Consider the following 144179-nt stretch of genomic DNA (forward strand, 5'->3'; position numbering starts at 1 on the left):
GGTGTCCTCCTTTTTTATTTAGACCGAGTCTCACTTAATTCCAGAGCATGTTTGTCTGCATCCACTTGCTAATCAGTATGTTTCTAGAATTTACTTGTAAAAGTTCACTTTGCTGGGGTTGCAGGTAGGATGTCACAAATGAATGTTAGGGTTTCAGACAGCAAGAACTTCACACCCAAAGCCATCTATCTGTCCAAGAAACTAAACTTCTGCACCAACATAAAAACTACATAATAGTTTTGATGAAATATTTAAATGAAATAATTTAAGTTTTGAATAAATAGAAAGTATTATGAAGCCAGTTGAGTTTAGAATAACTCTCAAACATGTTTTCAATCCATGAATTATACCTAACTTCATTTATTTTAAAATGGGTCCTTTAGTTCTCATTGAAATTTTTGTTGTACACATCAGCAAAGATTTGAATTAATGGAGTTTAAATGTATTGTAAATGTAATGGGAAAATTTTGAGTTCTGATCAAGTTTTCCCTTTTATTCAGCATTCAGTATATATTTATGTGGAATTATCAGTATCTAATTGTAAAATTTACCTGAATTATATTGCATCAATATGAGTAAAAATATGTAGAAATGTTAAAAAAGTAAAAAAAAAAAAAAAAAAGAAACCATCAAAACATAAAATATTACTAATAATACAGGTAAATCACAGGTATATGAATATAAGTGAAAATGACTACATTATAGTATAAAGGAAAAAGACATAGAATAGTATTTTTACATTTAAAAATTCACATTCAAAAAGACTCATTTTAATTAAATAGTGATAATAATTTGGAATGTCAAGATATAAAAAATTGTAATGAAAACTGACCCGTTTTGAAAAATTCAAATAAATTTTCTAAACCATTATGTGTCACAAAATAATTACTCACTCTCTGTTTAAAAGAACAGAGTAATAATAGTAAAAACTCAACAATTTGAGTGAATTAAGAATGAGTACTGCCATGATTTTGGAGCCAGTTTGGGTAAGTAAGTTCTAGGCTAGCTTTTGTTGCAGACAAAGACAGTCTCTAACCAAAGAGTCAAAGGAACAAAACAACATCAAAAGTGGAAAAATATTAGATAATATAAGAATAATTTTACAATTTTTAGAAATTATAGACCATATTTCAGAATGTGATTTCTGTTTCCTCTCCAAAACAGAATAAGTGAATTTACCTTCTGCCCTCCGTGCATTGGAGTTGATTTAAATTATTTACTAGTTAAATTAATCAGAAATTAGCAAGGTATCACTTGTGATTTCAGCACTTATATGACTTCGAATATTTTATCTTCCAACTGTCATCTCACCTGGTTGATTGCATTCACTTTCAAGCCTTTTCTAAATAGGAAAAGGATAAGAGGCACTTGGAAAACCATTTCAACTGTGTTGAAGACAGCAGATGGGGCACACAACTGAAAAACAGATGTGAATTGAAATGCAGCCATTCTGCTAATGCCAAACACTCAAAAGATTTGGAAGAAAAAAATTAAAAAAAAAAAAAAAAGAAGTCACTGAATATTAGGGTGGTTTGACATTAGACTTTCTTTTGTAGAAAAGAAATATTAATATTGATAGTAAAGAAATATTAATGATAGTAAAAACATGTTTTTCATTTACATAAACAAGAAGTATAAAAATATTGTCACTTTGTACTGCATGATTTGACATGTGTGCAACTGTTTTTTTAATATGTCTTATTTTATCTTTGAACTGTGTGGGAAGTAAATACTATGTGGAATTAGTACTGAACAAAGGTCATCACATAAACATCATAAAGATGCTTAGAGAAGAAAAGTATAGTTACAAAACATAAATGTTGAAGTCTTGGATACATACTGTGTCATAAGTGGAAAACAAATAAGAGAAAAAATGTAATCAATTTATCAGAAGATAATAGTCCCAATTAATAGAGAAAAGTGTTGAGGGCAAGTAAAAGTACTAACTTAAACTAGCATTTAATAACATATATAGATTCAGTTACAACTGTAGAAATATGATAGAAATGAGAGAAGTGCACCTACTTCTTGTGTTCTTGTGTTCTTTGTTTCAGTCACAAGTGAAAAACAAGACTTGCTCATCATTGAGGAACCCTTAGTGCACATTGATGAGAGAGATTTTGGTCATCTCAAGTGATAACATGAACCACCTGATTTCCCTGTTTTTCCTTGATTTTTTGTTTAAACAGGCAGTGAAAATGGGAGAATACTGATATCACCTTTATAGAATTCAAACATGTGGTGGAAGTATTCAGTCTTTAATTAACAAAATATTAAAGCAGCTGAAATCGTGAATTTAAGTCAAAGAATGGTTTTCTTATATCTTGCCCATTGCTTGACGGCTCTTTAAAAAAGAAAGAATTCAACTACACATACAAATAGGAGACATCCAATATCCATCCTATCTTTGTGCGTCTAAAGTCTATGTAACTTATTTTTAATCCTAACTAAGAAAACTATAACCATAATTATTTGTCTTCAACTCCCTCAAAGACCACAGTAGGATAATATATAAACTCTATAAATGACAGAGACAACTCACTGTCTGGTCAGTCACCTGAAGTTCTTCTGCAATCTTCCATCTTCAGCCCATAGGCCATAGTGTCTCTGGCAGATTTTTCAGCAAAGCAGGAAAGTTTAAACTGCATAATATCAAAAAAAAAAAAAAAAAAAAAAAAAAAAACAAAAAACAAATGGGAGACATCACTGCATTAGTGAAAATCTCTTCTGGGAATGAATGATATCAAGTGTGGTGATTGTGATGAGAATGGCACTCCTAGGCTCCTGTATTTGAAGTCTTGGTTCTCATTTAGGGAATTGAATGAAATGAATAAGCAGCATCCTGAAACTTATAAAATACAATGAAAGCTGTTATAAGAGGTAAATTCATAGCACTAAGTCCCCACATGAAAAAAATGAAGATATTTCAATAAAATCTTGACAAACATTTACCAAGTTTAACTGAAAGATATTAGTTTACAGAGCAAGGATGTAGGAAAGGGATAAGAGAATAATTCTTGCAAGCAGAATATAGAAAATCATAAAGAATGGATGTTGACATGCAGGAAACATCAGGAATTACGAGAACAAGGTTACTATGGTGATGAGGCTAGTGGTTATATGCTAGACTGATCTTGTTAAATAGGGCTAGTTATAGCCAAGAGAAAGCCAGATTATGAAAAAAGTTTCTCACAGGTCTTGGCCCACAACAAGGAAATAGGCCCCCAACCCCGGAACAAATGATTCCAGATGAACAGCCCTGTTTGGATCACTCCTTGCCAACGGATAGTCTGGGGACTTTCCAAGTCATTCTATGGTTTACTCTTTGAATAAGAACAGGTCATACCTGGGTGGTCTCTCAAACATGAGATCATACTTGTGCCCCATGCATGTATTTTGGTCTTCTCTATAAAACGAACCTGGACCCCTTGAGAGGTTTGCAGCTTTCCCCGCGAATGCTGTCACCCGAGTGCAATTGTTCAATAAACACCTCTTGCTTGTTGCATCTTCTGGTTTTGGTGATTGTGTCACGGGGCTCTACCACTGGCCCATCAGGACCCTGGAATTAGAGTCTAACATAACAAAAGGTTGAGAAGACAATAACCCAATTAACAAAATCAGAGATGAAAACCAACACATAACAAAAATAAAATTCAAAAACAAAAACAAAAATCAAAATAAAAAACCACTGAAGAAATCCAGAAAATCATTAGGACACACTTTAAAATTTTAAAGTCAGTACTCCACCAAATAAAAAATTTAATATGTAGTGAAAGATTCTAACTTCCCCCACTATTTGAATACTTTTAATGAACCAAAGAATGTCTAGGTTTTTTACTTATTCCTATTTAGAGGAAGTGCTTTTGTTCATTAACACAAACTCATATTAATGAACATATTAATGTTCATTAACACAAACTCACATCACAAAGCTTCTAACTGAAAAATTGAAATAAAAAAAAAAACTAATTTCTACTAGTAACATAATCCCATTTAGATATCTAACTATGAGAGAAAATGTTGCAATGGAATGTAAAGTTCTAGTTAAAACTCTAACACTTCCTGTTGATTGAATTACAGGTGTCTATCACCACAGGGATGCAAAGTGAGGCATAATTGCTCACGTGTACACAAGTCAGGATCATAAAATCCATTTAGCACATACACCTAACCACCTAATGTCTTCCCACATGCCCTCACCTATTGCGTGTTTTAACAAATCTTTCTTAATCTGCAACCCACTTAACTGAATTTTTATTTTTATATCATTTTTCTTTACAGGATATCTAAGAATGAAAATACATTATTATTAATTGCCTACTTTTCTATGTCTTTTTAATACCTATGTGCTATTTACACATTCACAGAACAGATTAACTTTTGATATTCCTTTTCTCAAATGCATCTCCTAAACTGAAACTTTAAAATACTGTTATGAATTTTCATAATGTTAATATCCATATCAGCTTAGGCAGGTGCTACCATCTGCTTTTAAAACCCTTAGGAAAATTTAAATGAGAATTTAACTACAAACAGGGAACAGCATTTGTTCCACATTAAAGAGAAGGGAAAATTGATGTAAGGAAAAGTATTTGCAATAATCTGCTGAAAGTCTGCCAATTAAATCATTATTAAAAAATTGGATACAGAGATTCTATATCTTTAAAAATGGTCAACAATGTATGATAATGTATTTGCAGTATTTGCCCTTTTATCAAATATGAGTAAAATAGAAACAAATTTGGAAAAATTACATTTATGTGTCATGTTCCATCTTTAATAATTGAATTGTAATTCAACATCCTCAATAATTCAAATGATTAACATGTAAACATGACTATATAAGATTTTTAAGGCTAAAAACACTCAAAAATGTTCATATGTACATATATATGTATATATCTATCAACACAAGAAAATATATACATTGTTCCTGTGTAGCAAACTTCATGGCCAACCCAAACTAGTCTTCCAATAAAAACCTATTGATTCTTTTGCCTATACTGGCAAACCTTTTACAATATGTAGATGAGCATATGTGTATTTACTCTTCTCTTGGACAGTTCTCATATCCTGTGACAAAAGGACTCTGGAATGCTCTTCAGTGTTACTTGAGTTTTTAATAGATCAAGAGCTGATTCTTTATCCCTCACAATACTAGCCTTTGAATACTCTTCTATGTGATATTACTGCCTTCATTTTTTTCTTCCTTTATTAGAAGGACAATAATTCTTAGAAATAAATATTGTATCATTGATAGTTCCTAATAGAAATCTTTAACAAATTGATGATCAGATTTTTATTGAAGTTTATTGCACACATTGAACGATTTTTTAAATATAAATTTTAAGTTATTTCTCGACATTTTATATCTGTATATTGAATGGGTGGTCTCTCTGCTTCAGCCTTTCAACTACCTGTGCTATAGGTTTTTATCACCTATCTTACACAGTTTCCTTTGACGTTTATAATATGGTTTTAAAATATATGTGGGAAGCTACAGCTCCAAGATGGCACCTGGCTGGATGCCAGGTAGTCTGAGCTTAGCTGCAAACAAGCCTTATTTGGAAGTGCTTGATAGATCTGGTGCACTTCCTCCTTCTGTGTCCTATCTGGGATCGCCAGGTTGCATTAGCTGATTGGGCAGTGAACGCACATTTAAGGGATTGCTGGGCTGGGAGCGGCTGTCAAATGTACACACATGTAACAGATAAAGTTTCTTTGAGAAGTTCCAGTCCTCTTTCACAGACAGGTCTATTGTTTATTTTAGTCCGTATAGGATTTGCAAAATGTTCCTTGTTTCTCTTGTTTTTAATTTCTGTTGTTGTGCATAAGCACAACATAAGCATAAGCATAAGCCCATGATGATATGTGAATTGAATCACTTTTAACACTTGGTGACCTGAATATCACTGTCTCAATATATGACTCTACAGCCAGCCATGGTGTCCCACAATATATGACATAATCAGCAAGCCGCATGATAAATTCTAAACAAAAGGTTTATCTTCTGCTTCAAAGGTTTTGTTTTTTGTCTAGTTTACATATCTTTCATATGCACAACATTTATAAATTGAATTATCCATATGATCATATTAGAGAGTTACACTGGAAAACACATAGAATTTTTAAGTTATATTTACTTATTATTTTTTTCTTATTTTACATATCGATCTAAAATTCATTTTCCCTCACTCCCTCTTATGCCTCACGACTCCCCCCTCCCATCCCATTCCTCCCCTAGTCCACAGGGAGCGTGATGCTTTCCAGGAGGGATCATCAAAATCTGTCAAGTCAGTTGGAGTAGGGTCTCGGCCCTCTTTCCTGTCTCTAGGGCAAGGGAGTATCGCTATATGGGGAACATGCTCCAAAAGACCTTTGGTGCAACAGGGATACATCCTGGTTCCACTGTCAGAGGTTCCTTAGATTGCCTTGAGTGGATAACATATAGGACCAGGAAGATTGTGTTGGGGGATGAATAGAAGAGATACCTTAATAGAGGGATCCATTATAGATTTAAAGAGAAAACTAGAGAAATGTTCACAGACCTACAAGGATGACCACAACTAACAATCTGAGCAACAGTGGAAAGGCAACCTTATATGCCCTTCCCTGATAATGATTTTGATAACTAACATATGCCATTATAGAGCCCTCATCTAGTAGCTGATGGAAACAGAAGCAGACACCCACAGCTAAACACTGTGCTGAACACCTGGAATTCAGTTGCAAAGAGGGAGGAGTGATAATAAAAGGGGTCAAGACTAGGCTACAGAAAACTACAGAGACAGCTAAATTGAAAAAGAGGGAGCAGACTCATGGCTGGTGCACCACCAGCATTATACAGAATCAGATTCTCTGAATGTGTGTCTTCAGTTAGAACACTTAGGATTTCTAAGAAGAACATGGGTGATCCTGAAGGTTATGGGATGTAGTACTCATTTTTACTAAAAGTAAGATATAAAAATTATTCATGTACACTTCTTGACCATAAAAATCTATAGATGAGAAAAGTTAGTCTAGTGGTCTTGTTACATTTAAATAATATAAAATCCTTCCTTAATAATTAATTTCATAATTCTTTTGTACAGTTCAATACTAACATTGATTTCCATAGGTTTTTAGGAACTTCTTATTTACATGTCTACAACTCTACAGTGATTGTACAAAATCTCCACATTTCTTTACCCCCAAAATTTGGAAATTATCAAGCCACTGATTTCATGATTTTGGCTATTTGGAAACATAGTGTCCTCAAGACGTATCTATACTATAATATGATGAAGTTTCTCATGTTTTAAAAGCTCAATGATATTCCCTTAAATGTCAATATGTAGCACTTTTTCATTCACCCATCAGTGGACATTTGATTGTATTCCCATGGATTAACTGTTGTGGATGATGCTGCCATGGGTATGTGTGATACCATTTCTTCAAGAGTTGTCCTTAAGTTACTTTAGGTAAATATCTGGAAGATATATTTAGGACAACATGCTTGCTGGATCATATGGTAGTTCTAATTTTACTTTTTCAGTATTATTCATGTTGATTTCTATGGTTGATAAACCTGTCTGCATTCGTCTAGGCTTCATACTAATGGTTTCAATTACCTCCTCTTAAGACTTGCTATTATTTACCATAACCATCCTAATGTGTGTGAAGTGAACTCATGTTCTAGTTTTAGTGTATTTCAATATTAATTCAATTGTACCTTCTAAAATCATTTGCTCTTTCACTATTGAATTGAAAAATCCCCCACAAAATTTGAAAATCAGCTCCCATGATTGAAATAGAATGTATGAATTAAAAAAATATAATAGAATTGACATATCTCTAATAGATAGTATACAAACAATTTGTTATTCTTTTCTGGCTGGAGCCATTTGACTTTCCCAGGGAGCAATGACTGAGAACAATATGTACAGCTCTCCTTGTGGAAAGCTTGAAGACCCAGGCCCACTTGGTAAGGACATGTGGATAGTTCACTGTATTATTTTGGGCATTACTCCAGAATCATTTGTGCTATGTGTTGTCCTTGTTTTCTCTGTGATGGTCATACTGCTGGTCTGAATTAGTCACAGTAGGTCATGAAGTTTAATTATCCATATTTGCATAGAGTTTTAAAGAAATGCTATTAAATAGATGATATCAGGAGTTAATGGGAATATTCAAGAAACAGGGAATGAAGCTCAATCACAGAAACTCAGAAGAACCTCATTACTAATAACTGAATATCCTAAGAAGTTAAGAGAGGTAAACATAAGGACAAGGGAGAAACACTGCCAACTATTAACAGTAGGTCTCCAGGCAATGTTGCCCACAGGAAAAAATTGAAAACAACCTGGAATCTCCCCAAAGGAAATAGAGTTATTCAAAATATAGAATGTATTAATCCAGCTTTTGCTGGTGATTTGGTTGTGAGAACTTAGTGTCTACCAGAAGTAAATATTAATGTAAGAGACAAAATTGTCGATTACCACACATGATGTTGGATCCACATGTGTTATTAACTGGGTACACTGTTCTACCTGTAGCTTTGCCTAGGTAGAAAAGTTCTATGTAGCATGAAAAAGTGCTCATGCTTCTGAAGACAGAGGTATAGATGAAAATATAATTGCTACCTGTGGGAGAGTTAGGGGATGTAAGGGGAAAGAGAGAGGCAAGAAACAAATTAGTAATTATTTTAACCATTTTTAGAAAATTAGGAAATAAAAACTCATTCTAAAATTGTTCATGCAAAACATTAAAACCATATAAATAAAGACAGCTTAGCTATCTGGAGCCACTTGATTTAATGAAAACAGGTGGTCATAATTTCTTCATTGTGCTCACTCCACATATCTGTGGAGGTCCACACACCCACCTGGAGTGAGGTAACAACACTTTTTCTTGTTTTTCTACTATGTGGTTTGATTCTCTTATAACACTAGATGTTTTAATTGCTGTAACATCTTACATCAATTTATTTTTAATAATGTCATTGTGATCAAAAGAAATGTCTTAATTCTGAGACAAATGTTTTAAAATTTGTACATTTTCTCTACTTTTATAGATTGTAAAATTGCAGTTGTTTAATTTCAGTTGTTCAATTTTGATTTTTGTACATGTTGAAATATGGTTGATTGCTTTTTTATTTTACTTGTTTATTACTGAGTATGACTATATGATACAATGTTCCTGATTAATGACTAAACAACAAGAATACATCACTCCTACTTTTTCATTATCTTGGCCCATAGAATCTATCCATTCATGAATTGTTTTCCTGTACAACAGACCATACTGTAGCAATTACTTCTCTGTTGCTGTAAAACACCATGGCCAAAGAAACTTAGAGAAGAAAAAATTTGGGTTTAAGATTTCAGGCAGAAGAACACATCCTGACAAGTATTGGTGGCAGAAACAGTCAGAATTGATAACAATACCATTTGAAAACCAACATCTGGAATAAAAATCAGGAGAGAGTGTAAATTAACCATGGCATGAGCCTTTTGAAACACCAAATTCTTGTACAGTTATTTGCTACTTCCAGAAAAGTCACCCCTCCTAAATTTCCTTCCAACGATTTGGAACCAAGTATTTTAATTCCTGAAACAATGTGTGAATAACACATTAATTACACTTTAGTACATTTAATAATATATTTCATGAATTAGTGAGATATCACCCTTGATTTTTCACATCTAGATTTTCATACAACTCATAGACTGTGTACAACATAGAGTTTTCATGTATGTATATTCTGGTTGTGGTCTAGTTTTATTTCTAGACTATCATTAGGTGCAATGTGAGTGAAAAGTAGTAAATATATGATAATAAATTATATTCAGGAAACTTATAAGCCATTTCAAAAAGAAAGTATCACTCACTTTTTTACTTTGTAAATTTAATATTCATAATTATATAAGTGATTAGTAAAATTACTTTAAAAGTCTTACCTTATACTTTTGTATAATTCTGCCCAAGATCTTAATTCACAAGCATTCATTTGATCCCATGATTTCTTATTTACTCAATCTTTATATCCATATAGTAAGTCTGGAAGACTGGTTCTTTAGTATACTCTTGGTCTTTGTGCTATCTTATTTTTGGTTAAATTACAGTTGCAGCAATAAAGAGACATCATTTCACAAGTAATTAAAAGATGACTCATTCGAATTCTAAATCCAAACCCCTTCTGATTTTAACTCAATACTATTGTCTAGTTTTAAAGGCAGATGAGGTGTTAATTACATTGAAATTTTGTACTAAGTTCTGTCAAATCCTTCAGTAGTTATATAATCTCTTGACTACCAAGGGAATAAAATCCTCTCATTTTAATACAAATATGTGCTCTGAGTTATAAGGCAGCAGCAAATTTGGTGGTGGGAAACCAATGAGTTGATGTGTGTCAAATTCTCATAAATATAGACTCCATGAATTTCCCATGAGAGAAGATTCATTATGTGAAAACATTGATGAGAGAGATGTTACATTGAGTTATTTCCTGTACTATGTCTCATTTCTCCTTCATTTATTAATGTATTTGAGAAATACTGTCTTATTTTTTCTGGGCCAATATTCCTATCTCAAGATCAACTTTTGCTTTGAATGTTAATGAAACTAATTTGCTAATTTTTGCAAAGAAATGGTAGCCTAATTAATATTTTAATCATAATGTTCTCTGAATAATTACTCATAAAATAGTCATCTGTTATTATTCAATAGCATATATTTTTGTAAGTGAAAGCTATACTTTGAAAACTTTAGGTAAATTATATTTTACATTACCAATTTATACACTTTTTGTAAGCCTGTATTATTCTAAGTATATAGGCCATTATTTAGTTGTATTAATAATATGTTTCATATCAATTAGAATGCCCATTTCCAATATACAATTAAGAAACAATGAATCTATAAGAAGCCTATGTATTAATAATTTTTTTAAACTGAGGGATGAGAGGCTCTGAAATTATAATACAAGTATATATCACACACAGAAAACTTGCTAAAACTGAAATAGTCTTAAAATAAAATACACATCATAAGTTATTAAGGAACAGAAGGTTGTTAACCAAATCATTCCTTCATGACATTAAAATTATACATTTATGGGATAGAGCTACAACTTACTGATTAAGAGTGGTTTGTGGCCTTCCAGTGCCCTGCTTTGAGCCACCTGAGGAATGGGGACTCCTCACTGGGGAACCCATGCCAGCTGACTAGCCCATCCAGAGTCTGTCAGCATCCTAGGCCTACCTCCATCACTGGAGAGGGTAATAGTTGGCCCATTTCCAGCCTACCTTCCAGGGCCCTTCTTAGTGCCTCCTGAGGCCTGAGAACTGAGCACACATGGGGGAACCTGTTGCAGCAGGCCATGCCTATCCAGAGTCCTCAACTGTCCAGAGTCCTCCACCAACAGTGGGATCCCAGCCTCCAGTGCCCTGGTCAGAGCCTCCTGAGAACTGGGGCTATGCACAGGGTAACTGGTCCCAGCGACCAGCACATCCAGAGTCTGCCAATGTTCTAGTCCCACCTCTACTCACTGGAAGAGAAGAGCCATCAGAGTACTGGACCTGCTTCCACCCACCAGAAGAGAACCTTTGTCCTGTACCCAAAAGAAAATAGAGAGAACCTACTAGAAATCACTGGAAGAAGGGATGGTTAGGCCACAGTAGAAGAGCATAGTCAACAACAGAAAATCAATGTGATGCCACCAGAATCTAGAGACTCCACACCAGCAAGACCTGAACATCCCAACACAGATGAAGCAGAAAGAGAACAACCCTAAAAAAAACTTTATGATGATATGATCTATACCATCAAAGATGTAATGAGAAAATCCCTTAAAGAAATGGAAGATAAAACAAACAAACAAAAAAAATTAAGAAATGAAGGAAGTCAAAAAAACAATTGCAAGAAATAATTCAAACAGTGCAAGGCTTAAAAGCTGAAGTTGATACTAAATAAATAAATAAATAAATAAATAAATAAATAAATAAATAAGGAAATAGAAAAACTAGGTAAATGATCAGGAACAACAGATACAAGCATAATCAATAGAATCAAAGAGATGGAGGAGAGAAGAGAGAATATCAGGACAGAACATCCACTAGGTGAAATACATTCATTGACCAAAGAAAATCTTAATTCCAACAAATTTCTAACACAAAATATCTAGGGAATATGGAAAACCATGAAAAGGCCAAACATAAGAATAATGGGTATAGAAGTTGAAGAACCCACTTCAAACGTCCAGAAACATATTCAACAAAATCATAGGAGAAAAATTTCCCAACCTAAAGAATGATATGCCAATGAAAGCACAAGAAGTTTACAGAACACCAAATAAACTGGACCATAAAAACAGTCTTCATGCCACATAATAATCAAAACAGAATAAAGAAAGAATATTAAGAGCAGTAAAGGAAAAAAGGCCAAGTAACATATAAAGGCAAACCTATCAGAATTACAACTGACTTCTCCATAGAAACTTTGAAAGCCAAAAGGTCCTACAGAGAGAGAAACCTGATATTCCATGACAAAACCAGATTTAAACAATACAAATCAACTAATCGAGCTCTACAGAAAGTTCTTTAATGAAAAATCTGACCCAAGGAAGTTAACAGCATCCACAAAAATATAGGCAATAATTACACTTTACCAACACAATAAAGAAAAATTGGAGGAAATCCGTACACGATACCACTACCAAAAACAAATCCAAAATAAACAAGAACTAACAGTCTATGGTCATTAACATCCCTGAATATTAATGGTCTTAACTCACCTATAAAATGACACAGGCCAAAAGAATTGATATGAAAGCAGAATCCATCTTTCTGCTGCATTCACAAAGTGCACCTCAATTTCAAAGACAGACGTTACCTCAGAGTTTGGATTGGGAAAAGATTTTCCAATCAAATGGACCCAAGAAAAAAGCTGGTGTAGCTATCCTAATATCTAACAAATTGGACTTTAACTTAAAATTAGTTAAAGAGATGAAAAAGGTTATGGCTTATTCATCACAGGAGAAATCCATCAAGGTGAAGTCTCAATTCAGAATATCTATGCCCCACATACAAAGGCAACAACATTTGTAAAAGAAACGCTACTGAAACAGAAATCTCACAAAAAATCTGACATACTTATAGTGGGAGATTAAAACCTTAGAACAATTGGACAGAAACTTAGCAAAGAAACAAAGGAAGTAAAAGATATTATGGCCCAATAGGGTTTAACAAACATTTGTACAATATTCCAATCAAACACAAAAGAATATACATTCTTCACAGTACCACATGGAACTTTCTCTAAAATAGACCACATACTCACCAAAAGAGCAAACCCTAAATAGGTACAAAAAATTGGAATAAACCCCTGTATCTGATTAGACCACCATGCTTTAAAGTTAGAATCAACAAGAACACTAATTGCAGAAATCCTACAGACTCATGGAAATCAAAAAATGCGCAATTACACCAATCCTTGGTCAAGGAAGAAATAAGAAATAAATTAAATATTTGCTAGAATTCAATGAGAATAAACACATGAAGTACCCAAACTTATGGGACACATTGAAAGCACTGCAAAGAGGAAAGTTCGTAGTATTAAGTGCCCATAAGTAGAAACTGGAGAATAGTAACTCTAGAGAATTAACAGCACAACTGAGCACTCTAAAACTAAAAGAAGCAAACTCACCCCAGAGGAGTAGATGTCAGGAAATAATCAATTAGAGGTCTGAAAACAATAAAGTAGAAACTATGGGGGAAAAAAAAGAATCAATGATACAAAGAATTGTTTTTGAGAAAATCAGCAAGATCAACAAACATTTATCAAAACTAACCAAAATGCAGAGACAGAGAGAGAGAGAGAGAGAGAGAGAGAGAGAGAGAGAGAGAGAGAGAGAGAGAGAGAGAACACGTACCTTAATAATATCAGAAAAGGACACTGAGGACATTCAGAGAATCTTCAGGTCATGTTTTGAAACCCTATACTCTACAAAATTAAAACATTTAGGGGAAATGGACAATTTTCTGGTCACATATCACTTACCAAAACTAAATCAAGAATGGATAAGCAATTAAATAACCCATAATGGAGTATAAGCAGCCACCAAAATTCCCCCCCCCCCAAAAAAAAAAAAAAACAGCAGAGGTTGAGATGGTTTCAGTGCAGAATTCTACCAGAAATTCAAAGAAGAGCTTACAACAATACTCCTCTAAGTGTTCTAACAACAGGAGCAGAAGGTTCATTGCCAAACTCTTTTTATGAGTCCACAATTATCTTGGAACCCAAGCAACACAAAGACACACCTAAGAAAGAGAATTACAGACCAATATTCCTCATGAACATTGCTGCGAAAATATTCTATAAAGTACTGGCAAATTGAATCCAAGAACACATCAGAGAAATCATCCACCATAACCAAGAAGGCTTCATCCCTGTGTTGCACGGATGGTTCAACATATGAAAATCTGTCAATGTGATCTACCATATAAACAAACTGAAAAAGAAAAACCACATGAACATCTCACTAGATGCTGAAAAGCCTTTGACAAAACCCAACACCTCTTCATGAAAAAAAGTCTTGGAGATATCAGGGAATATAGGAATATACCTAAACATAATAAAAGCAATATACAGTAAACCAACAGCCAACATCAATCTGAATGGAGAGAAGCTTAAGGCGATTCCCCTAAAATCAGGAACAAGACAAGGCTGTCCTGTCTCTCCATATCTCTTCAATATTGACTTGAAGTTCTATCTAGAGCAATAAGAAAACAAAAGGAGATCAAGGGGATACAAACTGGAAAGGAAGAAGTCAAACTTTCAATATTTCCAGATAATATGAGAGTTCATATAAGTGACCTTAAAAACTCTATGAGGGAACTCCTAAGAAAGTGGCAGGATATAAGACTAACTCAAAAAAGACAGTAGCCCTACAATATACAGATGATAAAGGGGCTGAGAAAGAAATCAAAGAAACATCACCTTTTACAAGAGCCACAAACAACATAAAATGTCTTGGGGTAATGCTGACCCAACACGTGAAATGCCTTTTGAGTCCTTAAAGAAAGAAATTAAAGAAGATACCAGAAAATGGAAAGATCTCCCCTGCTCTTTGATAGGTACGATCAACATAGTCAAAATGACAATATTTCCAAAACATTCTACAGACTCAATGCAATCCCCAACAAAAATGTCAACACAATACTTCACAGACATTGGAACAACAATGCTAAACTTTATATGGAAAAACAAAAGACCCAGGATACCCCAAGCACCCCTAAACAATAAAGGAACTTCCAGAGGCATCACCATCCCTGACTTCCAGCTCTATTATAGACCTATTTTCCTGAAAACAGCTTGGTATTGGCACAGAAATAGACAGGTAGACAAATAGAATCAAATTGAAAACCCTGATATTGATGCACACACTTATGAACACCCAATTTTTTGTCAAAGCAGCTAAAACTATACAAAAAGCATCTTTAAAATTTGATAGTGGCATGACTGGACACTGACATGTTGAAGACTGGAGATAGATCCATATCTACTGCATGTACAAAACTTCAGTCCAAATAGATCAAAGACCTCAACATAAATTTAGCCACACTTAACCCCTTAAAAGAAAAAGTTGGAGGTACCCTTGAAAAAATTGGTACAGGGGGCCACTTCCTGAACAAAATACCAGACACTGATATGAACAATTAATAAATGGGACCTCCTCAAACTGGAAAGCTTCTGTAAGACAAAGGACACAATCACAAGACAAAATGGGAGCCCACAGAATGGGAAAATATCTTTAATAACTCCAAATCTGACCGAAGGCTGATTTCTAAAATATACAAAGAACTCAAGGTCCTACTTACTCAAACACTATATATTCAAATTTAAAAAAATGGGGTAGAGAACTTTCAATGGGTAAATCTATAATGAATAAAAGACACTTTAGAAAGGGCTCAACATCCTTAACCATCAGGGAAATGCAAATCAAAACAACTCTCTGAGATATCATCTTCCTCTAGTCAGAATGGCTAAAATAAAAAAAAAATATCAAAGACAGTTTATGCTGGAGAAAATGTGGAGAAAGGGGAAAATTCCTCCACTGGTTATGGGAGTGCAAACTTGCTCAGCTATTTTGGAAATCAATATTGCTGTACCTTAGGAAAATGGGAATCAGTCTACTACAAGATTCAGTAATTCTACTCTTAGGCATATACCCAAAAGATACACATTCATACGACAAGGATATCTGTTCAACTATGTTCATAGCAGTATTATTTGTAATACCCAGAATGTGGAAGCAACCTAAATACCCCTCAACAGAAGAATGATTGGAGAAAATGTGGTACATTTACACAATGGAGTACTACTTGGAAATAAAAACAACAGAATCTTGAGATTTGCAGGCAAATGGATGGAACTAGAAGAAACCATCTGAGTGAGGTAACCCTGTCACAAAAGGACATACATGGTATGCACTTACTCATACCTGGATTTTAGACATAGAACAAAAATTACCAGCCTACACTTCGCACTGACAGAAAAGCTACAAAAGAAAGAGAACCCTAAGAGACATACATGTTCCCCCACAGAAGGGTAAAGGGACAAGATATCCTGATCAAATTGTGAGCATTGGGGGAGGGAAGAGGGAGTTAGGAGGAAGAGAAGGGGAAAAGAAGAGTGGAAAGGAGGACAAGATAGAGCAGAAGATTGAGTCAGGGGAAGAATAGAGGAAAGCAAGAAAACTTATACCATATTAGAGGGAGCCCTTATAGGTTTAAAGAGATATCTATCACAAGAGAAATTTCCAGAGATCTACAATGATGACCCGAACCAACAATCTAAGCAATAGTGGAGAGGCTATCTTTAATGCCATTTCCTGATAATGGGATTGATGACTACCTAATAGTAAAGGATAGAAAATACAGCCTAATTCTCCAATGACCCCATGAAGCTAAAGTTTTGAAATACTATCAAAAAGTCCTAAAAACCTCAAATTCCAGACCCTGTCCTCTGCCTGTAAATAGGCGAAAGGTCTAGGAGCCTGCACAAATGCAGTCCTCCGGGGCTATAGAAAACTGATTCATCTATAAAGCACAGGCATGGATGATTTAAAATAATTGGTCTAAAAACTATAAAATGGTTTAAATTGTTTGGCCAGCACCACGTGGACTCTTGATGCTATGAGATAATTGTTTTGTGATGCATGGGCTTTGTTGTAAATTCATTAATGCTGTCTCAATTCTGCACTCAGGGTCCTCAGTCCTCTACCCCTGCATGGCATATTATGTAAACTCCAGTGCACTTGGAATAAAAAAATTCCTCTTGCAGTTTTCATCAAGACTGCTTTTCCTGAGTGATTTGGGGTGTCATCTTTCCTGAGTTGGAGTGTGAAGGTACACTGTGAGGGTCTTTCAATATACCATCCTACAGCCTTCATCCAGTAGCTGATGGAAGAAGAAGCAAATGTCCAGAGCTAAACACTTAGCTGAATGCCTGTAATCTAGTTGCAGAGAGGGAGAAGGGATGAGCAACGGGATCAAGACCAGGCTAGAGTTACCCACAAAAACTGCTGATCTGAAAAAGAGGGAACTCATCAACCCCAGTCTGATAGCTGGGAAAGAACCAGAACCCCTAAATGTGTGGGTTAGTTAGTATGACTGGACAGTTTATGGCATCTCTGGTAGTGAATCAGAATTTATCCCTAGTATACTAATGGATTTTGTGAGCCCATTCAACATAGAGGGATACTCTGTCAGCCTTGTCACATGGGAGAGGCCATTCTACAAATAATATGACAGACTTTCATGATCTCCCATGAAAAGCCTCACTCTTATTAGAGAGCAGAAAGGGTTTGGGATGGGAGTTGGAGAGTCAGGGGAGGATCGGAGGGTGTGGAAACTGGGATTGACATGTAAACCAAGCTTATTTCAAATTTAAATTTATATATATATGGCTGTTATGTAACCAGAATAAGTGTGAACCAAGTTACATAATTTAACTTGGAAAAAATAATTTTTTATACCAATTTTTTTATACCTCAACAAATATGAACAGTTAAATGTCCAACCATAGCTGTTTTACTCCTGTTATCATAGTTCATAACCACTATGTAGCTAGCAATCATTTGGGGGAAAACTAGAATTAAAAGGTAAAAACCCAGTTCATCTCATTTCTGAGAAGCAAATTCTGCTACAATCTGTGCTTGTCAAGCAATTCTCTGGTCTTTGCTTTGGATGGCATGCTCAGAATTTATACTTTCAATCTATAAGAAGTTCTTTTTGATAAGTCTTTATTCTTAACCTCACAGAGAATCAGAAATACCAGTGTAATGTAAATCCCGTCATTCTTAAAACCACATTTTTCTTAGCATAATGTCCAAAGTGTTTGATATGCTTGTTTTTTATCATTTCTAATACAGCAGGTGCTTCTGCTTCTTGTTTAATACTCTCAACATTATTCATTCATGCAGACTTTCTCCCTTCACTTAATCTTCTTTTTTTCGCCTATTGAGAGAATTCTGTTACAGAGATCAACATGCAAGAATGTAGCCCTTTTTCTTCTTCACTGAGATAACCTGCTGAAATATATTCTCCCCCTGCCAAGGCTACACTGCCTTCCAAGAAAGTAGAAGAGATATTCATAAAGTTCTTATGGTACTTTACAGACGTCCGCAATATTTGGATTATTATGTACATGCATACCTGTATTTAGATGTTTCAGTTTTCACACTAGTGATAATTCTCACTTTAGTAGAGTACTCACATAATAGAAGTATGAAGAATATTTGTGGAGTATGTGGACAGGTGAATTCCAAAAATGACTTCAATTCTTTCTCTTGCTTATGCTTATTCATTTTATTCTTTTAATTTTTATCTATATATTTCTTTAGTTAATATAAATAAAGTCCGAAAAATAATTGATTGGCATGTGTTTACCTCTATAATTACTTTTTCTACAAAAATGAAATTAGATAATGTTCTTTTTATCTTACATATTTTCTCTATATATTATATCTACATATAATGTTTTTATATTACTGATCCTATTTTCTAAATATTTAGAAAAATCAAAGTAACTAGGAGTAATAGATTGCTTGACAAAGTGTTCTTTTTTCTTTTAAGTTTCTTCTTCTCTCATATATATATTTTAATTTAAATTTGAAATTGCAGTTTCCCTTTCCTCCTCTTCTCCCAGTCTTTCCCACAAAACTTTCTTCTCCCCTCGTCCACTCCTTCTACTTTCTCTTGAGGACAGTCCTCCCAGGATATAAACCAAACAAACCATATCATGTTAAAATAAAACACACACAGAGACTACACACTAAACAAAACACACACACACACATCTGTATATAAATATATATATATATATATATATATATATATATATATATATAAAATGACACATAGAAATGTATGTTTCTTTTTGTTTTACAGGGAAGATTTTTTTATATTACCATGAGAGATGTGTGGATTTGTATAAACCAAGATGGAAGGTTTTGCTCATTTCTCTAAATTACAGGACTCAAGGTAAGTTATGTCTAGCATTATTCTTGTAGATAGACATACAGGTCGCTACTAAACACATTTTTCATAAGTTATGTGTTTACAAATCATGTATGACAATATTGCACAATAAGAAAAATAATATCTGAAGGTTTTAAACATTAAAATTCATTCTTCACTGTAGTCTATATAACTACAGATAATAATTTTATGAGAAAATTTCTAATTTCCCAGAAATAACAAATATAGATATTCTTGTACCAAGTAACAATTAAACATTCTTATATACGTAAGAGTTATTTAAGACAAATTTCCAAATAGGATGCTCAAAGTCATCTTCGCTGTGTAACTGATAAACACTGATGGAAATAGGCTAACATTAATAACATAATTTCACTTATATAAATTATGGTCTAAAATGTACCTTCAAAATATTGTTCTGTTATTAGGGAGAATTCCTTCAGAATTCAATATTTTTTTGATTTTTCTACATTTGTAATATATTCTCAAATATTTTCAAAGTCCAATCTTTATTAAATTATCTCAGTATGTTGAGGATGATGGATAAAAATGGGATCATTATCTTTGATTATCCAAGAAATATAAATAAATAGGCATCTATAAAAGTTATATAATTTGTATTGATTTAAAATGAATAATTTAACAAATACATTGCAAACTGAGTTCAATGAGAAAAATAATAAAACCACACACATATCATATAATCTACAAGTTGGACTGAATGGTTAGACTTTTAAGATTGGAGAGAGTTGGGTGTTCAGACGTGCAGTCAAATCTTTTGGAGGTAACCATTAGTTCTCTTTTTTTTTTTTTTTTAATTTTAAATTTTGAGGTTTATTTATTTATTTATTTTATATAACCAAGTCCATTTAAATGAAAACAAGCATTTATAGACAATATTTGGGAATTTTGGTGTTGTTCTTTCCAAACTACTTCCTGCTGGTAAGGGGTGCTGTCATGGGGGATTCAAAGAAGATTCAGAAATCCTGGCTGTAGTCTGTAAGGCTGCTTTGTCCAGCTGTTTTGAATGTAGGATCACCTTGTACTCTGTTTCAGGCGGTCTGGCGTGATCAATCCACATTAGTCTGGAAGGAATCCACATCTTTTTATTTTCTGTGGAAACAAAAATAGAAATCCTTTTCCCCAGTAACTTGTCCTTCAACTTAAATTTTGGAGTCAAAGCATTTTTTTAATTTAATTCATTATTTTACATGTCAATCCCAGTTCCCTCTCCCTCCCTCCCTCTCTTCTTCCCTCCCTTCCTTCTTCCCTCCCTCCCTCCCTCCCTCCCTCTTTTTTACCCTCTCTGCCCTCTCACATGCAGGATAACCACTCTCCTCTCCATCTCCCCCACCCCAAATCCAAATGTAGGGAATGGCATCCAGTTGGGGTCATGTAGATCTGTCAGGTCATGTGAAGTAGGGACTAGGGCTTCTCTCCTGTCTCTAGGTTAAGGCAGTTATCCCTCCATGGGGGATGTGTTAGCAAGGTCCTTTTGTGCACCAGGGATACATCGTGGAGCCACTGTCTGAGGTCTCTTAGACTGCTCAGTCCTTCTGTCTGAGACATACATACATATATATATATGTATGTATGTTTCAATAGATTTATTGGTAATGCAAGTCAAGCAGAGATCTCTGAATAACTCAATTATAGTACTCATTTTTTTTATCATTTATGAAGCCCTGGATTCGGTTTCTATTACCATCCCAAAAACCACAATTAGTGTCCAATATGACTCATAGTTGTGGAAAACTTCCATTCACTAAATATGTCTGATATTCACATTTGGAGAGTGCAGGACATGAACAAAATTCATAAAATAAACCAATAAAAATGTCTACCCTTACTAATTTCAAAGTAGAGAAAAGGATAGTTGAGTTTGCTAATTATAAGTGAAATAAGCAAATTTGCCATAAGTAGATACCTCACTCACTATTACTGTGAAAAGACACCATACCCAAGTCAACTCATATAAAAGTTAATACATAATAGTAACCTTATTTGCTGTTTCAGAGGCTTGGTCCATAATTACCTTGTGTGGGAGCATGGTTATGAGAATGGTATTGGAGCAATAGTTGAGAGCTTCATCTTCCTCAGGTATGTGTGTGTGTGTGTGAGAGAGAGAGGGGGGGGGCTAACTTGGGCTTTGAAACTCCCCTCTCACCTAGTTGATACCATTCCTTAAAAATGTCACAACTACTACAACAACTACAACAATATCAAACCTCCTAATCCTTCTAATCCTGCATTCAAATACATAAGCCTATGGGGACCACTTTTGCATCAACCCCCCACAGCAGGGCAGTAGGATCTGTGTTGGTACTCTATAACAATGCCAAGAAGGTTCTCCTCTGAACAGACTCTAAGAGGACTTTCAAACAATTCTTTCATTAGGCATCAGAACTAAAGAATGGAAATGTAAGAGAGTAGATGATCAAATATGTAGAGAAAGTAAATTGTTGATTGTTAGAAATATTTCCCACGATTTATATAATTTTAAAATATTTAAGTGGAAATGAAAATAACAACATATAACCAACTAAAACCTCATAGGAAAGAACTATCCTATGAAATATAAAGTAAATAAAAAATGAGGCAAAATAATAGTGGCTGACAGGTAAATCTCATGATAAATATAATTATACATCTAATGTGCATATAAAAATAACTTTAGTAGTTGTAAAATACTTTTTCAAACTTCCTTGAACAGCAAACTAACACAAAATAACTGAATATGGGTTTTACTGTTTTTAGGAAAATTCATTATTATTATTATTTTGGATTTTCCAGACAGGGTTTCTCTGTAGTTTTGGGACCTGTCCTTGAACTATCTCTGTAGACCAAGCTTGCCTTGAACTCACAGAGATCTCCCTGCCTCTGCTTCTGCCTCTTGAGTTTTGGAATTAAAGGCATGTGCCAACAACACCCAGCTTGTAAATTCATTATTAAATTAGTGCTCAAAACCTTATTGCTGGGTATATTTATTCTATACTCACAGAAAATTCATTGTTTTTGCTTTCTCTGCCTTGGCACTGCCAAACACAGGTTTTGAATCCTGTTCCTTGTCTCCCCAATGAGGACTGCACTCGACTGTTTTGGTAATGCCCCTGATAGATTCCATCAGATTATTGGAGTTCACAGTGTCCCCAGATGATAAGACACTGAAGCCTGGCTTTCTCTTAATGATCTGATGCAGTTCTTCATCTTGTCACACAGGAGAGTTAGGGAAACAGCTAGGTCTATGGAATCTACATATGGTTCACAACAATCAACCAAGATAGTGAAAGTACTAACCAATGACAATCAGAAGAGTATGGATCCATGCTCAGTGGATTTTATACATCCTTTTGACAGCAGCTTTCTCCTCAGCCAAGGATAGTAACCTCTGCTTATATTCCTGCTTTAAGTCTTGCCCATGCCTCTGGTAAACCTTAAGTAGCCGGGTAGCTGGTACATTTTTCGAGGCCTGGGGTGAATTTGTTAACAGCAGGATACAATTTCAGCAAACTATACAGAGGAGAGCCCTTTGTCTCTGTAGCCAGATTAGTCAGAATTTTGATAGTGTGGTCCCTGTTTTCCTAGAAGAGATATTCAAAGCCAAATACCTCATGATTTTCTTCAGAATATCTACCATCTTCATGGCATCATGCTTGTTAAGGAAAGAAGAAACCAGTGCCACCTTCCTCCCTTAGTCTTCTTTCCTCTGCACTGCAGAATGTATGTAAAATGAGGCTATCCTAAAATCCCTATTCCAAAGTTCCATGAAATAAAGGAAATAACATGCATGGAATTGTAAGAAACAATAACTACAAAATAAAAATACTCTTTATGGGAAATGTATCTTAAATAAATGATGGAGTATTAGGTCTTTCAGGGTCAAGCAGGAAGTGAGAAAAACTAGAACTCCTATATCAGCTTTACAATGAATAATTAAAGTATGTGCCGGTGTCATGGAAACATGGCAGTTTCAACCTTCTTTCATGAAACTCAGTGGAATTAGAGTAGTAACCACTTCTAGAATGTAAAAGAAGGGAAATACAAAAAAATCAGAAACTAAAATATAGAGGACAGGACAGTGGGCTTCTAAATGGACAGAGGTAAAAAACTGAAATCATACCCTTGATTTCACCAGCTCTCAGTTCACATTAAGTTCCACCATTTCTGAGACATCAGGGAACTATTCCATTACACTGCAGCTAAAGTCACTTCTCTCCACAAATCTAGCAGAAATAACAATGAGGAAACACATAGTCACTTGCTCCTTCCCTTCTGATCTTTGAAAATTTTTAATGGTCATCCTCTGTGGCAATATAGAAGAATTAATATTTAGGTTTATTTTAGGAATTAGGTTGGTTTAGTAAGATAACACTTGTGGCTGTGCTCCAAAATCAATGATGTCACTAGAGTTTTCATCTCAATTTCATGTACAAGGCATGGTTACTTGTTGAGCAGTCATTAACTCCACTTGGAGAAATGCTGCTTACAATTAAGGTACCATGCTTTTCTAGGACATTGTTTTATTTCATAGGCATCATATCTTGGCAGAGCCCTTGATTGCTGTCCATCTTTAGAAGCCTGAATATTGTCTATTGGTACCATGAAAGCTAGTTTTCAGACAGGAAGTCTACAGATAAAAATTTGTCTTGATCAGATCCTCTGTGTTCTCAAAGTACATGGTGCTTTCAACAGTTGGGAGGCAAGGTACACAGTTCTGTGTTATATAACACAATTCCGGTACCTAAAGCTTAGGGGTAATAGTGGAAGATAATAAATGCGCGAAGAACATGATGTTTGCATTGAGATTACATCTCTAAGTTGTGTGAGAAACTGCAAGCATGAACTTTGTCAACCTTGAGCACCTAAATAGGAGCTCAATTAGATGAGGTCAATAAACATGCTGACATTACAAAGGGAGAGCTTTCCTATGTTTTCACAGGAAAAGCTGGAAAAGGGTAAAGAGGGTAAAAATGTTGTAAACACAGTACTTAGGTAGAAAATTCTTAAAAATTATATTTTTGCATACAGGTAGATTTAGCATACAATTTAGGTTGTGAAACTAATCATTACTTCTTATATACAGATCCAAACATGGAGAAAAGATGTAGTTTGAGAGTAGAAATAGGTTAGTACACAGTTCAGAACAACGTTCCAGTATATTTGAAAGAATGAACTTTTTATGCTACAACCATAAAATGAAGTTAGTAGCTGTCAAGGCTTTCTAAGTCATCAGAAGAGGAAAGTCTAACCTTTAATCACAGGCTTTAGGACTTTAATTATTTGTCAAAATTATTATATTATATTATATTGATGGAAAGAAATGAGAAGTAACACACTTGTATTTTGTCAATATTCCTATGGAAGTAATATTATGAAGGAACACTACTATTTTGATTTAATGTTTTGAAAAAAAGCCTGGTAAATTAAAATATCCCAAACAAAAATTTATTTTTTGCTTTTATTATTAGACAAATTGTTCAGAATTGCAAGAATACATATTTATATAAAAAATTGGTGAAATTTTAACCCACAATAAATCTATATCTTCTACATTAGTAGTTCACAGAATTTTAATTCTGCATTGGGGAATAATAAACAAATATGACTTACAATTTTTATTTGGAATGATGCTAGCACCATCTGATTCACTTCTCAATGAATGATTCCATGAGATTAAATAAAATTGCATTTCCAGTTACTTGTTTAGAGGAATCCCTTAAAATACCGATTTATGATATGTCTTACATACACTGAAGGTCACAGTAAATTATACACAATAAATACAGTATTTTAAATGTAACAAAAAAATTTTGATTGGCATTTTGTTCCTATTTGTTTCATATCCTTTACTTCATGTAGAAATTTCAGTCCTTTTTAATATAATATTTTGACAGGGTATCTATATTATGTTCCACCAAATGATGATTACTTTTGAAAAAAACAAAAATTACAATTTTATGGCATTTCTCATATCTACCTGAATGCTGACCCCTAGTTATTATATTCTATGAGATGTTGGATGAGGAAAGAAGGACATACTTTAAAAAAAAAAAAAAACTACTGGTCTAAAGAAATGGCTGTGTGTCCTCTTGAATTCTAGAGTCACCATGACAACCAAGAAAGTGGGGGAGTTGCTTAGCAACCAGTAACATTAATGAAGAGATTACCAAACTTTATTTCAAAAAGAAATCTTGGAAGGACTTCAGGAAATGAAATACATTTATACTCAGACTCATTTATGGTACACACTGAGAAAAGTTTCACAGAACTATAAGATAGAATGTTTCATATTTAAGAAATACTAATTGAATATTTTACCAGGTATTTCAACATTTTTATTAATAAACTATTTATTGAATATATGGAAATATATTAAAACACTAGCATTTTTTATAACTTGATTAAAGCAAAAAATAACTGTATCATAAAATCTATTATGCTATGTTTTGTCATTTTGGATGGGTCATATTTTAGTTTGGCTGAATGATTCATAATTTCTAACATAGATGGTATCAATTATCTTTCATTTCAGAGGTTTTTCTTTTGATTTGAGAGGCATGCACTAGTCATACTAACTCCATAAGTTTAAGGTGACTACAATAGTCTTTCCTCACTGAATGAAATTTCATCAGTAATTCATTCTTTTCAAGACATACACTTTGACAAATGGCCCATGCATGATTTATCAGGATTTCAATTATGTAATAATACCCAACTGGATCTCAAAGACAGGAAAAGCACATTTTTAATATTATTATGCTGTTTAAGTCATATGTGGTACTTTAATATATACATAAGCTTATTAATTCAAGTATGATTTCCTCCATTCCCATGCATTAATTAGCATATCCTTTTGTAACAACAAAACAGTATGATCATCACTGCCCTCATTTTTGTATCGTAGCATTCCTCAATAATGCAGATGCATATCTTCAAATGCAACATAATGTTAATAACAATGGGGAATTATAGTACATAAGGATAAGAATTCTCAAAATAGATCTCACAATTATAATCCCCAATTTAAAATGAATCATTTGAGACTATAAATTGTAGTCAACACAGATTACTGAATTCAAGTATCCCTTTTATTTCTGCGCTCTTGACTGGAACTAACGGAACTTAAACAACTATTCCTCAGGACACCTTAAGTTATTAAATCAGTAAGTCCCCTTGTTTACAGCTGTTGGTTATTAACATATATTGAACAAATAGATTATTGTTATAAGGAAAGTATTTAATATCCTTAATACTTTCATTCAAATAGACCCATGAAATTAGGAATTTCTTTGTTGATCCTTGCATATGATGTTATAAATTGTTTGTGTTTGTTATTGTCTATGATATTCATGACAATAAGATATTCTCAAGTGTAAATTCAGGTTGTCTTACACTAAAACAATTATTTTTATAAAATTAAGTCAAGGACATCTTATGTTAGATGACCTAAGGAATAGGAAATGCTTATACTTCAAACTTCAATTATTTATTAGCTTAAGGATTTCTCTTTAAACATCAGGAAGGAAACTGTAAGCAAATCAAAGACTAACCCAAACTTAAGGTCTATAGACTATTATGAAGGGTAATGCATATTCTGTCAGATGGAGTTATTAATTTCACAGCATATGTCAAAGTATTTTATCTTATAAATAGATATTTTTCAATTTAAAAGTCACTTTTAAAGAGCATTGAAAGCATTTATTTTGTAATATGTTCATTACTGGCTTTTCTGAGATTTAGATCTTTTTTTCTGTGTCTCACAGACTGAAATTGAGTTGTTAGCTGGATTGACCCCAAATAAAGAGTATCAAATTTATTTTTGTTTTTTATAGTAACACATGGACACAAAGGGCTGATTTTGTTTGGAATTCCTTCCTTCATTTCTTCCTTCCTTCCTCCCTTCCTTCCTTCTTTGTTTCCTTCCTTCTTTCCTTCCCATTGTTTTATGTTTTCCCTCATCCTATTTTGTTTTTCCTCCTTCTTCCTTTTCTTCACCCTCCTTATCTTCCTATTTTGTTAATATGATTTTCCTTTAATTCATAATGGCCAATTGTGTCCATTTTATTTTAACAGTGTCTTCCTAATATTTAGAGCATCACTCAAACCATATGCAATTTGTACTGTCACCTAGAATACCAACAATCTTTTGACACTAACAAGGAAAAAAACATTTTGATTTCTAGTATCATGTTAATGGACTGGGCTTTTAGTAGAGCCTTCCTGTCTTAAGCTTAACTAGAACTGTGATGTCACTTTAATAGACAAGTCAGACACTAGAAATTTATGCAAATACAGTTCATTATGTGTTAGTGTACAATGGTACTTACTTGGAATATTGTCTTGTTTAATATTATATTTCTGTGATAAGGCATCACAAGCAAGGGAAATCTTATAAAAGAAAGCATTAAAATGGGGCTGACTAACAGTTTCTAAGAATCGGTCCATTATCCTCATGGCAAGAATACAGTGTCATGCATGCAGGCATAGTGCCGAGTTTATATCCTATGTCACAGATAGGGAGGGAGAGAGGCAGGTAGAGAGGCAGACGGGGGGGGGGGGGTCCTAGCTTTAGTGTTTGAAACTTCAAAGACCAACCCTAGTGACATACCTCTTCTAACAAGGCCCTATCTGCTCCAGCAGTGCCACAGAACTGAATCCTTTCAAACAATTTCACTAACTGGTGAGCACTTACTCAAGTTTATGAGACTGTGGGTTCTATTATAATTCAAATTATCAAAATACCCATAACTATAATACTGGAGAATATTATTTAAATAATATCTGATCATGGGGGTCAAATTTGAGAATTTCTAACTTCTTTTAAAATAAACAGAGAAGAATATAGTAGTATAATTGATATATCAGTAGTGTATGTCCAGAATTAAATGACATGTGATATTTTCTTGATTTACTGCATTTATTTTGTTTTTAAGTCTTCACAATTAATGTTTTCAAAATTCATTAAATATTCTAATTAATTAGCTTTTTAACTCTGTATCTCTATTATTTATGAAAAGCATATAATTTTTGACATAAACAGTCAAGACTTTGTTCCTTCAATTAGTTGTGTCTTCACACACAAATCATTGATTCTGTTTTAAGAGAAAAATGATGGTGTTTTTCTTTTATTTAAATTAAGTATAATATTTTATTGTCATGTCCATCAAAATTGTCAAAGGAAATATATACCTTTCGTGAATCTTAAAGCTCTTGTGCATAGCATTGATTTAGAGTTTTTGGGATTCCTCATTATTTTATTAGAAACTGAAATTCATAACAATCTGGAGGAAACAGGCTTCAATTTTAAGATATATTTTCAGCAATGGCAAGTCACTGCTATATTTAAGAAAAAGAAAAGGCTATATTTTTATTACATGAGAATAATTAAAAGATGAGGAGAGGATGGGAGGAAGAGAAAGAGGGAGAGGGAAGGGGTGTAGGTGAGTGATAATTACCAAGTCCTACATTACAAGGTTGAATACACAAAACAATGGAAGTTGAAAAAATTAAGAACAAAATCAACAAAATTTGGGTCTTAAGTCCTACTCTGGCCTCACACAGTGATAGCTGCAGAAGGGTGAAGAATATTTTGGGAGTAAGGTTGAAGTAACAAGAATCAGCAGGCAAATGGAAAGAGGCAATGAGGAACCTATGGTGCGATTACACACATGTATCACTTTTGGGTATATAAGAAAGGTGACTTTGTGAGTCTAGAAGTTCTCTAGTTGTAGTTTATTTTTTTAAAAACCTGTAGAGAAAGTTAGAATATTTCACAAGTTATATATTAGAGTGATAAAAGCCTTGATCATGGCTGTTGGAAGAGATCCTTAACTGGTGTATGCTGTATGAATTGTTATTTCTTGATAACATGGAGTTAACAGCTTGAGAAAGCAATTCTGACTTCAGTGTAAGAAAAAAGCTATACAGTTGACCAAGGTCCTCTCTCATAGGTGGAAAGTTTGTGTAATTGTAATGTTTGTGAGTATTCCTCTGTTTGGATACTAGATGACAACTTCATCTTTGTGTGCACATTTAATCTGTCCCAAAAGTAGTGAGATTCATTTAGAAACCTTTTTAAAAATTTATTTTTTATTATTTATTCTAATGAAGTGTTATTTTACATGAAAACTACAATTAGTATATTCATTAGAATTAGAAGAATTCTGTGATGTATTATCTTATTTCATTCTTTTGTGTCTCACCCTCTCTCATTTTACACACACACACACAAACATAAACACACACACATGTTTTTAATTCTTCTTGGCAAGATACATGTATTTTTTAAGTATTTTTCTTAGCTAGTAAATATTTCAGTATATTTGTTATGTATTTCACTTCTTAATAACAAAAATTGAATCAAATATATATATATATATATATATATATATATATTGAAAAACAAAAGAGGAAACAAAAGTAAATTATTACTTGTCATAGATTTATTCATAATGTCATTGATTAAACTTTGTTATGATACATTTCTCTCCTCACTTTTCTGTGATTAATCAATATATACATTATCAATTTGCTATTGGAGTGAGAGTAAAATCTAAACCAATTTATCGTGCAAAATCTTAAGGTATAGTACTCATGAACAACTTTCAGTACTGGTTTTATTACTGTCACAAAATTACTAGGCAGAAATTGAAGTGGAAAAATGATGACCTCCAGAATAAGATATCCCAGGGAGAGAATTAATGTCAAGATAATTACATGGTTCACAGTCAAGGCTGTATGGTTATTAGCAGCTCCAGAGAAGCTAATTAAATAAGTCAAAAGTGTGTTTAAGTCAGTTAAGTCGGAGGGATGCTATGACTTCTGAACAAATAGGTAACAGCTCAGAGTTGGGGCTGTACTCACTGATCAAAGGAACTGAAAGTTATATCACACTGCCTAAAATCACATGCAGTAAAAAATGCCAGTAAGTCCCTTTTAAGTACGATATGAGCAAACACTCATTATTATTACTAATAATTCACTCTGACAATTGGATAGGTTATTCATTTCATTATATTATGAAGATTATTTTAGAAAATTATCTAATTTTTAGCAATTTCTTATTCTTTTCATCAATAGATATAATTTTTAAAAAACAAACACAAAAATTCTTATATGAATCCAATAAAACAAGGAGAATATAAGATGCAGCCAGATGGTGAGCAGATTTAAGAAAGAACTAAACTAAAATTTACTCACTGATAACAGAGTAAAACAATAATATATTGACTTAACTCACTGTCTACATACCATCCAAAATGTAAAGCATAACCTCAGGTTACACCAGTAAATTAGTGTCCCACTTGGGTTTTATTTTATTTTAATTGCTTTATACTTAAAAATTTAAATGACGTATTTGATGAATTTTTGTATTAATTACACATTGTGAATTGTATTTCTTTCTTTGGCTATCAATTGTTTTTAAATGAGCTGTTCTGAACAGATATTTTTCATATTTTATGAAAAATTAAAGAAGATATATTAATTCCTCTGAAAGACTCTACCAGGGAAATCCTACAGCTGGTAAACACCTTCAGCAAACTAGCAGGATACAAGATAAACTCAGCCTAGATATAGTGGGAGGGCTTTGGTCAAAGTGATATGCCATACTGTTGACTCCCCAATGGGAAGCCTTACCCTCTCTGGGGAGTGGACAGAGGTGGGGAAAGATAGGAGAAGAAAGAGGAAGTGTGGGTGTGTGGAATGGGATTGGTATGTAAAATAAGAAAAGTTTTTTTAAAATAAAAATTGATAAAAACAAACAAAAATGATTTAGTTTCTTTAACAAATTTAGATTCATCTCAAAATGTCTAAACCATCAAAAATATAATTCCTCTTTGCTCAAGGCTATTTCAACTGGAAATTAAAAGACACCTTATGATTTGCTGGAACTTGATAAACAGAAATTATATGTGTGACATTTAGTGAATTTTCTTAAAGAATCTCATATATAAGGGTAAAACAATTGAAAAGTACTCAAACCATCTGATTATGACAAAATACTGGACATTTTAGGGCAAGAAATATTAAAATCACATGTATTTAAAACCACAAAGAAAAGATGGTTATGCTTAATTTCAATGCACATTCTATCCAGAAAATTCTCTGACTTTCAGCAAAGTAATTGCTGCTACTCTTCTGAACTTTAGCTACCTGTTATTAACTCAGTAGGAAATTCTAAATTGTAACTTTCCCTGAAGTCAGTGACTCACAGAAATACATGAGCTCCTCCTTCTAATAGAAAGAACAGATACTCCCCTCCTTCCTTCTCTAAACATAAGGGGCTGAACATGGCATGTAAATGGTAGGTGTACTTTTGGGCTCAATAGTTCACTTAGATTCGTGAAAAGTTAAAAAGTCGGCAGTAAATACAACGTTTTAGATTTAATTGTTAGTTTGTACCCATACTAAATGTAGACTGCCATAGGTACAGATAAATAGCAAAGGCAATATATTTAAACAAAACTTTCAGGAAAGAGAAAAGTAAACTGTTTTTGTTCAATTTAGAGTGGCACCCATTGAATAGCAATTGTGTTTTCTTACTGTTAACTCTCCATGATATAATCATCAAACACGGATGTAACAAGTTGTATCAGGAGTAATTCTTTGCCTCTCTAAATTGGAGTTCCTACAAAGCAAAAAAAAAAAAAAAAAAAAAAAAATCATACCAAGTTAAAGAAATTGCAAATCCCCTTATATATTTCTAACTTACTATAGAGACCTGGAAAATGGAATATACACAGCCAAGTAATAACAAGTGTTTTTCTCTTCTTTTCAGTTTTTAATAGTATTTAGTTAATCTTGTTAATTTAATACATGTATATATAATAATAGTGATGATATCTAGATGCCATTTTCTCCCTAAATCCCCCAATATGATATCCAAACATTTCTGTTCACATTTCATATATTTTTAAAAGTAATCAACACTGTTATATTAAAACGTAACTAATAATTTTACCCTTTCACTCCCCTTTCTATAATCACTTCATGTACATCTTTGTTGCCTGAGATGGATGAAAGAAATAAGATATAGAAAATGTTGTGGCATTTACTCTTCTTAATTTGTACTTATTATCCATCTCTGAATATGGTTTTGAATACATTTTTCATTTAGTCAAAATCTAGAATGTATTTTTGGAAGAGCTTCCACCAATCCCAAAGCTCAAATCATGATCAGACAGCAAACTAATTTTATAACAAATCTTTACTTGCTTAGGCGTTAAACACTTACCTATGGTCTCCATCAATCTGGAGTACACTCTATTATTCATGAATTTCTATTTTTTCAGTAACTTTAAATTTCATGAGACCATTTCTAGCTTGGAACAAATTAACTAGACAATTCAAATCCATGTTACCGATAATTGGCTCATACAATTTGCTGTCTTTATTAATTTTAAGCTGATGATATATTTTGAACAAGCAATATTCTCAAATTTTGGATTCTAACACTTTCAGACTGACTATTTAACAGTAACCATGGTCACATAATTTGCAACATAGGTTATCTCTTTGTACTTTAACCACATGCTTATCTGTCAATTTGTGTTCAAGTATGTGTATGTAATTATCTTTATTTCCCTCCTCTAAATTTCCTGGTGTTCAATACCATAGTGTCAGTAAGAAAACATTTTCAAGATGTGTGCCACATAATGTCAACCTGTAAAACATAATACTGTACACAAGCTGTGATATACCTTACAATAAATTTGTTGTTTTGACACACTGGTATGCATTAATAGAGGTACTTGTTGAACTGAATATCACTCATGGGAAGGACTAGACAATTAGTGCTAAAGGTAGCAAAATGATTATTAATAGATTAAACTTTGAGATGGAAAGAAAAATTATGACTTGAAATTATCTTTTGTTTATATGATAAAGTATATGCATGAAAGCGTATTTGCTTTAGCATCTCATGTTTATAGTGTTATTTGTTCTTATAGTGATCCTGGGACTTTTCAAGATGTTTCATACTTTAAGCTTTCTGATACTTGAATCATAATATTTGCAATAATAACTGTTCTCACACACTTCAGTAGGAGGGTTTACTCTGAAAATATGTACCATGTTATTAAAAAGGAAAATGCTTATGTGGAAATGTCAAATTCTTTCTTTTAGTTTCATCCTTGATCAGTATCATGATACAAGTTTGACAACTGAGCAGAGTAATCATTTCATGGATATTTTAAGTAACATTTGTTTAATATATTCTGTTATTCTCAGAGATCACAAAAAACAGTTAATGAGTAGAACAAAAGAATATTGTCTCAAGATGAAATTAGTTAAATAACCTTAATCTTTTTATATTTTATTATAAATCATCTCATTTTAATATCAATTCCACTTTCCTCTCCCTCCCTTGTCTCTCACCAACCCCTCCATCCCATCCCCTATCCATTCCCAAGGGATGATGAGGCCTTCCAGGAGGGTTCATCAAAATCTGTCAAGTTATTTGGGGTAGGGTCTAGGCCCTACTCTACATATCTACGCTGAAAGGGATTGGTCTCCTGAAGTCAGTTCATGCACTAGGGATATATTTTCCTTCAACTGCCAGAGGCCCCACAGACTGCCCAGTCCTCCTAGATGACATTCATGGGGTTAGTTCAGACCTACATTGGTTCTCCAGCTGTCAGACTGGAGTCCCTGTGCTCCTACTTGCTCAGATCAGTTGTTTTTGTGGGTTTTCCCAGCCTGATCTTGACCCTTTTGCTTATAACTCCTCCTTCTCTGCAACTGTTTTCCAGGAGTTTGGGTCAGTGTTTATCTGTCGGTGTCTGCTACAGTTTCCATCAACCACTGGATGAAGGCTCTAGGATGGTGTTTAAGGTAATCATCAATCTCATTATAGGGGAAGGCCATTTAAGATAGTCTCCACTATTGCTTAGATTCCTAGTTGCGGTCATCCTTGTGGATCTCTGTATAATACCCTAGTGCCAGATTTCTCTTTGAAACTATAATGGATCCTTCTATTGATGTGTCTCTTCTTTTTCTCCTCTATTCATGTCACCATTCAATCCTCCTGCTCCCTCATGTTCTCCTCCCCCTCCTTTATCCCCTCCCTCCCTCCCCATGTTCCCAGTTAGTTCATGGGCTCTTGACCCTTTCCTCTTCACCAGGGAACCATGTATGCCTCTCTTATGGCCCTCTATGTTTCCTAGCTTATCTGGAGATGTTGATTGTAATGTGGTAAACCTTTGCTCTATGCCTAATATCCATGTAAGAGTGAGTACATACCAATTTTTGTCCTATGGCTCAGCCATTAAGGGCTAGGCTCACAACCAAAAGACAATCTTAATCTTAATTATTGTAATTAAAATAATCTAAATATACCTATTAAACATTCATATTATGTGATACCTCACTGATTTATAGCAATTTAATTAGAGAATACATAAACTATGTACAAATGAATACATCATTTATGAGGAAAACCACAGTGCAGATTTTTATTAGATTTGTCATTTTAAAAGAAAACCAAGTTCTTAAATTTACATTGCATGATTACTATACAAGAAAGAATATTGTTTATGTGAATTTAAAATGTCTGCATAACAAAGTTCATAATAGAAACAAACTATGAAAAAAATCACACAGTAAAACAACTTTGTCAAGCTGCCTTATCAAAACAAACATACAAGAAAAAGTACAAAGCCATAAAAAACTGAAGCATTAACACTAGTTTCCCAGCAGACTAGCACTTTAATTTTAATTTCAGACATATTTTTTAAATTCAGATTCACTTTAATTCCTTTACTCTTAACCAGTGAACTAGAACTCCAGCAGCAAATTCACTTTTTAGAAAAGCAGATCAGATCCTGGAAACATCACTCATCAGTTAAGAGAGTATTTGCTCTTGTATAGGACAAGTGTTTGCTTCCCAGAACCCATGTGATATATCTCAACTGCTTATAAGTGTAGTTCAAGGGCATTAGATGCCCTCCTATGATTTTTCCAGATCATGTAATTATGTGGTAAACATATACACCAGCATGATCAACTTTTAAATGCAAATACATATAAATTACATTTTAAAATAAATTATGACAAATATATAGGGCATAATATTCACCACACCAAGGAAGGGATGTAACATGTGGTTCTTTGACACAGTGGGTTCTGTGGCCCCTTCAGACCCAAGTAAACACACAAGACTTATATTAATTATGAGTCTGTTGGCTGATGACTAGGTCTTCTTATTGGTTATCTCTGTACTACTTATCTATTTGTATTAATCTAAGTATTTCCACATGGTTTTATTTTACCAATGAATGGCCCATCATATCCTACTTTCCGATCTCAAATTGCATCTCACTTTGCCTACCTTTCCCAGAATTCTCTTTATCTCCTACTCCCACCTATCTTTCTGCCTCATTGGCCAAACAATGTTTTATTCATCAACCAATAAAGGAAACATATACAGAAGGATATCCTCCAACAAAGGAACTTGTTTGAATTTCCATAGTATTCTCTTCCTCCTTACAATAATACATCCTCTAAGATAGTATTTATTCTCCTACAACCTCATGGAAATAGAAAATCACATTACAGATTATGGTACACATAGCTTCCTCATTCTGTATTATGTTCCTAAAGTACTGTTGAAAGTATTAGTCATTCAAAATCCTCCATTGTTGTATGAATCCACAGAATTTGTACATCTATACAACTGTATTTCAGGAGTTCAGGTCAGTGTTTAACTGTGGGTGTCTCCTTCTGTTTCCATCAGCTATTGGGTGAAGGTTCTAGGATAGCATATACAGTAGTCATCAATCTCAATCTCATTTAAATATACAAATATTATCAACAACAAAGAATTTGTACAGCTATCCTTTTATTTGTTAGTGTTCAGATTCGTATGCACTTGTAAAGTTTCTGGGGAATATACATGTTTTAAGTGTTGTTTTTCCATTGTTAAATATGTATGAGTTGCAATTTAGGAGAGCCTTCTGGTGTTTTGTTTGCATTATGTATTTGACATTACTTTAAAAATCTTAGATGATTAGCAACTGGTTATACCAATTTATTGTTGATATATTAATTATAAGTTGCAATAATAATGATATTAAGCATGAAGTAGATTAATTTTAATGTTTCTTTGTATGTTTGGGTAGCAATAATAAAGTGCTAGTATGTCAGCTTGAGACATATCACCACTCTCATAACATTAAATAAACTGTTGCAGATACTCCTTTTAGGACATTGTTATCTTTTCATTTGATTTCATAGTATTATAATAGGAAATTTGGAGATAAATTCACTTTTGTCTGTTTTTAATATCTTACAAATAGCAAAGAAGGAGTGTTGCATAAAGCAATTGAAAACATTTTTGAGATGTAACTGGTCATTTCGGGAATATAAAATAATCTGTGGAGAGATTCTGTCAGCTGTATCATGAAATACAGTGTAAACACATTATTGATTGGGTGATGTTTATATACCACTTTAAAAGGAGGTTAGGTTTTCAAAAATGAATAGTTTTGAATCACCCACTAAATTATTTTAATTTGGAAGAATATCTATTTAACTTGAATTGTTTTAAATAAATATATAAGAAACTCTTCAGTGGGAATGAATAATCAACCCATTACATTTAGGAATATACATATTGTCCTGGCAAAAGCCTGGGTTGTTAGTGGATTTTATTTCTTCTTTCTCCTTTCTCTCTATCTTTCTTTCTTTCTTTTATTCTCTCTTTATTTTTTCCTTCTTTCTCTTTAAATAGACTTATTTGACATCTGGGCACCAATTTCCCTCTCCTTTTCTCCCAATCCGCCCTACCATCTCCCCTCTGTTCCCAGCACTCAATCTACTCCTCTTCAAATATTGTTTAGGGAAGGGAAGGTCATCCATGAGTAGGGAATCCCTTAGCCTACAACTCAATTAAGTGAAACCCATTACCTCTATAGAAAGTAAAAAATGAAACCAGGAAATAAAAAAAAAAATACAGCATAGTCATAGATGCTGATTTGCCACCAGAAGAAAGGCCTATATTATGCCTGTTATCATGCGTTCATTATGAACAATTCTTGCTTTCTCATAAGTGTCCAGATTTGATAATGGATTTTATGACTATCCTAATTACATTTCTGTTAGGCTGATGAAAAATTGGCAACTATTGTTGCCAATAGTTGCATAATTATGGCATCATTCATTGAAGTATGGGCAACAAATGAGTGTTAATGTCTATAAAGTAGAATGAATCTCCCATCTTAAACAACCATTAACTGTCAACAGCCTTTCTGATAGAGTTAGGATCTTAGTGTCCTGTTAGTGATCTAAACTGGGATTTTGACTGACATGGTCTTTCACAGTCCTTTTTCAGATGTGTGGGTTAATGTGCACACACCTATGCAATGCCCAGGAGTCAGTACTTTATATCCCTTCTCACCGTAAACTGCTTTTTCATATTTCTACACTAACTTTAATGACGTTCCCTAAACCTTGATTTAGTGTAGGTTTATATAAATGACTCACTGTGGCTGAGCAATCAGTTATTTGTATTATTTAATTTGAACAGTTGAGATTTTCTTTCTCTTTTATTTTTTATTATTTTTTCTTATTTTACATATGGACCCCAGTTCCCTCTCCCTCCCTTCCTCCCTTCCTTCCTCTCTCCCTCCCTCACATGCCCCCTGACCACCCTCCCATCCCATCCCCCCGCCATCCACAAGGAGGGTGATGCCTTCCAGGAGCAATCAACAAAATCTGTCTCAGTTGAGATTTTCAGTATTAACAACTACCCTGTGAAAACATAAGCTTCCCTGAAAAGGTAGGAGGTAGCACATATCCAAAAATAAAAACATAAATATTTATCTGGGAAGTGTATGACAATTTAGCAAATGAAGATTTTTCTAGCAGAACCTGTGATAGTCCCAGTTATGTGCTTTTGATTGGGCTTATGGTAACAGAGATGAAATCTCTCCTATGGAGCAGTGATAATATCCATTCTGATAGCCATTGGTACTCCCCATAAATATCATACCACTATTTCGCCAAGGACACATCTCACCAATTATGTTACTATTGTATCATGCATGGGTCAGAGAACATTGATGTCTGCCCTTATTTGCCATATTCCTGCCCTATGAAAGATACCCAGCAAAGACAATTTTATATTTTGGCAATTCAATTGTATAATGCTGTCATCATTAAAGTTTTACTGTCTTCTTATAGTGTGCAAGGGAATGCTTGCTAGGGCATGTGTTGTTTTGGATGCCTCTGGAATGATTTTTGAATGCCTCTGGAATAATTATAATTGAACCAGCAGTTTTAGAAATTGATTTCTTTAGTGGCATTTCCTATTTAAGGAATATGTATAAGTTGTTCCTTCTTTGTAACCTTCTTTCCAGAAAAGGATATCTGTTTCTCCACCCATCTGTCCAATTGGCAGAGAGTCCTTCTGGTAGTATTTGAAGCTTCTCTTACTCTCTGAATATTACCACAAAAGTCAGTTTCAAGATTCCAGACTAATTTTTATGACCATGACCTCAAATGATGAATATCCATCTTCCTCATTTGTGCTGCGATGGGAGTCAGATTATACAGGGAACATTTCAGAAACCTGATGAAAAGGCAAATGCATTATTAATTTGGTGTGCTTGTTCAAAGGTAAACTTGAGACTGGAACATGGGTCTCAGAGGAGTCAAGTTTTCCTATGATGGGAATGTAGCTCTCTCCCATGAAAGGCTGTGTTTATCAGTCTTTAGGCAGCTGTGTTTGAGATATCCTGTGTTGTCTTTTCCAGTATTGTCTGACTTAGCTCTCTGGTGCTCTTGGCCCATTTTACTCTGGTAGAACTATGTAAGATACTATACTTCTTAATGAATTTGCAAAGCATATGTTATCAGTTTAGGCACATCTTCCTTGTCCTAGGTATCTGTCTTCATTATTTCTCATCACTGGTCCACCCACTCAACACCTTGCATTTAAGGACCTTATATTCATATGGGTTCTTTTTAGCAATGCTAGGGATAACTTTTGGTTGTGGTCGATGCCTTATTTTTCTAATTACTCCATTTGGCATCTCTTTTTTCCAATTGATGATTTACATTTTTCCAACTTGATTTGTTACTATTTGACTGGCTGCTATAACCATTTCTCTATAGAAAGAACTCTTATACCACCATACTTCAAAACAAACACCAGGCAGACTTTGTGCTGTCTTCTCTTAAGTAATGATTATGAAGTTTTGTTTCTTCGGTACTTAACTGATACCAACTGTACTATTTTTAAGCATATGTCTATCACAGCATAACCAACATAAAAATATTTATCTTCTGTATATTCATCTAAACATACAAAATATTTCTTTTATATCTTTGAATTGTACTGTATGTTTTTGTCATCTGTAAAAGCCATATTGTGCAATGACACAGCAAAATTTGCCCTTTCCCATAGATTGGCATTATTGGTCACTTCCTTTATCTGTAAAGCATGTATTCTCCTAGACCTCTAATATCAACCACACTAATTGTAACTCACTGTTGAGCTCTTCTTTACATTGTCTTGACTGAAAAGTTTGATTTCATTGTTGTAATTCCTTCCTAATTTCTTTTATAGGATAGGACTCCACTAAAATTATGCAGTGTTCATTCATCATAATCAATTTAATATGAAATCCTTAATTGTTAGTCTACATCACCTGTAAGATTTGCAGAGCTAAAGCTTAGTTATCAATTATTCTACACTACGACCCTGTGTTTATTGTTATTTCCTTTTGGAGATTTAAAAGATAATGAATATTAATCCTTTTGAAAAATCTTCCCAAAACCTTGCTTGAAATGTGTCCAGGAATCCTCTTTATTTTTCTTTGAATTACTTTGTTTCCTAAAAATAAATGTAGATTTTTTAGCCTGTTTTCTAATTTATTACACTGTATAAGTACCTCATTAATAAAATAGAAGTAAACATTCATCAAAATCCAGGGCTAATCAAAAGCATTCTATGTTTTAGACTTCCTATAGAAGAAATTGTCAATTCCCTCTTTAATTCTAATTCTTATAAAAAAGATCACAGTAAGTGGTGAACTTGTGCCATGGCATTTAAGTTGCCATTTAGAGTGATGGGTGTACGTTAATCAAGTTGTCAATCCCCAAAACTGCAAAATGTACATTAATATGTATTTGTTTGAAATATTTATTCTATGGCAAGGTATAATATCATATAAACATTTCTTTCTAATATATTTATGCCATGAATAATAGAAAGTCATTTGTCTTTCAATCATAGCATCAATTTGAACCAGGAATAGATATGAATTTTATATGCAAATGAAGAAAACTCAAAAGATAATTGGATTTCTTTGCTTTATAATGGAGTTTCCACTTAATATATTATTTCAATTCTAAGCTAAATATGTAGAAGGCTGTGGCAAGGAGAAGGTACTCTTTATTGACATTGCAGGGAACAAAATATTTTTTTGTCAAATTTCATAATGTTCAGTTTTATAAGCAAACTCTGATGCTCTCAGGTTTATGCTTATTATCCTGCCAAATATATTGTTCTAACTGATGTGGATTCCAATTGAAAATAACATTATTGAATATGCAAAACTATTATCAATATAGAATGCAGGATATCAGCATGGGTGAATCCTAGCATTAGGCAAAAGTCGGTGCTTGATTTTACAGTTTTCCAAATGATAACGAATATATAAAGACAATAGCACAGGATTTAATATTCATCATCAGACTATTGTGAAGCTGTTCTCCATCATTTGTGAATTTATTTTAATTTAGTTTTAAAACATATATGATGGCTGCCAACATATGGTATAATTTAGCCTTACATTAAATACTATTTTAAATTTTCAGGATATCCAAATTCAGTATATTTGCAAATAATTTCATGTGTTATACAATACTGGCCATAAAATACTGTAGAGAACAGCTAAAACAGATCAAGTTTTAGAAGAAGCAATACACGAAACTTATTGCTTTTTTGAACTACAGAAATAAAATATAGAAGGTTCAGATCCTTACTTATAACCTTGTGGAAGACAGCCCTATTCATTTTAACTTTCCATTATATTTTAACTTTCTAAATGTAATGTTTTTTGTTTCTGATACACTTGCTTAATCAAATCTCTCAACTTTACTTGTATAACATTAAATTTGTACAACTTCAACAGTATACTTGATATATTGCTTTTTCTCAAATGATGTTGTTATATTTCACAATTTTATGAGCTAAATTTTTGTAAATTATGAAAGATTCTGCTCAGGACATAAGGATATATGGAGATACAACATGAGACAGAGTTATATTTGAATTAGGAATCAGACTAGGGGGCAGCATAACACCTTTCCTAACTACCTTTGTGTCATTTACAAGGAAATCTACCCCACAGATCTTACCAACTTTGTTAGTTTTCCTGTGCCAGTAACATTGTTTTGGAAATTACAAACCAACAGAATTTATTATGTGAGCTCACAAATCAAATCTTTTTTTTTTCAATTTTTTCCTTTTTATTTATTTTTTTTTAATTTTTTAACTTTACATATCAATCACAGTACCCTCTTCCTCCCTTCCTCCCCTTCAACCTCTCTCCCTCTCTCCCAGTTCCCCCACCACCACCCTCCCATCCCACCTACCCACCCCAACTCCACAAGGAGGGTGAAGCCTTCCAAGATGGATTAACAAAATCTGTCAAGTGAAATCTTAATCCCTTGTCAATAGAAACAGATTAGCCCATTCTGATCATGTACCTTCTTCATTCTTTTCACACAGAGAACCCTCAATGTCATAATAATTTTAAATAAGGCTAATGCACAAGGAACATCATTAGGAGAAATTTTTTGTTCTCAAATTTCAAGGAATGTACCTTTAAATTCTTCTTTGCATAGAAACCATGTTTTTAATGGTTTGCCGTATGGTGAGTTTGAATATATTTGTTTTTTACAGAAGCTAACCCATACTGATGATATAGCTATATAAGGGGAGATCAGAGACTTTCACGGGTACCTAATACTATTGTTTACCTAAAGTACTATCATGTTAGAATCCCTTAACTACTCTCAGATTAATTAAAGAAACTTCCTTTCCCAATGATTAGTGCTGAATGCAGAAACTTATGGCTACAAAGCTTCTTGAGAAAAAGTGACAAATGAGTGGGGAGCCCAAACAAGACATGTATATCACGTAGGCTAAGACTGGAGAATCAGTGTGGAAGGGGATAAAATCAATGTAAGTTCTGGTAGATAAGAGATGGTATACAAATGCCAACATTGAATTCACAGTTACTGTGTCATTGAAAAATCAGGTTTGGATGGAGTGCTCAGGAAAGCCTTCTACATACTACTTACTTGCTATTGATTTGGGTATAGGTAGTTTCATTGCTCTCAGGTGGGTATGAACTTCTGTCTCCACCAGTTTCCAGTGAATCACGAAACAAAGCCAAAAGCTCTAAATTTTGGGAAAGGACTGATAGGAGCAAAGGGAGTTCTGGATAGAAACAGGAGGTCGAGATGTGACAATGTAAGGAAAGAGTAATCAATAGCACTATAAACAAGTATGACAGTTGTCAACAATTGTAATGAAAAAGCATGCAAAGAAACCACCTTTAAACTGTCTATCAGAGAAAAGGTAAATGAGAAGAAATAAAACAAATGGAGGCTTTCCATGAAACTTGCAATCATTCTGTATAGATACGCACTGAATGTTTGTGCTTTTGTATTCTGCCTGTCCTACAATTGATAGAAAGCATACATCTTACAGTGTGTGGATATTTTTTAAGTCTCTTTTAAAAGACAGAATGATATCCCCAGTTCTCTCATATTAAAGACATGCCTTAGAAATATAGGAGTTAGTTATGTAGGTCATTTCTTTTAACTGTGTATTGGCTGAAATTGTCTTTTGGTATGGGTTACCTTTTGACGACACCCCTTGGGAGAGGGGGTGAGAAGACACAGTACCAACTACTCAGGCATTAGGAGTCAGTGAGCAGTAGAACATACTGCAGACTAGTTTATTATGGAAATTATGCCTCCACTAGCCTTTATACCCCCTCCCGGGGTCCCATTGGCTCAGGTGCTGACTCTGCGGTGTTGTCCTTTCCTCATTGTCTCTGAGTCAGGTGTCTCTCCACCAGCAGTCTCTGGAAGTAGAGGTAGCCTTGGCTCAGGAAGTACCTGCAGCACATACTCATGCAGACTGGCCTGGGCACCTGTCACTTGGGTAGACTGGCCAGCACTTTCTCCTACATGATTTGTCTGATAACCATTGGAAACCTCTTCTGTAGGGAGGTCAGAGGGAGTCAGAAAAAAATCTTCAATGAAGTAGAATGATTGTCTTCAAATAAATTTCCTCATACTAGAAATAATCTTCTGTAGCCTCTACAGGTGATGGGCTTCAAATTCACAGAATTAAGTATCTGCATGGGGGAAAAGCTGTAAATACTTATCTTGATATTTATTTATATTGGCCTAAGAAATGAAATTGTCATTTATCAATGTTCTCCCCAAACAGAATTTAAGTGAAAATGCTTTTATGTAATCTGGAGTGTCAGAGAAGTGATCTGAGATCAAGATTAAAATGCTGGCCAACAAGAAACTGTCAGAGTATGACGTGTAAATGGTCCCTGTGAGTCACAGTTAAATAAGCCAAAAATTAAATATTCTGTTATTATTGGCAATTTTATTCTAACTTAACAATGTATCCTTATTCTTCTGCCAGAAGAAACAGTCTCTTTGAACTCTTCAGTGAAACATTGTCAAATTAATTTAAAGCCACATCAATTCACTATGAAACAAAGTCAAATTAACTGAAGATGAAGTTCAGAAAAAAAAAAACAAAAACAAACAAACAAAAAAAAAAGGTATGTGGGACTCTCCCTTCATCCTCTTGGAGTCCCCCAGAACCAGTATGGTCATTTACCAAGTCATATAAAGTATATCATGATTCTAGTGTCTCTTTTTCCAATGTCAATATGAGGCACAACTGTTGTGTTCACTCTTATAGCTCATCAGAAACAAGAGAAGTAGAATAATTGGTTCCAAGCCAGGCATTGGTGGCACATGCCTTTAATCCTAGCACTTTGGAGATAGAGGCAGGATCTCTGTGAATCTGAGTTCAGCCTGGTCTACAGGACTAGTTTCAGGACAGGCTCCAAAACAATACAGAGAAATCCTGACTTGAAAAATCAAAACCAAAAACAGAAACAAAAGCCAACCAACCAAACAAACAACACAAAACAAACAAACAAAAAAATCTGGCACTTTGTGCTTCTATCCCATTACAGAAATCTTCATTTCAAACCACCATGCCATGGCTACAATGATTTTCTAACACTTTAAAATTACTTTAAAAGTAGAATTAGTTCTTGAGATAAACATATTTTATTAAGCAATCTAGCTGTAAATTGTTCATTAAACATGTAAAATTGTAATTTATAATTCTTATTAAATTTATTGTGCTGTATTATATAAATAACATATTTTATTGGTCTACAACTCATGCATGATTCATCCTGTAAGGATGGAAAAATACAGACTAACTCTCCAATGACCCCAGGAAGCTAGACGTTTAAAAGTAATAAATTCCCTAAATTATAGACCCTGTCCTCAGCAAGTAAATAGGTGAAAGGTCTCATTCCCTACTGCTTATCTGACTTTGTAAAAGGCTTGTGAGACCCCTGCCCCAGTGACCTAACCTAATGGCCATTTGTCACTGGTTTATTCATATAAGTATACAAAAACAGAATAATAAAATTTTAAATTTTATACTTGCTAAAATAGTTAATGTTTCCAGGTTTTAAATTACTTAAGTAAATAAGCATATCTTGGGAACGCTAAATGTAGAATGAAGAAGGTTAAAGAATCTGAATGACCCCACCTGAACTCCCTAGGTTGGCCCCTGATCCTGCTGCTCCTGTCTCCTGTCCCCATTGAGAGCACCGTTGGAGCTCTGATATACCCCCACACATCCCCACTGCCAGCCTACCTCCCTACCCTGGGCCCTACCCCACCCAAGGTCCTGCTGCTCTGGTTGAGCACTAGGACAGAGGGTGGAGCCAACAGTCCTCCCTATCCACCCTACTTCGGAGACTTCTCAGAGCAACTCTGAACAAGGGAGACCTGACTATCCACACATGACTACCCTTAATTTCTACCTGCTTGGTCTTTGACCCCCACCTCCAGTCCTCTGCTGGAGCCCCGGGCCCCTCCAAGAGATCCGCCTATCTCTGCTGGTCCACTCTGAGTTCCTGCGGGCTAGATCCTTGACCCCCAAATCTGGGCCTCTGCTAAAGAAAGAAGCCTCAGCTGGAGAGTGCCAGTTTCCAGTGAGATCCCACTATCCTGCAAAACTTTCCCTAGTTTCAGCTCAGCCATTGTCCTCTTCCACCAGCTATTGGCCAGAGATGAGTCTGGGCTCAATGGGGGCTGCCTGTCCCCTACAACCTCTCCCCTCCCCCCCCTGCCCGGACTCCCTGGGTTGGCCCCTGATCCTGCTGCTCCTGTCTCCTGTACCCATTGATAACACCCTTGGAGCTCTGATACACACACACCCATCCCAACCGCGAACCTGCCACACTTAACCTGTGCCCTAACCTACCCAAGGTCCTGCCCCTCTGGTGGAGCACTGGGGCAGAGGGTGGAGCCAACAGTCCACCCTACTTCGGAGACTTCTCAGAGCAACTCTGAACAAAGGAGATCTGACTATCCACACGGGACCACCTGTAATTTCCACCTGCTTGGTCTCTGACCCCACCTCCAGTACTCTCCTGGAGCCCCAGGCCCCTCCCAGAGATCCACCTATCTCTGCAGGAGCACTGTGAGTACCTGCTGGCATCTTCTTCTGGATCCTCAACCTTGACCCCATCCCTGGGTCCCCCCTGTATGGGAAGAAACCTCCTAAAGAGCTTAGACCACACAGAGCTACAGATATTGAAACTCACACCCACATAAGCACACTGGGGAAATACCATAGAGAGAGGGGGAGACCCCACCAAAACCTACTGGAAGAAGCTATGGGAAGACGGCAATACAAGAGAACACCTAACAACAGAAAGACAATCATGACACCACCAGAATCTAATGGAACACAACAACAAAGCAGAGGAAGCAGAAGGAAACAACTTAAAAATTACCATCATAAAAATGATAGAGGCCTTCAAAGAAGATGTGAGAAAATCCCTTAAAGAAATGGAGGAAAAAATAAACAAAAAAGTGGAAGAAATGAACAAATTCCTTAAGGAACATACAGAAAGCCAAGAAAAAACAATTAAGCAGGTGAAGGAAACAGTTCAAGACTTGAAAATTGAAATAGAGAAAATAAAGGCAACACAAACTGAAGGAATGCTGGAAATAGAAGAGCTGGGCAAAAAATCGGCAACTACAGACACAAGCATAACCAACAGAATTCAAGAGATGGTAGAGAGAATCTCAGGCGCAGAAGATAAACTAGAAGAAATAGAATCATTGACTAAAGAAAATCATAAATCCAACAAATCCTTAACACAAAACATCCAGGAAATGCGGGACACCATGAAAAGGCCAATCCTAAGAATAATAGGCATAGACGAAGGTGAGGAAGCCCACCTCAAAGGTGCTAAAAACATATACAACACAATCATCGAGGAAAACTTTCCGAATCTGAAGAAGGACATGCCTAGCAAAGTACGAGAAGCATACCGAACCCCAAATAGGCTGGACCAAAGAAAAAAGACCCCTCGACATTTAATAATCAAAACACCTAGCATACAGAATAAAGAAAGAATATTAAGAGCAGTGAAGGAAAAAGGACAGTTAACATATATAGGCAGACCTATCAAAATTACACCTGACTTCTCCATGGAAACCCTCAAGGCCAGAAGGTCCTGGATAGATGTTGTAAAAGTATTAAGAGAACACAGATGCCAACCTAGGCTACTATATCCAGCAAAACTCTCAATAACTATAGATGGAGAGAACAAGATATTTAATGACAAAACAAGATTTTCCCAGTATGTAACTACAAATCCAGCCCTACAGAAAGCATTGGAAAGAAAACTCCAACCCAAGGAAGGTAACTACGCCCACAAAAATGTAGGCAACAGATTCATCGCAGAATTCTACCAGACATTCAAGGAAGAACTAATACCACTACTCCTCAAACTGTTCCACAAGATAGAAACAGAAGGTTCATTGCCAAACTCGTTTTATGAGGCCACAATAACCTTGGTACCCAAGCCTCACAAAGACACAACTAAGAAAGAAAACTACAGAACAATATCCCTGATGAACATCGATGCAAAATATTCAATAAAATACAGGCAAACCGAACTCAAGAGTACATCAGAAAAATCATCCACCATGACCAAGTAGGCTTCATACCTGGAATGCACGGATGGTTTAACATATGAAAATCTATCAACATGATCCACCATATAAACAAACAGAAAAAGAAAAACCATATGATTATCTCCCTAGATGCAGAAAAATCCTTTGACAAAATTCAACACCCTTTCATGATAAAGGTCTTGGAGAGGTCAGGGATAATAGGAACATCCCTAAGCATAATAAGAGCAATATACAGCAAACCAAATGCCAACATCAAACTAAATGGAGAGAAACTTAAACCAATTCTTCTAAAATGAGGAAAAAGACAAGGCGGCCCTCTCTCTCCATATCTCTTCAATATCATACTACATGTTCTAGCTAATGCTATAAGACAACAAAGGAGATCAAGGGATCCAAATTGGAAAGGGAGAAATCAAAATGTCTCTTTTTGCAGATGATATGATAGTTTACATAAGTTCCGGAATAAAAATCTACCAGGGAACTCCTACAGCTGAAAAACACCTTCAGCAAATTAGCAGGATAAAAGATAAACTCAAAAAAATCAGTAGCCCTGCTTTTTTCAGACGACAAAGAGACAGAGAAATATCACCCTTTACAATAGCCACAAACAATATAAAGTATCTTGGTGTAATGTTTACCAAACAAGTAAAAGACCTATATAATAAGAATGTTGTGGCTCTAAGGAAAGAAATTAAAGAAGATACCAGAAAATGGAAAGATCTCACATGCTCTTGGTTAGGTAGGATTAACATAGTAACAATGGCAATCTTACCAAAAGCAATCTACAGATTCAATGCAATCCCTATTAAAATCCCACCACAAAACTTCACCGACCTTGAAAGGATAATAATCAACTTTATATGGAAAAACAAAAGACCCAGGATAGCCAAGACAACCCTATACAAAAAAAAAGAACTTCAGGAGGCATCACCATTCCTTACTTTAAGCTCTACTACAGAGCTATAGTTCTGAAAACATCCTGGTATTGGTATAAAAATAGATAGGTAGAAAAAAGTAATCAAATTGATAATCCTGATATCAACCCACACACCTATGAACACCTGATTTTTGAAAAACAGCTAAAATTATACCATGGGGCGAGGAGAGCATCTTCAACAAATGGTGCTGGCACAATTGGATGAGGGTGTGTAGAAGGCTGCAGATAGAGCCATGTCTGTCGCCATGCACAAAACTCAAATCCAAATGGATCAAAGACCTCAACATCAATCCAGCCACATTGAACCTCTTAGAAGAGAAAGTAGGAGGTACGCTTGAATAAATTGGTATAGGAGACTACTTCCTGAACATAACTCCAGAGGCACAGACACAGAGAGAAAAAATTAATAAATGGAACCTCTTCAAACTTAGAAGCTTCTGTAAGGCAAAGGACACAATAGACAAGACCAAACAGCAGCCCACAGACTGGGAAAAGATTTTCACCAATCCTATATCCGACAAAAGGCTCATCTCCAAAATGTACAAAAACTCAAGAAACTAGACAACAAAACACCAAACAACCCTATTAAAAAATGTGGTAGAGAACTGAAGAAAGAATTCTCAATAGAGGAAATCAGAAAGGCTGAAAGACACTTAACAATATGCTCCACATCCTTAGCTATCAGGGAAATGCAAATCAAAACAACTTTGAGATACCATCTTACTCCCACCAGAATGGCTAAAATTAGAAACACCAATGAAGACTCATGTTTGAGATGATGTGGAGAAAGGGGAACAATCCTCCACTGCTAGTGGGAGTGCAAATTCATACAGCCATTTTGAAGATCAGTATGACGGGAAAATGGGACTTAGTTTACCACACTACCCGGCAATCCCACTTTTAGGCATATACCCAAAGGATTCCCATCCATGCAACAAAGACATCTGTTCAACTATGTTCATAGCAGCACTATTTTTAATAGCAAGAACCTGGAAGCAACCTAGATGCCCCTCAATTGAAGAATGCTTAATGAAGATGTGGCACATCTACACAATGGAATACTACTCTGCAGAAAAAAATAATGGTATCTTGAAATTCGCAGGAAAGTGGATTGCACTTAAGAAACCATTCTGAATGAGGTAACCCAGTCACAAAAAGAGGAACACAGTATGTACTCACTCTTATATGGATTTTAGATCTAGATCAAAGGATCACGAGCCTATAATTCACACCACCACAGGAACTAGGATACAAGGTGTATTCTAAGAGAATCATATAATGTCCCTCACAGAACTGGTAATTGACAAGTCCCCCAGAGCTCAGGGTAAGTGGGGGGACAGTGAATGGAAAGAGAAGTAGGAGGACACGAGTGGAAGGAAGGAAACCATGTGCGACCAGGAAGATTGAGCCTGGTTAGGAATAGAAGACAGGAAAGAGAGAGAGAGAAAGAGAGAGAGAGAGAGTATAAAATAGGGAGCTAATATATGTTTGAAGATAAAATTGAACACAAACAAAGGTCTAGGGAACTACAAGACTGCTGTCTACTAACAATTTGAGCTTCCATGGAAAGGCTATCATGAATGCCCTTCACGGATAGTGAGATCCACAAGTAACTTATCCATGGAGCCCTCAACTAATGCCTGTTGGAAACAGGATCAAATACCCATACATAAACATTGAGTCGAAATAGAACTCAGATGCAGAGGGAGAGGACAAGACCAGGTGGCAGAAACACATAAAGACAGCCTACCTGAACAAGGAGGAGCTAACAGGCCACCAGAATGATAGCTGGGAAGCCTGCATGGGTCTGACTCAGGCCCCCCTGAATATGGGTCTCAGCCAGAAGGACTGATCAGTCTAAGGGACCTCAGACAGTGGAGCCAGGATGTATCCCTGGAGCACAAAATGACTTTGGGAACACATCCCACATGGAGGGATAACTGCCTTAATCTAGAGACATGAGAGAAGCCCTAGTCCCTATTTCACATGACCTGTCAGACCTACATGACCCCTACTGGATGACATTCCCCTACATATGGATTTGGGGTGGGGGGATGGGAGGGGAGCGTGGTTAGAGTGCATGTGAGAGGGCAGAGAGGGTTAAAGGATGGAAGGGAAGGAGGGAGGGAGTGAGGGAGGGAGAGGGAACTGGGATCAACATGTAAAATAATAAATTAAATTAAAAAAATGCTTTGACTCCAAAATTTAAGTTCAAGGACAAGTTACTGGGGAAAAGGATTTCTATTTTTGTTTCCCCAGAAAATAAAAAGATGTGTATTCCTTCCAGACTAATGTGGTTTGATCAAGCCAGACCACCTGAAACAGAGTACCATGTAACCTTACATTCAAAACAGCTGGACAAAGCAGCCTTATAGACTACAGCCAGGATTTCTGAATCTTCTTAGAATCCCCCATGATAGCGCCCCTTACCAGCAGGAAGTAGTTTGGAAAGAACAACGCCCAATTTCCCAAACATTGTCTATAAATATTTGTTTTCATTCAAATGGACTTGATTATATAAAATTTAAAAAAAGTAAAATATGGTTATGTTGTCTGCAATACATTTTAAATAAATTTGGGAAAAAAATAGAATCTGAATGAAATGATAAAAGTACTCCTGACTTGGACCCAGTATATCTGTTTTTAATTAAACTTTGCAGTGACTTTTATTTTAAAAATTATTGGAAGCATTAGGAACAAAAACTTTTAACCATTAAATACATAATTGTAAGGAGTAAGGTTTTTCCTCCTGCCACCAGTCTTGTCCTGCTGTGGCACCAGCCCCAAATAATGCACAGACTCTGTATTTGATATTATGCTGTTGGCCAGTTACTTGTTTCTTATCGGCTACCTCTTTCTTAAGTATTAACCCATTTCTATGTATTTCCACATTGTCTTACCGAGAGAGGAGGAATGGCAGTTCTGTTCTCCCCAGACTCTCCATCTTGACTCATCCTTACTACTTCCTCTTTCTTCATTCTCTCTTAGTCCCTCCTATTTTCTTTTCCTATTGGCCAACAGTGCTTTATTCATTAACCAGTATGAGAAACATGTATACATAATGGCATCTCCCATCGTCTCCTCTTTTCTGTCTAAATAAAAGGAAAGGTTTTAACCTTAACATAGCAAAATATATCACATAACTGATATCAAAGAAGAATCACAGTTAACACTATTTAGTCCATTAACATTTAGCAAGATTTAAGAAACTATTTTATCATCTATCCTATATTTGTGAGTCTAAAGTCCTATATGTAACTTATCTTTAAGCCTAACTAAGGAAAACTATAACAATAACTATTTGTCTTCAACTCCATCAAAGACTACAGAAGGATAGTATATAAACTCTAGAAATGGCAGAGACATCTTGCCTTGTCAGTCACCTGAAGTTCTTCTGTAATGTTCCCTCTTCAGTCCATAGGCCATAGTATGTCTAGCAGACTCTTCAGCAAAGTAGGAATCTTTAAACTGTCTTCTTGTGTTGGCAGTTTGTCAGTTACTTTTCTTTGTGTCGTGCAGACTGTCTGGCAGACTCTTCCATGAATCAGGAACTCTGTAGCAATATCCATCTTGAATCAGCAGTCACTTTTCTATGGGTCCTGCATGTCCAGTATATACAGCATAAAGTCAAACAGTCCAGACAAGAGCAGTATCTTGTCCAAATGGCTAGTCTTGCCATATTGGAAGTAAACTACATAACCAGTTTCTTCAATGTCCATCTTCCTTTTTGACACAGGTGGTGTTGCCAGGAGCAATTATATCTCACTGTCAAGGAAAACACTGAACCATTTTAAATGCCATGTTATGTAGGTCTTTGAAGGGTTTGAAGAATGCCTATTTATCTCAAATACATGTCTGTATATCTAGAAATCTTAACTAACTTAACTATAAGATTTGACTATCATAGGTGTTAACTATAATCTGTATTGAATTATACATTACATTTCTAAATGAGCTATATAAACACAGTACCTAAACAAAAGAAGAAATATACATATCACAAAATTTACCTTAAATTGTACCAATAAATGAAAATCCATTCCAACACAAAGTATTCATATCTATACCATAATTCCCTTTTTATCATTAAAAAGAGATTGGCTGTGGTCATTAACCATTTATAACCAAGCCAACTTAAATGAAAACAAACATTTATTAACACTATTTGGGAATTTGGGTGTTGTTCTTTCCAAACTGCTTCCCGCTGGTAGGGGGTGCTGTTATGGGGGATCCTAAGAATTACAGAAATCCTGGCTGTACTCTGCAAGGCTGCTTTGTTCAGCTGTTTTGAATGTAGGATCACCTGGTACTCTGTTTCAGGGGGTCTGGCTTGCTCAAACCACATTAGTTTTTAAGGAATACACAGCTTTTCATTTTCTGTGGAAACAAAAATAATAATCCTTTTCCCCTGTTGCTTGTCCTTAGATTTAAATTTTGGAGTCACATCATTTTTAAAATATATAAATTGATCCAGCACCATTTGTTTTAACAGTTGTTGTTATTTCCTCAGCAGTCAAAAGATACAAAGACAATATAACACCATACAGTAATCAGATTCTCTCTGAGCTTTTCATTTTTACGTGGCTTTATTATTACTCTCTCTCTCTCTCTCTCTTTTTATTTTTTTCATTTTTTTTGGAGACAGGGTTTCACTGTGTAACTCCTATTTGTCCTGGAATTTACTCTGAATACCAGGTTTACAGAGATTTGCTTGCCTCTGTCTCCAGAATGCTGGGATTAAAGGCAAGTGCCACCACACCCAACTCCTCGCTGTATTTTTAAAACCATTTTCTTTTCTCTCCCAAGTCTACATATATTTTAGAACACACTGTAAACCTTTAGAGGTTTTCTTAATGTGAATCTGTCTTCACTGTAAATCTTTATCTTTGTCTGTAGGAGATACTTAAAAGTCCCAGAGAATTGTGCAATGACTTCATTTGGGATACAATATGCATGAGCACATTACACAAACCCATTTGTTTGTTTTCAAGTTAATTTACCAATAGGCACATTGCATTAAGCATAACTCAGCAAGGTGTTGTGTTTTTATAAACCAGATGTGGAGCCTTCTGCTTGTGAATCTTAATTACAAGATATAACTTAAAACATAAAAATAATTCCCCATTTATTTTTCCCTGTTATGTCCATGTACACACAAATTAGCCACTAAAAAAATATAATTGTTGACCTGTTGGCAATTTCAAGACGTAATAAATTATGAACTACCATAATGTACATTAATTGTAAGGATAATAAATAGCTTATTGTATTCTCTAGAAAATAAATGTTTTATATAACTTATAAGATAAATGAACTAGTTTCAATAACTAAATGAATAGTGTTAATTTGTCAAATTTCAATATTAAGTAAAGTATCTCTAGCTGTAATAAGTTAGAAAAATAACCAAAGAAAATGTACTATTTTATGGTATAATCATTAAACACTACCAATATTATACAGTTCCACTTGACAGAACAAATTCCTTAATCTGTATACATGGATAATATTTTAAAGTGCAGTATTTCAGCATATCTTTCCAATCAGAAATAAAGTTGTGCCTTAGAAAAAAATCATGTAATCAGGCAAATTTTAAATTACATTTCTACTCCATATCAATTCCTGATAAAATATGTAGCACAGTATGGAGATGATTTTCAAGAGATAGAACACAGTATATAGTGCTGAGTCCTGGTTGGAAGTGCATCTAAACATTTATAGGTAGGTAGTCAAGGTGTAGACAAGTTTTCATAAAGAATTTCAAACATTTGACATTGCCTAAGTGAAAACCACTCCCTTCTGTTTTGTCCCATGCCATGGCAAGTACACTTGAACACACACACACACACACAAACACACTGATAACAAATAAAAAATTAAGAATATCAGTAATATACAAACTTTAATTATGCATTCTTTTAATCACAAAATGTGCCAAGGGATCACTCCTGCATATACAAGATGAGAAAAATGTACATTAAAATTCAGCAAAAAAGTAGTCTATAACTAATGTGCACATTGCAGATACTCATTTCTTTTGACACTAATGTGCAAGGATAATCTATCAGCATAAATTTATCCTGAGCTTGGGGTAAAATATTTTGAAGTCTTAAGTATATAAATATCTGTTACAAGAAGTTTTTCCCACCAGCCTGGTCCCACTGTCGCACCAGCCCCAAATAACACACAGAGATATTGTATTAGATATAAAGCTGTTGCTCTGTTTCTAGCATTTCTTATTGGCTAGCTCTGCCTTAAATATTAACCCATTCCTACTAATCTAAGTATTTCCACATGGTCTTATCTAATATCTAAAAAAGAATAGGAGATACAAATAACTAAACTAATATGGACTCAGTCATAATGTAATACGAACAATCTAAGGATATAAATAAGAAAAATATATAATTTCAGGTTTTATCTTACACGGTGGCAAATAAATGAGTTGGGAAGTTCATTTCACTACTGAAAACCAATAACATGATAATAAATTCCTCCTGATATTTTTATCATTTTAGTGTTTTTGATTTGTGTAATTTGAAATCATGAAGTTATTTCAATTGGCAATTCTTCAATTTCTAGGGATTGTCTCTTTTTCTCTGCATTTATTGTTTAGTGTGTGAAAAGGAATGATTTGTTTTCTTTCCTTTATTGGGGGGGGGGCGTTTCAAGATAGGGTTCCTCTGTGGCTTTGGAGGTTGTCCTGGCCATAACTGTTGTAGACCATGTTGGACTCAAACTCACAGAGATTTACCTGCCTTTGCCTCTCGAGTGCTGGGGCTAAAACCGTTCACAACACTGTCACCTGCCTTAAAAAAAAAAAAAAAAAAAAAAAAAAAGAGGATTTTTGGAAGTCTATTCTGTAGCCCTCAAAGTTGCTTATTTTTTAAAAATTATTTTAGAAATTCACTGATAAAATAATTTTGGTCTCGTATGTAAAAAATAGTCACCTACAATTGGAAGTAGTATGGTTTCTTGTTTTACCATTTATATCTCAATTTCATTTTTTTTCTCCTATCTTATTGTTTCAGCTAATGCTAAATTTTGAAAAAGCGTTGGATTATTCAACACCCTTGTCTCATTCCTTACTTCAGTAGGATTGCTTCAAATTCTTCTCCCTTTAGGAAGAAGTTGCTTGTGACTTTCTCCTATATATCCTGAATTAGATCAGGGGCTCTTCACATTTGTCCACCTTTATCTAGGAATTTTATCATGAATGCAAGTTTTATTATTGTTGTTTTTGTTTTGTTTTTCCAAAAGGTAGTTCTGCATCTATTTAAAGCAAATAGCCAGCAATTGATATTTAAAACAACTCTTTTGATATAGGCTATTTTGAAATATTTGTTAAATATAGTTACTTATCAATTGTGTGTGTGTGTGTGTGTGTGCATGTGTGTGTGTTTATTTGTGTGTATGTATGGATTTGTGTGCATACAGGTGAACATCGCCTGATATCTATGTTCATGAGGAATCAGAGAGTGACCTACAGGAGCTGTTACACCCTGTGGGTTTCTGAGATCAAAGGCAGTCTGCATGGCTGAGCAGCAAGAAATATTTTCAGTAGAGCCACCAGACCAAACCTAGAATGTTTTTATTACAGAATTCTGGCAGTTTATTTTTATCCACATCACCCTCTAAAGATAAAAGGAAAGTAAAAAAAAAAATGATATTATAAGATTGTTGACTTATAGTAACAGAAACATCAAAGAAAGGATGAAATTGATGACTTATCAGTCATATTTCATCTCTGTCAGTGATGACTTTTTCCTTTCTGCCAGCATAAAAATAAACAGAATTTGTTACAACATTAAAGAATAAATTTTATGTATTGTCCAGCAGGCCAGAAATTCTCCATTTTAAACCTTTGCTGAAATTTAGAGAAACCTTTAAGACTCAATCACATCTATACAAGGCGTTTATCCAAGCTATCAGAATCTAGACTTCTAATTCTAAGGAAAAAGTCACCAATTATTTGATGGGAGATCTCATTCTGTAAATATGTTTCTCATATTGGTTAATGAATAAGCACTGTTGGCCAATAGGAAAGGAAGATAGGTGGGACTAGGAGACAAGGAGGATTCCGGAAGTAGTAGGGAGGAGATCCAAGATGGAGGACAGAAAGAGCAGAATCCCAGCCCCTCTCTCTGGTAAGATAAGACCATGTGGAAATACTTAGATTAATAGAAATGTGTTAATATTTAAGACAGAGCTAGACAATAGCAAAGTAGTAACCTGGCCTACAGCTTTATATCTAATACAGTGTCTCACTGTATTATTTGGGGGTTGCATGGCTGTGGGACCAGGCTGCCAGAAAAAAACATACTCATAACAATTATTTTTTTTAAAAAATGTTCTCACATAGGAATTATCTAAGAGTTAACCTTTTACTCTTATAGTCTAAAATGCACTTAGAATGCCTTTCCTTGAGAGAAAGTAAGGAATATTTGTCTTAAAATTGGTGTTCATTGCCTCACAAGTAAATACTATGCCTTGACAGAAATTTTTCATGAGTTAGCACATTTTGTATATTTCAATTTTATACATTAACAAATATGTAAATATGTATAATACATTTTTCTGACCCTTACCTAAGGTCTCCTATCTCTTCCCAATCCTCTCACATTCCCATTACCCAGTAACTCCATTCACTGCATTCATAACTTTTTGTTCTGTTTTATGTGACTCAGTGAATTGAACAAATCTATCTATGAGATTGTGGTCCTTGTGTCCTTTTATTCTTTGTCTTCCTTGAATTCCTTCTGCTATTTTATATTAGAATGGCAAAGTAAAGTTTAACTCCCCCCAACTTCCAATTTCCTGATGGATTTTCCACACCCAGGGCCAATTCTAGACCCATGGGCCCAAGAAACTGCTTTGTTCACAAGTTTCTTCTGCTGGGTAGGTTACTCATTCTCTCTCACATTCTGCCTGCCACCATATTCTACATCAAGAATTTTTGTGAAATCTTCTCCACACCTCGCCTCTCCCTAAAACCCACTCTCTAGAAACCTATGTAGTATAGACTAATTTTTACATTTTGTCTTCATTTTTTTTGTCTAATGCCATTTCTGTGGTGAATGTTGGTTCATCATCCCTTTGTAGTGATATAAAAACTGCACACTAATTACCCTAAATATCTAGCATTATACTATTTTTCATATATGTTGCCATCTTATAACCATTTTTGTGCAACAAAGGTTAGGAGACACAAGTACATGCTCAATTTTGTAAATTCAGCATAGTCTGTAATGTTAGAATATCACATTAACAAAATAATTTGTGTTAGATAAAGGAGGTTGAAAACTGATTGCTAAGTAGGAAAGAAAATAATTTTAAATAATCTCTATTTTCTGTGTGTGTTCATAATATATAAATGCTCAGTCTATAAAATTAATAATACATAGAATTTTTAAACTTATTATTAATTAACTAAAATTATATTCCTATATAGAATGAAAGTGTACAGTTCTTTTATTTAGTATTGGGCTCAAAATAATTAACTATCATTGTTCATGTAACAGTTTTTTGCCTCTGAACAAATCTGGTTTACAGACAAGCTGAAAGGTTTAAAAATTTAGAGAAAGAAAAGTTTGGAATCATCTACACATTTTCAAAATCTTTGGAAGCCATTGAAAGGGACAATCTTTCTTCTAAATTACACACTTTCCACTGTCCACAACATAATATTCATTCTTATTCATTTTGAATCTTAGAAAAAGTACATAGTGGTTTGTCAAGAAGAAAATTTGCAGAGGAAACTATCTGAGGCATTGGGAAAAGCTTAAGTAAAGGGATCTAATCTGCAAAATAGTTTGTATTCTAGTCATTGATGTGGTATATAATCATGTACTGTATGCAGCTAAATGAGTCTGTTGTCTGGCTGTAATGATTATCTACATCCATCCTAAGAGTTAATGAGGAATAAATGACTTATTATCCATGAATTGCTGTATCTAAATAGCTCTGCAACAAAAACAGAATATTAAAATGTGTAGCTAAGATAGATCATAAATGATAATGAACTCACTCAGTTCATTAATTAATTTCTTAAGCATGAGAAGGTTCACTTCCTGAGTTTAAAATCACGAGTTGTGTGAGTTCATGCACAATGATACATTTTAAGGGTTGCATTTTCAAGTAAGAATGACTACAAATGCTTCATTTATATGTATTTATGGGTACATAAGTACACATGTATTTGAAAATATGTTAGAAGGATAGCTTGTGCAGGTTCCTCAGCAGTCAGTCCAGGGTCAGTGAATGACCATTTGCTTGGGTCAGCTGTTTCTATGAGTTTCCCCATCATAGTCTTTACCCCTTTGGTCATAGTATGCCTCCTGCCTCACTTCAATGGGACTCTGAAAGACTGTCCCAGTGATTAGTTGTGGGTCTCTGTATATCCTTCCTAAGTTACTAGATGGTGGGTTCTGTGATAACAAAGTAGTGATCAATCTGTTTAGAAGGGAAGAGCAGTTAAGGCACCCTCTTGACTACTGCTTAGATTTCTTAGCTGGGGACATTATTGTGGATTTCTGGGCATTTCTCTATTGCCAGGTTTCTTGCTAAAGCAATAAGGGCACCATCAAGGTAACCCTTTCCTTGTTATCCCTCTCTGTCCTTCCTTCAACTTGATCTTCCAGATTTCACATGTCCTCCTCCAGCCTCTCCTCTCCTCTCCACCCTACTCTGATGCTTCCAATTTACTAAGGAAATTGTATCTAATATCCCTTCCTTCTGTGACCCATGTATGCCTCTATTAATGTCTTTCTTGTTTCATGCTTCTCTGGGGTTATGGAATGTAGGCTGGTTATCCTTTGCTGTATGTCTAATATCGACTTCAGAGTGAGTACATATGATGCTTGTCTTTCTGTGCCTGGGTTACCATACTCAGAACAATTTCCTTTTTCTAGACTGAATTATGCACTCTGAATGTGAATCTAGTATCTACTAACAATACTCACTGTTTTCCCTTTCCTCCTTTTTGAAATAATAATGCATATTCTCATTCCCTGCATGTTGGAAGCATATGATTTGCTTTTGATTTTAATATTATAGGGCTTATAATTAAGGGATTGCATTGAGTTTAGGAAAAGACAATGACTTTTTGCTCTCTCTTTCTCTCTCTTTCTTTTCCTGAGACTATTTTGCCAATGAATTTAGCAACTAAAATATATCAATTGAAGAAAAAACTCTGTAGTTAAATAATAACAATTATCTCCTTACCTCAAATAAATAAAAACAAAAGTCAATACATATATCTTCAGAGTAAGAAAAACATACTGTTTTTTTTTAATGGTAGGTCACCATGCTGTTTTTCAAATGGATAGTCAATACATTAACAATATTAATTTCCAAAGGCATAGTCTGGAAGAAATGTTCTAGGACAGCATACCAAAGAACACCACTTTTCACTAAACAGCTGTTCATTAAGTCTTGAGACACATGAAAATACTGAAACCCATTGGATTTAGCAAGGTCACTTCAGAGAAATGTCTGTAGCAATGAAAGCAGACATAAAACAGAAAGATTTGAAATAAATATTATAATAAGGAATATCAAGGAAATAGAAAAGCAACAATATTCTAAACCTCAAATCAATAGGAGACAAATAAGGAAGATAATGTTAGAAATAAGGAAAACACAGGGAACTAAAAAGGAGGTTGATAGAAACAAAAATTCTTTCATAAGCTAGAAAAGTGTGACTATGAATATCAAAACTTGAGCAGGGAGAAGACTGAACTAATTAAAATGAGACATAGCAAAGAGATATGACAATTGAAGAAACAGGGATAGAAAGCATTTTTAGGAATTATTTTTTTAAATATATGTTAATAAAATAGAAAATCTAGAAGAAATACAGACATTTCAAGGCTTAGATATCCCTACCAAAATCCTAAAAAACCTGAATTTTAATGATCTTTATAAAAAAACACAAACATTTACGCAGGGGTCTGCAAACACCTTACCCTGTAGTTTAGTAATCCACACTAGGCTAGAAGAAAGTCTGGTTCAACAAAACTTAGTAATTGTTCATGGTTCAAACTTCAGGTATGATATTGCACAGTATATTTTAATAATTAAGTACTACACAATATGGAAAAAATTACTGGAGATATTTAATTCAATCCTGTGTGTGCAGTAAATATTAAAAATTATCTACTATGAAACTCTCACTAAAATGCATGTGTCATAAAGATGGGTTGTTATAAATTCACCACATGTGATATTTTAATGGTCTGAGGAAGAATCTGGTGTGATATATGTGCAAAAACAGTTTTAATTATCTAATAGCCAAACTATTCCACTTCATAGGACTGAAGTTGGAGGACTTGGAGGCATATATCAAAACTGAGGGTTAAGAAATATAAAATACTGACAAAGAAGTCACAAAAGATAAAGAATATCGTTGATGAGCATGAGATAAAAAATTATTCATAAACTACTTAGAATTTTAACAAAACCAAAAAACAATAAAATGAATAACAAAAATTATAAAATATCATACATTGCTTGTAATTGAAGTTCTAGCTAAAGCAATAAGACAACAAACAGTTATCAAGGTGATACAACTTGAAAGGAAGAATTCAAACTTTCACTATTAGGTAATGATATGATAGTTTACATAAGCAACCAGAAAAATTCCACCAGGGAACACCTACAGCTGATAAACACCTTCAGCAAACTAGCAGGATACATGATACACACACACACACAAAAAGCTCAATAGCCTTATTTATTCAGATGACAAAGAGGCTGAGAAAGAGATCAGAGAATCATCACCCTTTACAATAGCCACAAACACCATAATGTATCTTGGGGTAACACTTACCAAACAAGTGTAAGACCTATATAATAAGAATTTGGTGTCTTTAAAGAAAGCAATTAAATAAGATACCAGAAAAAAAGGAAAGATTTCCCATGCTTTCGGATAGATAGGCTAAACATACTAAAAGTGGCAATCTTGCCAAAAGCAATCTACTAATTCAATGTAATCCCCCATTAAAATCCCAGCACAATTATTCACTAATCTTGAAAGGATAATAATCAACTTTATATGAAAAAAAAAAAGATTCAGGATAGCCAAAACAACCATGTTCAAAAAGAGAATTTCAGGAGGCATCACCATCCCTGATTTTAAGCACTACTACAGAGCTATAGTCCTGAAAACCACCTAGTACTGGCAAAATAATAGACAAGTAGACCAATGGGATTGAATTGAAATTAACCCACACACCTACGAACACCTGATTTTTGACAAAACAGCTAAAGTCTAAAATGGGAACAGGAAAGCATCTTCCAAAAATGGTGCTGGCACAACTTGATGATGGTGTGTAGAAAACTGAAGATAGACCCATGTCTATCACCATGCACAAAACTCAAGTCCAAATGGATCAAAGACCTCAACATAAATCCAGCCACACTGAGACTCTTAGAAGAGAAAGTAGGATGTACCCTTGAATAAATTGGTACAGGAGACTGCTTCCTGAACATAACTACAGTAGCACAGACATTAAGATCGACAGTTAATAAATGAGACCTCCTCAAACCTATAAGCTTCTCTAAGGCAAAGGACACTGTTAACAAGACCAAACATCAGCCCACAGACTAGGAAAAGACCTTCACCAATCCTATATCTGACAAAGGGCTGATCTCCAAAATATACAAAGAACACAGTAAACCAGCCAACAAAATACCAAATATTCCCATTAAAAAATGGTGTATAAAACTGAATAGAGAACTCTCAATAGAGGAAATCAAAAAGGCTGAAAGACATTTAAGAATGTGGTCAACATCCTCAGCAATCAGGGAAATGCAAATCAAAACAACTCTGAGATACCATCTTACTGCTGCCAGAATGGCTAAAATTAGAATTGCCAATGACAACTTATACTGGAGAGGATGTGGAGAAAGGGGAACACTCCTCCACTGCTGGTGAGAGTGCAAACTTGTACAACCATTTTGGAGATCAGTATGGTGGTTCTCAGGAACATGTGTCTACCACAGGACCTGGCAATCCCCTCCTTAGACATATACCCAAATGATCCACATCTGTGCAACAAAAACATCTGCTCAACTATGTTCATAGCAGCATTATTTGCAATAACAAGTACCTGGAAGAAGCCTAGATGCCCCTCAACTGAAGAATGGATAATGATGATGTGGCACATTTATACAATGGAATACTACTCTGTGGGGGGAAAAAAAACAAAAAACAAACATACAAAAAAAAAAGTAATCTGGAAATTCTCCTACAAGTGCATGGAACTGGAAAAAAAAATCCTGAATGAGGTAACCCAAGCATAAAAAGAGGAACATGGCATGCACTTACTCATATATGGATTTTAGGCATAGAGCAAAGGATCACCAGCCTATAATTCACACCACCAGAGAAACTAGGATACAAGGAGGATTCTATGAGATTCATAAAAGGTCCCTCACAGAAGGAAAAAGGGAAAAGATCTCCTCAGCATATGGGGAGTGTGGGAGTAGTGAGTGCAGAGGGAACTAGGAGAAAGGGAAGGAAAGAAGAGGAAAGAACGTGGGACAAGAAGAATTTGTCAGGGGAGGAATAGATGAGAGAAAAGTTTATGTGTGTGTGAGAGAGAGATGGGGGGAGAGGGGACCATAAAAGAGGGAGCCATTATAGGCTTGAAAAGATAACTGAAGCTAGAGAAATATCCAGAGACCTACAAGACTGACCCCAACTAACAATGTGAGCAACAATGGAAAGGCTACCATAAATGCCCTTCCCTGATGATGCCATCGATGACTAACTTATCCACCATCATAGAACCCTCATCCAGTAGCTGATAGAAACAGAGGGAGACACCCACAACTAAATACTGAGCTGAACTGGAATCCAGATGCAGAGAGGGATGACATGACCAGGATACATAAACACATACAGACAGCTTACCTGAACAAGGGGGAGTTAATTGGCCCACAGACTGATAGCAGGGAATCCAGCATGGGACTGGCTCAAACTCCCTGAACATGGGTCTCAACTAGAAGACCTGGGCAGTGTAAGGGACCTCAGACAATGGAACCAGGGTTTATCCCTGGTGCACATAAGGACTTTGGGAGCACATCCCTGATGGAGGTATACTCCCTTAACCTAGAGACAGGAGAGAAGGCCTAGTCCCTACACCATATTACTTGACATATTTAGATTACCCTTCCTGGAATTCATAACCCTACATGTGGAATGGGGTGGGTGCGAAGTGAGGGTGGCTGGGGGCCATGAAAGGGTGGGAGTGAGGGAAGGGAAAGGGGAGAATGGATCCGAGTCAATATATAAAGTAAAAATAAAAAATAAAAAAGGAAAAAAAAAACAGTTTTGGTTTCTAGCTCAAGAAATGTCATAAGCCATACAAAGCATGTAAAAGATAAAAATCACTCAATGGTTTCAGAAGACAGAAAATAATAGTAGGTAAAGGTTGGCATCTCCCCACAGAAAAATGTTAGTACTTTAGTGTACTACAATAAGATTCACACTCATCATCACACTGAGTAGGAAAAATATGAAAACACTTCTGTCACAACTAGGAAAATACAGTAGTACTTATTGTCATAGGTCTTATTCAGGGTAATGCTGAGTGTTCCAAAACATGATCATGAATGATGCATAAAAAGGAAACAAAAATAAGAAACAAACCAAACAGGGGCCTCTAAATCAACAGGAGCAATGCTCAAGTGATGCAGAGAGACTGAGGCTATAAGTAGAGGGCCAACATGGTTTTGCCCTGACCCTCTGAATGAATATATATATATATATATATATATATATATATATATATATATAGAGAGAGAGAGAGAGAGAGAGAGTATTTTATTTTAGAAAATTTATGTAATTCTTAATGGGAACACATTAATGCATTATAAATTTCATCTTAGGATTTGCAAATGTGCATCTACCTTCAGCATGATGAACAATTCTCTAACATATATTTCTTTAGATGAAAACAACAGTCTGTCCTTCATTAAAACAGTTGACTTGTATTCTTATCAAGAATCCATTCTATGGCTCTCTTCTTAAGTAAATAATTGACACCAGAAATTGAAGGGTATATGTCTTTCAGTAATTGATCATTTTTCAGTCTAATTGCATGTGAAAAATCACTTGACAGATTGTTCCATGTTTGTTCTTAGTAAAAAAGTGATCTTGTGCAATTTTTTGTTAATTGTCAATATTTCATATAGATCAAATTTATGTGAGAGTTTTTAAATCATGGAATGAGCATTTTATTCCTGCAAATTGCAAAATCTATGCTAGGATTTTTCTTGTTTCAAATACAAAATGGAAAGAAAACAAAATTACAGTAAGGTCAAGTAAATGTGCAAATGAAGGCATATTTTTTAATGCTTTATAAATTGGAGATTTCACATTAATTACTGTCACATAGTTGTTTTAAAAACATAATATCCCTTAAAATATTAATAATTTGTATCTAGCTATTTATAATGTGACTAAACTAGAAAATAATTCCAAAATCACAAACTAGAAAGACAAGTACACTCTGAGTTGTCCCATATATAAGATTGATCTAAAGATCTTTTTATAAGAATTCCCAAAATATGTGAATTGAGAAAAATTAGTGAAGTTTTTTGAACTCTCTTACAGTGATAATGAATTTTCTCATGAGAAAGATTAATGAAAAAAATATGAGATGTTTAGGGTTATACAATGATGCTCTGTGTTCCTAATTTTCTATTCAATGATAATACGTATTAATAAACATGGATTTGGATCAGTAACCCTGATAAATATTGCTACAAAATGATTTAGCATGTATTTTCTATAAAGCAAGATTTTAAATACAAAAATTAACATGAATTTAAAAATGACATTATTGCTAAGGTTATGTATAAATTATAACATATTTTAAAAATTCTCACAAAACAAAAAGCAAACACGAAAACAAAATGTAAGCAATGCTCAACACCGTAAAAAAGACTTACTAATGTTTCATGTTCTAGATATTTAAATCTTTCATTGTCAATGAGCATTTAGAAATTATTCATATATGCTTCAGAATTATTTGATCCCAATAGTATCATTTGTTTAAATTGTTTGCTTAATAATCAGAAATGCATCTCACAATGGTAATGTATGTCACTACTCATTTTCTACATACCTGAAGCTATCCAATGCTTATAAATTATACAAATAATATTTGTTTATATTTCATAAATAATAAACTCTCACGTTTATAGTGAAAACCCTCTAAGAGTTAAATAATAACCTATAAATTCTGAAAAAAATCAATTGTTCAATATATTGGAACATATTTTATTTAAAACCTATTTGAATTACTTCCTTTCATGAATGTAGCACTATGGTGAAGAAAAAATGTTGTGATTATTGCTTCTTTAGTGCTCTCTAATCTGTTAATGAAATCACAACATGCAATTTGTTCTTTGGATATTTTTGACAAGTCCCTACTAAATTTATTAAATAGTGAAGTTTTATTTCTTTAAGAAATAGCATAAATACCAACAAAATTAGACCTGCTTAGGTAAACAAAAGTACATTCCCTCAACTTAGACATAACTCTGAACTACCTATTATCTTTTGGTAAAAGACATATTTTTAGAGTTTTAATGCAAGGTGTTTCTATAAACTTTTACTAATAATCTCATAAAATGTTATTTCTAGAAATTAATGAATAAATTTTTATCAGCCATGCATATCTTTGTTGATATGTTCTCAGTTACTGTAAAGAATGAAAAATGATATATTTGCTTTAACTGTTTGATAGCCTTTAAATATAATGTCAATATCATCTTAATATATAATCTAGAAATAATATTTATTCACACAAGGTAGTAACAATATTTCTTATAGAAAATATTTGAAGACATACATCCACAGAAAAACTGAACATAAGCAACTATAACAAATTTATTAATATATATTGATCCTTAGAGGCAACCAAACCAATCTCCTTAAATAATAATCATTAAATCAACTCTGGATATACGAATGATCAAATATTTAGGACAATAAATAAAAAAATAGGTTAAATGCCATTGAATCCTCTACAATTTGAAAGATGCACATCTTTGATTCAAAAAAGCCAATTCAGAATTTGAATTTGAAATAATCATAATGACAAAATATCCAATACTAACAAAAATCATGCATTTCACTCTATTGGCCAAAAGAGTACATATTTTTTCAAAGAAAAACTTTGACCATCCTTTCTACCTTGAACTTAGTATTTATTTATTTATGTATTTATTTATTTGTTTGATAATTTATTTTCATTTAATTTCTGTGACTGTTTACCTGGTTGTATGACTATGCATCACATTCATGCTGTGCCTGAAACACAACAGACTGCCTGGAACTGGTCTTACAAAGAATTGTGAGCTCCACTTTGGTTGTGGAAATTGCATCCTGGACCTCTGGGAGAACAGATCAAGTTCCTAACCATTGAGCTTTCTCCAACTCCATGCGTACCATATTTTAATCCACACAACAATATTGTATAGTTTCCATATTATTATCTTTTCACTTAAATGTGATCAAGATGTTTGCTTATGATAATTTCATTAATAAACCTGTGTTTTTCTAATGAAAACATATTCCTTTTTGGATGTTGTAATCCCATGATGCTAAGGAAAGACCATCACGTGTTTATAGTTCAACAAAAACCTAGGCTATAGAGTGAATTACTTGCCTACACAGCAAGACTTTTTAAATACTCAAAGCATAATTTGCAAAGTTATATTGAATATTTGAAACAATATTGCTGAAAAAAGATATCTACTTTTCATGTTCCTAATATTATCTTAAAGTAAAATTCTTTATATTTTTTATATAATTTATATATTGTTTAATAAACAAAGAAGAGTTTAATTTTCTATGTTTTGGAAATAAGTCTTTGAAGCTATGTCACTCAAAACACACACACACACACACACACACACACACACACATACACACAGATTTTCATATAAGTATAGAGCTAAATTAGAAAGGTGTACAATCTATGAATGCATAAATTTCCATATTGTTAACTTTTTGTTTCAATAATGAAGTTATTTTATTTGTTGGAGGTGTGGTGTTTATCCTAAGCATACACGGATTTACTTTGTCAGTATTCCTGGGTGTTTGTTATACCACAGTGTTCTTGTTCAGTGTTTGAATACAGTTCAAGTACCAAATCATGTGAGAATTTTGGGTGCTTGTCAGAAACTACAAGAATATAAGACAAGAGGCTGGTAACCTCACTTTCTTCAAAACTGGTTTTGGAATGTATTTTGGAGTGTCTTTATTCAGCTGTTTTTAATTCATATGTCTCTATGGAAAAACAACTTTTTGACATGTATGTCTTGTCGTTGAGACTGAACACCTTAGTTATGTGATTTTTTTCCTTAGTCCTTATAATATACATTTTTTGATGCTCTAAATAAAGTTGGCCATTGCATAAGACATTAGTCCACCTTACTTCAATGTTCTACTTTCTGAGATTCATGCTACCATCAACAGTGGCCAGTAGATCAGCACCTACATTTCTTCTTTTGTAGCACTAAGAGTAGATCTTATAAATAAATATTTTAAATTTCATTGTAGTATTATATTCAAAGATAAAGAAATCAATATTTAAACTTTTAGTAACTGCTCAAGCACAATCTCACCTGCATGATGCTATGCTTTCCACCATGATGGCCATTGGTCATTGGTTTATCTTAAGAAACAGCAAACTCCAAATAAACTGTATCTTCTTTAAATGTGCATTTGGGATAATGCACTATCACAGCAATAGCAAAGTAACTAAGACATTCATCAAAAACATTACCACATGGAAGCTTAGTGTCAGTGATGACCATTGGTATTTTACAAACAATTTCTATGATCTTCCTTGAGGAAAATATTTCATAGATACCAAAATTCTTTATTTGCCTATATTTGATGGGAGATGTCATTCTGTAAATGTTTCTCATGCTGGTTAAATAATAAAGCACTGTTGGTCAATAGAAAAGGAAGATAGGAGAGACTAGGAAACAAGGAGGAAATAGAAAGTAGTAAAGAGGGTCAAGATGGAGAGTCTGGAGAGAACAGAACCACCATCCCTCCACTCTTGGTAAGACCACGTGGAAATACATAGAAATGGTTTAATAATTAAGACAGAGCTAGCTGATAAGAAAGTAGTAACAGGCCAACAGGATTATATCAAATACAGAGTCTCTGTGTGTTAATTGGGGCTGGCGTGGCGGCGGGACAAGACTGGCGGCGGGAGGAAAAACCTTACTCCTTAGATATATTATTTGTGTAGGATTGTGTATTACCTTCTTTTACCTCTGTACTTGGACATGTCTGTCAGTTTAGACGTCCTCAAGTATCATTACACAGAATAGCTTCTGTTTTTCACATACATACATGCATACAACACTAGTTAAAGGAAAAAGTTATCAAGGATTTTATAGAGCAAAAGATTAAATGGGAGAATTGGGAGGGAGAAGAGGGAATGCAAGAGTGTAATGAAATTGAAATCTTAAATTTAGTTTAAAAGTAAGAAAAAAATAGAAAGTTGACTATAGAAATGATCAGAGATTAAAAATGTGTGACTTAGAAAAAATATTCAATATATTCATTATAATAAATTCTCCAATGAATAGACTGAATATTATTTCAAAATTTGCTTTCATATTATAATAAAATTATCAAAAAGTTGTCAGGAGAAATCATTCATTGTGTAATTGAAAATAATGTTCTTACACAGAGTTTGTTAACATTCAAAAATTTTTCATACAACTGACAATTAAACTTAGAGCCTCATGAATACTAGAAAATACAAGTCATAGACACTTGAGATACAGTACTTTCAGTCATTTTCAACTTTAGTAACATCTGAGCTAATAATGCAAAATATGTTCACAAATAACATATTAAAAACATGTTAAAATGATGGAAGTACAGAGTCATTGACTGAAAACTTGTAAAAATAAAAAAACCCTAACAAAATTTAAAATTAGACAATAAAACAGACCATGTTTCCCCATAAAAAATAGTTTTTGACTATCCAAGTCTCTGTAATAAGGACAACCATCCCTCACTGTCATTTTTAGAAAGAAACCCAGTACAAACTAAAATGAAACAGTAAGTTCTATTTCTAATGTATCTCATGCAAATTGTTTTTAATTGTTGTTTCTTATCCTTATTTGTTTGTTTGTTTGTTTGTTTGAAGACTAACTTCACTTTGTAGAACATAGGATTTCCACATCAAGAAATCATGAAGGAAACATAATAATATCCCTTTGATTCTGTTTCAATTTGGTGTTCAACTGCTCTGCAATTAAAATGAAGGCAAGCTCATCCAACATAGAGGGATACTTTCTCATCCTATACACATGGGGAAGGGCCTAGCCCCTGCCCCAAATGATATGACAGACATTGAAGTCTCCCCATGGAAGACCTCACCCTCCCTGGGGAACAGAAAGGGAATGGGCTGGGGTTTGGTTGGGATGATAAGGAAGGTTTGGAAGGTGAAGTAACTGGGATTGACATGTAAAACAAACCTTGTTTCAAATTTAAATAGATAAATAATGATTATAAGAATGAAAATAAAATAAGATAAAATTAAGGCAATTTGAGAAAAGGAGTTTCACTTTATGTTATAAAATTTACCAGCTATAAAGTTTGTTGAATTCCTTAAAGTAAGTTAAATACTTTATTTAAATAGTGTTATTTATAAAAATATAAGTAATATTTATTCAAATGGGAGAATAAGTAGTCAAAATTGACTAAGTTTGACTTGCTCCAAGTTAACTATGTATTTTTATAAGTTCCAAAGAGAAAAATAATGAAATATAGGAATTGACCATTATAACACAGAAGGATGCTGAACCCTTGATGTTAAAAATGTGAAGAAGAAAAAAAGAAACCACTGAAAAATGCAGCAGATTAATTTACCATAGGCATCAAATCTGTCACATTACTACTTTTCAGAAAATTTTCATTGAGCTTACTTGTTTTTTCTGTCAGTTATTATCAATCATTTAAACTTTTAAAAACAAACTAAAAGAGACTTGCCTGGTCACCTCTATTTTTAGGCTATGCAAAGAGGGTATATTTAAAACAGAAATGCTTTATTGAAAGAGTTAGCATCATGTATATTAGATGTGTAGATTAATACTGTCAGACACTTCCTAGGCTTTGCCTAATCTGAAGTTTATTTGAGAATCCTTATGAGCCCAATAGAATTATTTCATTATGAATCTGGCATAAGCACCTCAGAAGATTACCTTGACATAAAGGACTCTTATGTCAGAAAAGTAAATTTTCACTTCTACAAATGAATGCTCACCTTCAGTAAAATTAAGCAAAACACAATAAAGCTTCATTTTAATGTCTTTCTTCATTGATAAATAAGCTTTCACAGATTGAGTTTAAACTCTTTGGATAAAAGCATCTATGCTGCATGTTGGATCGGTGTGTTTTTAAGATTACCCAAGCATAATTTAAAATATATTGAAAGTTCTGTTTCATAGTTTGAAGAACCAGTTGTTTGAGAAAGAATGATCAAGCATGCCTTAAGATATTTTTATTGTCATTCTCCCCCCGAAAATAAATGAAATCATTTTGAATTCAGTGAAATTAATTTTACAAAATATCATAGCAGTGTTTCATTATAGAACTCCATTTCCCAACATATGAATTTCAACATAAGAATTCTTTACTAATTTTACTTTAATAAATAAGTATTTAATAAAATGGTTATTATTTCTTATTTTTACAAAATAATACTTTCTATAATCACTCTTCAATGTATTTTATTTGATTACAGTACCTCTGGCAATAATTTCTTTTGTAGAAACATTTATGAATTTACAATGGACATTATTTTATATTTTAAACATCCAGCTAACAGTAATTTTAGGTTGATTTTCAAGCACTTGCATTTGTAAAACTTAATCCAGTGTCTAATCTAAATTAATTTGCCAGATGATCCAATTAATAGTATATTATAATTTTGTGAACAAAAGTGACACATGTATAACTAATGAAATATAATACCATCACTAGTTTGACTTCATAGCTGATGAATATCAAATGTAGATGAAGACAAAGATATACAAAATTGCACTTAAATGTGCAAGGAGAGGACAGATTTCTAAATTCTTGATTCAATTATTCTCTACCAGGTCCTCTGGTGGAAAGTAAGAGCTTAAAGAGGAGTTATCACATCAGGCCCATAAAAGTAGGAATGGCATATAGCATAACCCCAATAACTGCTTCTCAATATATGAGTGTAGAAATTTTCCAGAAGCTTTCTTTTTAATTGTGGTTGATTAATGATTAGTTACTGGGGATATACTGATTTTCAAACTATAGGATGCTATATGCTATTTCTTTCCAACATGGTATAGGTACTTGTTATTGATGGGGGATGTCCTCCTATATATATATGTTTCACTTATTAGTTGATGAATAAAACACTGATTAGCCAGGCAGAAAGAATAGGCTAGGATACCAGGTGAGGAGAATCCTGGGTAAAGGATACAGAGAGAAGATGCCACAGAGACTCGGTGCTTCCAAAGAAGGAGTAACATTCCAGATTACAGGTAAGCCACTGCCTTGGGAGAATACATAGTTTGATAGAAATTGGTTAATAATTAAGAGAGAGCTTACCAGTAAGAAGCCTAAGCCATGTGGCAAATGGTATACAATTAATAAATGTCTCTGTGTATTTATCTGGGACTGAAGGTCAAAGGAACTAGGTGGAGCAGAAACTCCATCTACAAAATGGGCCCCAGACATGGGGTGAGAATTTTCATGTAAAACCTGACAAAGGCTTAAAAAGAGATTCTTGGTGGTAGCATATACATAGAAACTCGGCAGAGTTGTTGCAATAAGCATGACAGTAGATTCTCAGAAATCCAAAGAATGGGGCCAGTGTAGTGAGAAATTTACTTTGTCTCCTTCTGTGGCACTGACCATGCCCATTGGGGGGTGGAGCCATGGGCCGAATTGACCTGTGGAAGGAGATCAGAGGAAGAGCCAGGGAACACTGTCTTGTTGGCAGGACTTGGACAGGAAAGCATCCAGTGGAACTTGCTGGTGTTCATCTGTCTAGGTTGGTGATAACGATGCCCCCTTTCCCTACCCTTGGAATTTTGGGATAATAGTCATCTTCTTTGGGTTGGTTTTAGTTACTTAGGGTAGAGTATGGAAGGTGATGCTTACACTCGGGTTTATCTTTTAGACAGGAATAGGGTATGGTGGAGAAAGGTATGGTTTAGATGGGCTATAGGTAGATTAGCCTATTTTCTTGTGAATTTGAGTAAGAGTGAGATAATAGTATTTTACAACTTACATTGTTATATATTCTTATATGTGGTAAGCTATGTAAAGTTAAGTTTATATTTTGTTATGTTGTGTGAAATCTTTCCATTTATGATGTTTTATGCACATTTTTTTTTTACTATATTTGTATATTGATACAATTTATGTACATTTATTCTTGCCCTATTCTATGTATGTATACTTTTCTTTTATTCAAGACATTTTGTATATTGATACAAATTGGGATATTTATCATGTTGCCCTTTATAGTTCTACCTCTTGTCTTGACATTTCTACTCTACCTCTATTGTAGGGATCTATATGTATTTATATATATATATATATATATAGTTATATTGTTTAGGTATTTGTTCCTGCTTTACTCAGGGAAGTTTTACTCAGTTTTTTAACTAAGTTCCTGAGTACTGCAGATTATCTTCACTCATGTTTTCTGTACTGATGAGATTAGTCAGATAAGATGCTTAATCTTCAATCACTTCATAGACATGCAGAACATGGCATTTAAATGTTTTAATATTAGTACTCCATTGACATGACACACTGTTTCTCCTGACAGCACCGTGCACTTTCCCGAAAATATGTTGGACACTGTTGTTGCTCCTGCTGGAGTTCATTCCCGCCTCAGCTAATGGCCTCTTGGGCAAAGAACTGCCCCCATGTTGACCACTGATTTGGACATGCAGTCCTATGTGCTTACAGGAGACAAATATAGAAGACTGCTGGACCTTGCTAAGTCAGGGTAAGACAGCCTTTCTATCTCCTTGCGGTTGTTGTGGTCTGTCAAGTTCTCTTGGCCTTAGCCAAAACTGGGTGTACCAACATTGCTTTGAGACCTAGGGTGACTGTTCAAGTAACTTGCTGTTTCTGTCCTTGCTGAACCTTTTGGAAGTTGCCCATCTGCACTTCCTGTCTACCCTAGTATCATTATTTTCCTTCTCAGGTCTTGATGAGGTTGAAGATTAAACTATCACAACTACTATTCTCTCTTCCTAGTTAGATATATTAGGTAATAGACTTATGTTTTCCAGCTTAGGACAACTCTATTGTAAACTCCGTTGTGCCTTCACCCTAGGCCTAGATATGTAGGTCATTTTGTTCTCGATTTTCCTTTTCTTAGAGATCACTTGTTATTCACTGTTTTGTATATAGTTTTGTATCAAGCCTAAATCTTTTCTTTATACTAAAAGGGGAATTGTAGTGAGATATTTACTTTGTCTCCTTCTATGGCACTGACCATGCCCATTGTGGGGTGGAGCCATGGGTGGAAGTGACCTGTGGAAGGAGGTCGGAGGTAGAGCGAGGCTCTCTTGCTGGCGGGATTCAGACAGGAAAACATGCGGTGGAAATTGCTGGTATTCACCTATCTAGGTTGTAAGTTATTTCTCCCTGAATAAACATCTATTTGGCCTGTTTGTTTATCCTGATCTTTATTTAACCTCAATAGGCCTGCCAATGCTTTAATCTTATTAATGCTGTTTAGCAGATATGACTCAGGTCATCAGAAAAGGATAGCAATATATAGTAAAGACTGATTCAGATGAAGAAAATCCTCTAAAGGTCTTAGAGTGTCTTTAAAAATATATGAAAGCTTTGGAGAGAAAGGAAAAGGAATAAAGTGGTTAGAAAAGAAATAGAGTAGCTAGATATAGTGGCGCATGCCTTTAATCCCAGCACTCTAGAATCATCAGAACTTTACTATGCTAGGCTCACAGACTTTGAAGTGTTATTAAAATGACTCATACAAGTACTGAGAATGATTCATTCATGGTTCCATAAAAACATATTATGTAAGGTTTGTTGAAATGCTCAGTTGGCAAAAGTGATTGATGCCTAGTCCAACAACCATATTGGATCCACTGGACCCACGCTTTGGAATGGAAGAAGGTACTCCCATAAAGGAAAATGTTTTATAACTTCCAATTGGATGTTATGGCATTCATGTAACCCTTCTTCAAATACAAAAGGAGGGAAGAAGGGAAAGAGAGAAGGTGTGAAGAAGGGAGAGAGGGAGGAAGGGAAGAAGGGAGGGAAGTAGGGAAGGAGGAAGGAAGAAAGCTTCTTACTAGAGAGACCAGAAGGAGGTACATGCTGCCAAATGAAACCCTGAACTGTTTCCCAAGCACCCACATTTTAGAAGAGAAATGTTTTTACCTGTCCTCCATGTGAGTGTTTTGGTTCTGCATCTACACACATGCACACACACACACACACACACACACACACACACACACACACACATACACACACATATAAACATACCTCCCACATGCACATATATATGTATCTTACACATGCTATATATAATAAACACAATTACATGCTTATACATTCTACAGAGTGAGACACACATCCATACACACACACACACACACACACACACACACACACACACACACACAAACACTCATATAGAAACAGTCAAAAACACAAAAACACACAAAATAAATATAAAATTTAATACTGCATAACACTTGTTTTTAAATCTTTTGTCATATTTAGCTTTCTCATCACTTTCTAAGAAATTGTAAAATCCTGTCTTCACTTCTTTTTATCTGTATTTGTATCTTCTCTTTTGTCTTTGTCCCATACTTTAATTCACCATGATAAACATTCATCATTGTTGTAATTTGTATTAATTCATTGCATGGAGGCTTCATACAAACATTTATTTCTCTTTGTTTTGATTCCATATTTTGTTTTTTTTTTAATCTTAAACAGAGAATCACAAAGATTTCACATAAATAATTTTTAAAATTATCTTAGGTAGGGATGTCTTGTCATTAGACATTCCTCAATAGACAGTGAATACAAGGAAAGAATCTACAATGAAAATGCTACATCCTTGGGCAGCCAAATACCAGGCAATATTTAGTTTGTACACTCACTAAATTTGAATTCTTTTGCCATTTCTCAACACTCTGTCTCATGTCTGTAATAACAATTTACTATATTGTATATGTGTAAACCTAAGATCCTGTAGGGAGATAGCATTTTTATCATCTCATGTATTTCATAAACTGCTAGCTACTTGGATGTTCCTTGATAAATTACTGAGACAAGCCAATATACTAGGCCAAAAAAGAGCTAATGGACCTTTGAACTCCTAAGTACTTCGGGAGAGATAATAGACAGAAAGGTCGAATGTCTTTTATTTAATCATCTTTCCATGAGATCCAGGTCATCCAAAATTAAATCTTACATTAAAACTAAATCTAACCACATTATAAACACATTGTCTGCCGGATAACACTCCATTTTGAATTTATTGTTATTTTTTAGAAAACAAATGTACAAGTCATGACAGGTTGAAACAGTATATTATGATGCCTACCAATTCATAATGACTTGATAAAAATGCATTTTTAAAAGATATTCATCTTTTAAATGTTGTTGTGTGGTGTTGTGTGGTGAAATCTCACTCTTTTAAGATGTTATAATTGATTGAAGGTTAGAGATTTGCTAAAGAAAACTGGAAAATACTGTACTTTCTCATATATATACATATATAAATGTATATATATATATATATATATATAGAGAGAGAGAGAGAGAGAGAGAAAGGGGAGAGAGAGAGAGAGAGAGAGAGAGAGAGAGAGAGAGAGAGAGATTGTGCTAAGTGTTAATTTTGAGTGGAGAACTTGATGGTGTATTCCAGCTACATTAAAGTTATCACTACAATTACACTGAACATATAGCAAGTCTTTAATCATGTTGGATAGTTTATCATTCATAAACTGAAGGAAGTGGTGACATATATTAAAAGATCAAAAGTATAGTAAGATTCAATATTGAAAAAGATACATATAAGTTTTGTGTAAGGTTGGCCATATCATTTTCTGTGATACACTTAATGAACAGTAGGAATTAATATAAATGTAGTTTAAATGTGTGTTCCATTATAAAATGCCACATGAAATGAAAGAAGGCAGATGAGCTGTGTAATCAAACAACTGCAATGACACCCTGCTCCTGGAACAGTTATTTAAAGCTGAAGTATGAATATGGATGAAGACATATTGACTGAATATTAACTCCACTTTTATAGAAAGTGATTTCATATTAAAGCATTTGTTCCACTTACTTTTCAATGTCATGCTTATAACTTTCATGACTAAAAGAATATTTATGTGTTTATTTGTAAGAAGTTTTGTTTATCTAAGCATATGAAATGTTAATTTGCATAGATAAAATACTGCAGGGAATATAAAAATGAATCAGCTGTGCAAATATTCAGGATTGTTTTGAATGCCAGGAATAATGAACTAAATGTCTATATTATATGATCAATATCTGAAGAGGAGATATTAAAAAAAAACTGTCACTAACTATTTCACTTGATCTCAATGGTTCAAAAAGAAATCAAATTATGAAATCAATGATAAAACTGTGTCTAGCAGTGTAATATTGTCCTGTCACCTCTTATTAACTTGACAAGATTTTAACTATAATTCAAGTCTGCCAGATTGCTTGTCATTATTTACAGGTATTATTTAGTCCTTAGAATTCCTAACACAGAAAAAAAACATTCAAAATATAGGAAACTAGGGTATGGTTCCTGCTGTTAAGTTGTATTTTGTTTGTTAGTCAATTTGTCTGGAAAAGCTGTTATTCCCCTCAATGCTGGTATGTTTGATTTAATTTATATACATGTATGCATATATGCAATATATGTGTTTCTGTGTGTGTACATGCACATGAGAAACACATGTGTGTATGTGTGTGTGTGTGTGTTATCTGGTATTTGAAAACAGAGGAATGTGTTTCTTTTGTAGCACTCATAGCACTCATTTAATAATGAAATTTTTTAGGTTTGGGTGAGTTTTATTGTATTTTGTCTCATTTTTTGCGAGAGACCTGAAAGTTGGGTGTCTAGAAAGGGGATAAGGATGTGTTAAGACTTGAGGAACAGGGAAATTATAATCAAAATATATTTTAGTTTCAATATTGCTTTAAAAATAAAAGTATGCAAAATTAATTTAAGAGAGTAAAGTTAAATCACTGACTCCATTTGCTCAGTATCACCCTGAAATATCAGATGGAGGGCACAGGCCATGATGGCTGCAAGTATGGAGCCTCATTTTCTCCTTCTGCACTTTAAGGCCAACTTTGTGTCTTTCTGTATGGGAATGGCCATAATGATCAGAGACTTTGGAGGTTATTGATGCTGCTGCTAGCCTCTTATGATTGAGCAGAGTGGGACAGAAAATCATTCTATAGATCTACTGCAGAAGCTGGGCAAAAATTAAACCTCTCCTCTTCCTTGTAGACTGTTGACATTCACTCTCACACAGATGATATGGGGAGGGCCTTTGGACTCCCACCTGACTATCAGGCATTATTTTCCTGTCATGTACATTTAATTCTACAAAAGGAAGGCCAACATCTATGAAAATATTGGGTGCACTCACCCATACTGGAGACACACATTCCAATTACTGTGAAGTGACTAATGAATGCCACCTTGTCCTGATTTTACCCATAATACCTGGAAAAGTCATATACTCCTCAATTTTGCATGGCACACATGAAGGTCCAAAATATCTCTTGAATGAATAATCAAAATAAATGCTACAAGGTTACCTTGGCAATGGTGTCATTTTGGTTTGTGGGTTTTGCCTTTGTTAGTGTGCCCATGAGTTTTAGTTACCAGAGTTCTTTGTGGCAAGAATCTATGCTCATTTGCTGGATCAAATAAAGGATTATTATTTAAAGGATGGAACTAAACATGATGCAATCTTTTATTCTTTTAATACAAAAATGCCTCTTTAAAAGATTAATCAGTACTGTGTTACCAGTAAGGTTTTTCCTGCCAGCCTGGACCCACCATGGTGCCAGCCCCAGTTAACACACAGAAACTCTGTATTTGATATAACCTTGTTGGCCAGGTACTAGTTTCTTATGGGCTAGCTTTGTCTTAATTATTACCCATTTCTATTAATCTAAGTATTTCCACATGGTCTCATCTTACTGGAGACTGGGGCTAAGACCTCTGTTCTCTTCGGTCTCTACATGCTGACTCCTCCTTACTACTTCCTCTTTCCTCCTTGTCTCCTAGTCCCACCTATCTTGCTTTCCTATTGGCCAACAGTGCTTTATTCATAAACCAATATGAGAAACATATTTACAGAATTACATCTCCCATCATCTCCTCTATTCTGTCTAAAATAAAAAGATGGGTTTTAACCTTAGTACAGCAAAATATATCATTTAACAGTTATAAAATAAGAATCACAGTTAACAATATTTAGTCCATTAACATTTAGTAAGATTTAAGAAAATATTCCATCATCTAGTCTATCTTTGTGAGTCTAAAGTCCTATATGTAACTTATCTTTTAATCCTAACTAAGGAAAACTATAACCAAAACTATCTGTCTTCAAGTCCTTCAAAGACCACAGAAGGATAATATATAAACTCCAGAAATGACAGAGGCAACTACCCTGGTCAGTCACCCAGAGTTCTTCTGTAATGTCCCATCTTCAGCCTATAGGCCATAAAATGTCTGGCAGACTCCTCAGCAAAGCAGGAAACTTTAAACTGTCCACCTGCATTGGAAGTTTGTCAGTCATTTTTTTCTGTGTGCTGCATACTGTCTGGCAGACTCTTCCATGAAGCAGGAACTCTGTAGCAATATTCTTCTTGAATCAGCAGTCACTTTTCTGTGGGTCCTGCATGCCCATTTTATACAGCATAAAGTCAATGAGTCCAGACAAGTGCAGTATCTTGTCTAAATGGCTAGTCTTGCCATATTGGAAGTAATTTCATAACATGTTTCTTCGATGTCCATCTTCCATCTTCCTTTCTTGTGCAGGTGGTGTTGCCAGGAGCAGTTATGCCTCATTGTCAAGAAAACCCTAAACCATTTTAAATGTCATATTCTGTAGGTCTGTGAAAAGTTGAAGAATACCTATTCATCTCAAATACATGTCTGTATATCTAGAAAACTTAACTAACTTAACTATAAGATCTGACTATCATAGGTATTATCTATAATCTGTATTGAATTATATATTACATTTCTACGCACTACCTAAACAAGAGGAGAAATATACATATCACAAAATTGACCTTAAATTGTATCAATAAATGAAAATCCATTTCAAAACGAAGTATTCATATCTATAACGTAATCCCCTTTTACCTTTAAAAATAATTGGTTGTGATCATTAACCATTTATAACTAATCCCATTTAAATGGAAAAAAAACATAAACAATATTTGGGAATTTGGGCATCGTTCTTTCCAAACTGCTTCCTGCTGGTAGGGGGCGCTGTCATGGGGATCCTAAGAAGATGCAGATATCTTGGCTGTAGTCTGCAAGGCTGCTATGTCCCAACTGTTTTGAATGTTGAATCACCTGGGATGCTGTTTCAGGGGGTCTGTCTTGATCAAACCATGTTAGTCTGGAAGGAATCCACAGCTTTTCATTTTCTGTGGAAACAAAAATAAAAATCCTTTTCCCCAGGAACTTGTCCTTGGACTTAAATTTTTGAATCAAAGTATTTTAAAATATATAAATTGAATTAATCCAGTACTATTTCCTTTAACAGTTATTTCCTCAGCAGTCAAACTATACAAAGCCAATAAATATAATGTCATACAGTATCCACAGTTTCTCTGTGCTTTTCATCTTTAAGTGACTTTTAAATTATTCTGTTTCTTTTACTTTTTACCTTTTTATTTTTTGAGACAGGGTTTCTCTGTTCAGCACTAGACATCATTCTGTAAGTATGTTCCTCAGTACTGTTTTGATCACATAAATTTTTAATATTATGATTAAAATTTTAAAAGTTTGAAACATGTCTATATGCTTCATTTAAAAAAAACAAACAAAAATCTGCTGAAGATGTCCTTTTATATTTTGTGAACCTACAAGCGTATATGGGATTTCGGTGCAATTAACTGTCTTGTTAGTATACAGTGTAGTTAGTTTACATTTGTTTTATTCTGATTCTGACATGTGTTCCTCTACATGATCTATGTTGATCATGAACTTATTATATATTGTGCAGACTACTCTTAGCTTATAATCCTCCTGATTCTGCAGCCTGAAGTTTGGGATTGAACATAGTAGAGTGGCAGCTAGACTTGCTCCATTCTTTTTTGCTTTCCTTAAAGAATAAAAATGGTGTCCAACCTACCATGACTGTGTTTGAATTTGTTATAAACATGCACATTTTGATATATTAGGTTTTCTTTTAAAAGCATGTGATTTGCTGTTTTGTTCATTTCTGAATGTAACAGTAGTTTTCTCTTACAATTCCTCTTCAAACATTTCTTCTAATTTATAAAGTTTTAAAAATGTAACCAGTACTCTTCAATGATATGTTTTAATTGCAACGAGCACACAATGTTATATCCTTTTTCTTTCTTTGTAGCACTGTGTGTGCTTCCACTATTACTTTTCTTTCTTTCTCCATGATATCTAGAAAGAGATGTATATTTTCAGTGCATATTTACAATTGTCTTATTCACTCAAATTACATTATATGCTTAAACTAAGTATAGAGATTTATTTATAATATTAATCTATCAAGAAAATTGACCTTGCCTAATATTAAAATTATGGAATATTAAAATATTCAGATATTGTGACACAGAATCAATGGTAAACTTAATTAAAAGTATATGGTTTTAATTTCACATCTTGTTCAATCAATCTTTATGCATAAGTCCATTCCAAATATCATAAAATCTTCATTTATGAATATATTAAAATTTGAAATTAACTTTTACAGGACTCTTTTTAAATGTTTCCTAATCTAAGCCATTGTTCATAAAAATAAATTATAAAATTAACAAACAGAATGTTCATATTTTAGCCACAGTAGTTGATTCTAGAGAAATTATTGGGAAAAGTAATGTTTTAAATTAATTAAGATTTCTAAGAAGAGCAAAGTTTATATTTTCATCTTGTTTAATTGTATTCATTTCAGCACTGATTTGTGGTTTTACTACTGCTATTAAACATATTTTCAAACAAATGCTTCTGCTTCTTTTTTCTGTACTCCTCATGTCATTGCTATTCAATTATTTATACTTTCATCCCAAGTAAAAACAAACTAAAATCTAAAGTCATTAGTGTGATTTATACAATTTATTTCTACATTACATTTTGTCATACCTATAGCACATAACTTAGCCCTCTAAAGTTCATCAAAAACTTGAAAAGCAATGCTCATCCGTGTCTCGAGTTAGAGGCGGCTGCAGCGGGGACTCAGACTCCTGGGATGCGGACACATTCTCTGTGGAGGACCCAATGTGGAAGGTCGTGGGCAGCAGCATGGCTGGTGGGGACCGCTGGGAGGGCGAGGACAAGGACGAGGACGTGAAGGATAATTGGGATGATGATTATGATGAAAATAAAGATGAAGCAGAAGTAAAAATATCAGAAAAAAATATCAGAAAAGATAAAAGAGAAAGAATGGCAACAGAAGAAAACGCAAGAAGAAATTAGAAAGAGGTTAGAAGAACTTGAAGAACCTAAAGTACTAACACCTGAAGAGCAATTAGCAGATAAACTTCGGCTAAAGAAGCTACAGGAAGAATCAGACCTTGAATTAACAAAAGAAACTTTGGTGTTAATAATACAGGTTATGGAATAGATGCTATGAACCCATCTTCAAGAGATGACTTCACAGAGTTTGGAAAGATACTAAAAGATAAAATTACACAGTATGAAAAATCAATATATTATGCCAGTTTTTTTGGAAGCTTTAGTTTGAGATGTCTGTATTTCATTGGAAACTGATGACTTGAAAAAGATAACCAATTCATTGACTGTGCTTTGCAGTGAAAAACAGAAGCAAGCAAAGCAAAGCCAAAAAGAAGAAGAAAGGCGTGGTTCCTGGAGGGGGATTAAAGGCCACCATGAAAGATGATCTGACTGATTATGGTGGATATGATGGAGGATATGTACAATACTATGAAGACTTCATGTGATGTTTTATCTTCTGATATCTTCTTTCTGTTGCCCAAAATCCCTTCAACATGTAGCACAACTTCTTTTCCTTTTAGTTCTGCCAAATGCTAAAATCAGAAGTGCAGTATCTTTTATGCTGGATATTTAACCACTTGACACTCAGGAGCTAATGAGCAAATGAGGGAACTTGGATCTTGTTGCCAAGGGGTTAAAATTGTGAACCTCAGTTGCTACTAAATCATAGTTTAAAAACAAAACAAGCCTAATAATGTTATCATTGTTGCTATCTGATTCCATAGCAGCTATCACTAAATTGGAAACAAAGGTTGCAACATGACAAAAAATAAATAAATAAATAAAAATGTGTAGTATTTACCAGCACTATTCAGTAATACAGCCTTAACCATACCTCCTTTAACTATTTCATAACTTGTCAAGAAAAGCAGTTTGTTTGGAGCAAGCAAAGGCATGTGGGATGCACCTAATATTAAAATTGCTTTGTCTTAAAATTGAGCTGAGGATATTTAAAACATGTTGTGAAGAAGACTGCTTTTATCATAGTGAAGATACTGTGGCTGAAAAATATTAGTTTGATACTTAAGATTTAAATGACCAAAACCCTTCACCTTTGAAGCTGAAGAAGGTAAATCTCTCCATTATTACAGTGCAAGTGGTGGACGTTCCAGTGCATTGATGGTCTAGTTATTTATCAGCTATTTCTATTGATGGAGGACTTCAGATGGGGGAGGGATCTGTTTCTATTTGCCTGATTCAAGTGTCTGAGAAACAAATCTTGTTCTTCTAGGCTGCAATGGAAAAACTTAACAGGGTTTTGGCATTTCCTTTTCTTTATAAAACATGCTCAGCAAACTACACCAGTTAACTACAGTTTGCTAAATTGTTATGTTAACAATTATGACATGCAATGTTTTATAAAGCAACTAATTTAATAAAATCACTATTGTGAGGACTTAAAAAATAAACTTGAAAAGCTTCTCTAAGGGAAAGGACACAGTTAACAGTACAAAATAGCAGCTCACAAATGAAAAAAAAAATGTGGATCAAAAAATGTGGATCTGACAGAGGGATGATTTCCAAACTATACAAAGAAATCAAGAAACTAGTTACCAAAACACCAAATAATCCAATTAAAAAGTGGGGTACAAAACTAAATAGAGAATTCTAAATAGAGGAATCTAAAATGGCTGAAAGGCACATAAGAAAGTGCTCAACATCTTTAGCCATCAGAGAAATGCAAATCAAAACAACTCTCTGAGATAGCATCTTACTCCTGTCAGAATGGCTAAAAACTAAACATGAAAGACAGTTTAGGGCTGGAGAGGATGTGCAGAAAGTGGTACACTCCTCCAATACTGGTAGGAATGCAAACTTGAACAGCCACTTTGGAAATAAGTTTGGTGGTTCCTCAGGAAAATGTGAATCAGTCTACCTCAAGATCAAATAATTACACTCTTAGGCATATACCCAAAAGATGCACATTCATACAACAAAGACGTCTGTTGAACTATGTTCATAGAAGCATTATTTTTAATAGCCAGAACCTAGAAGCAAACTAAATGTCCCTCAACTGAATAATAAATGGAGAAAAGGTGGTACATTTACACAACGGAGTACTACTCAGAGAGGAAAAGACAAAACAAAAAATAAACAAACAAACAAATAAAACAAAACAATGGAATCTTGAAATTCACAAACAAATTAATTGAACTAGAAGAAACCATCCTGAGTGAGGTAACCCAGTCACAAATCTAAAAACACAGTATGTACTCACTCATATGGTTTTTTAGACATAGAGGAATAGATTACCAGGCAACAATTCACACAACCAGAGAACCTGGGACACAAGGAGGACCCTAAGAGAGACATACATGGCCCCCTGTAAAAGGAAAAGGGGACAAGAAAATTGGGAACATGGGGAGGGGAAAAATAGTTAGGAAGAAGAGGACAGAAGAGGTGGTCATGAGGGAGCAGGAAGATTGAGTCAGGGAAAGAATAGAGGAGAGCAAGAAAATCAATACCATAATAGAGGGAGTCATTATAGGTTTAAAGAGAAATCTGGCACTAGAAAATGTCCAGAGATCTTCAAGGATAACCCTCACTAACAATCTAAGCAATAGTGGAGAGGATACCTTAAATTAACTGATAATGAGATTGATGACTACCTTATATGCAAGTTCTAGAGACTTCATCTAGTACCTGATGGAAGCAGAAGCAAAAATCCACAGCTAAACACTGAGCCTAACTCATGGAATCTAGATATACTCAGAAAGGAGTGATGAACAAAGGGGTCCAGACTAGGCTGAGAAAACCCAGATAAATTATTGACATGAACAAGGGGGAACTCGTGGACTTTGGTCTGATAGCTCGGAAACCAACATAGGACAGACCCAGATTTCCCTGAATGTGGTGTTAATTGGGAGTACTGGGCAGTCTATTGGGCCTCTGGTAATGGATCAGTATTTATCTCTAGTATATTAATGGGCTTTGTGAGCTCTTTCCACATAGAGAGATACTCTCTCAACCTAGACACATGGGGGAGGGCCTGGTCCCTGCTCCAAATGATATGACAGACTTAGAGGACTCCCCATGGAAGGCCTTACCCTCCCTGGGGAACAGGCTATAAAAAAAGCTTGTTTCAAATTTAAATATAAAAATTATACAAAAAAAGAAATAGATGCATATTTATTTTATTTCATAAAAAGGAAACACAAAATAAACCCATAGGTTTCTTAATTTGTTTATTTTTTAATTTATTGACATGGTGTGTACTACTTAAACTGAATTTTGGATTGCTTATATAATCAAATTGGAGAAGATACTGAGATGCTCTCTTTTTTTTTTCTTTCCTTCCTCATTAATAAGTTGGCTAAAAACAAATACATGTCTATAATATACAACATTATACATTAAGTCTCTTCTGATTAGTCTGTTCCTGCTACTGATGAGCTGAGCATAGAATCTTTTTACCAAAAAACACATGCTTTTTGCAATGTATTAAATGAGAAACATCTAAGTTCTATTGACAAGTTATTTTCCATCCTTTTGTAGTTTTACTCACTACCTATGCACCATGGAGTCTCTAGAATCTTAAATTTTAGGTAACAGAAACTCCACCTATAAATATAATAAGCACATATATATTCACATGTATGTTTAATGTTTTTTATGTGACTGATAACCAAATATAAATTAAAAAACATCGAGAAGGTCAAGGTAGAGACAAAGTGTACTGAAGCAAACATGGATGATTTTTGTAAATCCTAGACTTGTTTGGCTGAGTTTGTCACAGATACTGAATATGGGTGATTTTGTTAGATATGTGACTTAAGCTTTAATGAATAAATGGCATTTTAAGAGAGTAAGCAAATATTTACATAATTAGCATTCTCATTAAAATTATAATTTTTAGAATACTTATAGTCTCAAAGTTCACTTAATAATATATTTGCTTTCTTATTTACTTAATAATGACCTTACTTATTTCATGACCATTAGGAATCAATGGTTTTTCTTAAGTGTGAATAGTTATTATGTTTTCTGCTATTCAAGCAATTTTTTATAACTATAAAAATATCAAATTTTCTTTAGCAGAGTCATTTAATCTTTTTTAATCTATACCAATCATTATCTGTTGGGTCCACAGTTTATTTTGATAGTGTCAGCAGATCTAAAATTATATTTTATTAATATGCTAGGAATATGGAGTAGTTAATGATAGCTTAAGTATACCCATATTTAAAACAGTGGAACCATAATAAAACTAATGGGATACATATCACATGATTCTGCCTGTAGATTAATTTCATAGAAGTATATACTTGCATATTATGATGAATGAATATGAAACTGAAGAAACAAGGAGAAAGAAAACATAATAGATAGCATCCATGTAAATTTCGTGGCTATCACACACAAAATATAGATGTTAATATTGCAGGGAGTGGGTAAAGAGTATATAGACTATCTTTGATGTCAGAATATTTCATATTTTCTCATTGTATCTGTGATTTGGAAGGCAGGAGAAATGGCATAATAAAGAGAAAATGATGAATATCTAGAGAAAAATGTATAATATGCACTTGTGAAATGAGGAAAGAAAATTACATCTACTTTTGTTATATGAAGAGATGACAGTATGAGTCCAAGGGGAGAAGGCAGTAATGTATTTCTGCCATAAATCAAAACACAAATAGAAAAAGGTAATATTCTTGGACTGAAAAAAATGTAAAATTTCAGGGAAGTCATCTTTCAACTTTTTTTTTTTAAGGTAAACATTTTGTTACATTTTGTTAGTGTAAATGGGACACAAGGACTTGTTTGACTTTTGGTGGTGGGTGAATACAAAAAAAATATTTGGTAGTGAAAGTATAAATTGATTATGACTTTCTGTAGCTTCAAAGTTATTATTCTTACCAGTTATTCATGGAAATGTATATATTTTATTTTATTTACCTTTTATATTTAAATTTGAAACTAAGTTGTTTTTCATGTCAATCCCAGTTCCATCACTCTCCCATCCTTCCCTATCGTCCCCACCAAACTCTATCCCATCTTCTTTCTGCTCCCCAGAGAGAGTGAGGCCTTCCACAGGGAGTCTTCAAAGTCTGTCATATCATTTGGAGCAGGGCCTAGGCCCTTCCCCATATGTCTAGGCTGAGAAAGTATCCCTCAATGTGGGATGTGCCTGCCAAGTCCATTGTATACTAGGGATAAATACTGATACATTGCTAGAGGCCCCATTGGCTGTCCAGTCTTTCTAAATAACAAGAACATTCATGGAGTCTGGGTCAGCCTTAAACTGGTTTCCCAGGTATCAGGCTCAGGCACATGATCTCTCCCTTCTTCAGGTCAGCTCATTCTCCAGACTGGTCTTGACTGCTTTACTCATCACTCTTCCATCTTTGTAACTAGATTTCAGGAGTTGGCCTAGTGTTTAGTTGTGTCTGCTTCTGCTTCCATCAGCTATTACATAAATATTCTAGAATGGAATATAAGATAGTTGTCAATACCATTGCTGAAGAAGGGCATTAAAAGTAGCCTCTCCACTATTGTGTATACTATTAAGTGGGGTCATTTTTGTAGATCTCTGTCCATTTCCCTAGTGTCAGATTTCTCCTTAAATCTATAATAGTTTCTCTGTTATGGTACTTCTTTCTTACTCTCCTCTATTCTTCACCTTACTCTAATTTCGTACTTCCTCTTGTTCTCCTCTTCCCTCCTCTTCTCCCTTCTTATTTCCCTATCTCCCTCTCCCCGCCCCTTCATGCTTCCAATTTGTTCAGGAGATCTTGTACCTGGCCTCTTCTCCGAAGAACCATGTATGTCTCTCTTAGGGTCCTTTTTGTTTCCTAGCATTTTATGTAGTGTGAAATGTAGGCTGATAATACTTTATTCTATGTATAAAAATCATATGAGTGAATACATACTGTGTTTATTTTTTGTTTTGTTTTGTTATTTTGACTGGGTTACCTCACGCAGGATGGTTTCTTCTAGTTCCACCCATTTACCTGTGAATTTCAATATTCCTTTTTTCCCCAACTGAATAGTACTCCATTGTGTAAATGTACCAAATTGTCTCCATTTATTCTTTAATTGAAGGGCATCTAGGTTGCTTCCAGGTCCCGGCTATTGCAAATAATGCTGCTATGAACATAGTTGAACTAATGTCCTTGTATATATGTGCATCTTTTGGGTATATGCCTAAAAGTGGAATTACTGGATCTTAAGGTAGAATGATCCCCATTTTCCTGAGGAACCACCATACTGAATTCCAAAGTGACTGTAAGAGTTTGCAATCCCACCATATCCTCTCCAGCATAAACTGTCATGTGGTATTTCTGATTTTAGCCATTCTGACAGGAGTAAGATAGTATCTCAAAGTTATTTTGATTTGTATTTCCCTGATGGCTAAGGATATTGAATATTTATTAAGTGTTTTTCAGCCATTTTAGATTCCTCTATTGAGAATTCTCTATTTCTGAACCCCACTTTTTAATTGGATTATTTGGTGTTTTTGTAACTAGCTTATTCAGTTATTTCTATAGTTTGGAGATCAACCCTCTGTCAGATGTGGGATTGGTAAAGATCTTTTCCCATTCTGTGGGCTTCTGTTTTGACTTGTGGACTGTGTCCTTTGCCTTACAGAAGCTTCTCAGTTTCAGAAGGTCCCATTTATTAATTGTTGATCTCAGTGTCTGTACTACTGGAGTTATATTCAGAAAGCAATGTCCTATACCAATTTGTTCAAGGGTACCTCCCACTTTTTCTTCTAAGAGGTTCAGTATTGCTGGGATTATGTTGAGGTCATTTATCCATTTGGACTTATGTTTTATGTATGGCCATAGATATAGATCTATCTTCAGTCTTCTACACACCAGCACCCAGCTATGCCAGCACCATTTGTTGTGGATCTTTTTCCCCATTGCATGAATTAAGCTTCTTCGTTAAAAATCAGTTGTTCGTAGGTGTGTGGGTTAATTTTTGGGTTTCCAATTTGATTATATTGGTCTACTTGTTTACTTTTGTGTCAATACCAAGCTCTTTTCAGGACTATAGCTCTATAGTAGAGATTGAGGTCAAGAATGATAATGCCTCCAAAAGTTCCTTTATTGTACAGAGTTGTTTTGGCTCTCATGGATCATATGTTTTTCCATATAAAGGTGAGAATTTTTCTTTCAAGTTCTGTGAAGAATTCTGTTGGGATTTTGATGGGGATTGCATTGAAGTCTAGATTGCTTTTTCCAAGATTACCATTTTTACTATGTTTATCCTACCTATAAGAACATTGGGAGATCTTTACCTTTTCTGGTCTCTTCTTTAATTTATTTCTTTAAAGACTCAAAGTTCTTATTATATATGTCTGTCACTAGTTTTGTTAGTGTTACCCCAATTGTAAAGGGTAATGTTTCTTTGATTTCTTTCTCAGCCCCTTCATTGGTATATACGAAGGCTACGGAGGGTTTTTTATTTGTTTGTTGGTTGGTTGGTTTGGTTTGGTTTTTTTTTTTTTTTTTTTTTTTTTTTTTCTTCCACTTTGCTGAAAGTATTTATCAGCTGTAGTAGTTCCTTGGTAGAGTTGTCAGGTTACTTTTGTCAACTATCATATCATCTGTAAATAGTGAAAATTTGACTTCTTTCCAATTTGTACCCCACTGATCTCCTTCTATTGTATTATTGCTGTAGCTAGTACTTCCAGTACAATATTGAAGAGGTATGTAGAGAGTGGTCAGCCTTTATTGTTACTGATTTTGGAGAAATCTTTGTGTGTCTTAGGTACCAGGGCCTCATGAAAGGAGTTTGACAATGACCCTCATGCTTCTAATGTATGAAACACTTTGAAGAGTATTGGTATTAGCTATTCTTTGAATTTCTGGTAGAATTCTACACTGAAGACAGCTGTCTCTGGGCTTTTTTTTTTTTTTTTTTTGGTTGGAAGACTTTTGATAACTGCTTCAATTCATTATGATTTATGGGTCTATTTAAGTTACTTATTTAGTCTTGATTTAATTTTGGTGATGTCTATCCAGATAATTATCCATATCCATTAAATTTTCAAATTTGGTGGAGTATAGGTTTTCAAAGTATGACTTGAAAATTCTCTGGATTTCCTGTGTCCATTATTACCACTCCCTTTTCATTTGATTTTGTTAATTTGCATGCTCTCTCTCTGTTTTTTTTAGTTAATTTAGTTAATTTTTTAGTTAATTTTAGTTAATTTTTTAGTTAATTTAGCTAATTTTTTAGTTAGTTTAGTTAATTTAGATAAAGCTTTGTATATCTTGTTGATTTTATCAAAGAACCAACTATTTGTTACATTGTTTCTTTGTACTGTTTTCCTAGTTTCTACCTTATTGATTCCCTCCCTCACATTCATTAGTTCCTGTCCTCTATTCCTCTGGGGGTGAGTTTGCTTCTTTCTGTTCTAGAGCTTTCAATTGAGCAGTTAATTCGGTAATGTATTCTCTAGTTTCTTCTTGTGAGCACTTAGGGCTATAAAATTTTCTCCTGGCACTGCTTTCAAAGTGTTCATTAATGTTGGATATGTTGTGTCTTCGTTCTCATTGAATTCTAGGAAGTCCTCAATTTCTATTTCTTCCTTAACCCAAGAATGGTGCAATTGTGCCTTATTATATTTCCATGAATTTGTAGGATTTTTGCAATTTGTGTTGTTGAATTCTAACTTTAAGCATGGTGGTCTATTAAGATACAAGGGGTTATTTCATTTTTTTTTTTTTTGTACCTATTGAGGTTTACTATATTGTTGAGTGTGTTCGATTTTAGAGAAGGTTTTTTGTGGCACTGGGAAGAAGATATATTCTTTTGTGTTCAAATAGAATGGTTTTTAACCCAATTGGGCCATAACTTTTTATAGTTCCTTTTTTTTTTAAGATTCCATCTGGTACTACATCAGGATTTCTGCATCTTCTTAGAATTCCCCATGACAGTGCCCCTTACCAGCAGAAAGTAGTTTGGAAAGAATGACACCCAAATTCCCAAATATTGTCTATAAATGTTTGTTTTGAGTTAAATGGACTTGGTTATATAAAATAATTTAAGTAAATAAATAATAAATAATAATAATAATAATAATAATAATAATAAAAAAGATTCTGTCTGGTATGCCTGTCTAGTGTTGAGAGTGGGGTATTGAGTATACCCACTATAAGTATGTAAGGTTTTATGTGAGATTTGAATTTTAGTAATGTCTTTTATGAATGTAGTTGCCTTTATATTTGTGGCATAGATGTTCAGAATTGAGACTTCATCTTGATGGATTTCTCCTGTGATGTATATATAATAAATGAGCTTCTTCATTCCTTTGATTGATTTTAGTTTAAAGTGTAATTTGTTAGATAAAAGTATTGCTAAATCCACTTGTTTGCTGGGTCCATTTGATTGGAAATCATTTCCCAACCCTATACTCTGAGGTGGCATCTATCTTTGGAGTTGAGGTTTGTTTTTTGTATGCAGCAGAAGGATGAATTCTGTCTTCATATCAATTCTTTTGCCTGTGTCTTTTTTAGGCAAGTAAAAAAACATTAATATTGAAGGATATTAAATACCATTGATTGATAATTCTTGTTTGTTTTGGATTTTTTGGATGTAGTGGTATTGTGTATGGATTTCCCATTTTTCCTTTGGTTGTTGATAAAGTGGGATTATCTGTTACCTATATTTGTATTTTTGGGTTTACTTAATTTACTTCGATAGTAGTTTTCCTTCCAGAACTTTTTGTAGGGCTAGATTACTTGATGTGTATTGTTTAAGTCTGGTTTTGTCATGGAATTTCTTGGGTCTCTCTCTCTTCTGGTGGGTACGGACCAAGATTATCTTCTGGAAGATGCAAGCAGGTCCAATACTGCGGTGGTTCTCCTATTCAAGTGGGGGCTGGTAGGACTCCTATTGTAGTTGGAGGTGGCACCAAGAAGCTGGAAGACTCTGGATGGGCTGGACCACTAGGGTAGGCTTCACAGGACACAGTCCTGAGTGCTCTGTCTTCAGGACACTCTGGAATGCCACCAGAAGACAGTCTGAAAGCAGGCCCACACTTAGCCTCTCCTGTGGACGGAGGTGGGACCATGATGCTGGCAGACTCTTGATGATCCTGACAGGCTCCCCTGCAAATATTTCTCAGTCCTCAGGACCCTCTGAGTAGGGCACTCTATCTTTCAACTTTTTAAGAAAGATAATCTGTCTCTATGTGTTTTTGCCACCTGGTCTTGTCCTCTCCCTCTGCATCTGAGTTCTACTTCGACTCAGTGTTTATGTATGGGTGTTTGCTTCTGTTTCCAACAGTCATTAGTTGAGGGCTCCATGGATAAGTTAGTTGTTGATCTCACTATCCGTGAAGGACATTTATGATAGCCTTTCCACGGAAGATCAAATTGTTAGTTGGCAGCAGTCTTGTAGTTCTCTAGACCTTTCTTTGTGTTCAATTTTATCTTCAAAACAATATTGGCTACCTATTTTATGTTCTCCCCCTTCTCTTTCTCTATGTCTGTCTGTCTGTCTGTCTGTCTCTCTCTCTTTCTCTCTCTTTCCTGTCTTCTATTCCTAACCAGGCTAAATCTTCTTGGTCGCACATGTTTTCCTTTCCTCCCCATCATTTTCTCCTACTTCTCTCTCCATTCACTGCCCCCCAACACTTCACGTGAGCTTTGGGGGACTTGTCCCTTCCCAGTTCTGTGAGGGACATTATATGAATCTCTTAGACTACACCTTGTATCCTAGTTCGTCTGGTGATGTGAATTATATGCTGGTGATCTTTGGATCTAGGTCTAAAATCCATCTATGAGTGAGTACATACTGTGTTCCTCTGTGACTGGGTTACCTCATTCAGGATGGTTTCTTCAAGTGTCATCTACTTGCCTGCGAATTTCAAGATACCATTATTTTTTTTTTCTGCAGAGTAGTTTTCCATTGTGTAGATATGCGACATCTTCATTAACCATTCTTCAATTGAGGGGCATCTAGGTTGCTTCCAGTTTCTTGCTATTACAAATAGTGCTGCTATGAACATAGTTGAGCAGAAGTCTTTGTTGCATGGATGTGAATCCTTTGGGTATATGCCTAAGAGGGGGATTGCCAGGTCCTGTGGTAAACTAATTCCCATTTTCCTGAGGAACTGCCATACTGATCTCCAAAATGGCTGTATGAGTTTGCACTCCCACCAGCAGTGGAGGAGTGTTCCCCTTTCTCCACATCCTCTCCAACATGAGTCATCATTGGTGTTTCTAATTTTAGCCATTCTGGCAGGAGTAAGATGGTATCTCAAAGTTGTTTTGATTTGCATTTCCCTGATAGCTAGGGATGTGGAGCATTTTCTTAAGTGTCTTTCAGCCTTTTTTATTTCCTCTATTGAGAATTCTTTCTTCAGTTCTGTACCCCATTTTTTAATAGGGTTATTTGGTTTATTGCTGACTAGTTTCTTGAGTTCTTTGTATATTTTGGAGATCAGCCCTTTGCCAGATATAGGATTGGTGAAAGAAGCCAACATCATTTCAGATACACACCTTTCCACAGTAAAAGTATATTAAATAACAGAAGATTTAGTCAGTAATTGATGTCACAGCCCACGAATATCTGGCCATAGACCTCCATTTGCATTTTCAGAAATGAGGGTTTTAGGTTCTGTAGATAGGATACTTTAATTAAGCCTTTTCCCGAACTTTTTACTGATTATTTAATTTGTGACATCAGCCTCTTAAATCTACATCACAATCCGTAATTGTCAGCAATGGGTTTAAAAATTCCTACAATTTCTATGAATATGCTACTATGATAGCACATACAGAAGTGCCAGAGATGTTTTTGAAAATCCATGGCAATAGTAGTTCTCTTCTACAATAAGTTGTTGGCATTTTCCCATGAATACAATTACTGCATACTTTATAAATGTTGACACCAGCAATGACACTTTCAGATATTAATTAATTTAAAATAAAATTTTTAGATATGCTCACACAATAAAAAGTTACCCTGATGAAGAAGGAATTTCTCATGAAACCTTAACATATGAATGCCAGATAACCTGGAAATGTGAGTGCTACACTTTCCAAACATTATAATATTTGCATGATTTTATCTTATTGTGGTTTACATTAGCATGTCTAATGATTACTAAAAAAGTATTTTCCAAGTGATTGAATTTTTTGTTCATGGTTTGCTAAATTTGTTTGAATATTCTCTTTTTTTAAAATATATAACTTTCCTTCAGAGTTATTGGGAAAGTTTATGTATTATTTTAAATGTGTACTTTTGCATATATTTATAAAAGTAAATGCATGTACATGTATATATATTATACATAGAAATATGTTTTATTGTGATTATATATATTTTTATATATGTATATACATATATATATATAATATGTATTTATATGTACATAATAATGTCTCTATATCATACAACTTCTGGTCCAACTGACAAAAACAAAAGAAAAAATTAATAAAATGATTCCTAATGATATTCTACTCTACTCATGAATCTTTGACTAGCCTAATTATTACCAGAGATATCTTCACTGGCAGATGATGGGAACAGATGTGTAGACTCACAATCAAACACTAGTAGGAGCTCAGAGACCCTATAGAAGATGAAGAGGAAGTATTATAGTATTCAGAGTGGTCCAGGACACCAAGAGAACAAGAACGACATAACACAAAGCAGAGCTCATAGGAGCTTAGAGAAACTGGAGCAACAATCTTGAAGCATGTATGGGTCTATGCTAGTGCTTTGCATTTATGGGTAGTAGTTTCTCTTTGAGTGTTGGTGGCTCCCTAACAGTAGGAGTGGGTTTATCACTGACTCTTTTTCCTGTTTTTTGGAATGTTTTCTCCTGCAGGGTTGCCCATCCAGCCTTGATGTAACTCTTTACACTTAATCTTAGTTGCATTATGTTTTACTGTGGCTAGATGATGTCCCTGGATGTCCTGCTCTTTTCTGAAGAGAAATGGAGGCACAGTAGATCTGGTGGAGGAGGCTGGAAGGGATCCTGGAAGGAACAGAGTAAGCTTAAGCTGAGGTTGGAATTATATCAAAAAATAATATATATATATATATATATATATGTATATATATATACATATATATACATATATATATTCTTAATTTAGAAGATAATGCAAATTTGTGTATTAACTGATAGTTGTTGATATGGAGTAATATTTTAGTTGTGATAATAGTTTCTGTTCATGTTACCCTTAAAAAGAATCCTCATATTTTCAACCCCAAAATTGAACTATTTAGGGATGAATTGATTAGGTGTGTGTGTTTGTGTGTGTGTGTGTGTGTGTGTGTGTGTGTATGTTGTTCTGGGGTGGGTGGGGGTGGGAAAGTGTGGGTGATATGGTGTGGTATATGTATGTGAGTACACATTAGACTGCAGACACCCATGCCCATGAGTTTTGAAACAGAAAAATATTGGGTCACATGGTCTATCACTTCCAATCATAGTCTTTGTAATATAGTCTCTCGCAAGACCTTGATCTAATCATTTGCACTGTACTGAAGTCTCTCATCCTCTTCTTGATTATTCCCAGTGTGAGTCCTGTAGACATACTAAGTCATGCTCAATTTTTACTTAGGGCCTGATGAGGAAAACTCAGAAACTTGTGATTTAATAGTAAGTGTTCAAAAACATTCAAACACCATCCAAGAAGTTGTGGTTTCTTGATATCATTTTATTATTAGCTATAATGTATGAATCTGTCTTTTATAGCCTATTTTGTCTGTCTGTGGACAGTGTCTGTCAAAGACAAAACATTCTAATTTAACAACATCTAGTGGAAAATTGGTACTTCCCTAGGCTATGCTTTTGTTATAAATAATAAAAATATCTTTCATTAGGCCATAGACACATTTTTGTTTATTTACTTTCAGTAGTTTAATCATTTTCATTAAGCAATTAAGGTCACCATCATATTAAGCTTATGTTTATTTATTTTGTAATGTGTGGATAAAAATTCTTGGGGGTGTTTTTCATATATACACATTCATTTCACGTTTATTAATACATACTGTAATGTCTTTTAACTATTAAAAACCAACTGAACATATGTAAGTAGGTGTTTTCTAGACATAATAATCTGAAATTATGGCTGGGTGTACCAAATAGGTTCTATCTTAATTATAGAAGATACATAACTCTTAATAATCAGAGTAAGTTATTAATTAAAAATAAATCATAGATCACTCCTAATTTCTTTTTTAGTCTCATCATGATTTTATATCTTAACAAAATTCTGTATTAGGGTTATAATTGTACTGAAACACCATGAAAAAAATCAACTTGTGAACCATAGGGTTTATATGGTTCAGCTGTCCCAATCACTGCTCATCAATGAAAGAAGTCAGATCAGGAACAAATACTAAGAACCTGGAAGCAGAAACTGAGAAAGAGACCACTGAGGAGTGCAGTTTGGAGGCTTACTCTTCATAACTTGTTCATCCTGCTTTCTTGTAGAAGCTAGGAACACCAGCATAGGAGTTACCCCGCCTTGGCCTATTGTGCCTTTCTAATAAATCTCTAATTAAGAAAATAACCTGCAGGCTTGCCTACAGCCCAATTTTATGGAGGAGAGTATCAATAGAGGCTCCTTATTCTCTGATGACTCTAGCAGCTGAAAACTTGATACACAACTCTCCAGAAAGAAAGCCTTGTGATTTTTGTCTTTCTGAATCTGAATTTTGGATTATTTTTTAAAGTCATTATCCTTTCTATACTCATTGCACAATTTTTTATAAACTACAGGACAATTCAATATGTTTTCAAAATCCCCCTCTCCCCCGCCGGAACTCCCTGGGTTGGCCCCTGATCCTGCTGCTCCTGTCTCCAGTCCCCATCAAGAGCACCTTTGGAGCTCTGATACACCCCCACACATCCCCACCGCCAGCCTACCCCCCCCTACCCTGTGCCCTACCCCAACGATGGTCCTGCCCCTCTGGTTGAGTACTGGGACAGAGGGTGGAGCCTAGAGTCCACCCTACTTCGGAGACTTCTCAGAGCAATTCTGAACAAAGGAGACCTTACTATCCACGCGGGACCACCCATAATTTCCACCTGCTTGGTCTCTGACCCCGACTCCAGTCCTCTGCTGTAGTCCCGGGCCCCTCCCCCAGAGATCTGCCTGTCTCTGCTTGTTCACTCTGAGTTCCTGCGGGAAAGATCCAGGATTGCCAAAACAACACTATACAATAAAAGAACTTCAGGAGGCATCACCATTCCTGACTTTAAGCTCTACTAAGAGCTAGAGTTCTGAAAACAGCATGGTATTGGCATAAAAATAGACAGGTACACCAATGGAATCGAATTGAAAATCCAGATATTAACCCATGCACCTATGAACACCTGATTTTTGAAAAAACAGCTAAAATTATACAATGGGGCAAGAACAGCATCTTCAACAAATGGTGCTGCCACAATTGGATGAGGGTGCGTAGAAGACTGCAGATAGACCCATGTCTGTTGCCATGCACAAAACTCAAGTCCAAATGGATCAAAGACCTCAACATCAATCCAGCCACATTGAACCTCTTAGAAGAGAAAGTAGGAGGTACCCTTGAACAAATTGGTATAGGAGACCGCTTCTTGAACATAATTCCAGGGGCACAGACACTGAGAGCAACAATTAATAAATAGGACCTCTTCAAACTTAGAAGCTTCTGTAAGGCAAAGGACACAGTGGGCAAGACCAAACGGCAGCCCACAGACTGGGAAAAGATTTTCACCAGTCGTATATTGGACAAAGGGCTGATTTCCAAAATATACAAAGAACTCAAGAAACTAGTCAACAAAACACTAAATAACTCTATTAAAAAATGGGGTACAGAACTGAAGAAAGAATTCTCAATAGAGGAAATCAAAAATGCTGAAAGACATTTAAGAAAATGCTCCATATCCTTAGCTATCAGGGAAATGCAAATCAAAACAACTTTGAGATACCATCTTATCCCTGCCAAAATGGCTAAAATTAGAAACACCAGTGATGACTCATGTTGGAGAGGATGTGGAGAAAGTGGAACATTACTCCACTGCTGGTGGGAGTGCAAACTTATACAGCCATTTTGGAGATCAGTATGGCAGTTCCTCAGGAAAATGGGAATTAGTTTACCACAGGTCCTGGCAATCCCCCTCTTAGGCATATGCCCAAAGGATTCACATACATGCTACAAAGACTTCTGTTCAAGTATGTTCATAGCAGAACTCTTTGTAATAGCAAGAAACTGGAAGCAACCTAGATGTCCCTCAATTGAAGAATGGTTAATGAAGATGTGGCATATCTACACAATGGAAAAACACTCTGCAGAAAAAAAATAATGGTATCTTGAAATTCGCAGGCAAGTGGATGACACTTGAAGAAAACATCCTGAATGAGGTAACCCAGTCACAAAATGAGGAACACAGTATGTATTCACTCATAGATGGATTTTAGACCTAGATCAAAAGATCACCAGCCTATAATTCACATCACCAGATGAACTAGGATACAAGGTGTAGTCTAAGAGATTCATATAATGTCCCTCACAGAACTGGGAAGGGACAAGTCCCCCAAAGCTCACGTGAGGTGTTGGGGGGCAGTGAATGGAGAGAGAAGTAGGAGAAAATGAGGGGGAGGAAAGGAAAACATGTGAGACCAAGAATATTTAGCCTGGTTAGGAATAGAAGATAGGAAAGAGAGAGAGAGAGGGGGTGGGAGAACATAAAATAGGTAGCCAATATTGGTTTGAAGATAAAGTTGAACACAAAAAAGGTATAGAGAACTTCAAGACTGCTGCCAACTAACAATTTGAGCTTCCTTGGAAAAACTATCATAAATGCCCTTCATGGATAGTGAGACCAACAACTAACTTCTCCATGGAGCCCTCAACTAATGCCTGTTAAAAACAGGATCAAACACCCATACATAAACACTGAGTCGAAGTAGAACCCAGATGCAGATGGAGAGGACAAGACCATGCGGCAGAAACACATACAGACAGTTTACCTGAACAAGGAGGAGAAATCGGCCACTAGACTGATAGCTGGGAAGCCAGCATGGGACTGACTCAGGCCCCCCTGAATATGGGTCTCAGCCAGAAGGACTGAGCAGTCTAAGAGAACTCAGAAAGTGGAGCCAGGATGTATCCCTGATGCACAAAAGGACTTTGCGAAGCTATTCCCCATGGAGGGATAACTGCTTAAATCTAAAGACAGGAGAGAAGCTCTAGTCCCTACTTCACATGACCTGACAGATCTACATGACCCCAACTGGATGGCATTCCCCTACATATGGAATTGGGGTGGGGGGATGGGAGGGGAGGGTGGTTAGAGTGCAAGTGAGAGGGCAGAGAGGGTAAAAGGGAGGGAAGGAGGGACGGAGTGAAGGAGGGAAGGAGTGAAGAAGGGAGGGAGGGAGGGAGAGGGAACTGGGATCAACATGTAAAATAATGAATTAAATTAAAAAAAATGCTTTGACTCCAAAATTTAAGTTGAAGGACAAGTTACTGGGGAAAAGGATTTCTATATTTGTTTCCACAGAAAATGAAAAGATGTGGATTCCTTGACGCCAGAATGCCTGAAACAGAGTACAAGGTGATCCTACATTCAGAACTGCTGGACAATGCAGTCTTACAGGCTACAGCCAGGATTTCTGAATCTGCTTCGAATCGACCATGACAGCGCCCCTTACCAGCAGGAAGTAGTTTGGAAAGAACAACGCCCAAATTCCCAAATATAGTGTATAAATGTTTGTTTTCATTTAATTGGACTTTTTCATATAAAATAAATTAAAAAAAATTAAGTTTTCAAACTTAAGCAAGCTTACATTATGATTAGGATTTTATAATATGAGATGATATATTAAAACATGAGGTAGACTGGTTTGTGGCAAATTCAATGTTTCGTCAATAACAGCTGGTGATTGGAATTCTTCCCACACTTGACTGTCAAAGATCATGGTTATTAAATTATTTTGTATAACATGGCATTGTAATTGCATATAAACTAGGAAAAAAGTCCATATAATTTAAATAGCACATAAATTGTTTATACTGCATATTATAATACTATACAAGTTCTATTCCAGTAGTTAGTCAGCTATTATGTTAGGAAATGACGACATCTAAGAATGTCTATACATATATAGTTGCTGTCATAATATATTCTACTGTTGGCTGAAACCACAAGGTTTATTGAGTGCACAAATTCTTTCTGTATCCATATGTTTGTTGCAGTTAGTGTTTGGATTTTTAGTTCAAAAAACTTTTAAAAGTAAATTTTCATGTTGATCCCTTAAGTATTTTAGATGTTAATAGAAGTGAAATTTAGCTCATTAAAATACATTATTTATATTGTGTTGCAGGGGTAGACAGGTCTACCTATGGTCTATGTGTTTATATTCACATGTGCACTTAAATATTATATTATGTATATAAATCCACATTTTATAACATAATAATGATGCATATAAATGTGTATAGTACAATATATAATAGAGGTGGTAGATAATATATGTATGTGAGGTATAAATATATGCATATAAATGTATATGTATCAATAGATATGTAAACAAAAGTAATGACTGTAGAGAGGTCTTAGTAGTTATGCTTTATTCTTTGTGTATTATTCTTTGAGTTCTTTGTGTATTTTGGAGTTCAGCCCTTTGTCCAATATACGACTGGTGAAAATCTTTTCCCAGTCTGTGGGTTGCCGTTTGATCTTGCCCACTGTGTTCTTTGCCTTACAGAAGCTTCTAAGTTTGAAGACGTCCCATTTATTAATTGTTGCTCTCAGTGTCTGTGCCCCTGGAATTATTTATGTTCAAGAAGCGGTCTCCTATACCAATTTGTTCAAGGGTACCTCCTACTTTCTCTTCTAAGAGGTTCAATGTGGCTGGATTGATGTTGAGGTCTTTGATCCATTTGGACTTGAGTTTTGTGCATGGCAACAGACATGGGTCTATCTGCAGTCTTCTACGCACCCTCATCCAATTGTGGCAGCACCATTTGTTGAAGATGCTGTTCTTGCCCCATTGTATAATTTTAGCTGTTTGTAGAAAATCAGGTGTTCATAGGTGCGTGGATTAATATCAGGATTTTCAATTCGATTCCATCGATCTGTCAATTTGTATGCCAATACCATGCTGTTTTCAGAACTCTAGCTCTTAGTAGAGCTTAAAGTCAGGAATGGTGATGCCTCCTGAAGTTCTTTTATTGTATAGGGTTGTGTTGGCTATCCTGGGTCTTTTGTTTTTCCATATAAAGTTGATTATTATCCTTTCAAGTTCGGTGAAGAATTGTGGTGGGATTTTAATGGGGATTGCATTGAATCTGTAGATTGCTTTTGGTAAGATTGCCATTGTTACTATGTTAATCCTACCTAACCAAGAACATGGGAGATATTTCCATTTTCTGGTATCTTCTTTAATTTCTTTCTTTAGAGTCACAAAGTTCTTATTATATAGGTCTTTTACTTGTTTGGTAAGTGTTACACCAAGATACTTTATGTTGCTTGTGGCTATTGTAAAGGGTGATGTTTCCCTGATTTCGTTCTCTGACTCTTTGTCGTCTGAAAAAAGTAGGGCTACTGATTTTTTTGAGTTTATCTTGTATCCTGCTAGTTTGCTTAAGGTGTTTATCAGCTGTATGAGTTCCCTGGTAGAGTTTATTGGGTCGCTTATGTAAACTATCATATCATCTGCAAATAGAGACAATTTGACTTCTTCCTTTCCAATTTGGATCCCCTTGATCTCCTTTTGTTGTCTTATAGCATTAGCTAGAACTTCTCGTACAATATTGAAGAGATATGGAGAGAGAGGACAGCCTTCTCTTGTTCCAGATTTTAGAGGAATTGGCTTAAGTTTCTCTCCATTCAGTTTGATGTTGGCAGATGGTTTGCTGTATATTGCTCTTATTATGTTTAGTTATGTTCCTGTTATCCCTTACCTCTCCAAGAACTTTATCATGAAAGGGTGTTGAATTTTGTTGAAGGCTTTTTCTGCATCTAGGGAGATAATCATATGATTTTTCTTTTTCTGTTTGTTTAAATGGGGGATCACGTTGATAGATTTTCATATGTTAAACCATCCCTGCATTCCAGGTATGAAGCCTACTTGGTCATATTGGATGATTTCTCTGATGTATTCTTAAATTCGGTTTGCCAGTATTTTTTGAGTATTTTTGCATCGATGTTCATCAGGGATATTGTTCTGTAGTTTTCTTTCTTAGTTGTGTCTTTGTGAGGTTTGGGTACCAAAGTTATTTTGGCCTCATAAAAAGAGTTTGGCAATGAACCTTCTGTTTCTATCTTGTGGAACAGTTTGAGGAGTAGTTGTAGTATTTCTTCCTTGAATGTCTAGTAGAATTCTGCGATGAATCCATCTGGCCCTGGACTTTGTTTGGTTGGAAGGCTTTCAATGACTACTTCTATTTCATTGCTGGTTATAGATCTATTTAAGTTGTTTGTCTGTTCTTGATTTAATTTTGGTAAGTGATAATTATCGAGAAACTTGTCCATTTCCTTTGAATTTTCAATTTTTATGGAATACAGATTTTCAAAGTATGACCTGAAAATTGTCTGGATTTCCTCTGTGTCTGTTGTTATGTTCCCCATTTTGTTTCTGATTTTGTTAATTTGCATGTTCTGTCTCTGCTTTTTCATTAATTTGGATAAAAGTTTGTCTATCTTGTTGATTTCCTCAAAAAACCAACTCTTTGTTGCATTGATTTTTTTGTATTGTTTTCCTGCTTTTTATTTTGTTGATTTCAGCCCTCAAGTTGATTATTTCCTGGCGTCTACTCCTGTGGGTTGAATTCGCTTCTCTCTTTTCTAAGGTTTTCAGTTGGGCTGTTAATTCTCTTATGTGACTATCCTCTGTTTTCTTCATATGGGCACTTAGTGCAATGAACTTCCCTTGTAGCACTGCTTTCAAGGTGTCCCATAAGTTCGGGTATGTTGTGTCCTCATTCTCATTGAATATTAGAAAGTCCTTAATTTCTTTCTTTATTTCTTCTTTGACCCAGGAGTGGTGCAATTGCACATTGTTCAGTTTCCATGAGTTTGCAGGTTTTCTGCTGTTTGTGTTGTTGTTGAATTCCAATTTTAAAGCATGGTGGTGCGATAAGATACAGGGCACTATTCTTCTTATTCTCTTGTATCTGTTGAGGTTTGTTATGCCACCTAGTATGTGGTCCATTTTAGAGAAGGTTCCATGTGGAGCAGAGAAGAAGGTATATTCTTTTGTCTTTGGATGGAATGTTCTATAGATGTCTCTTAACCCCAGTTGAGACATAACTTCTGTTAATTCTTTTGTTTCTTTGTTGAGTTTCTGATTTGTGGTCCTGTCTAGTGTTGAGAGTGGTGGATTGAATTCTCCCACTATAAGTGTGTGAGGTTTTATATGAGCTTTGAGTTTAGTAGTGTTTCTTTTACGAATGTGGGTGACTTTGTATTAGGGGCATAGATGTTCAGAACTGAGACTTTGTGTTGATAGATTTCTCCTGCAATGAATATGAAATGACCGTCTTCATCTCTTTTGACTAATTTTGGTTTGAAGTCTAACTTGTTAGATATTAGGATAGCTATGCCTTCTTGCTTCTTATTTCCATTTGATTGGAAAATCTTTTCCCAACCCTTTACCCTGAGGTAATGTCTATCTTTGAAGCTAAGATGCATCTCTTGTATGCAGCAGAAGGATGGATTCTGTCTTCGTATCCATTCTGTTAGCCTGTGTCTTTTTATAGGTGAGTTAAGACCATTAATGCTTAGGGTGAGTAGGGACCATTGATTGTTGATGCTTGTTTGATTTAGGTTTGTTGTTGGCAGTGATATTGTTAATATATTTGTTCTGCTTCACCCTTGGTTTCTGGTGTAGTTGGATTATCTGTTGCCTACATTTTTGTGGGCACAGTTACCTTTCTTGGGTTGGAGTTTTCCTTCCAATACTTTCTGTAGGGCTGGATTTCTAGATACATATTGGGAAAATCTGGTTTTTCATTAAATATCTTGTTCTCTCCATCTATACTGATTGAGATGGAGAAGTCAGGTGTAATTTTGATAGGTCTGCCTTTATATGTTACCTGTCCTTTTTCCTTCACTGCTCTTAGTATTGTTTCTTTATTCTGTATACTAGTTGTTTTGATTATTATATGTCAAGGGGTCTTTTTTCTTTGGTCCAGCCTGTTTGGGGTTCGGTATGCTTCTTCTACTTTCATGTGCATGTCCTTCTTCAGATTTGCAAAGTTTTCCTGGATGATTTTGTTGAATATGTTTTCGTCACCTTTGAGGTGGGCTTCCTCACCTTCGTCTATGCCTATTATTCTTAGGTTTGTCCTTTTCATAGTGTCCCACATTTCCTGGATGTTTTGTGTTAAGAATTTGTTGGATTTATGATTTTCTTTGGTCGATGAATCCATTCTAGTTTATCTTCTGCGCCTGAGATTCTCTCTTCCATCTCTTGAATTCTGTTGGTTATACTTGTGTCTGTAGTTGCCGATTTTTTGCCCAGCTTTTCAATTTCCAGCATTCCTTCTGTTTGTGTTGCCTTTATTTTCTCAATTTCAGTTTTCAAGTCTTGAACCGTTTTCTTCACCTGGTTAATTGTTTTTTCTTGTCTTTCTGTACTTTCCTTAAGGAATTTGTTCATTTCTTCCACTTTTTGGTTGTTTTTTCCTCCATTTCTTTAAGGGATTTTCTCACATCTTCTTTGAGGGCCTCTATCATTTTTATGATGGTAATTTTTAAGTCGTACCTTTCTGCTTCCTCTGCTTTGTTTTTGTGTTTCATTCTAGTTGGTGTAGCTTCACTAGATTCTGGTGGTGTCATGTTTGTCTTTCTGTTGTTAGGTGATCTCTTGTATTGCCTTCTTCCCATAGTTTCTTCCAGTAGGTATTGGTGGTGTCTCCCCCTTCTCTCTATGGTACTTCCCCGATGGGCTTATGTGGGTCTGAGATTCAATATCTGTAGCTCTGTGTAGTCCAAGCTCTCTAGGAGGTTTCTCTGCAGACAGGGATCCAGGGATGGGGTCAAGGATGAGGATCCAGAAGAAGATGCCAGCAGGTACTCACAGTGGTCCTCTGGCCAATAGCTCTGGCCAATAGCTCTGGCCAATAGCTGGCAGAAGAGGACAAGGGCTGAGCTGTAACTTGAGAAGGTTTTGCAGTGTAGTGGGATCTCACTGGAAACTGGTGCTCTCCAGCTGAGACCTCGTTCTTTGGCAGAGGCCAGGATTTTGGGTTCAAGTATCTTGCCCGCACGAACTCGGAGTGGACCTGCAGAGATAGGCCGATCTCTGGGAGGGGCCCGGGACTCTAGCAGAGGACTGGAGGTGGTGTCAGAGACCAAGCTGGTGGAAATTACAGGTTGTCCTGCATGGATAGTCAGGTATCCTTTGTTCAGAGTTGCTCTGAGAAGTCTCCGAATTAGGGTGGGCTGTTGGCTCCACCCTCTGTTCCAGTGCTCAGCCAGAGCAGCAGGACCATGGGTGGGGTAGGGCAAAGGGTAGTGGGAGTAGGCTGGCGGTGGGGATGGGTGGGGGTGTATCAGAGCTCCTAGGGTGCTCTCGATGGGGACTGGAGACAGGAGTAGCAGGACCAGAAGCAATCCTTTAAATCAATAACTATAATAAGCCATTCTTTAGGTATCAAAGAAGGCAAGGGTATTCCAGGCTGTAGAGAGCCCATTGGCAGGATAGCTTTAGAGATGACTGTCAGGTCTGTAAGCATTCTCCATTTACCAGATTTCGTTTTGAAAACATACAAGAGAGTTCCAAGGGCTGGTTGATTCCTGGATATGTCCAGCATTTAGCTATTCTTGAACCACCTTTTCTAAAGCTTCTAACTTCTCAGAGGTCATAGGCCATTGCCCTACCTAGATGCATTCATCTGTTAGCCATTTTAATGGTATGGCTTGTGGTTCCTGTGTTTGTTCGGCACTTGCATTCTGTTTTTGTACACCCTGGATATTTGGTGTCTGTCTTGTATAGTACTTTATAATATTTTTTCCACAATAATGAGGTTCCTATCTAATCATTCCTAATACTGGAGGAATGTGAATCTGTGTATTCATTTGCTGTAATAGATCATGACCCCATATATTTATCATTATATCAGCCACATATGGTCTCAAACTTCATCTCTGTCCTTCTGGTCCTACACATTCAATCCATCTCGTGCTGTGTTTTACCTGAGACAGGGTTCCAATCCCTAAGAACTGTACATTTACCTCTTCCATAGGGCCATTTTCGAGGCCAAGATTTATTATTTAGGATAGTTATGTCAGCCCCTGTGTGAACAATACCTTCAAACAGTCTGTTATTCATCTTAACTATCAATCTAGGCCTTTGACTGTTTATAGAGGTTTGCAAAACATACATTTTCTTATTTCCTTCTGGCACATTTGATTCAATCTCCATCACTAGTTTGTCATCCAAAACTGAGTTTTTATAATAGGCACAGGATTATCTAATTGTCTTGTGGGAGATTGTCCTCTACAGTGACTTGGAATATTCAGACAACTTTTGACATAGGGGCCTTCGAGAGGCCCCCCAAGGAGTTTCCCAATGGTAAAGTGTTTCCTTGCTTGTTTCTGGTAAATCTATACTCATTTGTCCAGTGTCGGCCTTTGCCACACCTTCTACATAACCCAGAAGGCTGAGGCCTTTTGTTCAATTCATTCCTGAGAGTGTTATTTCTAGAGATGCTTTGCCTATAATTTCTTTTTAGATGTCCTATCTTACCACAGTTATAACATCTGATATGTTGATATCTTTTATAACTTGTGGAGATGGCTTTTCTTACCCAAGCTTCTATATCACCATAGTTATGACCTCTGTTATCTTGATGTCTTCTGAGGCTTTTATATATGGCTTCCACTACCCAAGTTTCAGTGTTATTGTCATTATACTCAATGTTGGTTGCATATAGGACCCATTCAATCAAGTGTGCTGATCTTATTTTTAAAGGCCAAAGTACTTGATTGCATTGAGGATTTGCATTCTCATAAGCTAATGAATCTATGTGTATTCACCTAGAATCTATGTCTACTACCTCTAATTTTACTGTTGTAGACAATCTTTCTAGAAACACACTAAAATGTTCTCTCGGTCCTTGCCTCATCTTGGTATAGGATTCTATCCTCTCTTCTAGTTCATGAACCTTATCCCAAGCATTCAGAGCTGCTGTACTACATAGAGACAAGATATATTCATCATAGGCAGTTTGGGTTTCTGTGTCTGCATAAATACTCTCACCAAGAATTTTACCTTGGGGAGCTGTATAATCTTTGTTTAAGCCCTGTAGTTCAAGAGCTTTTGCTTCCTCTCTCCATAGAACCCTCCATTCTAATTGAGGGGAATTTTCAAGGACAGATGATATTAATCGATCATAAACCTTAGGGGATACCTTGTTATTCCTTGCCCATGATTCCATGAATTGCTTCACATATGGTGAGTGCATGCAATAAGAGACTACTGCTTCCTTTATACGTTTTAAATCTTTCATACATATTGGGTCCCACTGATATGCAATGACACCTTTTGAGTGTTTTTTGTTCCGGTTGTTTTCATTAATAGATACAGGGAAAGCTCTTCTGACTCTAAATGTTATAGTAAATTTTAAGTCTTTTTCATGCCCTGTTACCTGTAGTTCTTCTTCTGATGTATCAGAATGAAGGTCTTGTAGGGCCTGAAATCTATTTTCCATTGCTTCTTTGAGTGTTTGAATTTCTTGAGTCATATAACTTTCTAGAGCCTTCATTGCATCAGTCAGGTTCTTACTTTCTGCAACTACAAATGATCCCATGTTTTTAATATTCTCATCCTTAGATATTACCTCAATGGCATAACTGCCGTCCAGAAATAATGTTCTATCTGCTAGCTTGACATTATCCTCATGGATAGATATTCTACCTGCTAGTCTTTCTATCTCATGTTCCAGTGTTTTAACCTTATTAGTAGCTTTATCCAACCATGAATGTGCTGTTTCTGCTAGTGTGTTAAAACATTGCATTGTTTCTGTTTTAGTTATTGAGACATCGGACATGGAACAAATTCTGTTTTCTACTTGGTCATTTTATGTTCCATGTTTTGTATTCTACCTGTCAGCTCTCTATTGCCATCTTCAATATTTTGAATCTTTGTTACTAAATCCCCTATAGTGTGTACAAGTTCCTCATTGTTTGCTCTAATCTTAAACCATTTCCTTAAGAATATCATATTAATTTTGAAACCCATTACTATTATGTCTAATTATCTTTCGGAATCTTTAACAATGTCGTAAAAATAAAAAATTTAAACATTGTTTTCAACAGTGTCATTTGAAATTATTAATGGGTGTAGTGTGTGTGTGTGTGCATGTGTGTATGTGTATGTGCACCACTATGAATATGCATGTTAGAGGACAAACCTTAGAGCTTCAGTTTTCCCTTCAATTGTGGATTCCACAAATAGTACAAGGATTGATTATGATATATTGTGTCTTTAAAATATATTTAAATGTACAAAATATTTCATCACATAACTTTGATAATCATTAAATTTCAAATCTTTGGAAATTGCTATGTATATATCTACAATCACAAGTAGGTATCACTTTGGAAACAAAAATGGCCTTAATTATGCAAATCACAAATATGAATATACTGAATTCAATTTAATATTGCACACATACATTTAGAGTATGCTAAATATATGACTTAAAATATTTGAAAATTATTCTACAAATTCTCAATTTTCACAAACTTCCAGAGGAAATTAGTCTGTAATTACATGCTAGTACAAGTTGCAACTTTCAACTCACAAATTATTAGAAATTTAAAATGATTATCATACTCATAGTCAAATTGATATTGATGGTATAAATTATAATTTATGGTTAATTCTGGAATATCCATTGTCAAAATCTTAGAGAATTTAATTTCAATTCAGTATCTCAAATGAGGAACAGAATGTCTGATTTCTAATGTTTCTCAAAAAACATTAAAATTCTTATGATTTCCATAAACCATATGCCAGCTATATTTTAAGAGTCAGAGATTAAACTTCATCTTCTATCATGGGTCAGAAGATACCTTGGCACATGGTGCATGGCAACAGTTCTATTTCTGATTCAGTATAGGTCATTTTTTTTATAATATAGAGATTTAATGCTTCATCTTGTACATCTTAGCTATCCTCCAATGTGATTCAAAATCATTTCTCTATGATTGTTTTAAGGGTAAGACATTCCTGTAATGCTGTTCACTCTAATCACTTATAGGACAAACTTGTACAGAAATATATGGCTTCAAACTTACCAGGCTATCTTCTATCTGCTTTTCCTGGGACTGTATATTTTGCGTATAATGGATAAGTGAAAAAAAAGATTTTCTAATGCATAAAATTGATATCAATATAAAGAGGATAAACATTCTCTCTCAAAGATATCCTAGGATAAGAGGATAGGTGTCAGTGAAATGGTATTATTGAAATAAAATTAATGTATATAATTAAACAGGAACTAACAAGGAAAACTAAACAGAATTTGAACAAATACAATGTTTGACCAAAACAAAACAATTCCAACAATAAAATTTAAAGAAGAAGAAATATTAACAACAAAACCCCTAAAAGCAAGAGCAAAACCACCAAACAGACTAGAATCTCTGAGATCCAAACACAGAATCTGTTGTTTGCATAGCAATGCTCTTTCTGCCCTTGAACTAGAAAAAAAAATTGATTACGTCTCATAAGATACATTAGATTGGCACTGACACTATATGTGTGGAGCCAAAAAGCATATGCTTGATGCACATTTAATATAAGTAATGTATTTAAAAGAAAAAATGCTGAAAATGTCAGCAAGTCCTCAAAAGCACACTTTTTTGTTTTGCTTTTATATACTAAGCTTGAAATTACATCAGGGGAGATAGCTAGTACCAAGAACTCATACTGTCCCTTATCATCAAGTCTTCATTCCTTAAGACTTCACAAACCCTGAGTTCTGGGTGAATAAACCAGAATTCTAGAGTTCAGTTATGGAGACAAGCATACTGTGATTTAAGGTGAAAGTACAATCCTATTAGTAACACAAATATCCTAATAAAAATTTAAAAACACACAAACATGTTTTTCTGGTGACAAAAGAAATAGACAGGGTGTTCCAGTGGAATTCCATTGTAGCATATTGCAACTGGATGGATTAGGGACCTGAGACAGAAATAACTTCCAATTTCAGACACCTACAGATTATACCATTATGTATTATAGCATCTGACACGTACTAGTAGTCATTGAAAAAAAAATAATTGTATTTTTCTTTGTATCCAAACAATCTGTGACTCAACAGATAATTCTTTGGGTGTTTTATGTATAAGCAGAATTCATGAAGAATATGAAGTACACAACATCTTAAGATTGAAAGTGGGTTTTTTCCCTTTGGGAAATTATTAAGAACATAGAAATTATATCTGTATTTGTTACAGTATAATGTATAATCTTTGAAACATTGTAAAAGGGTATTGTGACAAACATATGTGAATGATTACCTTCTCTGTCTCCATTTTTGTCTCTTTAATTTCTCTCATCCGTTTCTACATTCTAATGAATCCCAACCCCCACTCCTCAAACACATATATACACACACATTTTTGAGAAATTTGAGAAACTGAATACAGTATAGAATTATATTCCTAGGTATTCATGTAGAAAAGAGAATGGAAATTATCAATACAGTCAGAGTATTTCTAAATTAGAGTTTGTACTGCATTTTGCATAAGAAAGTATTTAATTTAACTATTAAATTTCAGTATCTACCAAATATTGATTTATACAGAATTCTTTATGGAACTCCACTATAAAAGTAACTTTGGAAATTGCTTCGAAGTTCACAACTCTTAAGAAAAAAACTGTGTTATAAAATGTTTTAGTTCATTTTTGTGTGACATGAATTATCTTTCTATATCCTAACTTATTCTTTGTTATATTTAAAGTAACATTGCCATGCATAAATGCATATTTAATTGTGAATAATCTTTATAACAATTAATACTACCATAGCCATGATGTTAACACTAAGGTACTCATTTTCAGGTATTCAAAATATAAAGACCCATTTTAAGACCTTGTATTTTTTTTTCTAATTTTATATATTGATCCCAATTCCCTCTACCCCCTTTCCTCCCACCTTCCCTCCCATGCCCGCTGACCTCCCCTCCCACTCCACTCCCTCCCCCCTCCACAGGGAGTGTGATGCCTTCCAGGAGGAATCAACAAAATCTGTCATGTCCTTAAGAGTAGGAACTAGGCACTCACTCCTGCCTCTAGGTTAGGGGAGTGTCCCTCCATGGGGAATGTGCTCCCAAAGTCCTGGTTCAACTGTCAGAGGTCACTTAGATTGCCAAAGCATTTTAAATGAGACCAGCATTCCAGGGTTCTGAGTTGGTCCAATGCTGGTTTCCCAGCTATCAATCTGGGGGCCCATTAGCTCCTCCTTGTTCAGATTAGCTGTCTCTGTGGGTTTCGGTAGTCTGGTCTTGCCTCCATTTTCTTATCACTCCTTTCTCTCTGCAACTGGATTCCAGGAGTTCAGCTCAGTGTTTAGCTGTGGGTGCTAAGACCTTGTGTTAAAAAAAACATATACACTACATAATTGATACTGGACATAATAAAATTACTGTCAATATCTTTTCTATTACTGACATGCAATAACATCAATATCGTATGAATTTACTTAATGTAGATTATACATGATATATAAATTTCTGAAGAAAATCCCATTTTTCTTTAAATAATTATGGGAACAAAAATTTTTTAATATAAGATTATCAAAATGATGTAAACCCTTTCTTTAATATCTATAGTGTTTAATTCACCCATTCAGTGAAAGTTTATTCTAAAATTGCATTTTTGGGACAGAGGCTGGCATTTGAACCAAAAAATTTATTTCAGTGAATTTCTCAATTCCTCCACATGCCTATGCCACAATTAGAACAGGTACACTAAGAGAAAATTCCTTCTCTGAACATGACAGTCTTTGAACTGATCCTTAGTCTTCTCATATCTTAAAGCCCAGGCATAGACCTTGACAAAAGTGTAATATCATTAGTTCTCTGAATTTCAGGATATAACTTCAATCAGAAACCATATCATTAACTGAACCTGACCTATAAATTCATAGCCTCCTTATTAATGTGTGTAAATTCTTAATGAGAATGTTCAGTCTTAAAAGTTTCACAAAGGAAATAAAAAGTAATTACATATTATGTATTTACAAAACCTATTAGATCTGTTTCAATTAAAAATACATACTATTAGTGAAATATGTGGCTCTGAAAGTGTCATTTAAAACATTAGAATATTTATTACTTATTACATTGAAACTGTGATTTTTAAATATATTTTTTTATTTTTTCTCATGAATTACAATCTGAACAGTTGACCTTCTGTCTTATCTTCCCATTTCCTATACCATTCACTCTCTCTTCCAGGATTCACTAATCCTTATAAAATCACTATTAAGATTATGAATTTACTATTTTGAGTTTTTAACTAATATAAAGAACAAAAATTGTATATAATCCTTTGAAAATATACAGTGTATTTTTTTTTTGTTGTTGTTTTTACTCTTGTTGTAATTGGTGATGTAATAAAATACCAGGACCAAAAGCAAGTTTTAGAATAACCAGTATATTTCAACATTCATTTCAAGACAGAAATTTAATAATGGTAAGGAAAGCAATCATGGTTGCTAGAACAGGATGCTGGGAGATTACAGCAACACAGAGATTTGCCGCTAGTAATTTACTTCTTCTAGCAAGGACACACGTACTAAAAATTCCATAACCTCTGCAAACAGGGATAGAAAGGGCAGACCAAGGGTTCAAGTACAAGAAACTATGGGGACATTTCTTATTTAACCCCAATACTCAACAATGAAAGTACATTTTCTTATATGTTAAAACATTTCTACATTTCTTTCTAAACTGTAAATATGTAGGATCACTGTATTTTAGAATACTCAGCCTTGATATTTCAAATCATAATGAAGAATGAATAATTTTTGACTTAACAGTGTTTAGTGCATTTTAAGTGCTTGTCAAGAGTCATTTTGCTGGTATTCTTGAGTTTATTGGTAATACATTTAAATTCCAGAACTAGATGTGCTCATATGTAGTTGAGAAACAGTCAGGATTCTATTTAGAAAGATTTCAGTCCAGCCATTTTTATTTATGGAACAGCACTTTTTCTTGATTCTCTGCTAGCTCTCTGCTTTATGGTAACTTATCTGATATTCCTTTGGTCAAATGATAATTTTAGGCTTTTCTCTCTCTCTTGCCTGTGTGTGCATGCAACTGTGAAGGGTAAAGAACAACCTTGGGAATGTTTTCTCATATATAATTCACCATTTATTTGTTTGTTGGCTTTGAGTTAGGCTTCTAATTTCTTCTTGAAGTTACTAAGTATGTTATGTTGTCTGGGTATCTAGTTCAGGTATCTGAATGTTTCTGCCTCCATCACCAGGATTGCAAGTATTTTCAACTACATTGACTTTTTATGTAGGTTTTTATGTAATTTTCTGTGCTTATAGAACAAACATATTTTCTGACTGTTCTATTGTACTTAACCTGAATTTCATTATTAAAATAAAAAAAAAAGAAAATCATAATCATCAATAAAAAATATGTGATCAGGACATATTTGTGGTTTGATATAAAGCCACCACATGAAACAGAACCCATTACTTAACTACAAAATATCCAAGATCATGAGTCTAGACAGTTAATGGGAACATAGGAAACAATCCACTGGTACTATTCAAATAAAAGGATATGGCAAGAAAATGACTCCTTATGACTCCTAATTGCTAAATCCACATATTTGTCCATCACTCAAATCTTACCAGTTGTAGTAAATGAGAATAGGACAGAGAGCCACACATGGAAAATGCAGACAGGCTGAGACTTTGGGGCACTTAAACCTAAATGGGATATCATTATCAAACTCAATCCTCATTGCTCAGGGATCTTTGGAGATGAGAAGGCAGACAGAATGTAAAAGACAGACATGATGGAATTTTTTTCAAGGAAATAGGGTCTTCCAAAAAGAATGTGGACATACATACAAACTCAGGAAGACAGGGATAACAAACACAATAGACACACATTCCAATTCCAAGTACTAAGAAAGGGAAAAGACTATAACATCCCCAAGCCTAACCAGAAGCTATTTGATATGTGTTGGCATAGGGAAAATCAGTTTTGTTTTCTTTTTTTTCTTATGGACTATTAAAAGATATCTCAATATACTCTAAGTCAGGCTTTGGGCCCAGGAGGGGTTCACAAACAGAGAGATTTCACAACTTTTGGTGAGTGATTTCTTTTTTGTTTGTTTTGTTGTTCTCTTTTTTATTTGTTTTGATCTTTGGTCTTTGATTTATGTTTACTTTTCCTAATTGTTTTACAGAGAGAAAGAGAGAAAGACAAGAAGTTAACAAGCTTGGAAAGTATCAAGATCAGGCAGATCTAAGGGGAGATGGAGTGGGGAAGTAAATAATTTATAGCTTATTGTATATAAGTTTTTTGAAATAAACTATAATTTACAAAATATTACTTTAATGAAATAAACAATAAAATATAAAATATCCATTGTGAAAATTAATCTCCAACTAAAGCAGAATACTAAAACAAACTGTGGATAAAATCATTATCATTACATGGAAATTAAGAAGGTTGAAGTTATTACTATTTTACTAAGCAAGTGCAAGCATTATTATAAAGGTTAACATGAAAAAATAGTTTGAGAAAAAAGGTGAAATTCTGCACACAAATATCATACAATTATTCCCTGAGAATCAAAGCTAATCTTGTTAATAGGAAGATTTAATAATACAACATATCAATTGTTCCATTGTTACACCAAATTATTAACTAATTCATTAAATTTTCAAACATTCATATTATATATGATTTTAATATCAACTGGTAACAAGGAACTGAGTTAAAGCTGTTCATATCCTGAAAAAAGACTGGAGGGAGAAAATTATATTAAAGGTAGAAAATTAAATTTATCTAACAGAAATGAAATATAACCACAATTAGAAGGTGGCAAAGCATGTAAAAACATACATTCTTGAGAGGAATCAGAAAACTACTAGGTATCAGAATAAATACATCCATAGGTTTTGATAAGGTAAGAATAATCATAACAATACAGTTCTTATCTTTCTCCTCTCAATAGGCAAATTAAGTGGAATATCAAATGTTTGTGTAGTTTCTAGGACAACCCAGACCAACAAATACAAGACAGGTTCTTCCTGTCTGGTGTTGGAGGCTTTGTTATGTGATCTTTGGCTCTTGGAGAGACATTGTCTCCACAGAAGAGAAATTTCCATTTAAAATATGAAAATATATTTATATACAGACTTCTCTGTGTTTCAGGTTTTTAAGCTAAATAGATAACAGTAATAATTTTTAAAATTATTTGTCAGAAATTTTTACAGTAATTTTGTCCACCTTCCATATTTATATCTCTCTCATTTGGCCTATTTAGAGCATCCTTTTTCCACAATATACCAATATACATACTCACTATTGTGAACAGTCCTTTCTTAAGAACTCCAACTTAATAATCTAAACATGAAAATCACATTAAATCTATACCAGTCTTATGGTGGTACATACATTCTGGCAAAACTTGAAATTTTTAGCCAGTCTTTTTACCCTGGGTTTGTACTAAATTGCATATCAATGGGACTATGGCATGAGGCTCTTATTTTAGCCTAGACAAAGTGGAAAATATTTACATGAAAATAAAGAAATTAAAAACTAAAATGTGCAGATATACACTCTGTATATATTCAAGGACATTTCATAGTTGCTGTTATCAGCTCAGACTGGGGTACTAGTACATTTTATTCATAGGTAATCAAGTACCTGACTTGAGCCTGCTGAATCTTACTACATAACCACAAAGTAATGACTGGCCTCCAGTTAATTCTGGGTACCAAACTCGAGGTCAGGAGGTACTGGATGTAATCTTAATAATGTACTTTTAACCCTGAAATTCTGACTTATTTGATGCTCTGTTTCTACTTACCTCATAGATATGCTGTTGACTTACTTCTATTAATACATATTGTCCCTTTTAAAATACATCTGACAGTTGTTTTATTTCAATTTTACCAAACTACTTTTCCTTTACAACCCTAATGCTACTTCTTATTTCCAATGCTGAGTGAGAAGCAAAAGATTTACTGGCGAGTATTCTGTAATTTAATGCCTTGTGTACCTTGACTTTTTCTTTGTAAAGCCTTCCACAGACCTAAAAGTCACTTGAACTGCCATGTGTCTTATACCAAATGAAAGAACGCTGAACCAAATTGGAAGTGGCAAAGGAGTTTATAATCAGTTACTATGATGCATAAACCAATCTATATGTTCTATTTGTTCCCAATTAATGACAGGGGGTTATTGGTCAAGGATGCACAAGTAGCACTATGTAAGAATATTCAGTCTGTACTCTTCTATTATAAAAATAGATGGAGCTGTTGAAGCTCTGTTTATGACAGTGTAAATGAACTGGGAATTGAGAGTGAGAAAGAATTCTGTTCTTGCTGGTTGCTTCAGGATAATTTTGAAGAACCAAGATCTATGAAAATAAAGACACTAAACTAAATTTCAGGCTTGTTAAAGTATATTCTTTAAAAGGCCTAAGATTTTAACTACAATTTTCATCAGGAATTACAAATTATTGGCCTTTCAATAAGCACATATGATGTGAAAAAGGAAATCTCAGAGGTACGTTCTAAGTGACAACAGTATATTCCATATTAGAGCAGATTTGTGGATTTCATTGATGTCTTTAATTGTGGTTGTTACTTTGTTATGAGCGGTTTTTCCCGCAGCCCTGGACCCTCAGCTGCGCCAGTCCCAAATAACATGCAAAGACACTGTATTAGATATAATTCTGTTGGCCAGTTACTTGTTTCTCATTGACTAGCTCTGTCTTAAATATTAACCCATTTCTATTAATCTATTAATCTAGTATTTCATCTTACTGGAGAGAGGTACTGGTGTTCTCCTCTCTCCATCATCCATCTTGAATGTCCTCCCTACAACTTCCTCTTTCATCCTCGTCTCCTCGTCCTGCTTATCTTGCTTTCCTCTTGGCCAACAGTGCTTTATTCATTAACTAATAAGAGAAACATAGCTACAGATAGACATCTCCCATCATTACTTCTTGTATTTGTTCCAATTTCTTGGTTCCTGAAGAATTAATCCTTCTTTTTCAACAGACATTTCACTTTACCTTGTAGTAGCTTCACAGTTCTTTTTAATGATTTGTCAAAAATATTATTTTATTTTGTGGTTCATGTAAGAAAGCAGGTTAAATCCAGATAATTATAAAGGAGAGTGGAGGTAATGAAGAATAATTAATATGAGGTAAAAAATTTAAATAGATTTTTTAAAATTGCACAAAAGTTACTCAACATTCAACTATACTGAGAGCGGGAAATAATAGGATAAAAATGTAAGGAAATGGGATTAATCAATAATATCCAGAAAGTTTGTTTTAGGATTTATTTTTATTTTGTGTGTATGTATTTGGTTCTTTCCCTGCTTGTTTGCCCATGTAACATATGAATGCAGTGCCCATGGAGACCAGCAAGAGAGTATCAGATTCTCTGGAACTAGAGTTGGAGATAGTGTGAGCTTCAATATGGGACTAGGAACCAAACCTGTGCCCTCTTTAAGAACAGTAAATATTCTTAATCACTTAGATATCTTTCCAGCCTCAAGAAGTATACTTATTACCTCAGTTTTTATATGTATTTCACTGAGAATTTCTGTGACTTTTAGAAATCAATAATGACACCTCTTTTTCTATTGGAAAATCTAAGTTGCAAAGGATGAATTGAATTCATTGATTTGACATAATAACTTGGTCATTTCCTGACAATTTTTAGAATTACAGAGATAGAAATTTGAATAAATGTGTAATTCCTTTTATATACCCAAGTCAATAAATTACTCAGAGCAGGTAATCATATACTGAAATTTTTGCAAAATGTACAAAAGTACTATTTATTCTACACAACATTTCCCATATACTACTCTATTCAGAGACTCAATACTTGTATATTTAAAGAGGTCATTTGTATGTGTGTATGTGTGTGTGTGTGTTTGTGTGTGTGTGTGTTTGTGTGTATGTGTTTGTGTGTGTGTGCATACATGATTGTATATGTGTGTGTGCATACATGTTTGTGTGTGTGTGTGCATGTCTGTGTGTGTATATATGTACATGCTTATATATGTATGTGTATATGGATATGTGTATGGGTATTTGATATTTTCTTCTCCATGCCCTCATATCTAGTTAGCCACTGCCTACCTTTTTTATCTGTGTGAAAACAATGGTGGGTTGTAAGAGAATATAAGCACAGTGGAATTGAACATTTTTGAGTAAAATTTTTATGGACTTGTTTAGTTGAGGCTATATTTTTCTTTTCAACTAAAGTGAGATGTTACCCAAATATCATGCCTCTTTGAATTTCAATCCAGAGTGAAGAAAATAGTAGAAACAGACCTACAGTCAACATATAATATGAGAAAAGTTATATAAAAACGTGGTTTGGATATCACTCTGGTTTTGGATTTATATGCTAATGATGCATAACCAAGTGAAATTAGATGGATTTTGGAAGGACTTGGTATATTTGGAGAAGAAATATGCACTAATGCCTCAATAAATATTGTTGGATATATTTATTCTAGATTTATCCAAAATAGATATGCTAGTCAAATGTTTGCCAAGATAAGGAAGCAGAAGTTTCTGGGTATCTTGTAAACTCTGTCTTTTATTAACTCCTAGAATCCCTTTATAGATTGAAGACAGACAATTGGTACACAGGCTTACTCAGTATCTGTGATGGTTTACATTTTATTTCAATCATAGTTAAAATTATCACAAATTTCTCTAACCCATTTTTATTTTTTTTATATATTTTGTAAGTTCAAAAACAAAATGCCTCTGCTTACAAGGAATCTTTGTTCTCTACCACAGCCCAGATACACATGGTCAAATGTTTGTATGATAATACAGTGAATGTGTAATTGAGATTCTAGCCCTAAGACAATAGGGGTTTTTCAAGTTAGAAAAGAAGGGTCTCCAAAATAGTGAAGGCAGACAAGACATAAAAGGAGGTGATCGAGTGAGTCAATGCTAATGCTCTTCGTATTCAGAAATGGATATTTTATGAACTAGATAGAAAAACAATGAGCCAAACATGATTGAATATTAGAAATTTGTATAGTAGTTATTATCTGGCTTGAGTATTCCGTGTCAGCAGAATGCAAGAAAGAAAACAGTTAAGCAGATTGTCATTCCTAGGGAATTCTAATTCAAATTCCTATAAGCTTACAGTTGCATACATGAGAAATGGTGTGGAATGACAAGATGCAGAGCAGACAGGAGGTTCAGATCCTAAGCATGAGAGAGACACTATCGTACATTGCCTGAGAAGGATAAGTACAGGCATGTTCAAACCAAAGCTTAAAATTTCAGATTGGAATTAAATGGATTTTTACCTATATCTAGATGTATATATACACACATACTTGCACGCACACACGCACACGCACACGCACGCAAACACACAAACAAGCTCTCTACTAAAAGATTTTCTGTTGTTTTTTCTTGAGGACAATTGTATAATATTCCCATAATTTATTTCAAATTCCTAGTTCTCTGAATCTATGGTTTCACATCAAGCCTACTGATTGAAATCAGTTGCTTTACAACTTTAATTTTTTTCCCTCAATTTAATGGATTGTACTGAATATAAATTCATATAGAAAACTCCTAAGGGTACAGCTTGATGAATTTTCACACAGAGAGCCCTGACTTGGAAGCAGCAACCAGGTCAGAAAACAGAATATTAACTGAAACCCAGGAGCCTCCTTGGCCACCTTTCATTAACCACCCAGTGCCTCAAGAGTAATCACTATTCTGCCTCTATTAGCCTTGGAAGTGATGCCATTTTTAAAATTTATATACATTTCAAAAAGCCTCTCTGCTAGTATTCTAGGCTTTGAAATGTTTTTTTGTTTGTTTGTTTGTTTTTTGTTCCCTGTTTTATACTACTTGGAGATTTTAAATTTGCTAGAGGTAAGTTACTTAACACTGTCTCATAAAATTTCATTTTGTGCTGTTTTAGGCAGAGGCCTGATTATTTCTTTGAAAATAGTGACTCTTAAATATAGACTTAGAGCAGTATATTAAGTCAATTGATGGTATGAATAAATGGACCATATATTTAGAAAGGAAAATTCAAGCTAGAGTATACATTCCTACAATGTTTTAATATTTAATTGTTATTACAAAAAAAATTACTATTTGCACTAAATAAAGCTGTTACTATAAAATGGAAGGCCAAGGCAATACATACTATTTTTTCATTGTGACTACAAATGATTTATTATAACATCAAAGTATAATTTTTAGCTTTTCCAGTAGCTGTTCTGAGTTGCTTACTGAGATTGTTCAGCTTAGTAATTTAGTACAAGAGGATGATCTCAGACAAATGTTAACATTAAAATGAAAATCTGGAATCATTTTGAGCACCTGACATGACACAGAACCAAATATGGGTCTTTATTTAAAAAATGTATACACCCTATGAAAACAGCAAAATGTCTCTGAACTGTTGCAGGTAATCTGTAATCACTGAATATTTGTCATTGAAAGAGAAAACTCCCTTCAAACACTCGTTTCAGTTAATAAGATGCTTGTTTAAGCAATATAAAGCATCTTTATCTGGTATTTTAATTAGAAAAGTACTGATTGGTGACTAAAATAAGAGTAAATGAAAAGTACCGATTAGATCAACCTCAATTAATGAGCTTTGTCATATAAAGTTGCTTGACTGCCTCCAAAACTGGAAGGCTCAATAGAACTGGTTGCCAACGCAGAGTTAACAACGTTAGCAGAGTTAACATCAGTGTTAACATATGTGATGAACACATAATAAACACTTCATTAATATGTCAAGGGACATACACTGGATTATCTTTCTTTAGCGTGGAAATGACACCATTTGAACACAATAAACAATAGTCAGTATGGAGTTATTTAAACTAAAGTTTCATTTTGATGTGTTGATGCTTTGTAGTTAAAGGACACTTGCTGGCTGGATAGGAGGCTCTTAAGGTACAATACTTGTTGCTGGAATGAATATCTGAGTTTGGATCCCCAGAGCCAATATAAACCTGGACACACTAGTGTACCTGTATAATCTCAGCACTCCAAAGACAACTCATCTTGCTAGGCACATGCAGAGTGAACAACAGGAGACACTAGATCAAGCACGATGCAGCTGAGAACAGACATCTCAGGTTCCCATTCAACTCCACACATGCTTCTTGGCTTCTTGAATAGATAGGCTTGGCTTTACTTCAGTACACATCCCCACTCCTAACATGATAAGTTTTTAGAGAGAAATTTTCATGGGCATTTTAGAACTCTAGTTCTAATAAAGCTTGTGGATTACCATATGTAATGGTTTTAAGAAATTAAAGATTTCCCTTAACTGTCGTAGCTAGCAATAGCATTTCAGAAGGGAAATACACATTAGAGAACTGAAATTTAATTAAATTTTCAAAGTGTTGATCAGTTGCAAAGGGAAATTTTATGAACTAATTGTTGCTTATTAAATTTAAGACTCAAGGTATTCAGATTTTGACAATCTTGTCTAAGCCTATCAAAATACTGAAACCATATTATGTGATATCATTAATTTTGGTGGTTAAGTTTTTATTTATAGAGATCATTTGCTCTAGATTTGTTATAAGAAGCCACTAATGATTTCAAATGGGGAAATTTAAATCTCCATCACTTCTGTTCAGGTGTAATTTGTTCTTAACCTTTCATGAGAATCACTGTGGTGATAAGGTAAATTGAATGATAACCACTGTGATCAAGTGAAGTTAATACTGCAAAAAGTATAGCATTGTTGCAATGAAGGTAAGCAACAGGATAGTGGCTGCAACAAAGTAAGAACATGTTTGGTGGAAAGTCTAAGGGAATTCAGCCTTGAGAGCTATTATGACAGAGAGATTTTTCTATTATTTCAAAAGTGCAGTTATTGTGCTATGTTCTTTTTTCCTGTGATACTCCTGAGGACATCCCAGCCTTTATAAATCTGAGCATCCAATTGGGTTCCTTTTATGGTGTGCATTTCCCCACTCTTTCTTAAATCTGCTCTTGACCCTTTTACCAAAGGTTCAGCAGCTGCTTGGTCATTTTCAAGCCAAAATTGTTCTTTTCCACTTAAGGCTCATGTATATACTCCCATGACTGCTTCAAATTCCTCTTCTCTCTCTCCTGAGAACTGAATTTTTGAAAATCACATTTTATTGATACAACCAGTCAATATAGTGTGTCTAACTGGTTAGTGTATTTACTGCCCAAATCTAAACTCACTATGTTGTTAATCCACCGCACCGCCTGCTTTATTTCCTATGAATATTATATATTTTACCATAAATAATGTCTACTATGTACACTGATAGATAACAATGACTATAAATATTCTCTCATGCATTTACTTTAGCCCATGTAAATCACCTTAAATTTTAAAATCAATGTTTATTTTATTATTTTATTTCTTATGCAAAAATAAATGTAAATCATGCCAGATTGAATAAAAGCATTTTGATGTTTTGGTATGGTTAATTGGCCTTCATCTGAGAAATCTATAGTATGTATTTATGAGTTTGGGGTTCTTGCTTTCTCTATCTCTCTCCCACTCTCTCTGTCTATGTGTGTATGTGTGATGGATTATTGGGTAGGTTGCATGAAGACCTCAGTTTTATCATTAAAACACACATAATAAATGAAGCATCACCTCCCATAACTTGTCTATTTAACTTTATATACATACAGTGGTACATATGTGTGCAAATTCATACATACACAAACACACACACACACACACACACACACACACAAACACTATTTTTTTTTTAAAACAATTGCTAGGCCTTCTCTGAATTAATAATTTAATCCACATCAATCCTATTCACACAATGTTCTTTGATACTTCTCCTGGAGAGGTATAAACAATGTCTTTCCAAAGGAAAAACAGATCACAAATTTTAGTAAGGACACCACCAAATTCCAATTAGGTGAAACAATGGGTATTATTGAAAGACAAAAAAGTAGAGTTAAAGAAACCCCCTCCCACTTGAAATAAAGGACAGTCTGACCTGTAATTTGCTAACTTCCCCCTCACAAGGCCCTGAGATGGCAGGATACCAAGAATTCACACTGCCCCTCCTTCCATGAGTCAGGAGGTGGTAAATAGGGTCCTTAAGAAACAAAGAGATATCTGCACCTCAGGTTTGTCCAGACAAGATTAATTAGCACACCCTGAGGCCCTAAGGTCAGGTACTCAATGGACTGATGATCACACCCTCTCCCTAAGCTTGTGGGTTTTACCTTTAAAAACACCTGTGCCAGGGGATGGGGCCTCTCTCTAGCCTGTGTGCTAAAAGAGCCCTTTTGCACAAACAATTCCTGTTCATTAAAGCCTCTTACGTGTTGCAGCAACTGTACTGGACATTGAGTTCTTGGGGGTACCGACCGAAACTGGGAGACTCTTCATTCTGAGAGTCTTTCATTATTATGATTAGTTATAAGAACTAGAAGGAAAAAAAATTACTCAAAGTGGGGCATGACCCCAAATACTACCAATGCATGAGTTACAATTTACAGGAGCTGAAAATTGTTACACACTGCTATTCTCCTCAGGTTGGAGAATAGCTTTTACTGGGATCTCTATTGTTCTGACTGTGTCCTTTCTTCTTAAGAATCACAGACCCTACTGAATCTGGTCACTTTTAATAATTTCCTGAAACCATTAACTTATTTACGTCCTAAGCTTATAGAGTTTCTTTTTTGGATGGAATGTTTCATCTTCTTATAAAGTTATTTAAATATTTTAAGTAACTTCTACCTAAAATAGAACTTCTATCTAAGATAACTTCTATCTTAGTATAAGATAATCACAGAGTAAGTTACTAAATAATAACATCTTCTCCCCCACCCTACCACACAAACACACACACACACACATACACACACACAGATATACAATTGACACACCACACACACATCATTGGTGCTGATGTCTTATCTAAATAACAACAGACTTAGGCTCAGGTGTGTTTACTCTTGACCCTCAGGTGTGGTTACCAAAGGCTTGGAGGATTAAGGGAAGAAAGTCTGTTTGCTCCTTATACATGATAATAGATATTTTTTGCCATGTGTCTGTTTTGGTAGGTTGTTAAGAATGTTGAAGAATAAACTTGGGGCATTCTTCAAACATACCTGAATGATATCAGCTTGCATATACAAATTAGCAATATGTTATAAAATGTGCTTCAGTATTTGCTATATTGTGAAGGGTAATATTTTATTATATACCACAAAGAAGACTAAAAGAGATCCACGTGATGAGCAAGAAATGAGGAGGGGACATGAAATATTTTACACATATTAAATGTAAATATGTCACTGTATTTGAAGAATATGGTGTGGATTTCTGAGAACATTATAGCATCCGTCTTTGCCCTCTTGGAGTGTATATGTATGTATATATTGATGGATGCATGAATGTAAACATATGTAGGTACACATATATGTGTACTTATGTGTCTACCTACATATATATATATGTGTGTGTGTGTGTGTGTGTGTGTGTCTGTGTGTGTATGTGTGATAGTATATGTGTGTGTGAGAGAGTGTGTGTGTGTGTGTTTCTAAGCATACATATAAATTCTTAAACAATTTTCAAAACATGCTTTATATTCTTCAGTTATGTGCATTAGGACAAAAAAAAAACATGCTTTCAGTTTCCTCTTGAGAGATATTGAAGATATAAATGCATCTAAATGAAAGGATCATTGTGAATATTGAACAAAGTATATTGGAGTTGTAGTAAGTATCCTTACATTTCACTATGTGTGCCAATATGATTATTAGTTGTATCATGAGTTTGTCCTGGTGGGCTCTCTTCTTTATAGAGTCAGTCCTTAAAGCTAAGAATGAGTTGTTTACTTTGGTTTCAGAATGGCAGAAAGTAATGACAAGAATACAACCCACACATACAAAACAGAATACTTAGAGAAAATGATTGTTTTTAAAAAATGCAACACTTCTACTAAGACCTGAGTATGTATAAACATATTTTATAAAATAAGATTTTGTGATTTCTATATGTTATCTGTACATTTCACTCACAGCTGGAGATAAGATTAAAGTAAAAGAGTAGGAAAGCTTGAAAATGACACTTATAATCCTGCTTTGAAATTTCCTGTGGATTATTTATATGCACTGCGGGCATTGGTCATTTTTTTGAGATATGGGTTCTGTAATTCAAACAGAGTTTATTTTTCAAACTTTGTATACTGAAGGATAATGCAGAGTTGATGAAGAAGAGGAATGGACACTAAGACAACACACACATTTGTCATTTACTCATGAAAATGGATGGGATTTTCATTTGCATATGTTTTCCTAAGATGTGCAAATGGTAAACAACAGTGAAGGTTTGACAAATTAGCCAATCTAAAGAACTTCTCTAACACTTCTGTGTATCATATAATAGTGTTAGAATAGTTATAGTTTAGAATATTTAAATGCATCATTGTATAACTGAATACAAGAATTTTTCTGTAGAATGAAAAAAAATTCGGGTTGCAAAAATATAGCTATAAAATAAACTCTGGTGTTCATTATAAAATAGTTGAAACAACTGTTACAAAAAATAAAAATTTTCAACATTCGGCATTAAAGTTACAACAAATGGTCTTCATTAGAAAATGTTCTTTTTAACACCAAATAGTCACCAATTTTTGTCCAAAATAGAGTTGGTTTATGAGTCAAATTATTACTATCAATTTGGGAATTATTTATTTGCTGTCACTTAAAAAGTTTTAATTTATTTATTTTACATCTTTATGAGGCATCAAACTATTTGCAACAGAGAATGCCTTTGTGCTCCCTGTGTATATTAGATCCTTCTGCCTCAATGTCATGATGCAGGAATTACAGCTTTATGGATCATGAGAGGCACACATTGCACAAATATCATTGTAAAGCAAATATGAAATGCTTGATTTCAACATTTATTAAGTAAATATATGAATCTAGTTTAATATTTTTTCCTACTAAGATGTGTGGGTAAATAAAATTCATGGAATATTTCTACTGATTTAAATACCAAAATATTCATAAGGCCACTGTATCTCAGTAGTGAAGACTGTGTGAGTTCACAGAAGAGACCAATGAGAGGAAATAGCATGATATATTATTAGGAGAAGTATAGAATATTAAATCTGTCAGATGTATGAACACATTATAGAAGTGCTTGGTAATAGAGAATAATTTATCTGCTTTTTAATTTTTAAGGAGTGGTATGACATAGACTAAAGAGAAAATAATTACTGGCCTTCAGTCATCTTGATGGCAAGACTTATTTCCCCCATACTCTGTTCATTTGCTGATCATTGTTGATTTGTTTGAAAATCAGTAATAAATCCATGTCAAGCCTAATACTTATCTTCTAGTGAAACATGTTCCAAAATAGTAAAGCAGTTACAAGTTTAATTTTAAAATATATACTAATAAATTAATTCATATTTATACTTTTATTTTCTCATTCCATTTTAATTTGTGACGTAGGAAAAGGATGAAGTTTCCAAATTCTGAATTGTCATGAAAAACTAAAATAAAAGGTTCTGAAATTTATCACTTTAGACTTTTCAAATGTGAGTTAGGTTTTAGAAATACATTTATAAGATATGCATCAGTATAAAAGACCCACTTCATGGTAAAATATATTAGAGAGTAGAGTGTATGAAAGGGGGAAAGAAAGTAACAAAGAGACTATGTGGGGGACACATTTTGAAGACCAGAATTACAAATCTGAAGGAAGAATCTGAAGAACTATATAATTAGAAATCATTGACCAATGTGTTGTGAAAGTACAGTAGGAAATCTGCTATTACAGTTCCCTTAATCCCAATGGGACAGGAAAGATCATACATTAATTTAAATCCTAAGAGATTAATCATAACATTTTAATTCTGTAACACTGTGCTTAGATTGCATAAGTACATATATATATATATATATATATATATATATATATATATAATCTCAAATATATTCTTTATGTGCATGTTCATATATAATTTAGGAGATGATTCTTTCTACTGTCAGAGTGAATGATAACTCTGAATAGAAAACACACAAATGAAATTCACACAATGTCACAGTAGAAAATAAAGAATAGACAAATACCATCTCTTGATGTCTAAACTGTTAATAAATAGCTTGATATTAAGAAGCTCTTCCAGTATGAAGAATTCAGCTATGTTTTGCATATATTTAAGATTTTAGGAGAAAGGTCAGAGAAGAGCTCAAAAGACAGCACAAAAATGTTTAATTCCTTTTTAAAAATCTAAATATATTGACTATGAGTATAACATAATATCATTATCAAGAACACATTGGGAATAACAAGTATTACTGGAAACAATAAAATCCTCCACCAGTGACAAATCTTTTCCATTGAGACCAACTTATTTCTTCCTTCCCAACCAATTCCTTCAAATGGGGTTGAGAATTCAAACATGAGCATATCCTGATCATTCTCATACATACCACCACAGTCTCCCATTCTCCTGCTGTAAATCACCAGCAATTCACTTTTTTGAACCCAAAGATGAACAGTCTCAAATGAAATGCCACCAGCTAATGACCAAGTGTTGACAATATAGACATTTAAAATACAGCTCATAACAATCATTTACCCATTTTTTCATTTGCTATTTTACCTTGAGCATATATTCTATACAAACTACAGGCACTTTTTTTTTTCATCTTAATCTAAGGCACAACAGGGCTGAACTGATATTGGATACATAATTGCCCTCGGTTTGAATGCTAATATACAGATCCAGGTCAGATATTCAAATTGTGAGAGAATTCTGACACATAAAGGAAATGAAGTGATCTTAATTTCAGTCTTAATACAGAGGTTTATATTTTAAGCACTAACTTTCTGGTATATATATATATATATATATATATATATATATAAAATGTGTATGTATTCTGGTTCTTTAAGAGACAAATTATCATCAAGTTATGGGATTTTATATAAATTCAAGCTATATTTTCTTTACATTATTTCATCTATTTGTCAGTAACTGTGCACTTAGCAATAATAGGGATAATAAAAAGGGGGATAGGGACGGGGGAGGCAGATCTCTGAGCACAGAAGCAGCAGGAGAAAGAAAAGAGAAGAAGAGAGACAAACAGAGAGAGAAAAGGAGAAAGAGAACATATAAGAGGAAAAGAAAGAAAGAAAGGAAGGAAGGAAGGGAAGGGAGGAAGGTAGGGCCCTTTAAAAGGGAACATAGTGAAAAGGCACAGGTGGTGCTCTTAGTGGCAGCAGCTCAGGGCATATCTTGTCAGAACCCTAAAGGTAGGCCAGTAAAATTGAGTAAATACTAACAAATATGTTATGTAAACAAAAATGGTTTATATATCTGATGACACAGTCAGCATAATCCTTTTGTAATTATTTTTTTATTATTTCTGCTTAGTAGCAAAACTTCATAGTATTTATATACAAGTTAAGAGAGAATGATTTTAAGATGAAATTAATTAAAAACTGTTTCAGTGAATACTTTCTGTTTGCTTAGTTACATTAGTTTCTGTTTTCATATGCCTATTACTTTATGTTAGAACTTTTCAAATTGGTCTTGACAAAGCTGTCATTTCTTATTATACTCAGAATACATGTGTTAAGAAGTATATCTTCCTTAAATTTTATTAATGCTATCAGGTAAATAATATCTTCAGTAGGATTAAAAGTAATATCATGTGTTGATCATATCAAAACATATTATGAAGCTGTGAACCATCTTCCTAGAGGTTTATAACTAAGTTATCTGAAGCCAGTAAGCATACAATTGACTGCTGAATGGTAGGCAGCCTACATTGAAAACACAATAGAATAGGAGCAAATATGCACTACTCATTCACAATAAATACTTGAGGGCATTTCCATTAGTTTCAAAGGGAATATTTTAACAGGAAAATATATAGCATCTTTCATTTTCTTTATTGAAGGTAGATTTTGTTTTTCATGCAATATATATTGCTCACCTGCTATGAGGATTTGAATGAAAATGGCAGCTGTAGGGTCGGGCTCATAGACTTTAATGTCTTTCCGGGTTTGGGTTACCTTACTCAGATTGATTAGTCTTGTTCCATTCATTTAATTGTGACATGACTATATTCCTTTTTTTTTTCTTTTTTGACTAATTAATACCCATGTTTATGTGTACCACTTTTTTTTCTAATCATTTATTGGCATACATTAAAGTTGCTTACAATTTCTGGTTCTTAAAATTAGAGCTACAGTGAATGAGCAAGTGTTTCTTCAGTAAGGCAAAATGTCTTCTGAGTATATTCCCAAGAATGGTATAGGCAGATATTTAGATTCATCCATTCTGATCATCTTGTAGAATCACAATAGTGATTTGCATAGTGATTATAGAAGTTTGCACTCACACTAACAATCTATGAGTGTTATCCCCATTCCAGCTCTCCATCACCATGAATTTTCGTGTGCTTTAGTGATCTTAGCCATCTTGACTAGTGTTATATGAAATCTCATTGTTAGTTTTACTCGTATTTCAACGATGGCTTAGGATATTGAATCTTTTTTTGTCTATTTAGATCTGTACCTCAGTAATGGGAGATGTCATTATGTAAATATGTTTCTCATATTGGTTAATGAATAAATCACTGTTGGCCAATAGGAAAGCAAGATAGGGGGAACTAGGAGGAGAGAGGGAGTAGTAGGGAGGAGATAAAAGATGGAAGATGGAGAGAGAAGAACACATGGTAGTGGGACCAGACTGGCCGGCAGGAAAAACCTTACTGCTAACACCCCAGTTTTAAATTGCTTTTGTATTCTTGATGTTCTGTGGTGGTTTTTTTTTTTCTTTTTTCTTTTTTTTGTTTTTTAGTTGTTTTAGATATCAGCCTTCTATAAGATACACAGTTGATTAAAAGAAAAAAAAAAAAAAAAGAAAACCTTTTTCCTATCTGTTGCTGATTGCCAGTGTCTTTTGCCCCACAGAAACTTTGCATTTTCATGAGTTACCTTTTTTTTTTTTTTCAATGTTGTCCTTAGTACCTGGGCTATTGGTGTTCTGTTCAGAAAGTAATCTGCTGTGTCATTGAGTACAAGACTATGTTCCACTTTCTCTTTTATTATATTGAGTGCATCTGTCCTTATTATGCTGAGGTCTTTGATCCATTTCAATTGGAGGTTTATTCTGGTTGATAAGTATGGGACTGTTGTGATTCTTCTTCTTAAAGCTATTTTACCAGCATCATTTATTGAAGATATTGTCATTATACAGGGAATATTTCTGAATTCTTTGTAAAAACACAAATGGCTATATGTAGGTGGACTTTTCCTTTGAGACTCAATATTAAGTATAAATGCTCAGCCAATAACATGGATAGCTTAATAACTAGCATTCACAAAAAAAAAATTAACTCATATTTCTTATCTAAGTTCTACCACTTGGCTCAAGGTTTGTTACCTTATTTGATTCCAGTCCTGCTTCCTCTTTGTCTGTGTAGTGACGCCAGAGAATTTGACCTTCTTCTTCCTAGCACCCTCCTATACTGACTCCACTGCCCAGTCACTTACTGCCCAGCAATAGGCCAGCTGGCTCTCTATTAGCCAATGAGAGTAATACATATTTACAATGTAAAAAAGATTGTCCCATGGCAGTCATAGTTATAGGAACTAGGAATATGACATTTCTAATGTCACTATTAAAAGTAAGTGAAATATGAAACACACAGTCTGAAATTGAACTTACAGTCAAATGTAAGATAACATTTGTGTGTTGTTACTGAAGAAGCACATTGAAAGTTTATGTAATTTTTACAAGGTAGTAAAGAACAAACAAGATGTTACATATTTGTCCATAATCTCTTCATATGGAAAGGAAGCAAAGAGAGATTGGAAGGATCCAATTGAAGATAGAGACTTCAAAGTGAACAGTTGTGGTAGTCTACTTTCACCACCTAGGTGGGAAATCCTAGCATGCTCCACGCAACAACAGAACTCATTTATTGAACAATCACTTGATGAGCTAAGCATCTTTATTATCAAATGGCCTATTAATAGAAGCAACTCCTATGGTACTAACAAACATCTACAGAGCCTTTTTGGCCCATGTGACCTAGATCATTATATTAGTTGAAGGAATTATGAAGATTGCAAAAGTATTAATATGAGTTTCAATTGCTGATAAAAGAACACAACTTTATTGATATATATATATATATATATATATATAAAACTTAAATATAACTTAAATTTAGTTTTACTTATATTCCATAATGCAACTCAAAATTTCAATGTCACCCTTAGAAAGATCACAACAGAATAAATTCGAACCCAGAAAAATATCAAATCAAGGGTGCTTTATGATGGTGTGTGTGTGTGTGTGTGTGTGTGTGTGTGTATCTGTGTGTGATAAACCTAAATAAGTATGTTGATTTCTAAAGATTGATCTTTAGTATATTTTTTATCACAATGTTTATGTAAAATTAAGAGTCTTTACTTATTGAATTAAATTATAGGTATTTTTAATTTTAATTTATTTACTTTTATTTTTTACATATGGATCCCAGCACCCCCTCCCTCATTCTATCACACTCTTTGATATCCCCGACCACCATCCCATCCTACCCCCAACCCCCCCAATGCACAGGTAGAGTCATGCATTCCAGGATGGGTCAAGAAAATTGGTCAAGTCATTTGGAGTAGGAAATAGGTCCACCGTCCTGCCTCTATGTTAAAGGAGTATCCCTTCATGGGGAATGTGCTCCTAAAGTCCTTTTGTGAACCAGGGATACATCCTCGTTCAACTGTCAGAGGTTACTTAGGCAGCCCAGGCCTTCTAACTGAGACCCATGTTCCAGGGGGACGGAGTCGTTCTAATGCTGGAGTCCCAGCTATCAGTCAGGGGGCCAATTAGCACCTCCTTGTTCAGGTCAGATGTCTCTGTGGGTTTCTGTACCCTGGTCATGTCCTCCCTCTCTACATCAGGATTCCAGATTGATCAGTGTTTAGTTGTGGGTGTCTGCTTCTGTTTCCATCAGCTACTAGATGAGAGCTCTATGATGGTGGATAAGTTAATCATCAATCTCATTATCAGGGAAGGGCATTTATGATAGTTTTTCCACTGTTGCACAAATTGTTAGTTGGGGTCAGTCTTGTAGGTATCTGTAAATTTCTCTTGGTTCACTTTTCTATTCAAACCTATAATGGCTTCGCCTTTTGGGGTGTCTCTCCCTCTCTTTTTTTTTTTCTCTCCTCTATTTCTCCCCTAACTCAATCTTCCTAGTCCCATATGATTCTGTCTCCTCCCATTCTCTTTTTCCTAGCTCACTCTCCACTCACTGCCCCCCCAAATCCCAATATGATTATGTGATCTTGTTCCTTTGTCCTTTTGTGAGGGACCTTTTATGAATTGCTTAGATTCCTAATTGTATCCTAGTTTCTCTGGCAGTGTGAATTATAGGCTGGTGATCCTTTGTTTTGTGTCTAAAATCCATATATGAATGAGTACATACAATGTTCCTCGTTTTGTGATTGGATTGCCTCATTCAGGATGGTTTCTTCAAGTGCCATTCACTTGACTGAGTGTACGAAGATTCCATTTTTTTTTCCCACAGTGAATATTCCATTGTGTATATGTGCCATAGGTTCTTTATCCATTGTTCAGTTGAAGGGCATCTAGGTTGCTTCCAGGTTCTTGCTTTTACAAATAATGCTTCTATAAGCATAGTTGAACAGATGACTTTGTTGCATGGATGTGAGTCATTTGGGTACATGCCTAAGAGTGGTATTTTCGGGTCCTGTGATAGACTGATGCCCATTTTCCTGAGGAACTGCCATACTGATCTCCAAAATGGCTGTAACAGTTTGCACTACCACCAGCAGTGGAGGAGTGTTCCCCTTTCTTCACATCCTTTCCTACATAAGTTGTCATTTGTGTTTCTTATTTTAGCCATTCTGGCAGAAGTAAGATGGTATCTCAGAGATCTCAGAGTTGTTTTGATTTGCATTTCCCTGATAGCTAAGGTTGTTGAGCACTTCCTTAAATGTCTTTCAGCATTTTTGATTTCCTATATTAAGAATTCTCTCTTCAGTTCTGTACCCCATTTTTTAATAGGGATGTTTGGTGGGTTTTTTTTTTTTTTTTTTTTTTTTTTTTTTTTTTTGACTAGTGTCTTGAGTTCTTTGCATATTTTGGAGATTAGACCTCTGTCAGATGTAGGATTGATCAAGATCTTTTCCCAGGCTGTGGGCTGTCACTTGATCTTTTCAATTGTGTCCTTTGCCTTTTAGAAGCTTCTCAGTTTGAGGAGGTTCCATTTATTAATTGTGGATCTCAGTGTCTGTGCTACTGGAGTTATTTTCAGGAAGCAGTCTCCTGTACCAATTTCTTAAGGGAACCTCCCACTTTCTCTTCTAGAGGTTCAGTGTGGGTGGAGTTATGTTGAGGTCCTTGATCCATTTGGCTTGAGGTATTTGCATGGAGATAGATATGGTTCTATCTGCAGTCTTCTACACACCATCATCCAGTTGTGCCAGAACCATTTGTTGACGATGCTTTCCTCGGCCCACTGTATACTTTTAGTTGTTTTGTCAAAAATCAGGTGTTCATAGCTGGGTGGATTAATATCAGCATTTTCAATTGGAATCCATTGGTCCACCTATTTTTGTGCCAATACCAACCTGTTTTCAGGACTATAGCTTTATAGTAGAGCTTGTTGATGCTTGTTTGTTTTAGATTTGTTGTTGGCAATGGTATTGTGAATATATTTGCCTTGCCTTTACCTTTGTGTTCTGTTAAAGTGAGGTTGTCTGCCTATGTCTTTGTAAGCATAGTTAACTTCCTTGGGTTGGAGTTTTCCTTCCAGAACTTTCTGTAGGACTGGATTTATAGTTACATATTGCAAAAATCTGGCTTTGTTATTAAATATCTTGTTTTCTCTGTCTATAGTTATTAAGAGTTTTGCTGGGTATAATAGTCTGGGCTGGTATTTGTGAACTCTTATTACTTGTAGAACATCTATTCAGAACCTTCTGGCCTTGAGAGCTTTCATGGAGAAGTCAGGTGTAATTTTGATAGGTCTGCCTTATATGTTACTTGGCCTTTTTCCTTCACTGCTCTTAATATTCTTTCTTTATTCTGTATGTTAGGTGTTTGGATTATTATGTGTCAAGGGGTCTTATTTCTTTGGTCCATTCTATTTAGTGTTTGGTTCGCTTCTTGTACTTTCATGGGCATGTGTTTCTTCAGATTTCTTCAATGATTTTTTTGAATATCATTTGTGAACTTTGATCTGGGCTTCTTTGCCTTTTTCTATCCCTATTATTCTTAGATTTCACCTTTATAAAGTTCAAAATTCCTGGATGTTTTGTGTTAAGGATTTATTGGATTTAAGATTTTCTTTCGTTGATGAATCTATTTCCTCTAGTTTATCTTCAGCACCTGGGATGCTTTCTTCTACGTCTTTTATTCTATTGGTTATGCTTGTGCCTGAAGTTCCCGAACATTTGCCCAGTTTTTCTATTTTCTGCATTTCCTCAGTTTGTATATCCTTTATTTTCTCTATTTTAATTTTCAATTCTTTAACTGTTTCCTTCACCTGTTTGATTGTTTTTTCTTGGCTTTCCTTACTTTCTTTAAGAGAGTTATTTATTTCTTCCATTTTTTTGTGTATGTTTTTCTTCCATTTCATTAAGGGATTCTCTCATATCGCTTTGAGGGTCTATCATTTTTATGAAGTTATATTTTAAGTCTTTCTCTTTTGCTTTATCTGCTTTGGTGTTTTTGGGTCTAGTTGATGTATAGTCCCTAGATTCTGGTGGTATCATGCTTGTCTTTCTATTGTTAGGTGTTTTCTTGTATTGTTATCTTATCTTTGCTTCTTCTAGTAGGTGCAGGAAGAGTCTCTCTCTATGCTACTCTCCCAGGGGTTGTAGCTGGCTCAGGATTTTGATGTCTGTAGCTCTGCGTGGTCCATGCTCTCTAGGAGATCTCTCCTCAGGCAGTGACCCAGAGATGGAGTATTGAAGATCAGGCAGTTGGGAACTCAAGGTGATCCCTTGTGATTACACAGGTCTCCAGCAGAGTCCCAGCATTTCGGCAGAGGCCCACCAATAGGGGACTCTAGTAGAGGACTGGAGATGGGGGTCAGAGATCATGCAGGCAGGGACTCAGGGTGTTCCCATGGGGATAGTCAGATCTCTAGCAGAGGCCCCGTGCTCCGGCAGAGGCCTGGAAAGGGGGACAAAAGTTTTAGTGAAATTTTTTAGAAATTAATTAGAATTGTACATTTATTTGTGATAGTAAAACATTGCATTGTAATCAAGGAAGTATTTTATTTTCTACAAAATTTATATCTTTCTTAATAAATATTTTACAATTATAAATAGAAGACTTTAGAGGTTAAGAAATGACATTTATTCTAGTCAATATATGATAGATTGTAATTAGTAAGGATTTTCCTCCTGTCCCTGGTCTGGTCCCACAGCTGTGCCTGCCCCAATTAACACACTGAGACTCTGTATTAGATATAATGCTGTTGGCCAGGTAATAGTTTCTTATCGGCTAGTTCTATCTTAATTATTAACCCATTTCTATGTATTTCCACGTGATCTTATCTTACCGGGAAGAGGCGGCTGGTGGATCTGCTCTCTCCAGTCTCTCCATCTTTACTCCTCCTTACTCCTTCCTTTTTTCTCCTTGTCCCCTAGTCCCCCCTATCTTCTTTCCTATTGGCCAACAGTGCTTTATTAATTAAACCAGTGTGAGAAACATATATACAAAATGACATCTCCCATCAATAGATTCATTAAAATTGAATTTAAGAGATTTTGTCAACTGATTTTTCATATTTATTGGTCAAAGATATTAATTTGATCCTCTTAAAGGCCATTAAAGAAATTATCTGAGTTTTGTGAATTTATCTTATAGTTGTTAATATTTGATTCTCTCTTCAGTGTTTCAAACAGATGTCATAATGGTATTTTGTCTAGTAAATTTGAAAATAAATACAATGAATCTTTTAACACCATTTCATATGGTTGGTCTTCTGGGACGACAGACAGTGATTATATTAAGCATTTTAAATTTCAAAGTGAAAGAAAAAAAATAAGTTTCAGTATTGTAGTGTTTTTAACTTATGTTAAATAAGAAAATTTACAACTTCAAGAGTAGAAGTGGATCAACTACTTCACCATATATTTCATGCTTATGAAATAGTAATAAATATTTCTCCCCTTTATGTAGGTGGAATAATGTTTTATTCAACACACATATTTCTGTTTACATTATCTTTGTTTAAAATACCATAATTTTTAAATGTTATGTTATTTCTACTTACCAAATATTTACTATAGATATTCTCCCACAATATACAAAGATGAGATTGAATATAACTTCGTCAGAAGACTTATTATACCTTTTAATTCAAATTGAACACCCCCTATACTCTGTGGTTTTTTTCATATTCAGTTTTATTAATAGAAATGTTGTACAATAATATATTGCATGCTTCTATTTTCTGTTTATTTACAGTACACTAAGATGTAAATTCAAGATAGCAATGACTATTAGACTTACTCTGATGATATTTGGATTTGTTGTCACTATATTATTTCTAATAATTATAAGCATATTTAGCCAAATATAGTCATTCAGTCTTTCAATAAATACAAATGAAAAAAGCAGTGAATATTAGCATGTGATTAAACATATATTTTGTCTTTTTATCATTGAAAATTTACTAAAATTTACAAAAAGTAGTAAACAACTAAAGACTTGCAATGATATTAGAAACATACAATTATGACATAGCTCAAAGTAATTTTGAAAGCTTGGAAATTCATATATTCATCACTGAAATAGATAAATATTCTGCAAGTAGATAAACAAATATTAATTGAATAGAGTATTGGAATATGGGACATATAGATAAGAACATGGGTGAAGAAGAAGAAAATTGGAGAAAATTTGATCTTTAGCACATATTTTGATTTGTGTGTGTGTATGTGTGTGTGTGTGTGAGAGAGAGAGAGAGAGAGAGAGTTAGTGTATTAATCCAATTAGTGAAACAGAGTTCTATGTCCTAGATTATAATAGGTACTACTGATATTTTAAGACTAAAGAGGTTAATATTTGCGTGCATCGCAGCCAGAGATGGAAGACCAGTCCCTTACAAAGGGCCGTAAAAGCACTGCTATATTACAGCTTGATCAAGTAGGGATTGGACAAGCACACATTTTAGTAATAAGGAACAACAATATGGTAGACAGAGAGAAATCTAGGACTTTGAAGAAGTTCAAGTTCACTTATGGAGGAGTAAGTACTGTCCGTGTTGATTTATTGAAATAAGGAAGATTGAATGATTGTATATGACAAATGAAGCAGAGGATGATAGAAACTTCCATTTAGACAAATAGAGGCTAAGGCTGTACAGATTATTGTTTGTCAGGTATTTCAGCATGTGCTGCTATGATAAAGAAAGCTGGATTACAGTTTTTGAAGAGGTTAATAATATCAAATGAGGGTGAAATAGAAGAGTGAGGATTTGAGGTGAACTATAACATGTTAGCTTGTTCATAATGACATGATTGCCTTGGTACATTTGGTTTTACACAAAGCTACAATAAAACTTTTGTTGTCATATAACAATTATATGGCATAGCTCACCATAATCATGAATATATGTATATTTTCAAAACATTCAAAATATTACTCAAAGAAAATGCAATACTCAATGTTACTATTTCATGGAGCATCTCTTGCATCTTCTTTCTGCCTTTTTTCTCCATGGCATTCTCCTGGTCTTGTATCCCTACCTATACTCTGCTGCTTGGCTATTGGACAATCAGTGATTTATTCATCAACCAATAAGAGAAACATGTATACAAGAGAACATTCCCCCATGAAGGTGTCTTACAACTATTTACAAGTCCACTTCCAAGGTATGCATTACTCTATTCTAGCCTCTGTGGGAAGGTTTCATTTGTACACATACACACACACACACACACACACTAAAACATCATTAAACAAAAAGAACAACAAAACAAAAAATGAAAATACCTATGGAGCTGATTTATATAAATTGAATAGAGGAATTTTAAGTTAGTATTTGATTTTAGAATCAAAATAGAATAATAACTTCAGGGCAATGAATTTTGTTCTCCAAATAGACTACAAAACATTCTAAGCAAGAGAAATCAAGCTAAAGCTGAGGAGTGTTATATTCATTGAGAAAACAGTAATCTCTGTCATTTTCCAACTTAACATATTCTCCTGCCATCTCCTCTCTTAAAAATATTACATGTACATATTTGAATGTATTTATTTTTATTTTCATATGAAAATGAAGGACATAACATTTAGTCTTACAAAAAAAACCCATGTAATCAAGATGGAAAAATAGCTCCATAAAGAATTTTTCCTCTCCTTAATATATAATCTATCAATTTAGAATATATCTGCTAAAATAAATATTTATATTGGATGACAGATATAATATAGATAATCATGAATTACATAAACAATCATGAAATACATAATGTATAAGTAGCAATTTTTTATTCACATACTTATATAAATAGGTAAAATGTACTTGAAATCTTTTCTTCTTACCTGAAATCCTTTAAATATCGCAAAAAAACTTATACCCCCTGTTAACTATTAATATAAAGGAAGATATATTTCTTCTTTTATAATGTCACCTCTGACAAACTATTTCTTCTTTGGCTCAAGGTAATGTGGAAGTAGGAACCATTCCTCAAACCCTTAGTTTGGAAATGATGCTACCTGGCGTCACATAAAGAAAAATGCTAATCTAAACTTTCTTCCTACTTTTTTAGCATGATCAGCTTCCTCTTCCATGCTTTCTCCCCATCGTCTAAGGACATGGTGTTTTCTCCTTTTCTATTCCAAAATGTAGTTCACATAGTTAATTTAGTACCACTCTGACTCTATCTGTCCTATTTTGAGATTTCTTGAACACAATGCTAATCTTACCCTCTTTCTAATTATTCCTAACATTCTTTAAAAATCACTCTTGCTTCCAGAGTCTCCAAATTATTCAATCATATCAGAATCCCTGCCTAAGTTTGTCCCAGCCCTCACTTGACTTAAGATCTAAACATAGTTTTTCTCAATTGTATTTTGATCAGTAAAGTTTCAAGGATAACTACCATCTACTAATCAAATAAATTCCCTGTTTTAGTCTGAGAGTTGCACTAATTTCTGAGATCAGAGAAACAAAAGTAATAATAGTAAATAAGAATGAGATTTATTCTTCTAATAATTATTAAAAAACTATAAACATATACATGGTTTCTGGGAGTATATTTTTAAGTTATATTCTTACTTCCCACAGTTATTTTGAATAGCAGACAAGCAAATCATAAATAAAGAGTAGCATTCTCTAATGCTACTTTATAATCTTTTACCATTGTTGACCAAGTTTCTTTACCACCTGATCCTGCCATACTATCTCTTTGTTACCTTATTTCTTCTCTAAAGAAATTTGTTTTGTTCCTTTCCATGTATGACAAACCTTCTCTTGGGTTGAACCCCCTCCCCATCTAGGAAAATTGATAGTCTTTTCCACTGAGTTATAGTTTCAACATTGCTTACCTATCTGGTTTTTAATGAATGAATGCATAGAATGCACAGGTCTGGATATAAAGATATTTATTCTATCATCTGAAATATACTTATAATTAAAGTTAATCACAAGGTTTATATAGTCACATAGTGAACTATGTATCAGAATTCTGAATGTATCATATAGGCTTGTTCCCTGACGAAAGATATCATATGCAGACTAGGATAAAGACTAAAATTTACACATTAACTTTGTTTGCCAAGATAACTCCTTGTCTTCCGACTCAGCATAATAGAACCTAACTGTGGAGAGACATCACCAGTCTGATTATTATGTTTCTTCATAGCATCAGACATGAGAAATGTTCCAATAGTGATATTACCAAGATCAGCTATCAGGAGAGTATTTTTGTCATCGGAGGTGACATGTCAGAAAGCTGCAATGAGTTACTGAGAATTGCAGCTCAACCTATAAAGGGTTTCTTTTAAAATTATTGAGTCAGAATAAGATCATGTATCAATTTTTTGAATTTCTTCTATTCATTATATGAATGAATTTACAAAATCATTATACAGATTAGAGTTGTAAATAAACATGAAGAAGAAAATTGTCTTCCTGCTTTGGCACTTCCTAGCTTGCTATTTGTTATTTACTATTAAATTAATTCCAGATTAAGTAATATTATTTTCCTCTATCACTCCTCAAGAAATATTAATTTTTAACATTTCTTAGAGTTGTATAAATTCAAATAAGTTGTAAACAGCATTTTTTGTAGGCATCAAGAAGAAAAAGATTAAGGGTCTGGAGGGCACTAAGGGGAAGGAAAACTGATAATGTTCATTATAAAACCCTGTCTCACTGTGAGTTACTTATCAAATATAAGGTTAGGAAATACTTTACACTGCTACCTACATTTGTTGAAAATCTTAAGATTTTCAGGAAATCCCAGAGCCTGTCAAGAAGCCTACTTACAAGCATTTGCACCAGCTAGAACACAGGAAGTTTCCTCAGTATAATGGACAATTTACATTTTGACCAATGACTAATCTAGCCATTTACTGTTTTATGCCTTGAGTAGCTGTGAGGCTGATTGCAATGTTTGATGGTAAAATTATCTATATTTAGTAAATATTCCTATCTACAGTCTAAAAAAGTACATATGATATCTAAATAGAAGACACTCAACTCAGTTACACAGAGTAAAGAGTAGGTATGTGGTTTATTTTTAAAAGATTGTGAGGCCTGGGGTTGTGTTTAACACTTCCTGTGTGGAATATATAAGACCCTAAGCTAGATTCCCACAACATTAATAATGATGAAGATAAGTTGTCAATTGAGTTATTTGACATCATCTAATTGCCATTGGTAAATACATATTTTTGGTTTCTTAGATAATTTTAAGTACACAGTGAGTTATTTAATATTATTAGCTTCTCGGGTGTTATATGTGACAGCATAAATTCTAATACATACCTCATGCTTTTTAAAAAATAAATAAATAAATTATTAGAGGTGTTATCTTTCAAAGATTAATTTTACATACAGTGATGACTGAATATGCATCAATCATATTTTTCATTATTTTCAATGTGTGCCTATGTCTAATAACATGATTTTTATGATTTGATCTAGTTTTTGCTTTTATATTTCAGAGAGAAAAGAGTAAACAAGTTCTTGATTGAAATCATTGATATCAATAAAGATTTTTCATCTCATTCTCTTCATATTGCTTGTTTTGAAACACAAACCAGCAGAGTAAGAAAAAAGCCTTAAAGCCTGAGCATGTAACTTTCCCCCTGATGAGTATCATTCTTGGTTGACTTTAGTTTTTTCCTAGGCTAGGCACTTTATTACCTCAACTTAATGCCTTTACTTAAAGAATGCTTACATATAATGCAAAATCAAACTGTATACAAAACATAATGAAAATAAATATAATGGAACAAAACCAGAAAAATTCTGTAAGAAATCATAACTAAATGAACAGAAATTTAGCTGTCACACAGATGGGTATAGAGCAAGCACCTTCTAGATACAGAACAGTGATTTTAATGCTAGAAACAAAGGGATTGCTGAAATTGTTGGGCAAATGTGGAGTGGGCCTCAGCTCATTGTAGAAAAGATTTATTATGGAAATAAACACATAAAACTGTGAGGTCCCTTTTACTGTTCATTCTACATGTATGTTATTATTGTTTTTATCAAATAACAGAGATTATTTCTTTATTTTTTAAATTTTTATTAATTTAGTCCTGGTTAAAGAAAAGTTTGGCTCTGGCAACTAGTTATGTATGAGAGAGTGCACACATTCATGATATATATATATATATATATATATATATATATATATATATATCAGTCTGTGTTCTTCTCAGAAGAGAACTGTTCATGTATTTTGGTTTGTTTGTTTTTGGCTTTCTGTACTCCTTAGATGATATTAGGACTATGTGCAGTGCTGAGGACACATGATTTTTTTTTCTATTCATCTTAGTATTCTTGTTGCCATTCTTGTTAAGTTCATGTTTAGGCAGGATACATGTATGATTCAACTTGGGAAAACTCTAAGGTAGATGATTAGGGAATTGCATATGAGAATGTATCTCCAAGGAATGTCAGAATCTGAGCCATAGATTCTTACAGCATATAATTCTTTGTAGCGCCAATAAAAATCATATAATTACATGAAATCAATTAATTAATTACTTTCAGATAAGGTCATATTTATTGACTTACAATTTATTTAATTTCAAGTTCTGTTATACAGTATTATTTTAAAATGTACATATTTTCTCAAAATAAAAAGTAATAAAACTATTATTTATTTAATTTATTTAGCATGTGGGGGAAGGAGAATATATATGCACACAGTTTTCAATAGGGTGGATATAAAAGTTTTTAAAATAATTTTTCACCATATAGGGTCCAGGACTCAAATTTAGATCATCAGGTATAGTGGCAAATGCCCTTGTACACTAAGCTATTTCTCTCAATAGGTCAATAAAGTGCTACTCAGAAGAGAGTCACTATATTCTGATGACTATTGGCTTGAATTGTTCAGCAAGAAATCACTCTGTAAAACTGTTCTTCAGTAACTTGCTTAACATAGTCCTTAAATGTAGTAGAAATTTATAGAAGGCAGCAGTCATTGGCATTCTATTCTCAATTACCGAGATCAAATATATTTATAAGATGAACATGTGTTCATTACTATTCAGTAAGTTTTAGATACTTAGGCTGTAATTCACATACTGAGAAAGTATTATCTAACATAGGAAGATAACATTATCATAAATATCATTATTTTGGAATACTAGCTTAACTGTTTGTTGTGGGTATCCCTGCTAGGACACTCCCTGGGGGAGTGGGTGAGAGCAGGCACTGGGAATAAGTGAGTAGCAGAGCAAGCTGCAGATTAATTTATTAAGAAAGTTAGCCCTGCCTTTGTAACCTGTAGCAAGGTCCTATTGGCCTAAGAGGCTAACTCTGCTCTGTTGTTCTTTCCTCATTGACGTGTCCAGTCAGGTGGTCAGGTGTTTCTTCATCAGCAGCCTCTGGGCTTAGTGACAGTCTTGGCACAGAGAAGAAGTGACTGCTGGGATTGTAGGCTAGTTTGTACAGGGCTAATGGGGCTTTGATAGGCTGGCCAGTAGTTTCTCCTACAACTATGTAAGATGTGATGCATTTGTTTGTGTTGTAAGATTTTGTTTGAACTATGGAAAGATGTGTCTCATGTGTTTATGTGTTGGAATATTAGTTTAATTATGTAAAAGAAAGTTGAATTTTTTCACGTTGTTGAAAAATTTGTTTAATTATTTAAAGATATGTTGTGTTTGTTAACTGTGTAAATATATGTTCCAACTGTTTACCTTGCTTGTCCAAGGCACCTGATTCATCTAATAAAAAGCTAAATGGT

At 34.4% G+C, this 144179-nt stretch overlaps 1 pseudogene; it reads left to right on the forward strand.

Moving 5' to 3' along the window:
* The first annotated feature begins 11334 nt into the window (after positions 1-11334).
* Positions 11335-83000, forward strand: LOC127220784 (eukaryotic translation initiation factor 3 subunit J-like; annotated as a pseudogene).
* The last annotated feature ends 61179 nt before the right edge of the window (positions 83001-144179 follow it).

Source organism: Phodopus roborovskii, unplaced genomic scaffold, assembly GCF_943737965.1.
Source record: "Phodopus roborovskii unplaced genomic scaffold, PHOROB, whole genome shotgun sequence".
NCBI lineage: Eukaryota > Metazoa > Chordata > Mammalia > Rodentia > Cricetidae > Phodopus > Phodopus roborovskii.